The 144,179-nt window shown below is 47.8% G+C and overlaps 2 protein-coding genes across 5 annotated transcripts; both read left to right on the forward strand.

Moving 5' to 3' along the window:
* Nucleotides 1–4,169: 4,169 nt before the first annotated feature.
* LOC123404202 (probable protein transport Sec1a) lies at nucleotides 4,170–108,486 on the forward strand. Of its 4 annotated transcripts, XM_045098119.1 has the most exons (22): nucleotides 4,170–4,422; nucleotides 16,053–16,108; nucleotides 22,074–22,155; nucleotides 24,701–24,779; nucleotides 34,398–34,448; nucleotides 34,542–34,638; nucleotides 34,743–34,775; nucleotides 36,968–37,096; nucleotides 37,910–38,101; nucleotides 38,190–38,273; nucleotides 38,368–38,466; nucleotides 38,544–38,617; nucleotides 39,986–40,082; nucleotides 58,372–58,497; nucleotides 58,577–58,672; nucleotides 69,704–69,817; nucleotides 69,902–69,979; nucleotides 105,931–106,107; nucleotides 106,413–106,609; nucleotides 107,830–107,920; nucleotides 108,003–108,092; nucleotides 108,172–108,486. In XM_045098119.1, the coding sequence occupies exons 1-22, from the start codon at nucleotides 4,353–4,355 to the stop codon at nucleotides 108,223–108,225; spliced, it is 2,166 nt and encodes a 721-aa protein (XP_044954054.1). In that variant the 5' UTR covers nucleotides 4,170–4,352; the 3' UTR covers nucleotides 108,226–108,486. The 4 variants fall into 4 exon arrangements, with proteins under 4 accessions (XP_044954054.1, XP_044954055.1, XP_044954056.1 ...); XM_045098120.1 differs by lacking the exon at nucleotides 105,931–106,107; XM_045098121.1 differs by lacking the exons at nucleotides 69,704–69,817; nucleotides 69,902–69,979; nucleotides 105,931–106,107.
* LOC123404204 lies at nucleotides 60,846–62,667 on the forward strand. Its single transcript, XM_045098123.1, has 2 exons — nucleotides 60,846–61,614; nucleotides 61,702–62,667. Exons 1-2 carry the CDS (start codon nucleotides 61,414–61,416, stop codon nucleotides 62,242–62,244), a joined length of 744 nt encoding a protein of 247 aa, XP_044954058.1. The 5' UTR covers nucleotides 60,846–61,413; the 3' UTR covers nucleotides 62,245–62,667.
* Nucleotides 108,487–144,179: the final 35,693 nt, after the last annotated feature.

The raw sequence follows: 144,179 nt of genomic DNA on the forward strand, positions 1-144,179 counted from the left end.
GCTCCTTTCTGATGTAAATACGATCACTGAGGTTTATGTCTATCAAACCGAGCTCTTGAACCCAATGTTTGGAACATCAACGCCCCTCTCCAGTCGTAATCAGGATTTGATCTATCATGAAGTTTTAGCACCACATAAGATCCAAGGCATGTTACCTGTCGGTGCAGCGGCTTTGAGTTGTTGGAAAAAAAGCCAGGATCTTAAGTAATTCCTTAGTTTAGTATAGGGTGTCTAGGGAGAGCTGTTGAAGGGAAGGTGGGCAAACCCACACGAGTGAAAACCCTACTTTATTAGTCATCAATGCGATTTCTCGCACTTTTTGATACCCCCAAGGGGTTAACTTTAAAGGCATGCAAAATGTGCCGTAAAGTCCCGTTGGATGAGGCTAGGCGGTGAATGCAATGCTGGGAAGTTTTGTTCCGATTCGAGAGGTTGAGGGAGCCAACCAATTCGATGTTTTGAATGGCCAAATAAGAGGTGTTTACTCCTCTTACCAATTGAGGTTTCACACAACTTTTTGACTAGGGATTTAGAAAGGTTGTAGTTTTACGAGGAGCCCATAAAGTGACTTGTTTTACCTATGGTATGTCAAGATTGGCTCTCTACGTGACACGGATTGATTTAAGAACAGTGACAAAAGAAATCAATTTATGAGATACCATATTTTTGTTGTTTCGGTACAACTCAAGATCAGTTAAGAAAATAGGGAATAACAATAGTGAAAAGAATATAAATAGTATGACACTTGTTGGGTACTTCTTTCTTCTATCTATATAGATATGACCACGAAGCAAATGAGAAAGGGACTTCTTTGTTTACTACGGTCAAACTATGATCAAACACTCGAATCTTACTTCCGTGTGAAAGACCGTCCTAGACGTGAGTACAAATGTGTCGAGGCATTCTAAGTGTCGTAGACGAATGCTTCTTGGCAGAATAAATGGTATGACACGACCTCTTTTTGCTTCATAAACGAATTTGAAAAAGGAAGAAGGCTATAGCTCCCTTCCATTGTCTTGGGTCGAATATCAAGCGTGAACTTCTCCCTCATCTACGGTTGGGTTGTGGATAACACACTTCCCCTTGGGCCGGATCTTCGCAAGTATAACACGATCCATGAGCGATATCAATGTAGTGACAGTCCTTACTATTGAGTCTTGTGCTGGTAAGATGACAACGCTCTAAAAGGTTTGTTTAAGAAAGCAATCATATCCCATCCCAAGTGTGGTATGGACCCCAAAGAGTTATATAAGTAGGAAAATGGGAAGAATTGAGGCACCTACAGAAGTAATGGGTCAGCTTATGATTTTAGGCATGGTTACTAGAGGGATCGTCCCTACCTATCCGCGCAAGATCAGATCAGTATGGTTTTGAGAGGAAGGCTGGTGGCATACAAAGAGAGGGCGACAGAACATTTGCATTCCCTTTCTTTGATTGAGAGAAGGATAAAGCAGAAAAAAGACTTGATTGAAATTCCATTCACTTTTTTTCCTTCCTGAGATATGGAATGTCATTAAATCAAGTAGATGAGATGCCAAATATAGGCATGAGTTATTTTGTCAAGCAAAGCTTTGGGTTTTGAAGGTAAAGAAAGACGGTAAAGCCCATTAAAAAGAGTGCCACACAGGAGCACCTCATGTGTCACTCGATCCAAACCCGACACATCTTTCTTTCTATGATCTTTTTTAAAATAGAAACAAAAAAAAATTAGGAATAGTGCGGGTGCGGCGGAATGAATCAAGTAAAACAAGTCCCCCTTATGACATTTTTTCATCCAAGCAAGGGCGCGTTGTATGGGATTCATCAACAAAGGGATAGGGATAAGGGGCCGCACCTCCAAGACAACCTTTCATCTTAGTGTTCCACGTAACCCCCATCTTCCAATTATTCTTACAGAGATCGTTGACTCACTTGCCTTATTTTGAGGAGACTTCCAAGCCAAAACAAGACAATGGGCAGTCACCAGATCTTCTCTATGGAGGTGGGATGAGGGACCTCCTCAGCAAGATCGCTCTAGAGAATGCTTGCGCACAGTGGCCACACACACTTCTCCCTGACCTCCAAAAGCTCCCTATGACCCTTTGTACTGAGCATTCAAAGTTCCTCACATTGTCAAGCAAGATTTTGATCTCGATTTGGGAGAGCAAACACAGCTTCGCCATCCAGCCTAGTATCTTTATTGAATTTTGATCCTATCTAGCGCTTAAAAATCTTTCTTCTTTCTCCGTCACTAGATTTCGGTTAAAACGCTTGGTCCACCCATGCTTTTCCTCTCCATTTTTCATATGGAAAGGGAAAGCAGTGCCAACTTATTGGAATTTTGCATGCATATTTTCCAACCTTCATTCGTGCTATTCTAGGCTCTAGTGCTCAGTCATAAACCTATTGCATGCTCCGCTTTCCCATTCCTATTGCTTTCGGTATCTAAATCATCCCCAATTCAAGTAGAGAATACCAGGGCTATCTTCTTCTTTGATTTTCCTTGGGGCACAGGATAAAAAATGGATTTCCGAATAGCAGCTGCGACATTAGGATTCTAAAATTTAGGAGGGAGAGGTCGAGGAGAGGGATCACATGCATTGAAGCAATCTCAAGATTCAGAAATGATCAAAAAAATTGTACGTGGAGAAGAAAGAGACGAGAGTCATGAAAGTAGGGTAAACGCGAAGAGACGATGAAAATCAATCAGAGAGGAGAGGGAAGAATGACAATGGAAATCATAAAGCTCAGCGAGGAGCACATTACTATGAATAATAATGGAGAGGGACATTAAAGGGGAAAATTGAGTAAAGAGATATATAAATATATTAGACTCTTCTACTTCATTTTCTTGTTTAGATTCATTACTTCAATGATTGAACATGGGCAGATACCTATAAGGACCCTGTTTCATTGACCTTCGCCCTTTTGTATCCCTCGTTAAGATATGTTATCCAGACCAACTCCCACGTAGAAAACCAAGAGAAGTGAGTTACAAACCGAGAGCAGTTAGAATCGTGTAGCTGTGTGCCCCTTTTTCTGACTCGCTTCTTATGACAAGCATTTCAGGCACGAAGCACACCTGATGAACTCAGAAACCTACTATGGAATCAAACAACCCATCACACCCGAGTGCTCTGCTCTCCAAGCTCTGCGCAAGTGTTTTTTACATTAAAATCTCCGAACGATTTTATGCTATCAAAGTAGGTGGATTGGTATGTGGTGCTCACTAAACCTGCTATTGGACGATATCAGACATAGGTCTTAGATGATCTCGATCTTGAAGAAAGCATAAATAATGTCATTTTAAGAGAAAGATGGCACTATGGATTGAAGGTAGTTTTTTCTCCATATGGGAATTCAAAACTTTATTTGATTGAGCGCTATAGGTTAAGTTGGTTAGTTAGTGTATCACGACCGAGGACACCTGGTACTGACTCATTCTTGTCTTCTTCAAAACCGAAACAGATAGGTTGTCTTAAAGATCATTTCTATAGCGAGAAGGAGGAACTTTCTTACTAAGGCAACTCATAGATTTTAAATGCATTCATCTTTCCTTTTTCTTGAACATCCCAGTCAAACCAAGCAGTGAACAAAGTTAGTGCAAATGTGGCCATGTAGGTGCTGCAGGAAAGCAACTTGATATTGCGATCCAGATCCGGCAAGAAGTAAAATTACACTATGATCCGACAAGAAGTAATGTGGCGGAAAGACAACATGACACCTAAGCTCGTGCATGGGAATATCAAACAGGAGGAGCATCCTGCTCAACAGGATTGGTGAGGCGCGGCTCAAAAACTACAGGCTGATGTACATGTATTGGACATGTCGTCCCCGATCGCGAGCTCATCGGGTACCGTAAGATCGAGGCAGTGACCTGAAGGATCTATGCAAGGCTATGGGTCGTTGTCATGGCTGAACGGTGGAGGAAAATAAATGACACGCGGAACATAGATGTGAGCGAGAATATCCTCAGATCCCGGTTGGAATCGATTTTTTCCTGATACGCCAAACAGGTTCAAGATTGATCTTGACCGAGTTTGAGAAGTATAGAATACCGATTTCAGGGATTAGGAGGTCAGGGTTTAATTCCGACAAGAGATATGAATTTAAGGTTTTTTTTAGACTTCACCCTAGCGCGACATGTTCTCAGGATATGGCGACTGTTCTGGTAACGTTGGGGTAGTCTGGTAAATTCCTGCGCGGGTGGCGGCCGACGACGGTCTTGGTCTTGGTGTTTGGAGGCTCGTACCCCCGTTTCTTCTTCCTCTCCCACCCCCATTTCTACTTCTACTCTGTGTCCTCCGATCGCACCTAACGGCCACAAACAGAGGCCTCGTCACCGGAGGGAGGCGGTGAGATCTCCCGGTGGCATGTCGTTAGATTCGGACTCCTCTTCGCAGGGCGGCCACCGCCGGAGCTTCCGGCAGATCACACGAGACCGTAACCACCCCTTTCGCTCCCCTCCTCCCCCGCCTCTTCTGATTTTGATTTACTTGCTTAATGTTGTCACTGGAACTGGGCCGCTGGATCTAGCTGCTTGTGGAGTTGGAGAAATTGGCATGGTTGTGTAAACTTGTTGTTTAAGGCCCATAGCGGAGTAGGTTATTGTAACACGTTTGTTGCCTTTAACTTTAGGTCTTCAATGCTGCATTACCGTTGAACTGTGAGTGATAAAGTACTCGTATCAGCCAGTTGGGTAGCCATTTGTTTCATTATATTTGTTGCTCGTGTATGTGCTTCTCTAATATACGGAGATCATGTCTAATGGATTATGGGGCAAGCTAACACACTGGACAATCGGGACTTCACATCTCTTTTTTCCCAAGGAAACACAAAAGCTTCGCATCTAGATGCATTGATAGAAGAAAAACTTGTCAATCTCGAGATAGGGCAATACCCTGATTATTTATAAGGCGTCCTGCTTTAGACGCTTAAGTGATAAGACGCCCTGTCAGTGCCTTAGAAATATGCCCGCTTTAGGTGTTGTGCTTAAGTGCCCACTTTAGGCATATAGGCGTCAGAGTGGGTGGTGCTTGCCTTAGGTCGCTTTACCACCTTATAAACGACGATGATTACAATGCCACGCCCCTGCTTCTAAGTGTGAACTGTCGATGGAAGAAGCGCCGCAAGACCCACCACCCTTGCCAAACTGAGGCTCAGCTCGGATAGCATCGGACAGGCCTGTGATGTTGGGCTGCTCCTTCATATTTATATCTTCATGTGTAATGAGGATATTATTTACAAACAAATAGCGAGAAACGTTTGCGCTAATATAGGTGCTGAAACCCACACATTATGGGGTATGGGGAAGGAATTTCTAGGCAGCCCTTCCTAGGCAGCGCTTATACAGGTGCCGAAACCCACACATTATGGTGCACTTGGTACATATGATAGTATGGAGGAGGATCCTTCCTCTGACGATGATGAGAACAACACGCATATGCAGACATGGATGATAAAGACCCTAACAGGAAACAAGGTGCAGCGTCCAAGAAGTCTACCACCCCGAACGGTGTGCAGGGTGGGGCAGCATATGAAGTGGGTACTTTAGTGCATCAAGCTGAGTCCTTGGGGAATGCAGCTGCTGTTGTGCTGCTGAGCCCATCTGCAAAAAGAGATCCAAAGCATACCAACTCATCATCATCTCGAGAAACAAAGGATGACAACGCATCAACCAACTCATCATCAGCGGGGCACCGCCGATAGCAATGAGATTCTTCAGTTGGAACTGTCACAGGCCGGGCTTGCCCGCAACAGCCCCAACGGTGCTGTGTATTTTGTAAACTCAGGTGCACAAGACACGGGTCGAAAGTTTATCTCATGCTTTAGGTTTTGGTAATTGTTTTGTAGCCAGTAGTTCTGGTAGAAGTGGTGGATTAGGTGTGTTCTGGAACCATGATATTAATTTAGTTTCAGTTTTTGAAGTATCACATTGACTCTTATGTTACTCTGCTGGGAATGAATACTTGGCACATGACTTGTGTGTAAGAGAGGCTCATGTTAGAGTTATAATACAAGTCATGTACCCTTTTGTATTTATCCCAATATATAAGGGGTTTTCCTGCATATAGTCCATCACCTGTACATGTATATATATCGGCCTATGGCCTCATGGGAATACAAGTTGCTTTCCTAACATGGTATTAGAGCCTAGGTTCTTTTTGCACGCGCAACTCGTGCTTTTCCCGATCTAGCTTTCCCACCGCTGGTACCGGCCCTCGTCTCGCCTGCCTCGTCCCGCACGTGGAGGAGCTCCAGCCGCGTCTCTACAATCTCCCGACGCGTCGCTTCAATCCCGGGTCGAGGCGGCTCCATCTTCTCTCGCCAGATCGCATCTGGCAGGTCTTGGCGCGGCTCCATCAAGATCCTTCCAGTCGCCCGCGCACGCCAGCTCCGATCCAGTGCACGCCAGCGGACCGATCTGCAACGTCGCCCCGCGCCTGCCAGATCCGATCCAGTGCACGCGTCGCCCCGCGCCTGCCAGGACGGCTGGAGCTCCTCCACGCGTCGCCCCGCGTCCGCCAGGACCGCTTCAGTCGCCGCCGCCCTTCCTCGATTTGCCCCGCGTCGCCAGGACCGATCCCCGCGTCGCCAGGACCGATCCAGTGCCCCGGACCCTGTTGTGCTGTCTGTTGACCGCGACCCTGGCCTGATCTGATCTATTCGACGCGGTCTCCACTACCGACGGGCCCCCCAGACCGAGTCTCCCCTTCTGCTGTCGACGCGGTTTCCTCCCGTTGACTGATTTCTTTCAAAAAAAAAAAGCAGAAAAAAATGTCTACTGCATCTGGCTATGTTGCTGTTTCTCGTTGTCCGGTGATCTTTGATGGCACTAACTACACCGAGTTCATTGGCTTCATGCGCATTCACATGCGTGGCATTCGCCTATGGGGTTTTCTTTCCGGCGAGGTCTGTTGTCCGCCATGTCCGGTTCCTCCCGTGGCTCCCACTCCGCCGACCCCACCGGCTCTTCCTGCGGATGCTTCTCAGGCCGCAAAGGATGCGACTCAGCTTGCTGATGAGGCCGCTGTGAGTGCTTATGATGAGAAGGTCTTGGCTTATGAGGAGGCTCTTCAGCTGTATCATGGTGCTCTGTCCGTTTACACCCAGTGGCTTGATGATGATGCTCGTGCTGCCGCTGTTCTCACTAGTAGTGTTCTGCCTCAGTTTGCTTCTGAGTTTCTGGGCCTTCCTACTGTATTTGAGATGTGGACCCGCCTTCGTCAGCGCTATGAGCCCTCTGGTGATGCCTTATACCTCTCTGTGGTCCGTCAGGAGCATGCTCTTCAGCAGGGTGACTCTACTGTTGATGACTTCTATGCACAGAGTTCTGCTATCTGGCGCCAGCTTGATTCTCTCCGCAGTGCTGGTTGTCGTACTTGCCCCTGTTGCCAGGCTGTCCAGGCCGACTTGGAGTTTCATCGCGTCTACGAGTTCCTGTCTCGGCTCCGTAAGGAGTTTGAGCCCCGGCGTGCTCAGTTGTTTGCTCGTGGCCGTATTTCTCTCATGGAGGCGCTTTCTGAGATTCGTGCTGAGGAGACTCGCTTACGTGGTGCTGGTTTACTGGAGGTTCCCTCGGTGCTCGCTGCTCGGACTTTTTCTATGCCACCTACTGCACCGACCCCTTCTCGCCCGAGTGCTCCGCCGCTCTTGCCCACTCCTTCTGGCGGCTCAGCTCGCCCCCGTACACATTGTAACTACTGCAACAATGATGGTCATATTGAGCCCCACTGCTACACGAAGAAGAAACACTTGCGCAAGGCGCGGTCATCATCTACAGCGACTTCGTCATCTACCTCGACAGCTTCAGCCATCGCTTTGACTGAGCAGGATATTCTGAGACTTAAGCGTCTGCTCGCTGCTTCAGGTTCTTCCTCAACGGGTACTGCTGGTTCTATGACCGAGGCTTCCCGCATTGAGCAACCACCTTCTTCACAGTCAGGTACATCCCCATGGGTTCTGGACTCTGGAGCTTCCTTTCATATGACTTCTAATTCTTCCACTCTGTCCTCTCTTCGTTCGCTTGATTCTCCTGTTCATGTCCTCACCGCTGATGGTACTCCCCTTCCTGTCATTAGTAGAGGCACTCTTACCACTCCTTCTTATTCTGTTCCTGATGTTGCTCATGTTCCTCGACTTACCATGAATTTGTTTTCCGCTGCTCAACTTGCTGATTCTGGTTGTCGTGTCATCCTTGATCTTGACTCTTGTTCTGTCCAGGACCGTCGCACGCACACTCTGGTTGGGGCTGGCCCTCGCCGCCGTGATTCTGAGGGTCTTTGGGAGGTGGACTGGCTTCATGTTCCTTCCTCTGCCCATTCTCTCGCCAGTTCTTCCGCTTTGGTCGCCTCGGCTACTGGTTCTTTCCAGCAGTGGCATCATCGACTTGGTCATCTGTGTGGTTCTCGTTTGTCGTCGTTAGTTCGTCGAGGTCTTCTGGGGTCTGTCTCAGGAGATGCCTCCTTAGAGTGTCAGGGTTGTCGTCTTGGCAAGCAGATTCAGTTACCATATCCACATAGTGAGTCAGTGTCTAAGCGTCCTTTTGATTTAGTCCATTCCGATGTATGGGGTCCGGCTCCCTTCGCTTCGAAAGGGGGTCATAAATACTATATTATTTTCATAGATGACTTCTCTCGTTACACATGGCTTTATTTCATGACTTCTCGTAGTGAGGTGTTGTCCATTTATAAGCGTTTTGCTGCCATGGTTCATACTCAGTTCTCTTCTCCCATTCGTGTGTTTCGTGCTGACTCCGCTGGCGAGTATATCTCTAAGATGTTGCGTGGTGTTCTTGCTGAGCAAGGGACTCTCTCTCAATTCTCTTGTCCTGGTGCTCATGCTCAGAATGGCGTGGCTGAGCGCAAGCATCGTCATCTTCTTGAGACGGCTCGTGCATTGATGATTGCTGCCTCTCTCCCGCCGCATTTTTGGGCTGAGGCCGTCTCCACCTCCACCTATCTCATCAATTTCCAGCCTTCCGCTGCTCTACAGGGTGGTGTTCCTTTCGAGCGTCTTTTTGATCGGTCTCCCGATTATTCGACGCTTCGCTTGTTTGGTTGTGTTTGCTATGTTCTTCTTGCCCCCCGCGAACGCACCAAACTGACCGCTCAGTCTGTTGAGTGTGTCTTCTTAGGCTATAGTGATGAGCATAAGGGCTATCGTTGTTGGGATCCTATCGGTCGTCGGATACGTATCTCTTGGGATGTGACTTTTGATGAGTCTCGTCCCTTCTACCCACGCCCATCTTCCTCGACTTTTTCAGTGGAGGATATCTCTTTTCTCACTTTTCCTGACACGCCTATCACACTCGTCGAGTCTTTGCCTACTCATTCCGCTCCCTCTGCTTCTCCACCTCTAGTCGATTTGTCGCCACCATCTTCCACGGTCTCCTCGTCCAGCATGTCACCGGATTCTACACCTTCATCTCCGGTGACTTCTTCGTTGCCACTCTCCGATTCTACTTTAGCGATTCCTCCTTCCATTGTTCCATCTTTTCCTCAGTGTTACACTCGACGTTCACGTACTGTGGATGTTTCTTTGGATGTGCCGTCATCCTCGTCTCAGCCTACTTATGGCTTGCGTTCTCGTCCTCGTCCGCCTGTTGATCGCTTAGGCTTTTCCACCGCTGGAGCCGCTGTTCTTGAGCCGACTACTTATCATCAGGCTGTTGTTCATCCTGAATGGCAGTTTGCGATGGCTGAGGAGATTGCTGCTCTTGAACGCACAGGTACGTGGGATCTTGTTTCCCTTCCTCCTGGAGTTCGTCCCATCACTTGTAAGTGGGTCTACAAGGTAAAGACTCGCTCCGATGGTTCTCTTGAGCGTCACAAAGCTCGTCTTGTGGCTCGTGGTTTTCAGCACGAGCATGGTCGTGATTATGACGACTTTTGCTCCTGTGGCTCATATGACCACTGTTCGTACACTTCTTGCCGTGGCCTCTACACGCCACTGGTCTATCTCTCAGCTTGATGTTAAGAATGCCTTTCTTAATGGTGAGCTGCGTGAGGAAGTGTACATGCAGCCTCCAACTGGGTATTCTGTTCCTGATGGCATGGTATGCCGTCTTCGTCGCTCTCTCTATGGCCTTAAGCAAGCCCCTTGAGCCTGGTTTGAGCGTTTTGCCTCTGTGGTGACTGCCGCTGGTTTTTCACCCAGTGTTCATGATCCAGCATTATTTATTCACCTTTCTCCTCGTGGTCGGACTCTTCTTCTTCTTTATGTTGATGACATGGTCATCACTGGGGATGACCCTGAGTATATTGCCTTTGTCAAGGCTCGTCTTAGTGAGCAGTTCCTTATGTCTGATCTTGGACCTCTTCGCTACTTTCTTGGGATTGAAGTCTCTTCTACCTCTGATGGCTTTTTTATATCCCAGGAAAAGTATATCCAGGATCTTCTTGCTCGTGCTGCTCTTACTGATGAGCGCATTGTTGAGACTCCTATGAAGCTCAATGTTCACCTCTCTGCTACTGATGGTGATCCCCTGTCTGACCCGACGCGCTATCGTCATCTTGTTGGCAGTCTTGTTTATCTAGCTGTCACTCGTCCGGATATTTCTTATCCGGTTCATATTCTGAGTCAGTTTGTCTCTACTCCCACATCGGTTCACTAGTCATCTCCTCCGTGTTCTCCGATATTTTTCGGGGCACAATCTCTCATCGTTTATTCTTTCCTCGCTCCAGTTCTTTACAGCTTCAGGCCTATTCGGATGCTACGTGGGCTAGTGATCCTTCAGATCGCCGTTCACTTTCTGCTTACTGTGTTTTTCTTGGTGGTTCTCTCATTGCCTAGAAGACGAAGAAACAGATTGCAGTTTCCCGTTCGAGTGCAGAGGCTGAGTTGCGAGCGATGGCTCTTTTGACGGCAGAGGTGACTTGGTTACGGTGGTTACTTCAGGATTTTGGTGTTTCTGTCACTACACCGACTGTGCTCTTATCTGACAGTACAGGTGCTATTAGCATTGCGCGCGATCCTGTGAAGCATGAGCTTACCAAGCATATTGGTGTTGATGCTTTCTATGTGCACGCTGCTGTGCAGGATCAGGTTGTTACTCTTCAGTATGTGCCTTCCGAGTTACAGTTGGCGGATTTCCTGACGAAGGCCCAGACTAGAGCACAACATGGCTTTTATCTCTCCAAACTCAGTGTTGTTCATCCACCATGAGTTTGAGGGGGGGTGTTAGAGTTATAATACAAGTCATGTACCCTTTTGTATTTATCCCAATATATAAGGGGTTTTCCTGCATATAGTCCATCACCTGTACATGTATATATATCGGCCTATGGCCTCATGGGAATACAAGTTGCTTTCCTAACAGCTCAAACTCGTGAGAGATATAAAACAGGGATACTCTTCGTGACATTCAGGCAGAAAGTGACCTCCCTTTGTCATGTTGGGGAGAATTTAATGAAGTTCTCAGGCAAGATGAGGATGTTGAAGTAGGGCAAAGAACTCAGGCTCAATTAGGGGGTTTTAGGGAGGCTGTAGATGAGTGCGGCTTGTGTGATCTTGGGTATGTTGGCAGAAGCTGAACTTTTGAGAAAAAAAGTTACAGGAGGTGGCTATACGTGAGTCAGCCTGGACAGGTCCCTGGCTACTGCAGACTGGAGAAAAATCTTCTCGGCTGTTTCAGACCATGGTCCTATTCTGCTCGGTAGTTCAGATTTGAGTTTATGTGGGAATCAAATGAGAATTTTGAACAGCCGTAGATAGAGCGCAGAAGGACCAGGCTACATGTTTGTCGGTTCCTGAGGGAAAAGCTTAATGGCATGGCTGCACTTCATTCGTTTGGCAGCACCACCTATGGAAGTGTTAGGACATAGATTTGGAATATGAAAAAACCGCTTGGAAGAACTCAGAAATATTCCAAATCGTGTTGGCCGGTCGAGGGAGGAGACGAAGGCCCTGGACAGGTTGATGGAATTTTATCATCGCGAGGAGACTATGTGGCGACAAAGGTCTAGCATTCAATGGCCAGCTGAAGGTGTTGGGCACACTTTTTCAGAAGCATTGGGGTATGTGTGGGGCGGTGGTGACGGCTGTGATTCTCCAAATTGTTCATGGCCAAGAGAGTTCGGAGGAACTTAATAAAATGGTTTTAGTCCTGACTCCTGACCCAAAGGTACTTAACCAAAAACTTCTCCCTCAGTTCCGCCCCATTAGTGAGTGTAACGTGTTATACTCCCTTTAGATGGGAATATAATCTCGCACAGGAATTTAGGTCGTCAATTTAACTAGCAAAAGATATATAATATGCCACAAAAAAATATGTTTAGAAACTTCATTCGGCGACATATCTAAAAATATATTTTGTGACATACAATACATTTTTGCTAATCAAATTGAAGACCTAAAAACCCGTGTCTGACTTATATCCCTATCAGGGGGAGTAGCTAATCACCTCAAGTTAATTCCGCCTGAGATTATTTTCGAGGAACAACGAGCATTTGTGCCTGGCCGGTTAATAACTGACAACATCATCACGACACGAGTGCTTACATTTTATGAAGAGTAACAAGTCAGCAAAACATAGGCATTGTGCTTTCAAAGTGGACATGATGAAAGACTATGATAGAGTTGAACAACAATATGTGGAAGCTACCATAATTAAATTGGGTTTCTTTCAACAATTGGTAGCTACTGTTATGAACATGGTTTCTTCCGTATCTTTTTCAATGCTCTTTGATGGCAATTAGCTTGATGAGTTTAAGATCCGATCTCTTCGTACTTTGATGGCAATTAAATTAGTAGAAGAATTTCCTCCACAACTCGGAAGGGAAGGATGCCGAGGAAGGCCTCGCAGAAGGTGACAAATCCAGAAATCTGGAGAATAGAGTTGGGCCCCAGATGGTGCGGCTGGAGCCCGAAGGTCTCAAGGTACTGTTTGAAGAATCTGCTAGCCGGCAGGCCGAAGCCTCGCATGAAGTGCGACGTGAAGATGACGTACTCCCTCGCCTCAGGCTACAACGCCAGCTCGTCGCCGGGGCCCGAATGGTGACGCAATCCGTCGTCGGGATCTTCCGGGCACGACGGAGGCGCTCAATGTCCTCAAGGCGGACGGTGGAACCCTCCCAATAGCCGGAGGGAGGTTCGCCCATCTCCGAGCTCGGCGGTGGCTTCGGCGTGACGGCGGTACGGAGGCGAGTGGCGCGGAGCCAAGCGAGCCTTCGCCGGCGAGCGTTGCGAGAGGAGGGAGAGGAGGCGGTGAGCGCTGCGGGTGCACGGAGGAAGGACGGCGAGGCGTCGCGAGCTCGAGCTTGGGCAGCGGCGCGAGGAGGAAGACGAGGGGAGGGGGCGAAGTGCTGGTGGCCTCGGCCTCTCCTCCTTTCCTCCCTTATTAAGGCGAGGGAGACGTGGGGGCGTGGGGATTGGTTACGCCCACGACCCCACTAACCCGAAGGACGCGACCGCGATCTCAACCGTCGGGCCGCGCCCGTAGAAGATCCTTCCCGCGGGCCAAGGCCTACTGGGCTAGGCCTGCGACAATGTCCTGTCGTGCGCGTGGTGGTGGGGCCAGCCCCCCTGGAGCTACGCGTGGCGTGCGCGGACCGGCGTAGAAACCGAAGCGGCGTCATGAGACCCCATGCGTCGGGCATAGCCGGTCGGCTGTGCGGGGCCGGCGTCCCTCAAGTTGGAGCCGGCCGGCGCCTCTACATCAACAACTTGCGGTTTTCGGAGGGGGAAGCCGCTGGCCCCCTTCGTCGAAGATCTTTGGTCCCCAACGGCTTTGGGGGCTACTGTTGGGGATATGATCCCTGGGTATACCAGAGCGAAGAACTTAACGCTTCGAAACATTTAGGCCGGCTGGCCCCCCTTGGTCGCCTGGCCGTCCGTCCGGCTGCTCTGGTGGGCCGGTCCTCCAGCCTCGAGTCGGCTGGGCGGCGACCGGCTCGACTAGCCGGCTATGGCGACAGCCGGCGGGTCAGCGCCCGTACCATCCACCCATATCGGCGTATGACGACAAGACACGGCCTATTCAACAAGGCCTGCGTGGCTACAAGACCCGTTGACAGAGCGCGCGTGGCTACAGGACCCTTGACGGGAGCAAGACCTGGCTACAGGGCTGCGCTGACCTTGACGAGGCGGCCCGATCCTGTAGTAGGCGTGCGCCTACCTACTCCATGACGCCGCTGACCGGGTCCGACCGGGCGACGCGTCACTGTGACGACACAGTGCCAACCACTCCATGATGTCGTTGACGCATGGCTATAGTGGCGGCCAGCCGGCGGGCCCCGCTAGCAATGGGACCTTGCAGTCGGCGGACCCTACAGGCGACGAGACCGGACCATTGGTGGGCCCCAGGGCCGTCTAGGGTGGCTGCCAGCCGGGGCCCGCCTCCATTATCCTCGCATATTCTAAGCAGGGGGGTTGACCTATAAGGCCCCCCAGCTGCCCTCCTGGCTCGGGGTTCTTCTCCGAGTTCCCTCTTTAGCCACTTAGTTACACACACCCGTAGGAGAGGTAGGGAGAGCAAGCTAGCTCCTTATTCCTCCTCCGGCAAACAGCTCAAGGAGCACCATTGTATTCCTCGCCCACCATATACATGTTCCGGCAGGACTAGGGGTGTTACTTCCCATGGAGGGCCCGGAACCTGGGTACATTGTGTGCCACGCACAGCTTGTCCCCAATCTCGCCTTCGGAACCCACCGACGCTCTTTGGCCCCAACCACTCGATAAGCCACCCCATGACATCTGCCGTGAGGACACCATGACAAGGCTTCTAGACCAATACTAATAGTCGTTAACAACGCTTATATATTTTACATTATTGTATATTTATTTCAGGTGTTTCCACTTCACTGTTTATTACATTTGTGTTGCTATGGAAAAAAGGACAATGCATTCGTGATTTGTCAGAATGATAAATAATGATTCTTTGTGCTTTATAATGAATTTCCTCATGGGCGAGAGCATTCTGCATAGGAGCATATTGGTAGCATGTGCAGGAAAGGATCAGCAGGGGAGGAAACACCCAGTATTGGGGTGGGGGTGGGGATAACCATTCTTGCTCAGTTGCCATGGATACGGTGTTGCACCCCCCTCCCCACACACACATAACACACGCATACCCCCCCTGTCAGGCTGCTGATCAAGTGAGGAAGTAAATGTACTGTGTGTGCGTGTCGGATTTGATCTCAGCTGGTCATCGAGCATCCAACGGCTAGGAAAGCCGGGATTTACTGTGGAAATTCCGACAATACCCCTGTCGGCCGGTCGCGCGTCCCTCTCCTTCGTCAGTCCCGCGTGTCCCTCTCCTCCCTGGCTATAAAGCCATGTAATCTCCCTTTTTATCACTTTATGTTGAATGTGTATTGGGTTGAACCCTAGCCGCCGGTGGGGAGCTACATTGCCTTTCCCCTTTCTTATGAAATGAAATCCCGAGCTTTGTCTCTGAATTCCGCATGATCTTCAGAGTTGAGCGTTCATAAGCTGCTTTTAGTCTAGCTAGTGCTTGACACCCCCCCACCCCATAACACACACATACACGAACACTTGTTTACTACTGATTAGGCGAGCCTTGGTGGAATATATCTGTCAGGTGGGATGGTGGCCGCTTTGTGCCTAGGCGTTACATGGCCAGCCTATTAAGTCCATCCTAACCCCCGATTCCATGTCGACCTCCAGCTCTGTTTGTAAGCTGCTCACATCTGCTTCTTGCCGCTCGCCTCTTCTTGTCGCTTGATTCTGCTGCTTTTTCTATGCGTCTAACGGAGATGATTACGGGTGCGAATGCCTAATTGGCTGCCTAGGTTGATGTTTAATGCACCGATCTTATCATTTTCCATATTCTGTTGAAACAATCATGCGTTGTGGGTGTCACGACAATAAAGGAATCTTCCTCTCACGTTGTTAATAGTTGTGGGAGCCTGCAATTTTCCTGTGGATGATCACCGCTTAAATTTTTGCTATATCTTACTTTTCTTAACTCTGATTGCTATTGCCCACAACACACTATATTTTTTATTATTTTATCTTGATTTTGCAATTGCTGGTGCAACTTTAGAATCTGGTGCTGTGGTTCAATTTATTTTTGCATTTATTCAAACGGTTCAAATTTCTTGATCATGCAGGATTATTATTTGAAATGCTCAGGTCGACTAGGAAGGGTTCAAAATCAGCATGGAAGGTATCCTTTTCCATTGGACATGTTAACTGATCTCTGCCATGGTTTTCCTGATATATCAAGAACTTATCCTTAGATTTTTTCCCCTGACATCACATTAGCTATACCTTATTATTGTTACTGTTCATTTTAAGAGAAATGATTATCAGGTTTCTGATGTTATTAGCTTGTTATGTCAAACTTTGGCCATTACTTCTTTAAATGGACGACTTTGATATAAATAATCCTTTAGCAAGTTCTTCTCTTATTGTGATTGAAATAGGAAAACAATAGGTCTAGCCAGCTTTGCTTGAAATCCAAGGAACAGACTGATGAGTACGGGAAACTTTTCTATGTTGTATATCTAATGTTATACACACCTAAATGTCAAATACTGCATCATGCAGTATTCATATGCAGTGCATGTACTTATTATTATTTGACATTGATATCTATGATTCCATCACAGTCTTAGGAAACTACACACCATGCAATTTTCATTAAAGGGCATGGGTGCCATTGGCACCAAAATCATATTCCGTTGCAATTATTGATTGGGCTATATACTAATCATCTTATATATATTGATGCATATGTATGAACCTTTCTAATAAGATTTAAGACACTACAAATATACTTTTAACACTTGGTTATGATCTTGAGAACATCTAATTGCTGTACCATATTTTTAATAATGATATACGAGATAGAGTTGGGGTAGCGCCAATTGAAGAGAAGCTTGTCCAACATCGTCTGAGATGGTTTGGGCATATTCAGCGCAGGCCTCCAGAAGCCCCAGTGTATGGCGGACGGCTAAAGCATGCTGATAATGTTAAGAGAGGTCGGGGTAGACCGAACTTGACATGGGAAGAGCCCTAAAGAGAGATCTAAAGGATTGGAGCATCACCAAAGAACTAGCCATGGACAGGGGTGCGTGGAAGCTTGCTATCCATGTGCCAGAACCATGAGTTGGTTGCAAGATCTTATGGGTTTCACCTCTAGCCTGTTAGGAATAAGCAACTTGTATTCCCATGAGGCCATAGGCCGAGCTATATACATGTATAGGTGGTGGACTATATGCAGGAAACCCCTTATATAACGGGATAAATACAAAAGGGTACATGGCTATATTATATATACTCTAACACCCTCCCTCAAACTCATGGTGGATGAACAACACTGAGTTTGGAGAGATAGAAGCCATGTTGTGCACTAGTCTGGGCCTTCGTCAGGAAATCTGCCAACTGTAACTCGGAAGGCACATACTGAAGAGCAATAACCTGATCCTGCACACCAGCGCGCACATAGAAAGCATTAACACCGATATGCTTGGTGAGCACATGCTTCACAGGATCGCGCACAATGCTGATAGCACCTGTACTGTCAGATAAGAGCAGAGTCGGTGTAGTGACAGAAACACCAAAATCCTGAAGTAACCACCGTAACCAAGTCACCTCTGCCGTCAAAAGAGCCATCGCTCGCAACTTAGCCTCTGCACTCGAACGGGAAACTGCAGTCTGTTTCTTCTTCTTCCAGGCAATGAGAGAACCACCAAGAAAAACACAGTAAGCAGAAAGTGAACGGCGATCTGAAGGATCACTAGCCCATGTAGCATCCGAATAGGCCTGAAGTTGTAAAGAACTGGAGCGAGGAAAGAATAGACGGTGCGAGATCGTACCCCGAAGATATCGGAGAACACGAAGGAGGTTACTATAGTGAACCGAGGTGGGAGCGGAGACGAACTGACTGAGAATATGAACCGGATAAGAGATATCCGGACGAGTGACAGCTAGATAGACAAGACTGCCAACAAGATGACGATAACGCGTCGGGTCAGGCAGGGGATCACCATCAGTATCACGAAGGTGAACATTGAGCTCCATGGGAGTCTCAACAATGCGCTCGTCAGTAAGAGCAGCACGAGCAAGAAGATCCTGGATATACTTTTCCTGGGATATAAAAAAGCCATCAGAGGTAGAAGAGACTTCAATCCCAAGAAAGTAGCGAAGAGGTCCAAGATCAGACATAAGAAACTGCTCACTAAGACGGGCCTTTACAAAAGCAACATACTCAGGGTCATCCCAGTGATGATCATGTCATCAACATAGAGAAGAAGAGTCCGACCACGAGGAGAAATGTGGACAAATAATGCTGGATCATGAGCACTGGCTGAAAAACCAGCAACAATTACCATAGAGGCAAAACGATCAAACCAGGCGTGGGGGGCTTGCTTAAGGCCATAGAGAGAGCGACGAAGACGACATACCATGCCATCAGGAACAGAATACCCAGGTGGTGGCTGCATGTACACCTCCTCACGCAGCTCATCATTAAGAAAGGCATTCTTAACATCAAGCTGAGATACAGACCAGTGGTGTACAGAGGCCACGACAAGAAGTGTACGAATAGTGGTCATATGGGCCACAGGAGCAAAAGTCTCGTCGTAATCACGACCATGCTCCTGCTGAAAGCCACGAGCCACAAGACGAGCTTTATAACGCTCAAGAGAACCATCAGAGTGAGTCTTAACCTTGTAGACCCACTTACAAGTGATTGGACGGACACCGGGAGGAAGGGAAACAAGATCCCATGTACCAGTGCGTTCAAGAGCAGCAATCTCCTCTGCCATCGCAAACTGCCATTCAGGATAGGAAGTCGGCTCAAGAACAACAACACCAACGGTGGGAAATCCCAGGCGATCAATAGGCGGACGAGGGCGAGAACGCAAGGCATAGGGAGGTTGAGATGAGGATGACGACACATCCGCAGAGGCATCCGCATGACGTGAACGATGAGTGTAACACTGAGGAAAAGATGGAACAATGCAAGGGGGGATCGCCAAGGTAGAATCGGGGGGTGAAGACGTAGAAGTCACCGGAGATGAAGGTGTAGAATCCGGTGACATGCCAGGGGAGGAAACCGTGAGAGATGGTGGTGGCAAATCGGTAAGAGGTGGAGAAGCAGAGGTAGTAGAACGAATAGACAAAGGCTCGATGGGGGGTGAGAGGTGTATCAGGAAAAGTGAGGAAAGAGATATCCTCCACTGAAAAGGTCGAGGAAGATGGACGTGGGTAGAAGGGACGAGACTCATCAAAAGTCACATCTCGAGAGATACGCATCCGACGACAGATAGGATTCCAACATAAAAGCCCTTATGCTCATCACTATAGCCTAAGAAGACACACTCAACAGACTGAGCGGTCAGTTAGGTGCGTTTGCGAGGGGCAAGAAGAACATAACAAACACAACCAAACAAGCGAAGCATCGAATAATCAGGAGAACGATCAAAAAGACGCTCGAAAGGAACACCACCCTGTAGAGCAGCGGAAGGTTGTAGATTGATGAGATAGGTGGAGGTGGAGACAGCCTTAGCCCAAAAGTGAGGCGGAAGAGAGGTGGCTATCATCATCGCACGAGCCGTCTCAAGAAGGTGACGATGCTTGCGCTCAGCCACACCATTCTGAGCATGAGCACCAGGACAAGAGAACTGAGCAAGTGTACCCTGCTCAGCGAGAAATCCACGCAACATCTTCGAGATATACTCTCCAGCAGAGTCAGCACGGAACACACAAATAGGCGTAGAGAACTGGGTGTGAACCATTGCAGGAAAACGCTTATAGATAGATAATACCTCACTACAAGAAGACATAAAATAGATCCACGTGTATCGAGAGAAATCATCTATAAAGATAATATAGTAGCGATGGCCTTCCTTCGAGGGAAAGGGAGCTGGGCCCCAAACATCCGAGTGAACAAGGTCAAAAGGACGCTGAGACACAGTCTCACTATGAGGATAAGGTAACTGAACCTGTTTACCAAGCCGGCAGCCCTGACAGTCTAAAGACACACCACCGGAGACGGATCCAAGAAGACCACGTCGAACTAAGGATGAGAGACGGGAGCCACATAAATGACCCAGACGATGATGCCACTGTTGAAAAGAGCTGGTAGACAAGGCAACAGAGGAGGAGAGACTGGCTGCGGTGGCAACGGATGGAAGGTGAAGCCAGTCAAGCTCCCAGAGACCCCGAGAGTCACGGCGCCGGGGGCCAGCACCAAGAAGAGCACCAGTGTGACAGTCCAGAACTGAACATGAGTCAAAGTCAAGAATGACCCGACAACCAGAGTCAACAATCTGGCCACCAGAAAGGAGCTGCACGGTAAGCCGAGGAACATGAGCAACATCGGGTCATGAAAAGATGAAGTGCTAAGAGTGCCTCGGCCAGTAACCGGGAGAGAAGTACCATCAGCAGTAAGAACATGAACAGGAGAATCAAGAGGTCGAGTAGATGACAGAGTGGATGAATCATGAGTCATATGAAAAGATGCTCCAGTATCAAGAACCTACGGAGATGTACCTGTGTGTGTAGAAGGTGGTCTCACAATGCCAGAAGAGTCCGTAGCAGAACCAACAGAACCCGTCGATGAAGAAACAAAAGATGGAGCTAGCAGACATCCAAATCGTCCAATCTCCTGCTCAGTCAGGGGCGCAACTGAAGATGTCGATGTAGACACACCCGACAACGGAGAGTTGGAGGCAAGCAGCAGGGCGCGAAGTCGCGCAATCTCGTCCTCGGTGAAGTACACAGCTGAAGTTGGCGACGTAATGGCACGAGGAGAGAAGCGACCACCACCACCTGTGGAAGCCGCTATATATGGCGGTGTAGCATGTCCAGTATCGTCGGCAAAGACCGGTGGAGAAGACGAGGCCGTGTGCAGACAAGCACCAAGCGCCAAGGGAAGACGCGTGGACGAAGAGCAGTCCATGGAGTCATAGGCACCAGGACAACCGGTGAAAGTCACGAGAGGTGTCGGGGAAGAGCGACATGCACCGATGGAAGTCGTGAGAGGAGTCGGTGTAGAGCAACAATCACCATATGTAGAGCTCGCAGGAGCAACAGAAGGACTACCGGCACAGCCGTCAGGAGTCACGGGAAGCAAGGGACTGCAACGTTGCGTGCTGGTGTAGACCATTTTTTTTTGGAAAAGTCACCGACCAGGGAACACTAGATACGATCTGGAGGAGCAGAACGTCGATCCGGCGGCCGGAGTGGAGGGCGAGAGCGGCGCGGTGGATCCGGCGGCGCGACCTGGTGTGGTGGCGATCCGGCGGCGTGACCTGACTGGTGTGGTGGCGATCCGGCGACGCGACCTGGAGTGAAGTGGGAGCAGCGCGTTCCGATCTGGAGAAGCACCTGCGATCCAGTCACGGTGAAGCAGAAGAACAACCTCGAGTGTCGTACGCAGCGCGAGTGGAGATCTCGAGCGGGGCCTGCGGGCGCGACCTGGAGACGGCGCGACCTGGAGACGGCGCAACGGATCGGCGAGGATGACAGGATCCGTCGAGGGGAAATCCTGACGAGACGGCGGCGGGGAGTATCAGGAACGGCGAGATCTGACAAGGCCTGCGGGATCCGGCGGATTTGGGGGAGGAGAACTAGGAGCCACCACGGGATCAGGAGCTGGTGGCGGAGCAGTCCAGGCAGCAACAGCCTCCAGATCGAGACAGTTGGACGGGAGACACCAGATCGCAGCACCAGGAGGAGATCGCAGGAACGGGATCGGGAGCTGATGGCGGAGCAGTCCAGGCAGGAGAGGCCTCCCGATCGAGGCAGTTGGAGCGGGAGACACCAAATTGCAGCAGCAGCAGGACGGCGGCTGCGTGGAGACGAGATTGGATCGGAGCACGAGTTGCGCGTGCGAGGAAAAAATCCTAATGCTCTAATACCATGTTAGGAATAAGCAACTTGTATTCCCATAAGGCCATAGGCCGATATATATGCATGTACAGGTGGTGGACTATATGGAGGAAACCCCTTATATAACAGGATAAACACAAAAGGGTACATGGCTATATTATATATACTTAGCCTACCCAACTTGTTTGGGACTAAATGCTTTGTTGTTGTTGTTGTACTCTAGCAAATAACCTTATAAAATTTGTGTACTTTCTTATACATAGATAATAAATATTTATGACCTCTTCTAGGTTCTTATCATGGATAAGTTTACAGTCAAGATAATGTCCTACTCCTGTAAGATGGCGGATATCACAGAAGAAGGGGTTTCATGTAAGTAGCCATATCTCTTTTTGGCCATGAATTTATTTTGTGTGCAAAGACAAACTTTTCTTGTGTAAGTATTTCATTTTTTTTAGGGAAGGCCATCATGACTAGCTTTATTAAAATCAAACCATTGATACATCGTCTACAAGCTTACTGACGGTACAGTCATGAGGCTCATCCAACCGACTAAAAATAGCCTTATTAGAATAATTGAAATTTGCTAGCAAATGAGCTGCTTGGTTACAGGAATGAATGCAATGCTTTAAAATGACCTTCTCAATCAAAGTACCTAAGTGTAGCGCCTGCCGGGATCTAGACTAGCCCCATAGACCAACACTAGTCTTTTCTGGGCACTTTGTCCTCACTCGTGTGCATCAGGGACCAATTCCCCGGCTGGTCACCCATCCTAGAATTAGTCCAAGCCAAGCACGCTTAACTTTGGAGTTCTTTTCGAATGGGCTCCTTAACTTTGGAGTGCTTGTCGAATGGGCTTCCGGAAAAGAAGGAATTCCTTGTTGATATGAGTAGTTTATCATTCCTATTAAGCCTCTCACATACACCCCACTCAAAGGAATAAGCCAGGCTATCACATACACCCCCACTCGAAGGAACCGACATCCTCGTCGACCCATCAGGAACGTTCCCTCTTGGCACACGTATGCGCGTCCCGTCCGACAGATGTGCCATGCCGTGTGCCACAACGGGCCGCACGCGTCATGCGCTACATGATCGCACACCTGACCCTTGCATGCCAGTTTAACCGCGAGGGCCGGCTCTGATACCAATTGTAACGCCCCGTCCACAGCCACCGGTTCCCGGCCGTTACGCCTGGCGGGATCTAGACTAGCCCTATAGACCAACACTAGTCTTTCTTGTGCACTTTGTCCTCATTCGTGCGCACCCGAGACCAATTTCCCGGTCGGTCACCCATCCTAGAATTACTCCAAGCCAAGCACGCTTAACTTTGGAGTTCTTTTCAAATGGGCTCTCGGAAAAGAAGGAATTCCTTGTTGATATGAGTAGTCTATTATTCCTATTAAGCCAGGCTCTCACAGTAAGTCCACACATTCTGCAAAATTGCTGCTGCCGTGTCCCACCGTCGTACCCACCCCTTCATCAGGAAAGAACGTTGGATCTACATTCAGTTTTATGAATTTGGGGTCCGGCCTACTCTATTTATTTGATATAACAGGCGTTGGGAATGAAAACTTTTGAAAATTGCTTGCAGTTGATAAAATTGAAAGTGGCTACCTCCATGCTGGTGAAACAGGTCCATTATGAGTAATTTGCCGGCGAATTCACCAAAAGTACCAGGCTACCAACTAAAGAAACTTGCTTGAATTTCGAAGTCGGATGCAACCTTAGCTGATTATCTGACATAGTTAAAATAGGTTCAAGTATAACCGAACCTGACCTGTCCACTGGCAACGCCTGGTCAACCATTTGTATCATGCCGAGACGTGTCCAGAGGTCCATCGCATGCATGCATTGGAACAATAAATGCCGTATGTCCTCTGCTCCTGGTGCCAAACTGGACAAGCTCCATTGGACCCGACATGCCTGTCAGTTAGGATTTCTAAATGACATATGGATGTAGGACATGTAGGTACATTTTTGGACGTTCTGACTCAAACTTAATCATGTGACCCACACAAAAGTGGGCTTGATATATATATATATATTTATTTATCAAAAGTGGGATCAATATATATGTTATCCCGAACCTTCCAAATGATGGAACATATATGACATTTGAATGATACATTTTATATAACTTTTACCATCCTGGAAGTTGTTTCTTCAGATTTTGTGACATTCCAAATGCCACAACCGGCGGATAGCACTCGCATTGTAGATTATCCGCTTTACATGCAATATGTCTACTGTTTTCTTTCTAGAAGTTTTTCTTACCTCATACATGTCTTGCATTGAAAAGCCCTTTTGACGTTATTGTCATTATTTACAAATTTATTTTGATGGAGCATATCTTTGAGCGAAGATCCTATGATTTGATTCAAGGAACTTCATCATGTCATCACATAAAATTATGAGTGTTGGTTTTCGGTGGCAACTGTTGGATTATGATATCTCTTGCGAGGGCTATATAACTACCTTATATGCATTTGAGGGTGAGGAATCTTCAATAGATCCAACGGTAGCTTGAAAAATTCCTGCCTCTGTAGGTGTACCCTCAAAATTTATTAAAATGCCATCTATGCTATCTAAAAGAACTGCCTTGGGTCTATAATTGTGCGATGCGTCTTGACTGGAAGTTGCGCCGATGCACCATATCAGGTTTCTATAGTAGTTTTGCCTCAAACCGCCCTTATCTGCTGCTAAACTTCATGGTACATAGCATCCTGCTGCCTTGCCTATCGATCCTGAACTGTTACATGGGGGTGAGGATGGGTAATATATTTCAACAATTCTGAGCTTGCATCTTGAACCTTTTGATTCCATCAAAACATGATTTCTTGTAATGTTGTACACGATTCTTCCATTAGATGCAGCTTTTGTCACCTATATTAAGTCTAAGCAAACCATTTTCCAGTGGTTGAAGATCTATACAAACGGAGGCAGCCATTACCTTCACTGGATGCTATATATTTCATCCAACCAACTAAAGAAAAGTAAGTTCTTGTTTGTATGACTATTTGTTTTACTTGGAGTAATTTTTGTTGGATACAATCTCTATATATATTCAAACACTGCACCATATTACTGTTATCTTCAGAAATGGTGACAAGTTAGTATTAGGGTCTAATAAGGTCAGAGTTTATCATCTAGTTGAGTCCGAGCATTTACTCTTTTATGGGTCTATGTTGGACATCGGTTGGAATCTTTATTTTCCGAAAGTTGACTCGTAATAGGGTATTCACATATTTGTTCTTTTTGTGTGGGTGACATATTTGTTGCATCACCTACAGTATCACTGTTAGAGCTGTATATATATTAGCCGTGTAAACATCTTAACTGTATAAGTTTTTTTGTGCATATTTATCACACCTGTGTACATATTTATCACACAAGTCGCATATTTTCAGACATGTTGTTAGAGATTAGTTCCTCCCCCCCCACCCACGTGCAATTCCTGCTCACAGATAGGTTCTAGTCTCATATTAATAGATTTGCCATGAATCCCCCCCCACCCCCACCCCTCTCAATCTGTCAACAATTGGTTCCCTACACAGCCGAGATCGATTTCCCCGTGCAACAACTCAACCTCGACCTCATCGATCCCACCACAACACCTCCACGCCCGTAACCTTTATCGAGCTCAGCACTGCAAGCTGCCTTGTTGCCCGCCGCTTTTGCCGCCTCTCTTGACGCCCTCGCCAGGTTCAACACACCCAAGTTCAACACACAGACACACACACAAACACACATAAGTGGCACAGTATACCACCAAAGGGTTCCGTTGAGGGCACAACTCAACAAGCCCTGAGAAACACATAAACACGCACACCCACACCCAACACCGGGGGTATGTGATGTGATGCGAAAGCCACAGCAGGCTAATCTGGCTCTGGAGGCGGAGGTGGGAGTGGGGGCGCCATGCGGAGAGCCATCAGAAAATATTGGCGATGATGTTGGTGATGGCGTCTCGGTCGGATGGGCGGCTAAGCGGCCGCCAAAGCTGTAGGAAACCACGCATTTTAAACACTGCGTCAATGGCACGTCGAAGGGGCACACGTTGGATCACAAGCTTGTTGTGAATAGTCCAGAGGTCCACGTGAGCACCCCGATGGTCAGCCACCTAATGTGGCGGGCCGACGAAGGGGCGGACAGAATCTCCGCGTACAAGTCAGGTACATTGGTATGGCACCATTGACTGCCGACTGTTTCGCGAAAGCAACTCCACAGGAATTGAGCAGTGACGCAAGAGAAGATGTGGTTGGAGTCCTCCAGCACGTCGCACAGAGGGCAGGGCCAAGCCCACAATGGTGCCAGATGTGCGGCCCGCACAGGGCCCAAAATTCTGGGGGCCCCTAAATTTAGCTGGACCGGCCCATTCTATTCTGTTATTAGAAGTATAGAAAATGGGTAGGTGCGAGGACTCGAACCACAACAGTTTTGATACGACCGCTCAGCTCCAACCATCACGACGCAACGACATAACTTTACAGGTGCTTCGTTTTCACTCTTTCATAGTTTGTTGTTTAGTTCGGTTTATTATTCATCTTTTCCTTTTTATTTTTTCTCATTCTTTTCCATTTTCTTTAATGCGAGATTTCTTTAAAATTCGTGAACCATTTTTAAAGAGATGTACTTTTTTAAATGGATCATTTTTAAAAAACAAATTGATGAAAAATTTCAATTTTCAATTTTCATGAACTTTTTTCTAATTTGGATAATTTTTCCCGAAATCAATTAATTTTTTAACTTTCATGAACTTGATGGTGGAAAAAGCATTTTCATGAACTTTTTTCTAAAAGAATGAGGATGTTTAAATAAATAGCAACCGGGAGTTGAATAGGTATTACTTCTGTATATTTTCAATTTTTATGTAAGACATTATATTATATATATTATATTTTTTATGAGATATATATACATTATAATTGCTCGTTAGTATGTTTTTTGGTGAGGTAGGGCCCCATTGTTTAGTTTCGCACATGGCCCTAGATTTTTCCGGCCCGACCCTGACAGAGGGCAGATCCTGTCGCCCGGGCCATTGCGTTTGAGCACCTCCACCCCAGAGGGAACCCTGCGCCGGATCCATTGCCACATGAATATCCTTACTTTCAGGGGGAGCCTAATGCCTCATACACCGGTGAGGGCCGCCGGGGTAGATGATGTGACGATGGCCCGGTACAGGGACTGGGTGGAGAAGCAGCCCGAGGGCTCTAGGCACCAAGACATGCGGTCCGCCGTAGTATCGGCGTTGGGTGAGCTGAGGGCGATGTAGTGCAGCATCTCATCCCAGGCCGCGAGCTCAGGCGGCCCGAAAGGGCGGCGGAACGCGAGGAGCCCAAGATTCCGGAGTGCGACCTCAACCGAGGTCCTAGATTCCACCGCGATGGCGAATAATACCGGGAAACGGGTGGCGAACGGCGATTCACCAACCCAGCGATCTAGCCAAAACAGCGTAGCGGACCCGGATCCACTTGATATGGAAGAACCAATGCGAAGGACAGGGAGCAACTGGATGACCAATTGCTAGAACTGAGAGACTCCGGAGCGCTGGCAGAATGCCAACGGCTGGCCCCTAAGGTACTTATTCCTAATGATGTCGAGCCAGAGGCCACCGTCACCGTTGGCGATCCTCCAAAGCCACTTAGTCAGCAAGGCGATGTTCATGCGCTTGGACGACATGATCCCCAGACCACCCTGGTCGCGGGGCTTGCAGATGTCGGGCTAGCTCACCGTGTGGTATTTCTACTTATCGCCCTCTCCAGCCCAGTAAAAACGAGACTGGTACTTGGCAATCTTGTGATGCAAGGTCTCATGGAGACTATAGATGCTCATCACGAAAATGAGAAGGCTAGACATGGAGTTGATGAGCATGGTTTTGGCCGCCTTGGACAGCCACCGGCCCTGCCACGGTTCAATCCGGTGTTGGAGCCTAGACACCGTCGACCTCAGGTCAGCGACGGAGAGGCGCGAGTCATTAATGGGTATCCCCAGGTAGGAGGAGGGGAAGTGCCCAAGCTGGCAGTTAAGGCGGTCGGCGATGAGTTGGGCCTCGTCGGGCTGGTAGCCAAGGATCATCACTTCACTTTTGTCAAAGTTGATCTTGAGCCCCGACATCTGCTGGAAGCAGAGGAGGAATTTGAGGTTGATAATATCATCCTTCGATCCCTCCACCATGATAATGGTGTCATCAACATATTGCAGGAGAGAAACCCCTCCCCCTCCTACGGGATGAGTAACAACACCATGAATATGGTCGACCGCCTTGGCCTTGTCTAGAATGGTGGCAAGGGCGTCGACGACCATGTTGAACAAGAAGGGGAAAAGGGATCGCCTTGCCGGACCCCACACTGGGTGCGGAAGTACGGACCAGCCTCCCGTCCATGTTAATGGCAGTCCGGCCAGATGAAACCATCTACAGAACGCGGGTCACCCACCGGTCATCAAAGCCCTTTCGTAGGAGCACTTCCCGGAGGAAGGCCCAAGACACGGTATCATAGGCCTTGTGGAAGTCGATCTTCAGGAAGACCGCACGTTGTCGCCTAATGCGCACCTCGTGCAGTACCTCATAGTGGACTAAGACCCCATCCAGGATGAATTGGCCTTGGATGAAGGCCGATTGATTAGGATGGGTAATACAGTCAGCCAACTGCGTCACCCTATTGGCGTACCCCTTAGCCAAGATACGGAAGATCACGTTAATCACCGTGATCGGCCTGAACTGGCGGATGTCGGAGGCCCCCGCCACCTGGGGAATAAGGGTAACGTTCCCAAAGTTGAGACGTGAGAGGTCAATGGACCCAACATAGAATTCCTTGAACAGAGCCATCACCTCCGGCTTGATCACATCCCAGAAAGTCTGGAAAAACTTCATCGGGAGGCCATCCGGTCCAGGAGCGGAGGCTGGGTTCATAGCCTTGATGGCCGCCCAGACCTCGTCCTCCGAGAACGGAGCTATGAGCGCCGCGTTCTCCGAGGTTGAGACGCGCTGGTGAATATCCCAGAAAGACTGGGCTAGGGACAGCCCTCCCCGAGGGGAGGGCGAGAATAGAGCTCTGAAAAAACCGTCGACGTGGGCACAGATCTGAGCGGGGCACTGGAGAAGGGTCTCCTCCTCCCAAAGGAGGGGGATGGAGTTACGGCGACGACGACCATTCGCAATCGCCTGGAAGTAGGCGGTGTTGGCATCACCCCGCAAAACCCAGCACTGAGTTCCCCGCTGGCGCCAGAACGCCTCCTCATCAGAGTAGATCATCGCCAGCTGATCCTCAAGGTCGTAGCAGATGACCCACTCGTCTGGAGCCAGTCCCGAGGAGTCGGTCCGAAGGTCAAGGGCCTGGATGGAATCGATGAGGGACTTCTTCCGCTCACGGAGATTGCGACCCAGGTTGGCCCCCAACCCTTCATAAACTGGCGGGCCAGCTTAGCACAGAGCTGCCAGGAGTCGACGGCGGAGATTGATCGGTGAGGGGCGTTCCATGCGGCCACCCAGCGGGCTCGCACCGCATCAGCAAAACCGGCCTGATTGAGCCAGAAGGACTCGAACCTGAATCTAGGCAGGAGAGGGAGTCTATCGTTCTTCGAGGAGAGCAGAAGGGGAGCATGATCCGAACCAATGCGGGTTAAGGCTCGGAGGGAGGCAAGGGGGGCATTTGAGCTCCCATTCCGGGTCCACGAAGACCCGGTCCAAGACAGACATCGTCGGATCCGCCTGACGGTTGGTCCAGGTGAATCTGGCGCCAACCCGATCGAGCTCACGCAGGCCGAGGTCCGTGATGCAGTCATTGTGAATCTTAAGCGTCTACTTGTTGCTTCAGGTTCTTCGACAGGTACGACAGGCTCTGTGACTGGTGCTTCTAGTGTTGAGCGACCACCATCTACACAGTCAGGTACATCCCCATGGGTTCTGGATTCTGGAGCTTCTTTTCATATGTCTTCTGATTCATCTGTCTTGTCCTCTCTTAGATCTCTTGATGTTCCTATTAATGTTCTTACTGCTGATGGTACTCTTCCTGTTGCTAGCTGAGGCATTCTTTCCACTTCTTCATTTCATGTTCCAGATGTTTCTCATGTTCCACGCCTTACCATGAACTTATTTTTTGCAAGTCAGCTAACTGATTCTGGTTGTCGCGTCATTCTTGATGTTGATTCTTGCTCTTTCCAGGATCGCCACACGAAGGCTCTGGTTGGGGCTGGCCCTTGCCGCCTTGACTCCCAGGGGTTTTGGGAGTTAGACTGGCTTCATGTTCCTTTCGCTGCCACCACAGCTGCCTTCGCCGCTTGAGTTACCAGCTCCTTCCAACAGTGGCATCATCGGCTTCGTCATCTTTGTGGTTCTCCGCTATCGTCTTTAGTCTGTTGTGGTCTTCTGGGCCTGTCTCAGGAGATGTCCCTTTGCAGTGTCCGGGTTGTAGGCTTGGTAAACAGGTTCAATTACATTATCCTACTAGTGAATCAGTGTCTCAACGCCCTTTTGATTTAGTTCATTCCGATGTGTGGGGACCAACTCCCTTCTCTTCCAAAGGGGGTCATCGATACTATATTATTTTTATAGATGATTTCTCTCGCTACACTTGGCTTTATTTTATGACTTATGTAGCGAGGTTCTTTCTATTTATAAGTGCTTTGTCGCAATGATCCACGCACAGTTCTCTACACCTATTCGTGTGTTTTGTGCTGATTCTGCTGGCGAGTATATCTCCAAAATGTTGCGTGGTTTTCTTACTGAGCAGGGTACTCTTGCTCAGTTCTCCTGTCCTGGTGCTCACGCTCAGAATGGCATAGCTGGGCGCAAGCATCGTCACCTTCTTGAGACATCTCGTGCGATGATGATTTCCGTCTCTCTCCCTCCTCATTTTTGGGATGAGGCTTGTTAGAGTTTATATAATATAGCCATGTACCCTTTTGTACTTATCCTATTGTATAAGGGGTTTCCTGCATATATTCCACACCTGTACATGTATATATATCGGCCTATGGCCTCATGGGAATACAAGTTGCATATTTTCTAACATGGTATCAGAGCCCTAGGTTTTTTTTTCGCATGCCGCAACTCGTGCTCGATCCCGTCGTGCGCCATCGTTTTTCTCTGATTGGCGGCCGCTGTGTTTCCTCTCCTCCCGATCCGCTGCAGATCACGCCAGGCCGCCTCATCATGTGCCGCCCCGCCACATTCATCTGCGTCTGAGGGTCTCCACGCACATATCAACCCTCATTTTCTTTACAGGGAGGTATTCCTCTCGAGCGTCTTTTTGGGCATTCTCCTGATTATTCTGCTCTTTGCTTGTTTGGTTGTGTTCGTTATGTTCTTCTTGCCCCTCGAGAACGCACCAAACTAACCGCCCAGTCCGTCAAGTGTGTTTTTCTGGGCTACAGTGATGTGCGTAAGGGTTATCGATGTTGGGATCCTGTCGGTCGTCGGATGCGTAGATGTGACTTTTGATGAGTCTCGTCCATTCTACCCACGACCATCCTCTTCGACCTTTTCTGTAGAGGATATCTCTTTTCTCATGTTTCCTGATACACCTCCCTCCATGCCTCATATTCCTACTCGTCCCATTTTTGTTGATCTGGCACCGTCTTCTCCTATCGTTTCTTCTCCTCCCTCATTGCATGGCACTCCACCTTCGTCACCGACATCTTCTTTATCTCCATCACCTCCAGTTGTTCCTTCTCATCCCAATTTTCCTTTTCATTACACCCGTTGTCGACGTGTTATGGATGAATCTACTGACCTGCCATCTACTTCTGGTGTGCCATCTTCCTCGTCCCAGCCGACTTATGGTCTTCGGGCTCGACCTTGCCCTCCTCCTGACCGCTATTCTCCTAGCCGATATGGCCTTTCAGTTGTTGTTGAGCGTACCTCTTATCGTGATGCTGTTGTTCATCCTGAATGACAGTTTGTGATGGCAGAGGAGCTTGCCGCACTTGAGCGCAATGGCACATGGGATCTGGTTACTCTTCCTCTCGGTGTTCGTCCCATCACTTGTAAGTGGGTCTATAAGATTAAGACTCGCTCTGATGGTTCTCTTGAGCGTTATAAAGCACGTCTGGTGGCTCGTGGCTTTCAACAGGAGCATGGTCGTGATTATAATGAGACTTTTGCTCCTGTAGCCCATATGACCACTGCCCACACACTTCTCACTGTGGCCTCTGTTCGCCATTCGTCTGTGTCTCAGCTTGATGTTAAAAATGCTTTTATTAATGGTGATTTGCATGAGGAGGTTTATATGCAGCCACCACCTGCATTTATTTAAACATTTTTCTCAGCTTGATGTTAAAAATGCTTTTCTTAATGGTGAGTTGCATGAGGAGGTTTGTATGCAGCCACCACCTGGGTACTCAGTTCCCGATGGCATGGTTTGCTGTCTTCGTCGCTCTCTGTATGGCCTTAAGCAAGCCTCTCGCGCTTGGTTTGAGCGTTTTGCCTTTGTGCTCAGCGCTGCTGGTTTTTCGCCCAGTGATCATGATCCAGCGTTGATTGTCCACCTTTCTACTCGTGGTCGCACTCTTCTTCTTCTATATGTTGATGACATGATCATCATTGGCGACGATTCTGAGTACATTGCCTTTGTTAAGGCCTATCTTAATGAGCAGTTTCTTATGTCTGAACTTGGTCATCTTTGTTACTTTCTTGGGATTGAGGTTTCCTCCAACTCCGATGGCTTCTTTATTTCCCAAGAAAAGTATATCCAGGATCTTCTTACTCGTGCAACTCTTAGTGATGAGCGCACTGCTGAGACTCCTATGGAGCTCAATGTTCACCTTCGTGCTTCTGATGGTGAGCCCTTGTCTAATCCAACACGTTACCGTCATCTTGTTGTGAGTCTTGTATATCTTGCTGTCACTCGTCTGGATATCTCCTCTCCTGTCCATATTCTGAGTCAGTTTGTTTTTGCTCCTACTTCAGTTCACTACTGTCACATTCTTCGTGTTCTATGATATCTTTGTGGCACGATCTCTCGTCGTTTCTTTTTAACCCCGTTCTAGCTCGTTACATCTCCTGTCCTATTCAGATGCTACGTGGGCTAGTGATCCTACGGATCACCATTCACTTTCTGCCTACTGTGTTTTTCTCATTTCCTGGAAGACAAAGAAATAGACCGCAGTTTCTCGTTCGAATGCAGAGGCCGAGTTGCTAGCTATGTCTCTTCTGACGGTAGAGGTGACTTGGTTACGATGGTTACTGGAGGATTTTGATGTTTCTGTTACTATACCTACCACCCTCTTGTTGGATAGCGCAGGTGTCATTAGTATTGCGCAGGACCCCATGAAGCATGAGCTTACCAAGCATATTGGCGTTGATGCTTCTTTTGTGCGGCTGCTTTGCAGGATTGTGTTATTGCTCTTCAGTATGTGCCTTCCGAGTTACAGCCAGCGGATTTTTTCACGAAGGCCCAGATTAGAGCGCAACATGGATTTCATCTCTTCAAACTCAGTGTTGTGGATCCACCATGAGTTTGAGGGGGGGGGGTGTTAGAGTTATACTTAGTGATATTTATGATGACCTTTTGGTCTTCTATATTCTTGCCCTTTGGCATCCTTTTGTACATGTTTATATGCTGCCTTTTGGCCTTTATGTAACACAAGACACATATTCACAACAGCCATCTTGTACTTCTATATGTTGTCCATACTCCTATCCAGTTATAGGCGTTTGAAACAATATTTCTTCTCCTTAATAGTCTTCTGGACATCATTGTTCTACGACCAGGTATCTTTAGCTTCGCTTCTACTTCTCCTGGACACTCCAAACTCCTTTGAGGTCACCTTACGAATGCAAGTTGCCATCTTCATCCACATATTCTCTGCATCACCTCCTTCTTCCCAAAGCCCCTCCTTAATGACCCTCTCCTTGAACGTCTGAGCTACCTCCCCCTCGAGCTTCCACCACTTCATTCTAGCGATTGCAAAATGTCAAACTCGTTTACTCTTACAAGTTTTGAACTCCTTCATATCTGTACAAAGGCTGTACCTTTTTATGCCACTGCAAAATGGTTTCAAACCCGTGTATACCTCTTGTCCATTAGGCAGACCATTAGAGCTGTAAAAAAGGCAATTTTGGTCTTGGCCACTTAGACATTGCAAGTATCTCTCTATTAGTTCTTCGTCATTCCTTCTCTGATTCTCTGCCTAGGGTTCTTATAACAGATTGCCCCAAACATAAAATCTGTTAAGCAAATCATCTCTCCTTATCCTTGACACACCTTAGATTCTCTCCACTTTTCCTTTTAAGATACACAGATCAATAACAACCCAGAACCGTCGTTTGCTGCTCCCCACCACCCCCACCCCACCCCACCCCCTCACCGGATCTTCTGTTCCAAGGCTGCTGTTGTGCACCCTGCTCGGGACCATGCAAAGGGCCAAACCTCCGCACGTTGGCATGTGGAGTCGAATGCTGGACCTGGTTGCTCTTCAATACGCACCTTCCGAGTCAAAGTTGGCTGATTTCTTCATGAAGGCCCAGACTACAATGCATCACAGCTTTTATACTGGCCCATGGCCTCATGAGAATACAAGTTGCATATTCCTAACAAGTTTCACTCTGATTTTTGTTTTTCATGTATCATTGTTGATTTTGTTCACTAACCATCATATGGTGGTGATTGCAGCGTTGTTATGTTCCTCTCTGACATGTCAGGAAGAAGCCCGTTATACAAGAAGTACGCCTAAATAAACATGAACTACCACCCACATCTTTTATGCACAGTTGCCTTTGTGGTTAATTTATTGACACACTATTGCTCATGTTGTAGGGCATATGTGTTTTTCAGTTCTCCCATACAGAAAGACTTAGTTGCTCAAATAAAAAGGGATTCAAGTATATTACCTCGTATTGGTGCACTCAGTGAGGTTACCTTAGCTCTTTCGTTCCTTTCTATTTTATACTTGAGTATTGTTAAAATGAAAAAGTGTTCTGTTGGCTATTCACTATTTGTTCTCTATGTCATTTCCAGATGAATTTGGAGTACTTCCCTATTGATTCCCAGGTATCCTAGTTCTTTGAAAGATTATTTGTTCAGATACAGTATGTTGCTTGATACATGTTCTGCAATTGTTATTTTTGACACATATTCCCCAATAAATATTATTTCACATATGATTTAACAGCAGATGGTGATTTGACTCGTCGCTCACGTTTGCTCAGTCGTGAGATTCTCACAAACAAAAAGGGGGAAGATATTGCTGTTTAGATTACAATGAAATTCAATTAGAAGTATAGGATTCTTCGTGCCTTTTCCTTTTGATTTTTTGGTCCTGCTTTGTCATTTTATAGAGCATGTAACTGATGATCCATTGTGAAAAGATCCATTAGCATATCTCTAGACGGGTTTATGTATTTTCTATTATTTGTCCTAGCACTAGATGTTGCTGCAGTAAGGTTATCACTCGTCAGTTTTGATATTTTGAATTAAATTGGACATCCTCCAATAGAATCACTAGGGTCAAACCACAGATTCTAGTGGTCCTACTTGATTCTACCAACGATTAAACTTTCTATAGTTTTCCATGTACTTAGAAAATGATACAATTTAACGTGTACTTCAAAAGCCTTGATTTGAAAACTATAATCCCAATGAAATAATATGTTGTTGTTTATGCAAATTTATGAATAAGTGTAGACATAATCTAAATAGATGGAAGGTGATTTTGAACACAAAAATATATATGCATTAATTATTTATATTTTTAAAACTAGGATCATAGAAAATTACATAAGTAATCTTACAATTTTTTGCTAGAATTGTAAGTGTTGCCGTAAAGTATTGGAGGCAGCACTATAACCGCAAGCCCAAGCCTACAACACAGTCCGTAACCACAATACCAACAGTTGGGCCTTAGGTAGGCACATGGCTAATCCTTGGCGGCCAATAAGTCCAAGTTTAACCCTAGGGAAATATATGTCTATTAGGAAGTTATCTTTACGTTCCAAACTGTTAAGATTTGGTTTGCTTTTCAAGTTATGTGATCTCTCTAATCTATATAAAAAAAGGTACGATGTTTTTGTTGAGTACGCATCTCCCTCGTTGCCTGCTGACTCTTGACGGTGTTCCCTACATTGATCCCGTCTTGCACATGCGCCGTCTCTCGGTGCTTGGTGCTCGTCCGCCTGTGATGTCTGTTGAAGTGTATATGTGGATTGCCTAGTCCTTTCCATCAGTTCGGACTTTTGGTTGCGTTGGCTAGTGCATGAAGCTTAACATGGTATCAGGGCCTAAGGTCTTGAGTTCAAATCCTGGCTTTCGCAGTTTAATCAAAAATTGCTGCCGCCCCCTATCTGAACACGTATAGGCCTCTTGAGCCATACCTCTGAATCTGTCCACGTGTTGACTTTCCGCGTCACACATGAGAGGGGGTGTTGAAGTGTATATGTGGATTGCCTAGTCCTTTCCATCAGTTCGGACTTTTGGTTGCGTTGGCTAGTGCATGAAGCTTAACAATGTCGTCATCTCGGGCGTCTTCCGCATACTGTGTTCTACCCTCTCTAGCAACTTTTGTCATGACTTCTGCCGGTGGTGATGGTCACTAACACTGACTTGTATAGACGGTCGCTTTTCTGCGACTTCTCGCATGACCTCTCACATGGCCGTGGTGGTCGCTCTTCAACCACTCCTCTCGCGACCTCCACCCATGGTGATTGTAGCTCTATACCGACTCGTCTCGCGACTTTCACTGGCCATGCCGGTGCATCTGGCTCCGTTGACCGCGCTTTGCACACGCATCTTCCCTTGACGCTTGGTGCTTGTCTGCATGCGACCTCGTCTCCCCCATTGGCCTCTGTAGATGATACTAGTCTTGGTATATTGCCTCCCCTAGCGCCATCCACAGGTGGTGGCCACTTCTCTTTCGGTGCTGCTACATTGACTACTTCAGCCACGTCCTTCATTGAGCAGGAGATTGTGTGACTTCGTAACCTGCTTATTGCCTTCGATTCTTCCTTGCCAAAGGACATGACTGTTCCTAAGCCCCAAGTGCCAAGACCTAACGGACTTGATTTATCCTTGACGTAACACTGATTTTTAGGGCGATGTGGTTTAACGTGGATGCTGCATTAGGAATCAGTTTAAAAATAAAGAAGAATGATATTCTTACTGGGAGAGCATGGATGCACCTAAGCTGGCGACAATTTTATAGTAATTCCTTTTGTCTGGCATAGCGTACTCATGGTGATTGTGTGCAGGGTTTCATAACTGACCATGAAAGGGCATTGGAAGAGCTTTTCTGTGAGAGTGCAGAAGGCTTCAACAAATACAATGCTTGTTTGAATGCAATGGCTACTCGTATATCTACAGTATTTGCATCAATGAGGGTATGTATATATATCTGTTACTTACAAAAGCTTCTGCGGTTTTAATGTTTGTTCATTCCCCTTCAAGTCCTACTCGAATGAGGGTTGTTCGTACAGCAGCAAAAAAGTGCCTTATCTCATCTAAGTTGGTAGCGTAAAATTAGGAATGCTATGTGTCAGGGAGCTCAATGAACATATATGCTTATGAACCCTGACCTTGCCAACATGGACCCCCTCTCACGTGTGGCCCGATAGAGCCTAAATGTGGATAGAAAGAGGGCAAGAAATGCTTTTTATTTAAAGGGAAAAAGCCAACACTTGAACCCAAGACCTCTTTTTGCTCTGCCGTATTAAGTTTCATGCACAATCCGAACTTATGGAGAAGGTTGGCCAATCCACATACTCATGGAAAAATAATGTGGTGGAAATAAAAACAGACAATCTTGGTCGCAATTAATGTACTAAAAATAAGCGAAAGGTACAAGATGACGTGGATGTTCAAGTTCAACTCATGGCTTGAACTTTGTTACTGTGATTTCTTTGTTATTATCCTCATTTCTTTACACGTTCGTTTTCTTTCAACTTCAACCCAAGCTCTAATGCTTGACATGTTGCAACTTGGTACACAGCAACTGTTTGCTTTTTTTTCTTGAAAGAAATGTGGTAGGGAAGGCCCCAGCGATTTTGTTTGGAAAGAATAAGAACCCAAAATTCACACCTGTGAGGACTGGAACCTGGGTGGCTGGGTTGTGAATCCTCTCAACTAACCAAGTGAGCTAGGCTCACTTCTTACTATTAGCTTATTGTTGACATGTATTGTTCTATAAACTATAGGAATTTCCCCGTGTGCACTACCGCATTGCCAAGACCATTGATGCTTCTACAATGACAACACTAAGGGACATGGTACCCACAAAGATTGCTGCTGGTGTATGGAATTATCTCTCCAAATATAAAACGTCAATTCCTGAATTCCCGCAGACAGAAACTTGTGAACTTCTCATAGTAGACCGTTCAGTAGATCAGGTACATGGTGAACATACCTGTATATCTGAGTTCAACTTCTATACTGGTGCTATCTATTCTGCCGGTTCACGTTTCTAGTATACTTCAGATTGCACCAATAATTCATGAATGGACTTATGATGCCATGTGCCATGATCTGCTATGCATGGATGGTAACAAGTACGTACATGAGGTGAGTATGCCATTGGTCTTTTTTCTTAATGGTGGCATTATGGTATGTTATTTCCCTGGATGGTTATGGATCCTTATATGTGATTGAATAAAAGGTTTCAAGTAAAAATGGTTCAGCCTCAGGAAACAAGGAGGTCCTGTTAGAGGACCATGATCCAGTTTGGCTTGAACTTCGACATTCCCATATAGCAGATGTGAGAGCACTTCTAAGTCCATCTTTCAATGTGGTTCACACTTTCAGCAGCTATACAATTAACCGTTATAATTTCAGGCAAGTGAAAGACTTCATGATAAGATGACACATTTTGTCTCGAAGAACAAAGCCGCCCAACTACACCAAGTGAGGTTCGTTCACTGTTTCAAACCAATTGCAGAGTTAGGTGTGGTGGCTCCTTGTTACATTAAATATGCTCATATTCGTCTCGTTCTTCGCATGTCTTTTTGTGACTATTTCATTTCTGTCTCGTGAACAAAATAGCAATTTGAATGAATTGCACCTGTATTGAATTATGAGGAAGCGTGACTTTGGCTAAATTCGGTTGATTAGCAGCAACTCATAACTACCTAATGTTCTCATAACTAAAAAATAAGCAAGCACGGTAATTGCAATATGATGTGCCTAGCTATATAGTGGAGGATTCAGAGTTAGGTTTTTAGTTAATTTAACTACCTAAGTCCAAGTGAAAACTCAATTCCCTAAACAAACTTAAATCTGTCCTTGTAAACCTAATTCTTATTACGAAGTTTATAATTTCCGAACGTTCGGATTTTAGTAACAGATCCGAACGACGCGATTGTTGGTCGATTCTGATCGGGTGGGGCGCGCTCGCTTCCCCTTTCCCGATTTTTAGGATTTTCTTTCCTATATTCTCGTGTAACTCATTTACTTTTGGATCCTAATTTAGGCATTTAATGACAATCCTAATTTACACGTGGACATGAGGCTGGTGAGCGTTAACCATGATTTTTTTCTTTGACGCTAGTAGTTTCCATACTTGTTGTTTTACAGCCTAAAAAATCGTGCTAAAGCTGGGAATTGAACTAAAAACTTCACTATCGAGATCTTATCATACTAGCCAACTCACCCACTACTTGGCTCGTGTCAAGTTCAAATAAAATACCACTATTTGACCATCCGAGAGAGAAAAGTTGTTGAAATATCCCCGAGTAACCTTTATGTATAAGATGATAACTTACGTATCACTGACATGATAACTCACGTATAAAGACATTGGTAAATTTTTACCACGGGCAAGAAAAATTATAGAAATATAGCCTCATAACTTTTGTGCAAATAGCATGGTAATTTACGCCACAGACAACCCCATGTTATAACTTTCACCCGAGGAAGAAACCAATTGTTGAAACATCCACGGTAACTTTATGTGTTAGTATCATGGTAATTTCTGCATTGTAGCCCTAATAATGTACATACAAACATTGTAGCCCTAAAAACACTAGCAATTTACTATTGCCATCTAAGGTTTTTGAGAGAAAGAAAATAAATCAGTGGAAGCGAGCGTGAGGCGATAGCGATCAGGTGGTAACGAGTCGTTCGGATCTGTCCCTAAAATGGGAATATACGGAAGTTAGCACCATCCTAATTATCGATTCACTTCTATTTTCTTATGCTTAGTTGAATGAATCATTATTTGTTTGTTATGTTCTGGGCTTGTTTTACTTGTGCTCTTCGCCTCTTGTTTAATTTCTCAGAACTGGAGGAGAGCTATCAACTAGAGACCTACAAAAAATGGTTCAAGCTCTTCCACAGTACACAGATCAAATTGACAAGCTTTCGCTGCATGTCGAGGTTGGTTATGTTGTCCATGATATGGTTCAAAGTTTTAAGATCTGTACTTGCCCTGTTGCATTTTTCTTATACACAGAACTATACATGTGGTATTTTGTAGACTTACTTGAAAATGGTGTAAGGTAGAACTTGCTCCTAATTTTGTAAATTCGATCTAAATATGGTATTTTTAAAGCCAACATTCTCAACTCCCTTATTCACTAACTGGTTAGCACAGAAGAAGGATGCTACCTGGCGAGGCACATTATTCTGTGTGGGCCTGTAGGGGTCAATGGAGCACTACTTTTCATAAATCCCTTGAATAAGATAGTTAATAAGGCCAGTTAACACACCCATGAAGGCTGAATTCAACAAATCTATGTCACAAGACTACAAGAGGGTAAATGCTCTTATGCCTATTCGAGGTAACCTAAAAAAGGCCTGGACACAAGAGGTGTCATGATACGGGGCAAACCCGTAGGGGTGGCCCAATCTTCAATCCTTTAGGAACTGGAGGTGGATTTGAGGAAGAGCACGATGAGCATGGGGGAAAACACGAAGAACAAAGGGAAATATACAAGCCAACATACACATCACGTATTCAAGAGTCAATACACAAGGTGCAATTGGATCCAACAACATCCAAAGGAAAATAAGTAACAAAGAAAGAATGTTCATCCCCAATCCTAAGATATGGAGGTCTATACATTGCAAGAGGAATTATCTCCACTAGGGAGTTCTTGTAGTCCGCACAATCTTCACCTCACAAGGTAGTCGTGGATCTTCATTGAGGAGCCACTCCACAAGGGAGATCCCACAAGGGGAGAGGTGGTGAGAAAGCTCTATGGTCTTAGTTCTACTTTGCTAACCCTAGAGTGGAGTGGGTGTGGAGTATAGGTAAGTGGGGAAAGGGTGTCAGCCCTTCCAACCTGAGCATTGATAGTTGCAGATGACACTGGAAGAGTTGGGACAATTTTCGTTGGGTTTATTTCTCACACAATGCCATGCCAACCTGAGGGGTTGGGGATACATATTTATAAGCTGCTAGCCAGCCAAGCATATGCTAAGATGCTAGTCTAAGATGCTATCCTAACTGCCAGTCCTTGGTGGTCAAGGATGCTATCCTAACAGCCACAAGGACCATGTGCTGCAGCCCCACAAAGACCTTAGTACAGAGACTTATCCATCAAAGGAAGGATACGTGGGCTCAACCCAATTCTGCACGCAGGCAACACGTTCAGATAGTCCGTGTGTTGGGCCAGGTGATGATGACATAGCGCCCATGTATAGTCAGGTAGGCTGAATTTGACCCAATAGCCACAGGGTGGGCCTGGCCGGCGTCTAGGAGTCCTACAATTCGGGGCGCACCATCACCTTGGAATACAAGACATGTCTAGTAGGCAGATCAAATTGTATATCGATGGGATCTGTACCGTGTAAACCTACTTCGGCCCGTGTAACCATACTGCTCACCCCACTCTATGCTTATGCATACACACCATACGTGCAAACACACAAACCCTAGCTCTCATACAAGGCAGCCATCAATACAATTCATCAAGGCAGAAAGTATGGTATTGCCTCTCTCCGAGGGCCTAAAATGGGCAAAATAATGTCTCGTCTGCACCCTCTAGATTCTCTATCCATATACCGCCCTATGTTTATTATTTTTGGAATTTTACACCGACGTTCGACGCTCCATGTATGGGATATGTGCATAGATTTGTCAGATCGGATCTGGATGGGTTCCTCATCGGCCCCGATGTCTTCACTTCGGGCTAAGGCATCCGCCTTGGCTCCCTAGACTTCGTCGCCGATCTGGTGGGGCGTCTGAACCCCGCTACTACCTTCATCGAAAGAAAAACTCTTCGCTTCGGCAGTCTGGACTTCATCACCGACAAGTTCGATAAGCTTCACCTCCGTGTTTGAGCGCCGAACCAGTCGGGGGAAACTTCAGTTGGGCGATCCCTCAAGTCTATATTCACCATGGGTATTGAGACTACGACGAGTTGCCATTTTACCCATCGTATTCGACTCACATTTTGATGTCCTACGCTTGCTTTCACTGTCCCCCTACGAGCAGCCTGTAATCAAGTGGGTGTACAACCCAGCCACCCAGGTTCAAGTCCCCACGGGCGCGAATTTGGGTTCTTATTATTTAAAAAAAACTCGTTGTGGGGGGTTTCCCTTACAGTTTTCCTTAAAAAAAAATCAATGAAGGAGTTCATTCAACACTGAGCCGAGCGAAGAGTAGATTCGATATGTTGATTGCAGCGAACGAAGGATTTGGCTTATCACCAAAGCCACATTCGTCGTTTGAGGAGTCACATGCCGATAGCTTCAAAACGATCCCAAGAACACCCAAATCGAGGTTCGGATGCGGAAGTTATGACCAAAATGGCGAAGGGTGTTGGTGCATTTTTTTTGGTATGGTCGGATAGTCAGTGGAATTCGTCCGGACCCTCTAGGGTATTGTTTGAATAATCTAGGAAATTGTCTGAGACTACTGGGTTTGTGTTAGATTCTCTTTATCAGTCCAATCGCCATGAATTTGGTTGCAAGCTTGTGTTACAGGAGGAACCAAGGTGGAAGGTGGATCAACTAGTTTTGTAAGAGATTCATCGATCAAAACCAAGCAAATCTCATGAAATCGAACAATTCACTCGAAAATGACTTTTGGCTTCCTTTTTTTTTTTTTGGAAATTTCCGAGTTTGACAAGAAAACCACGAAAAGAGGCTAGAAATGGAGGGGGTAGGGGACCCCATTCATGGCAACCTTGCTCTTTGTTATTGTTCAAGAAACGACTTACGTCAAGGGGTATCCTTAGTAGCGTGATGAATATAAAAGTAGGCGAGGGTGTGTACGACATTCTCATAGCGAAGGTCGCCATGCACTGAAAAAGTGACAATGATGTTTTTTCAGTTGCCTTGCTGGAGCATGACCAACGTCGTAGGAGAAAGAGTGGTCGAGTGGTGTTCGGGGCACGACAACATAGAGTGCTGCTGCTTTGAAGTCCCACGACTCCCGATAGTTCGAGCCTTAGTTGGTCTCTCGGACTTCGATTCCCAGCCTCTTGGTCGAGCCTTGGCTCTAGGGAAGGGGAGAGTGAGTCTCCTCTTGAGTTTACTCAAACGGGAGTGAATGGTTTACATGTCCACGGGGGCCATATATGTAGCCTAAGGGTCATTGACAAATGACCAAGGCTACCCTTGAAAAGAGGAGGTGGGAGATTAGAACTAGATAATCTTTGGTCCATGGGCCCCTAGTTGGACTAGGAGGGGAGTTGTGGCCCATGAAAGGGAAATTTCCTCCACCATATGAATGCTTTCTTGCTTGAGCTTCTTTGGTCCTTTGCCTTCATCTTTGACTTGCTTTTTTTAGGTGATCTTCTTTTGACTTGTTGAGCACTTAATTTTGTTGGCCGAGGTGGCTTGACTGGAGCTAGGATAGCTTGCTTGGACTTTCATTTACTTTTATTGACCGTTCATGTGGATTGCCTTGGAGGGCTCCGGTGGAACCCCTGTTATAATTTTGGCTATTCCCTCGACATTCCTTATACAAAATGATACGCGGCAAGCCGTAGGGAAATCACTTCCTCTAAGTTGTTCGTCAAGTGCAACAACTACAACAGGGAGATGCTACTGTGGATAACTTCTACAAGGAGATGTCGGTGATGTGGCGCCAATCGGACTCTCTAGGAGATTTGTTGCATATGCCAGTGTTGTGTGCGGCAACAAGCTAAGCTGGAGGTTTGTCGCCTCTACGATTTCCTCACACTTGCCACCGACTGGAGTTTGAGCAGAGTCGTGCTCAGCTGTTGGCACACCATCCTCGGCTCTTTACTCTCGAGGCCCATGCTGAGGTGCCCTCTGAGGAGCTGCGTCTACGCAGCACGGGCTTGTTGCTGTCCTCTTCAGTAGTTCTGGCTGCCCGCATTTACCACTGCTACAAGGTGTGCCTTCTCCTACACCGGTGGCAGTAGCCGCCACTAGAGCTTTCTACACCTTCTTCAAGTAGGATGTGCACATTATCATAAGAGTGCATCAAGAGGAAGAGACAGAGTCGCCATGGTGGCCATTCTCATAAGGACTCAGGAGGCTCCTTTGATTCTCGTGAGAGCTCCCTTGAGAAGGTTCACCAGGAGATGCTCACCTTGCCGCTTCTGCCCCATCCTCAGGTTCTGCTGGTTAAACATCTGGTCCACCACACTCTTCGTCATGTGTCTTTGCCCTGGATTCTTAATTCTGGGGCCTCCTTCCACATGACACCACACATACATCACCTTAGAGCATCTCCAACAGCCGCGCTTCGCGTCGCGCCCAAAAAATGTGTTTGCCGCGCGCGCTTCGGCTGGTTTAGCGCGGGGATAGGCGCTGGCTCCAACGGCCGCGCTATAGTGCAGCGCGCGCGCGCCACTCCAGCAGCGCCCAAAAATGCAGCGCGCGCAGCACGCACAAACCACATGTACATTTCAGAAAATAGGAGCAAAAATGATCAAACAAACAAAATAAATCAACAATAAATAGTCATTACAACTCAAACAAATAGTTTATCGTTCAGTACAACAAATAATGCAATAAACACAACCAATAGTTCATGAACAATACAATACAAATATGCAATAAACACAACCAAATCATGCTCTTTGTCGTCCATGCCATGCCCACCACTCTTCAATCAGATCCTTCTGAAGATCATTGTGCGTTGCGGGACGCCGAATGGCATGATAGGAGGCAACAAAACGGGCTACCCTTTCAGCCCTTCGTCGCACTCGCACGGGATGTCCCAAGAGCTCATACTGTGAGTAGTCTAAATCTTGGCCACGCTCATTCTCGATGATCATGTTGTGCATGATCACACAAGCGTGCATGATGTACCAAAGCATTTTTTGATCCCAAAATCTAGCCGGTCCTCTCACAATAGCAAATTGGGCTTGCAAAATCTCAAATGCTCTCTCCACATCTTTTCGCTAGATAATAGCCATAGTTGTACGTACGGCCATTTGCTACAAACTGCACCGGTGGCAACTCACCATTTGCAATCTTATTCATCAGTGGTGACCGGTTGACAACATTGATGTCATTCAAAGATCCAGGCATTCCAAAGAATGCATGCCAAATCCAAGTCTCCTGATCTGCCACCGCTTCAAGGATTATAGTGGAACCCTTTTTTGGCTGTGGAATTGCCCATGCCATGCCTTTGGACAATTCTTCCAACTCCAATGCATGCAATCTATTGAGCCAAGCATGCCAGGAAAGCCGCGAGATTTGTTCATCGCCAATAGCCTTGCGGCGTCTTCAGCAGTGGGAGATCTCAAATACTCCTCGCCAAACACTTGCACAATTCCCACTGCAAAGCGCTTGACACACATGATGGCTTGGCTCTCACCCATAGCCAAGTGATCATCAACTAGATCAGCCGGGATACCGTATGCCAACATACGCAAAGCGGCTGTCACCTTCAGAAAGGTGCTATGCCCGAGCTCTCCGGCGGCATTCCTCCTTTGTTGGAAAAACCGGTCATGGCTCGCTAGTTTCTCTGCAATGCGCTTGAACAAGTCTGTGCTCATCCTAAACCGGCGACGAAAATACAACTCCGGGTATGTGGGATTCTCCACGAAATAGTTCTTCATCAATCTGTTATGGGCATCAATCCTATCTCTCCAAATTTTCTCCCGACCCATAACCGAACCACCGTGCTTCGGTTTTTTATTGATATGCATAGCTATGATCATTGCAAGATCCTCTTCCTCTTCCATATCAAATTCTTCTTCGGAAGAATCATACGACGAACTCATCTACAATGTTCAATACTAACTATAAAAACTACAATTCAAAACATGCACCAAATTCATAAGTTTGGAGCAATACATACCTTGTAGGCGTTTTGTCGAACACGTTTTGTCGAACACCTTGCGGGCGCGGCGCGGCAGCGAGCGCTCGGGCGCTGTTCCTCGGACGTCGGAGGCGCGCGAGGGCCGTCGGGACTAGGAGGGGGTGGGGCGGAAGCGCGGCGGCGCGGGGAGGCCGGGGAAGCGCCTGAACGGTCGCCGGGGGGCGCGGGCGGCGGCCGCAGCGGAGACAGGCCGGGGAAGCGCCTGAGTGGTCGCCCGCGGGCGCGGGCGGCGACGGCGGCGCGGGGATAGGCCGGGGAGCGCCTGAACGGTCGCCGGGGGCGCGAGCGGCGGCGGCGGCGCGGCCGGATGGGGGTGGCAGTGGGGAGCGAGAGCGCGAGAGTGGAGGAGCGAGCGCGGGAGAGAGGAGGAGCGAGCGCGGGAGCTGACGCAGCAAATAAGGGGCGCGCGATTGTGTTTCGGCCAGCGCGCTGAACTGAAAATGCCGCGCGTGCCGTTTTTCCGCGCCCGCTGGAGCTGCCCGCCGCGTTGCGCGCGTGCTAAAACTGCCTTTTTTACGGCGCGGCGCTAGTATACTAGCGCGGCTGTTGGAGATGCTCTTAACGCTGTCAACTCTGTGCCTTCTCCACTTACGGTTCAGACTGCAGATGACACTTCTCTTCCAGTTGCAGTAAGAGGGACTCTTTTCATGTCTTTCTTCATGTCCCTGTTGTTTCTCATGTTCCTAAACTAACTATGCAACTTCTGTTTGCTAGTCAACTCATTGATTTGCATTGTCGTGTTATTCTGGATTCCGACCCGGTTGGGATTGGTCCCCGCGCCATGACTCTCAGCGCCTTGGGAGCTCAACTGGTTGCGCCTTCCTTCCCCTGGGTCCTCTAGCCAGTCAGACATCACCATCCCTTTTGCTTCAACTGCCACCTCCATCACCTCCTCTTCTCAGTGACATCATCAACTGGGGTCACATATGTGGTTTTTGCTTGTCTTCTTTGGTTAGTAGTGGTGTTCAGGGTCTTTCTCCGGTGATAGTTTACTAATTGTAGAGTTGTAAGCTTGGCAAGCACATACAACTTCCCTATTGCTCTAGTAATTCTATTTCTCAATGACCTTTTGGACTTGTTCACTCTGATTTATGGGGTCCTGTCCTCTTCGTTTCAAAAGGAGGTCACAAATAATTTATAATTTTAATTGATGATTTTTCTCGCCGCACTTGGATCTACTTTATGTCATCTTATAGTCAAGTGCTTCAAATTTACAAGTCTTTCGCTACCATGGTTCATACTCAGTATGATTCCTCTGTTTGAGTTTTTCGTGATGATTCAGCTGGCGAGTACCTATCTTGTGCGCTTCGTGGTTTTCCTTCTAAACATGGCACCTTTCCTCAGTATTCCTGTCCTGGTGCCCATGCTCAAAATGAATGGCTGTACGCAAACATCGCCACATCCTTGAGACTGTTCGGGCTCTTCTTTTATCTTCTGCTGTTCCCCACATTTTTGGGCTGAGGCTGTCTCTACCGTGATTTATCTCATTAATATTCAGCCCTCTGTTGCTCTTCAGGGGGATACTAGTTGATCATCTAGGTAATGGTCCAGTTGATTATAGTGGTCTTTATCTTTTTGGTTGTGCCTGTTATGTTCTTCTCCACCCTCATGAATGCACCAAATTGACTGCACAATCTGTTGAGTGTGTTTTCCTTGGCTACAGTTTAAAGCACGAAGGGTTACCGCTGCTGGGCTCTATTGCTCGGAGACTGAGGATCTCCAAAGATATCACTTTTGACGAGTCTCACTCCTTGTACCCTCCCTCCCTCTTTCTTGACTATCTGATTTTGCACCTTCGTCTTCACCTGCTAGGTCCACTCCTAGCCCTGCACCCGTGTCTGCTCATGAACTTCAGCCTGCACATGATGAGTTTTTTGTTCCTGACTCTCCTACCCGTATTAAGCCATCCATTATCTCTTCTTTTCCTTTTACCTACTCCTGTCGTGGTCAGCAACCTTCTCTCTCTAATGTACCACCTTCCACTCTCCCTCCTTTTCCTTTTACCTACTCCCGCCGTGCTCAGCATCTTTCTCCCTTTGATGTGCCTTCCACTTCCACTCCTTCCCTGTTGGGTCGGGTTCCTACAGGGCCACCTAAGCCCCCCGCTCCTCGGTATAATCTGCACGATCACAACACTCTCCAGCCTTCTGCCTTCTATATTGTTGCTGCTGTTAGGAAGTATTAGTATTGGTCTAGGAGTTATTTTTTTCAGGCGCCGCAACTCGCCTCCCGATCCAATCTCGCGCGTCGCCGCTGCTTTTCTTGCGTGGTCGCCGCTGCTTTCTCAGGGTGCAGCCATCTGGTCAACCGCTGCAGCCCTCGTGCGGATCCGCTCGCAGGACGACCCAGCAGCCCGGTTTCCTCTGGTTCGAGTCGCTCTCCGTCTCCTCGAACTCGCTCGAGCTGGCCCTCCTCTGGATCGAACTCTCTCGAGCCGGCCCCCTCTGGAATCGCTCCCCCGAGCTGCTGATATCCGACTACCGGCCGCCACCCGCCGCCCCTCGCTGGGTCCTGCTACCAGCTGCTCTGCCGCCCGAATCCCACCACCTGCTGCTGGATCCGGCCGCGTCCACCTGTTGCCGTCTGTTGCCTCCGCGAGCGCTGGCTACGGACCTCTGTATACGCTGCTGCTAGCTCTACGTGTGGCTCTGCTGCTGCACACGCGCCTGCAGCTGGCTTTCATACTGCTGCTGCCAGGTTGCTGTTCTACAAGCCACGTACATGACGTGAGCCCTCGTGCTACTCTTCTCCTGCACGTCCATCTGCGTGCTATGCTGCTGTTTCCGTTGCCCTTTGCTCCTTTGGTCAGCTGTTGCGTTCCTGCTACATGCTTGCCAGTTGCTACTCCTCTCGTTGTTGTTTTCAACGTGGCTGCTTCATCAGCTTCGTCTCAGGCATGCTTCTGTTAGGAAAGCAACTTATGTTTATTGAAGGCCCAAGGGGCATATATATATTACACAAGACTTGAGATGCAAGGAAAGTAAACATAGACTAATAAGGACTCCTAGACTAATACTAATAGACTAATGAGGACTCCTAGACTAATACTAATACTTCGTACCCCCCCCCCCCCCCCCTCAAATGCAAAGCGTATGCAATAGCATTGCATTTAAAGAAGTGTAATACTAAAAAACAATGATAATCCAAATCCGTGTCTTGAGAGTGTCGTCGTAGCATGAAGAGTCTTCAAAACTTGTCGAGTCGTCGAAGGAGAGAACGAAGAGATGGCACATCAGAGGTAGATACCGCATCACTTGAAGATACAAGATAAGTATCAAGAGAAGATGGGTTGTCAAAAGTAGATGTCACATCAAGAGAATAAAGCATTGTGCAGAAAATCATAGTCCACGACAACCGACGGCGAAAGAAGCTCGGCGGATAAGGCACGATGGGCGTAGATCGACAATGCAAAAGAAGTTCAGAAAATTCTATAGAAAACAACAAGGGCAAGTAGGCCAGAAAAGTTGCATAGAAAGGATCAGGACCAAAGAAAAAGGCTGACGGACAAAGGTATGGTGGACTTGCATGGCATGAGAAAACACAAAATATCAACGGATTTGGTGGACGCAGCGAAAAAAATAGAAAACTAGAAAACAACTAGCGAGAAGAGCATGCAACACCAGACAAGGTGCATGAGCATGCAACACCGGACAAAGGAGGAAACAACCAAATTGGAGCACCCGGCACATGAGGATGTAGCAATAGCAGCAGCAAGCACACACACGTTGGGTGGAGGGCAGCAGCCACGTGCTAGGCATAGGCTACACATGCGAGCAGTAGGTAGTAGCACGCCAACAACACGTAGCAGCACACCGGCACCATGTAGCACATGTTTTTTTTGCTGAATCAATCTAATCAAGACAACTTTGACCGAATGGCTAGAACCACGTCCCAGCAATCAGGCTGGCAGTCGTGCGTTATGCCCCTGTTGGCTGAAGGCAACAGGCACGTCTTGCGCGTCTTGGCGGAAGGCAACCGTCCAGCCGGCAGGGAACGAGAGCAGCACCCTGGGAATCGATCCGCAGCAGGGGTGACGCCTCGATCTGGATCCGAGGAACTGGCGGCGGCTGGAGGCCAAAACGGATCCAGCGGGATGCGGCGGCGGCTGACGGCTGGTCCCGTGGTGCGATCTGACGCGGACGGCGGCGGCGGACGGCCTGGGACGAGGAGCACCGAGTCGGAGGCGCGCGGCGGCCTCCTCCGAGGCCGGGGCAAAGGCGAGCGTCGGGGACGACACGACGTCGTCCGGCCCGTCGAACGGGAGGACCCCGACCGAGGGGACGAAGATCCCCGACATCCGGCGAGGGGCGGCCGCGTGCGCCACGAAGAGCGGGGCCACGAGCCAGCGCTCCCGGGACGGGAGGAGATCGAGCGGGGAGGCCCAGTTGGAGATCGATCGGGGAGGCCCGGTTGGAGATCGATCGGGGAGGGCAGCGCGAGACGGCCAGAGGACGATGGCGGCATCACGAAATTGGATCTGCAGGAGTTGCGCGTGCTAAAAAATTAACCTAAGCTCTAATACCATGTTAGGAAGGCAACTTATGTTTATTGAAGGCCCAAGGGACATATATATATATTAACAAGACTTGAGGTGCAAGGAAACTAAACATAGACTAATAAGGACTCCTATGTTAGCTTTTGATCCCGTAGACCAAATCACGCGGAAGCTATACACGAACCTGGAAAGCTAGCCAACCAACCAAGCAAGCAGCTTGATGGATGTAGCAATACACGCACGTATACACAGCTTGCGATCAATTGATCGATCGTCTCGACGGCTCGGAACTTAACTCAGCGACTTAAGCTAGATAGATGAAATACTTTGTATTGCTTTGATCTCTCGTGATCTGATACAAAGACTACACAGGGGTATACGTATATATATTGCTAAGCTAGGCCTACTGCAAACCGACTCGGTTTGCAATACTACTACTAATCCTACTCGGTTTGCAATACTAACCAAATTAGGACACACGTGTACGTTTAGACTACAACTAGGTTAATTACTACATTCACCTCCTTAACCTTGTTGATATGTCTTCATTGCTTGCACTCCGACTTTCTTCCTCATCTCGATGAACTTCTGTCGACCGAGGGACTTAGTGAAAATATCGGCAAGCTGGTCCTTCGTATTCACGTGCAGAACTTCTATCATCCCTTCCTCAACGCACTCCCGGATATGATGGAACCGGGTATCTATGTGCTTGCTCCTTTCGTGATGAACCGGATTTTTGCACAATGAGATTGCAGCTTGGTTGTCAATCTTTAATGACACCTTCTGCACCTCCCGCTTTGCAAGAATAGCTAGGAGTCTTCTCAGCCAAACTGCTTGACAAGCCGCCGTGCTTGCCGCTATGTATTCTGCCTCGCATGAAGACAGTGCCACCACCTTTTGCTTCTGAGAATTCCAGCTAATCGGATTCGGGCCAAGGTAGAAAACCATGCCCGTTGTGCTCTTTCGGTCATCAACATCACCTGCCATGTCACTATCTGAATATCCACGAAGGATCAATCCTTCCTTTCCCTTTCTGTACGTGCAGCCAAGATTAATTGTGCCTTTCACATAGCGTAGAATTTGATTGACCGCGCTCATGTGTTCGGTTGTCGGTTTCTCCATGAAACGACTCACGATCCCGACTGAATAAGCCAAGTCAGGTCGGGTATGCACCAAGTATCTTAGGCTACCCACAACGCTTCGATACATTGTGGTGTCCACCGGCGGATTTGAGCTACGCTTGCTCAACTTGTGACGTTGGTCCATTGGAACTTGTGTCGCGTAGCAATCTGACATGCCACACTTGTCCAATAACTTGACCGCGTAAGCCGATTGACATAGGGAAATCTCTCCGGAGCTTTGCTTCACTTCGATGCCCAAGTAATAGCTGAGTAATCCCAGATCACTCATGCTAAACTTGTTCTTCATTTGCGCCTTGAAACGTTCAATTTCTTGTACGCTATCTCCGGTGATAATCAGATCGTCGACATAAACTCCAACTAGCAGGTTTGAGCCTTTGGAGTTCTTTGTATAGACTGCGTGCTCGAGGGGACATCTCTTGAACCCGAGCGAGACCAGACTTCGGTCTAACTTTGAGTTCCAAGCTCTTGGCGCTTGCTTTAACCCGTAAAGTGCCTTCTTGAGCTTGTAAACTTTCCCTTCTTTGCCTTTCTTCTCGTACCCGAGGGGTTGTTCCACGTACACTTCTTCTGTGAGATCGCCGTTGAGGAAAGCGGATTTAACATTCATATGATGAACCTTCCAATCCTCTTGTGCTGCCAAAGCTAGGAGCACTCTCACCGTCTCGATTCGAGCAACCGGTGCAAACACCTCATCATAGTCAACTCCTTGACGTTGAACGTAGCCCTTTGCAACGAGTCTTGCCTTGTACTTCACAATGGCACCCTGCGTGTCCTTCTTTAACTTGTAAACCCACTTCAAACCTATCGTCTTTTGGTTTGGAGGTCGGGTTACCAAAGTCCACGTGCCATTGCTCTCAATTGCCTTCATCTCCTCATCCATGGCGTACGTCCAGCTAGGACTTTTTCTCGCCTCTACGAAGTTCGCCGGCTCCTCAACTCCGAACAGACATAGTCCGGAGTACTCGAGCGTAACTGGCTTTGTGTACTTGTAGACTTTCTTGAGGGTCTTGTAGCGACGAGGCCCTGAGGAGTCCGTTGTGGCTTGCGAAGGAGGCGACACAAATTGTGTCGGTGTTGATGCACTTGAGGAAGACGGCTGAGACCTTGGTGTGTCATCGACATCCGTGTCGTCGGCGTAGTCGTCGTGTCCGTGACCATCATCTTGATTGTCGTCGTCACTATGCGCCTCGTTGTCGATGTTGTCGTTGAGATCTCCGCCTGTGTCGTGCGCGGCGTTGTCGCTATCTCCTTGCGACCTATGCGCGTCGTCGTCGGTGTCGGCACCATGATGATCACTACCATTGTGGTCACCTTGGTTGGGCGTCTTGCCAATCACCTGGACATCCTCCCCTGCATCATCATCAGTTGGAAATTCAACTGCAAATATGTTACTGTTTGGAGCATCGTCGGCTGTGGCGCTCCAATTCCACGCTTGGTTTTCTTCAAACACGACGTCGCGTGAAATCCGTAGACGCTTGGTTTGTGGATCGTAGAAACGGTATGCCTTGGTGCCAGAACTGCTCTCGTATCCGATGAACACCATCTTGGTGCTACGATCGGCAAGCTTTGAGAGGTGCGGCTCCGCCGTCTTCACATGTGCCACGCACCCGAATGTCCGTAGATGAGACACATTCGGCTTACGTCCGTAAATTGCTTCATACGGAGTCTTGCCGACCACCGCCTTCGTTGGAGCCCGGTTGAGAAGATAGACCGCCGTCGAGACAGCTTCTCCCCAAAAAGTCCCCGGCAGGTTCTTGCTCTTGAGTAAACTCCTTGCCATGTCAACGACAGTTCGATTGCGCCTTTCAACGACCCCATTCTGCTGCGGCGTGTAAGGTGCCGTGAGGAACCTCTTTATGCCAATCTTCTCGCAGTAGTCGTTGAACTCATTCGACGTAAACTCTCCGCCGCGATCTGTCCGTAGAGCGCGAACCTTCAGCTTGTGTTCCATCTCTGTTGCAGCCTTCAATTTCTTGAACGCTTCAAACGCCTCATCTTTAGATCGTAGGAGAATGACCCACATATATCTTGAGTAGTCGTCTACCACAAGGAAGAAATACTTCTTTCCAGCGTGAGTTGCCGGGGTGATAGGGCAACATAGATCACCATGGAGCAGCTCGAGTGCATCACTTGCACGATAGGTAGACTGAGCAGGGAATGGCCTGCGGTGCTGTTTTCCAACCAAGCACCCGTCACATACTCGATCAACATGGTCGATAACTGGCATCCCGGATACCATCTGCATCTTTGACATCTTCTTCAAGGCATAGAAGTTAACGTGTCCAAATCTAGCATGCCATAACCACGAATCATCATCGCTCTTGGCAAGCCAACACTCCGGTTGAGATTGATCAAGGTTGAGGATATAGAGCCTATTCCGTGTGCGATTAACACGAGCTAGCACGTTTCGGAGGTTGTTGAAGATCGTCATCACTCCGCTCTCTATATTCACCTTTCATCCATTCTCGTCAAGCTTCCCAATAGAGATGATGTTGTTGCGCAGCCGTGGGATGTAGTACACTCCGGTGAGTATGCGATGTTCGCCTGTGAGACCCTCAAAGAGGACAGATCCTTGCCCGCAAATCTCCACAGCTGAACCATCACCGAACTTGACCGAGCCTTCAACATCGAATTCCAGCTCGAGGAATTTCTCCTTGCACCCCGTCATGTGGTTACTGGCACCCGTGTCGAGATACCACGACACGTTCTGATCACCGGATAACTTTGGTGTCACTTTTTCCTCATGAAGTAGCACCTTCCGGCTTGGTTTCACAACCACCGTTTCAGCGAGATCACAAACTTCGGCCATCAGAAGACCTGGACCTTCGTCTTCCTGCTTTGCCAAATTTGCCTTGATCTCCCGCTTGTTAGGCTTTGGACAATCCTTCGCAAAGTGACCCATCTTATTGCAGTTATAGCACTTGACCTCGGACAAGTCCAAGTTCCGTGGTTTCTGCTCTTTAGATTGGCCCGCCTTACCACGACCTTGTGGTTTGCCTTTTCCTTTGCCTTTTCCGGTTTGTCCATCGCCCTTCGTGTTGCTTGAGCCTTCGCCACCATCATGCCTTCCTTTGCTACTTGGGGCCTCCCAGTCTGTGCGCGAGTACATGAGTTGGTCACTACCTCCTCCTTTGCCTTTCCGACAGCCACGAGCATTCTCTTCCCATGTCCGCAATCGTCCGATCGCCTCCGTTATGGTCATGTCGTCGATGTCGTAAAGCTGCTCGAGCGTGCCGATGATGTACGTGAATTTATCAGTGACAGAACTGAAAAATTTCTCCACGATCTCGGTCTCATCGAGCTTTGCACCAAGCGCGCGGATCTCTCCCACCAAAGTAGTAAGACGCATGGCGTAGTCATTCACAGATTCAGTTTCCTCCATCTGCAACTTGTGAAATTGGCGCTTCAGCACTTGTGCCCGAGCCTTGGTGACGCGATCTTCTCCGATCCTCATCTCCTTGAGTGCGTTCCACGCCTCTCTTGCCGTCTCGAACTCCGCCAATGTCATCAGCACGGAATCCGGCACAGACTGGGCTATGGCGGCCATGGCACCTTCGTCGCGCTCCTCGTCGACGTCGTCGTCCGTGATGGCCTCCCACACTCGAAGGGATCGAAGAATAATCTTCATCTTCACCGCCCACACGCCGTAGTTGGCGTCGGTGAGCATCGGGTACTGGATGGGGATGTTGCGATGCGCCTGGACGTTAGCGCCGCTCGTTCCTCCACCACTGGTTGCTGACTTGACGCCCTTCTTCACCTTGTCGCCGTTCTTGTTCGCCTTGGCACCGCCGCTGCCGGACTTGACCGACTCAGCGTCGTTGTCCGTCATCGTAGATCGTAGATCGTCGAGGCTCTAGATACCAATTGTTAGCTTTTGATCCCGTAGACCAAATCACGCGGAAGCTATACACGAACCTGGAAAGCTAGCCAACCAACCAAGCAAGCAGCTTGATGGATGTAGCAATACACGCACGTATACACAGCTTGCGATCAATTGATCGATCGTCTCGACGGCTCGGAACTTAACTCAGCGACTTAAGCTAGATAGATGAAATACTTTGTATTGCTTTGATCTCTCGTGATCTGATACAAAGACTACACAGGGGTATACGTATATATATTGCTAAGCTAGGCCTACTGCAAACCGACTCGGTTTGCAATACTACTACTAATCCTACTCGGTTTGCAATACTAACCAAATTAGGACACACGTGTACGTTTAGACTACAACTAGGTTAATTACTACATCCTAGACTAATACTAATGGACTAATGAGGACTCCTAGACTAATACTAATACTTCCTATCAGCATCTTCCTTTGGTGCTGTGTGCTCTTCCACAATTATTGTCTAGTATGTGTTGTTTAGTTTTCTATATTTTCCGCCGCGTCTATCAAATCTGTTGATATTGTGTGTTTCTTACGCCATGCCAGTCCACCGTACCTTTGTTCGTCAGCCTTTCTCCGGTCCCGATCCTTTCTATACAATTTTTGTGGCCTACTTGCCCTTGTTGTTTTCTATAGGATTTTCGGGACTCTTTTTGCATTGTCGATCTACGCCCATCGTGCCTTAACCGCCGAGCTTCTTTCGCTGTCGGTTGTCGTGGACTATGATTTTCTGCGCAATGCTTTATTCTCTTGATGTGCCATCTTCTTTTGATAACCCATCTTCTCTTGATACTTATGTTGTATCTAAAAGTGATGCGGTGTCTTTCTCTGATGTGCCATCTCTTCGTTATCCTTTTTGGCTTGACTCGACAGGTTTTGAAGACTCTTCATGCTACGACGACACTCTTAAGATGCGAATTTGGATTATCATTTCTTTTCTAGTATTATACTTCTTCAAATGCAATGCTATTGGCATACGCTTTGCATTTGAGAGGGGGGGGGGGGGTTAGGAAGTATTAGTACCGGTCTAGGAGTCCTTATTAGTCTATGTTTACTTTTGTTACACCTCAAGTCTTTTGTAATTATATATATGCCCCTTGGGCCTTCAATAGAGATAAGTTGCTTTCCTAACAGTTGCTACCACTATTGTTGAGCCGTCTACGTATCCTGAGGCTACTCATCCAGAATGGCAGCATGCAATGGCAAAGGAGATTGATGCTCTTGAGCGCACATGCACTTGGGATCTTGCACCCCTGCGTACAGGCATTAGACCCATCACTTGCAAGTGGGTCTACAAGGTTAAGACACGAGATGGTTGTCTCGAGCGCTTCGAAGGTCGTCTTGTCCCGTGGCTTCTAGCAGGAGTATGGTTGTGAATATGATGGGAATTTTGCTCCTGTTGCTCATATGACCACCTATTCACATTCTTTTGGCTGTTGCTGGTGACCATCTCTCAGTTAGATGTCAAGATGCCTTCCTTAATGGTGAGCTGCGGGAAGTGGCCTATATGCAACCACCTCCTGGATGTACCGTCTCTGATGGCACTGTTTGTCGCCTCTGACCCTCTCTTTATGGGCTGAAACAAGCTTCCTCTTGCCTGGGTTTGAGTGCCTGATTTGAGCGTTTCTCCGCCATCATCACAGATTTCTCTTCTAGTACTCATGATCCTACTCTGTTTACTCACACTTCTCATGGTTGCACCCTTTTGCTCCTCTATGTTGATGACATGATTATCACAGGGGATGACCACGAATTCATTGATTTTGTCAAGAAACGTCTTCATGAGCAATTCTTGATGAGTAATTTGGGTTCTCTTCGCTACTTTCTTGGACTTGACATCATTTCTTCCCTTGAGGGCACTTATCTCTCTCAGGAGAAGTACATCCAAGGTCTTCTTACTCGTGCCCGCCTCACTGAGCGGCGCACAGTTGACACTCCTATGGGTTTTGGTCTTCGTTTTCGTCCTGCTGAGGGTGAACCCCTTGCGGATCCCATTTGCTACTGTCATCTTGTTGGGAGCCTTGTCTATCTAGGATAACTCCTTTCGATATTTCTTATGTTGTGCAGATTCTGAGTCAGTTTGTCTCTGCTCCCACTCAACCTCACTAGTCATCTTTTCCGTGTTCTTCGTTATCTTCGTGGGACTGTGACTCGTCTATTCTTCTCTAGCTCCAGCTCTCCAGCTTGAGGCCTACTGTGATGTGATTTGGGCAAGCGATCACACTGATCGCCGCACTCTTTTCGCCTGTTATGTTTTTCTTGGCTCCTCTCTAATTGCCTGGAAGACTAAGAAGTAGACTGTTGTATCTTGCTCCAATGCTGAGGCTGAGCTGCGCACTATAGCCTCCATGATTGCAAATATTACTTGGACGGTGGCTTCTTCAGGATTCTGGTGTCTCCACTGTTGCACTGACCCCTTTTTTCTCCGACGGCACGTGCGCTCAGCATTGCCCATTATCCTGTGAAGCATGGGCTTACCAAGAGCATCGGTATGTGCCCTCGGAGATTCAACTTGCTTATTTTATGACTCCTACATGCATTCTCAGGTGCAAGAGAGGACTGTGACCCTTCAGTATGTGCCCTCGGAGCTTCAACTTGCTTATTTTTTGGTGAAAGCTTAGACACGGTCACAATATAGCCTTCTCTTGGCCAAACTCAGTCCAAGATCCCCCTTGAGTTTGAAGGGGTGGGGTTGGGGGGTATTAGAACTTGTTGAGCTGTGTCTGTCGTTACCACATTGTATAGGGTCTTCTTTGTTTATTTCCCATGTACGTATATGTAATGGCTGTTGGCTCGTGAAATACAACTGGGTTCATTTCGTAATAATTACATCTCCACAAGATAATGTTCATCATGTAACATCGTTGATAATTAATTACTACTTCATGCAGATTGCAGGAAAGCTCAATGCCATAATAAGGGAGCAATGTCTTCGAGATGTTGGACAACTAGAGCAAGATCTTGTATTTGGTGATGCTGGGACAAAAGAATTGATCAATTTTTTTCAGACACAATTGGTATTTTTTAATTTTACTACATAGAATAACACATTGGACTTCTTTGGACATTATATTTGGATATTTACCGACTCTGTAGGGTGTAAGTCGTGAAAATAAGTTGCGTCTGCTCATGATTTACGCAGCAATCAATCCAGAGAAGTTTGAAAACGATAAGGGTACAAAAATGATGCAGGTAATCTTTCCTTTTGTATTTATTTGTCAACTTCACGATATCTTGTGCTTAATTTGTGCAAGTTCTCAATTAAATTCTTTATTTTATTTTCGGCTGCTGCTATATTTCTTTTGGTTCGGATGGAAATGTTATTTTGCCTATACATATATGCAACACATGTTAACATCTTGAAACATTATTTCAAGACATGCTTTGTAGTGATAGTTATAATTTGCAAGACCTTAATGCCACCGCCGGTGTTCTTGATTTGCCTTTTCCATGAAGGATATAGCCCACCTTGTTTTATGCACTAGACACAGAGTGTTAAACGATACATGGGTTAGTGTGTTGAACATATCGAAGCATTAATGTTTCACCAAGGGAACGACCATGCATATGTTTGATTTGTATATAACTCTGTATTTTTCCTGTTCTATAAGATTTTTTTTCCACATTTTCCACTCCTATGCATGTGTATATATTGGCCTTTGTCCTTATAGAAATACAGGTTACATATTTCCTCGCATGGTATTTGAGCCAAGTTTAAGGTTTTGATTTTTTTTTCTGGCGATGCTGCAACTAGTCTTCGTCCCAATTGATATTTTTGGTCTCGGTCCCTCCCAATCTTCATTGTCTTGATTGCCTTCCATACACCATCTTTGCAATGCTTTGTACCCTTTCGCGGCCACCATCACCAGTGTCTCTATCCTCGTCAAATATACACTCTTTTCAGTAGTGACATCATCCTCTTCGCCATCTGTCGGTGTAAAATCCGATGTAAAATCCGACAGATCCCTCGATGGGGTACCACAACTAGTGTGGAATGACCCATAGAGAAATAATCGTGGGGTGGCACGCATAGAGGAACGGATTGGGTGCACACGAGACGAATGATTTACCCAAGTTCAGGCCCGCGAGGTGAGGTAATACCCTACTCTTGCATGTCTGATTGTATTATTGTCTCTCGTATGAGAGAGAGAGAGAGAGAGACAAAGGGAGAGGGAGAGGGAGAGGGAGCGGGAGAGGAAGAGGGAGGGAGAGAGAGAGAGAGGATGCTGACTTGGGAGCCTCTACCTCCCCATATATAGGCGGACGAGGGGCAGGGTTACAAGAGTCCAAGTCGGTTTACAAGGCTTGCAACCGAAGTAAAGTACATGTCTGCTTTAGAAGTTGATGATGCTCCCTATGGGTTGTGGGGCCAACTCATGACCTATTGGGCCGACTTCAAGCGGTTCACAGTACCCCTGGTAATGGACACCATTAGTAGCCTTTGATCCCTGAGCCTGCTCTCGAAGATCTGGTGGAGGGTCTTCATTAACTTCTGAAAGATAAAGCAAACCACATGCTGAGTTAGACCGCAGGGCGGGAACCAATGTGATATGCTGGGTTTGGATGCCCAAAGGGGAAGCTGGAGCAGGCCACGCGAGGTGCGTGCGGCATCCGACCTTCTGGTCTTGGATTGTTGTTGAAGATGGTCGGTGATGCTTGCGAAGCTTCGTGATTTCTTCGCCTTCTGTAGACATTAGGGGCATGATTAGTGCACCAAGTGGGTGTGTAGCCTCCGAGTGACTCGGTAGAGTTGGAGGGTCTTGTGATGGCGGTGGTTGAAGAAGAAGAATACCATAATCGACATCGCCGATGTCGAGCCCATCACAACTTTCAAGAACGACTAGAACGAAGAGTGGCTCACCTACGAGATGGGCCAGACTCCCATCTGGACCAAGGCTGAGAGTCCCTGACGAGTTCGCTTCCGGCGACGAGGCCTGGCAGGCCAAGCAGACAATGCAGAAGTCCTCAAACTCCGTGGACGACCTCGACAAGCACGGAGTGAAACACGGGTGGAGCCGACCTTGCCACAACAACAACCGAAACCACAAGCACAAGGTGCCTGAGCTCGAATACCACGTGAACGCTGAGTTCGGGGCCCAACACAACGTCAGCGGCAAGGGCGTGAAGAAGCACCAATTGCAGCAAAAGGGAAAAGGCAGGGGCCCGATGCCCCCCCTTCGTCGTCCTCATCGTCCTTGACTCAGCCATCCTCACTTCGTCGTCCTCATCTCCGATGCCGGTAAGCAATGTTACAGTATATGTGGATTGCATTAGCCCTTTCCATCAGTTCGGACTTTTGGTTGCGTTGGCTAGTGCATTAAGCTTAACATGGTATCAGAGCTAAGGTCTTGAGTTCAAGTCCTGGCTTTCGCAATTTATTAAAAATTGCTGGTAGCCCCCCTTTGTGTCCACGTAGAGGCCTCTTGAGTCATACGTGAGCTTCGCGCGCCGTCGCTCTCTTCCGGTTGCACGTGTTGACTTGTCTTCCCCGTCACACGTGAGAGGGGGTGTTACAGTATATGTGGATTGCATTAGCCCTTTCCATTAGTTCGGACTTTTGGTTGCGTTGGTTAGTGCATGACGCTTAACAAGCAACACCCCTCCCTCCTATGTTAGGTCAGTTGTTAGGCTGTTAGCCAAGCTATAGGATCGATTTCCCCATTGCTCAACGCACCATCGATGTCGACTAGGTATGGACGCATGGATGATGCTGGTAGTTTAGGCAGCAACACTGATAGTTGTGATTCAGGCATGGCTCATGTTCATGCACAAGAGAGCTGTTCGTCATGGTGAGAGGCCTGTCATGAATCATGGTCCAATGCTTATCCGGGTCAGGAAAGGAACGCGAATTTGAATTACATCTACAACTGCAATGACACAGAGGCCCTGTGGATGCTTCAAATGAAAAGAACACCATTTGCCAGCAAGTGGCCATGTTCCTCCATGTTGTTGGCCATAACGAGAGGTTCTGGATTATTCACAACACGTTTAGGAGATCAATGGAGACCATCTCAAGGTACTTCAAGCAAGTGCTCTATGTTGTTGGGGAGCTCTTAGGAGAGATGATCAGGTCACCAACCGTCCGGACTCCTACCAAGATTCGCACTAGTCGTAGATGGTATCCATACTTCAAGGTGAGCACTAAAAATATGTACTTCATGGCTTGATATGCTTGTATTGTTCAAGGTGAGAACTAACACAATCTTGTATTGCCATTTTAGGATTGCATTGGGGCAATAGATGGTACTCATGTCACTGCCAGAGTGTCGAGGTCACAATGTTCAACATACTGGGGGAGGAAGCGCTACACAAGCCAGAATGTGCTTGCTGTTGTTGACTTTGATATGATGTTTACATATGTGCTGGCTGGCTGGGAAGGGTCAACACATGATGCTAACATTCTCAATGACATCATGAGTTGTTCTGATGGCATCAACATCCCCGAGAGCAAGTTCTACCTAGGAGATGATGGCTATGCATGTCGCCCAGGTCTTCTTCCACCATTCAGGAAAGTTAGGTACCATCTAAACGGGTTTGTTGGTAGAAATTATCCTAGGACTCCACATGAGCTGTTCAATCTCAAATACTCCAGCCTTAGAGTTACTATTGAGAGGGCCTTTGTTGCTCTGAAGAACAGGTTTAAGAACAGAAGCCATTCCACACTTTCCCCACTCAGGTTAAGCTTGTTCTTGCTTGTTTCATTCTGCATAATTGAATCCTGCAATGGTGTTGTGGTGAACTGGTGCCTCAAGAGGAAGATGTGACACCTGACGATGTTGTTAGCTCCGGCCATGGTGTGGAGGCATTTGACAATGAAGCCTGGAAGAACAAAAGGATGGAGTGGGCACGTGCAATGTGGGATCCAGAGGTCAGACAAGGATATGAAGAAGAATAACAAAAGCAACAACGGAAGAAGAGGAAGAAGCAACAACAACAGAAGAGGAAGAGGAAGAACTAGCAGCAGCAACAAAAGAGGAAGAGGACGGACTTCCATCTAGTTAGCATCGATGATGAACATTCCCCTATTCAGCCATATGGCTCTTAATAATGTGTACTGCCATTTGATAGTAGGTAGGATGAACCGTAATTTGTTTCATAGCTAGGAGTGGAACTATGTTCAGATTATATGTGGTAAGGTCACCGCTAGTGAGAAGTGGTGACAACACCTTATGCAGGCTGCAACCAAATAACGTGTCTATATGCGTCTAATGCAATGCGGTCAACCAAACGAAGGGTCAAAATTAGATCCCTCCTCATGCAACCAGCCCAAATGCTGGCAACCAAACTATGTGCCGATGATGGCTTTTAGGTTGTTTTTTCTAAACCTGACCCATCCAAGGAAAACATTCAATGCAGCCAAAATCGCTCTAGGTAACCAAACACGTCGTAGGAGAATGAAACATTGCGCACAAAATCATAACTCAAGAAAACCAGCGGCAAAAGAAGCTTGGTGGCATGAAAATGGGCGTGGATCTACAATGCAAAAAGAGGCCACGAAAATCTTGTAGAAAGGGCAAGGACCAAAAAAGACCGACGGACAGAGGTATTGCGGACTCACATGATATGAGTGTTGGGGAACGTAGTAATTTCAAAAATTTCCTACGTCGCACAAGGATCTATCTAGGAGAAACCAGCAACGAGCAAAGGGGTAGAGCATCTTCATACCTTTGAAGATCGCTAAGCGGAAGCGTTACTATGAACGCGGTCGATGGAGTCGTACTCGCGGCGATTCAAATCGCGGAAGATCCGATCTGAACACCGAACGTACGATGTCTCCGCGTTCAACACACCTACAACCCGGGGACGTCTCCTCCTTGATCCAGCAAGGAGGGAGGAGAAGTTGAGGGAGAACTCCGGCAGCACGATGGCGTGGTGGCGGTGAAGCTATGTGGTTCTCCGGTAGGGCTTTGCCAAGAACCGCGGAGGAGGAGAAGAGGGAGAGGTAGGGCTGCGCCATGGGTGATCAAATCAGGTGTTTGGCTGCCATGCGCCTCCCCCCTATATATAGGGGTGGAGGGGGCTGGTTTCTTGCGCTCCAAGTCCATTGGGGCGTTGGTAAAGGTGGGAGGAAAGAAATCCCATCCTTCCCCTTCCCCACCGATTGTTATTCCCCTTTTTAGGGATCTTGATCTTATTCCTTTGGGATATGATCTTATTCCTTCTAAGGGGGATCTTGGTGCGCCTTGGCCAGGGGTGTGGGGCCTTGTCCCCACTATCCACGTTCATGTGGGTTCCCCCATGCAGGTGGGCCCCACCCCGGAAACCTTCTAGAACCTTCCAGGCACAATACCGAAAAATCCCGAACATTTTCCGGTGGCCAAAATAGGACTTCCCATATATAAATCTTTACCTCCGGACCATTCCGAAACTCCTCGTGACGTCCGGGATCTCATCCGGGACTCCGAACAACCTTCGGTAACCAGTATACTATTCCCATAACAACTCTAGCGTCACCGAACCTTAAGCGGGTTCGGGAAACATGCAGACATGACCGAGACATCTCTCCGGCCAATAACCAACAACGGGGTCTGGATATCCATGTTGGCTCCCACATTTTCCACGATGATCTCATCGGATGAACCACGATGTCGAGGATTCACTCAATCCCGTATGCAATTCCCTTTGTCTACCGGTATGACACTTGTCCGAGATTCGATCGTCGGTATCCCTATACCTTGTTCAATCTCGTTACCGGCAAGTCTCTTTACTCGTTCCGTAACACATCATCCCGTGGCTAACTCCTTAGTCACATTGAGCTCATTATGATGATGCATTACCGAGTGAGCCCAGAAATACCTCTCCGTCACACGGAGTGACAAATCCCAGTCTCGATTCGTACAACCCAACATACACTTTCGGAGATACCTGTAGTGCACCTTTATAATCACCCAATTACGTTGTGACGTTTTGTACACCCAAAGCACTCCTATGGTATCCGGGAGTTGCACAATCTCATGGTCTAAGGAAATGATACTTGACATTAGAAAAACTTTAGAAGACGAACAATACGATCTAGTGCTATGCTTAGGATTTGGTCTTGTCCATCACATCATTCCCCAATGATGTGATCCCGTTATCAATGACATCCAATGTCCATGATCAGGAAACCATGATCATCTATTGATCAACGAGCTAGCCAACTAGAGGCTCACTAGGGACATGTTGTGGTCTATGTATTCACACATGTATTACTGTTTCCGGTTAATATAATTCTAGCATGAATAATAGACAATTATCATGAACAAGGAAATATAATAATAACCAATTTATTATTGCCTCTCGGGCATATTTCCAACAATGAGAAACACGAAAAAGAGCAACGGAGCGGATACCATAGAGCTAGAAAATAGGAAGCACACCAGAGATGGAGATCCAAGCCATCATGGACGCAAGAGTGGAAGCCGCTAGAGAAGGCGGTGTAGCATGACGAGCATCATCTGCAGAGGCCGGTGGCCGGTAGAGGAGACGAGGTCATATACAGACAAGCACCGAGCGCCAAGGGAAGGCGCATGTGCATGTTATAGTCGATGGAGCTGGTTGTTTAGATGTATACATGACTTATTCCTTATTGAACATTTAAAATTTTGAAAATGTACACCAACATTGTCGTGAAAGTCATTGAAGGACGACCGCCTGTAGAAGTCGGTGTAGAGTGATCATCGCCACCAACGGAAGTCATGAGAAGAGTCAGAGTGACCAACACAACCTGCGGACGACATTGAAGAGAACGACGTCACATTGGAACAAGCACCAAACACCGAGAAACGATGCATGTGCTAGATGAGGTTATTGTAAGGAAACACCATCAAGGGGCAGCGTGCAGCTAGGTACATTCATACCCGACGAAACGTTGTTTTTTACCTCCTTTTCTTTGTTATGGATAGGAAAGAATTCTAGCCGAAGCAGCAGGGGGAGCACATGATCTATGCTACACACAACGTAGCCGAAGCAAAAAGTGCCCGGCGTTGGAGAAGAGCAGCAGCTAACTAGCTAGTTCTGGCTGATGCACGTGCTGACGGATGAAGCAGCAACACGCACGGGTTGTGTAGGCTAGAGCGGTAACAAATGTGCGTGTGCGGGAGCTAGAGTATCCAACAGGCAGGCGCAGACAGGAAGCGACCGCGCAAACTGGGTCGCGGTCAACGTACGAGCAGACGCGTGTTGGAATTTTGACTTGGTCGTTGCGAGGTTGGAGGGCGGCAATGCATCTTGATTCGAGTTGGACGGCTTTGATCTGGGGCGTGATCGGCCTGATCTAGACAGAAGCCTGCGACCGGGGGACTGGGTGAGCGTTTATCATTAACCTAGCCACACGTGATGGCGGGAGCTGGTGGGAGCCGTGCGGATGGCGGAAGGCACGCCCTAGGAAGCGCTCGGAGTTGCAATGGTGGAACCCGCGAGATTCGGTGGTGGTTGACATCGAGAACCGGACCTTGCGAGATCTGGTGACATTGGTAAGTCGTGGTGGGCAGTAGTCGAAACAACATCGGATAAGAAGGGACATGATGGGAGGCATGGAGACTGTTAGGAAATATGCAACTTGTATTTCCAGGAGGCCATAGGCCAGTATATATATATGTACAAGTGTGGAATATGCACAAAACCCCTTATACAATGGGGTAAGTACGAAAGGTTACATGGCTATATATAGTACTCTACCCCCCCCCCCCCCCCCCCCTCAAACTCATGGTGGATGAACAACACTGAGTTTGGAGAGATAGAAGCCATGTTGCGCTCTAGTCTGGGCCTTCGTCAGAAAATCCATCAACTGTAACTTAGAAGGCACATATTGAGGAACAATAACATGATCCTACACACCAGCGCGCACATAGAAAGCACAAAACTAATATGCTTGTGCGTGCTTCACAGGATCGCGCGCAATGCTAATAGCACCTATACTGTCAGATGATAGCAGAGTAGATGTAGTGACAAATACACCAAAATCCTGAAGTAACCATCGTAACCAAGTCACCGTAGCCGTCAAAAGAGCCATAACTCGCAACTCAACCTCTGCACTCGAACAGGAAACTGCCTTCGTCTTCCAGGCAATGAGAGAACCACCAAGAAAACGCAGTAAGCAGAAAGTGAACGGCGATCTGAGGGATCACTACCTGCGTAGCATCCGAATAGCCCTAAAGCTGTAAAGAACTGGAGCGAGGAAAGAATAGATGGTGAGAGATCGCGCCCCGAAGATATCGGAGAACACGAAGGAGGTGTCTATGGTGAACTGAAGTGGGAGCAGAGACAAACTGACTGAGAATATGAATCGGATAAGAGATATCCGGTCGAGTGACAGCTAGATAGACAAGACTCCCAACAAGATGACGATAACGCATCGGATCAGGCAAGGGGTCACCATTAGTATCACGGAGGTGAACGTTGAGCTCCATGGGAGTCTCAATAGTGCGCTCATCAGTAAGAGCAGCACGAGCAAGATCATGTATATACTTTTCTTGGGATATAAAAAATCCATTGGAGGTAGAAGAGACTTCAATCCCAAGAAAGTAGCGAAGAGGTCCAAGATCAGACATAAGAAACTGCTCACTAAGACGGGCCTTTACAAAGGCAATATACTCAGGATCGTCGCCAGTGATGATCATGTCATCGACATAGAGAAGAAGAAGAGTCCGTCCAGGACGTGAAAGGTGGATAAACAACGCTGGATCATGAGCACTCGTTGAAAAATCAGCGGCAGTCACCATAGAAGCAAAACGCTCAAACCAAGTGCGAGGGGCTTGCTTAAGGCCATAGAGAGAGCGACAAATACGGCATACCATGTCATCAGGAACAGAATATCCAGGTGGTGGCTGCATGTAGACCTCCTCACGCAGCTCACCATTAAGAAAGGCGTTCTTAATATCAAGCTGAGATACAGACCACTGGCATGCAGAGGCCATGACAAGAAGTGTACGAATAGTGGTCATATGAGCCACAGGAGCAAAAGTCTTGTCGTAATCACGACCATGCTCCCGCTGAAAGCCATGAGCCACAAGACGAGCTTTGTAACGCTCAAGAGAACCATCGGAATGAGTCTTAACTTTGTAGACCCACTTACTGATGGGACGAACACCTGGAGGAAGAGAAACAAGATCCCATGTACCGGTGCGTTCAAGAGCAACAATCTCCTTCCATCGCAAACTGTCATTCAGGATGAACAATAGCCTGACGATAACAAGTCGGCTCAAGAAAAGCAGCACCAGCGGTGGAAAAACCAAGGCGATCAACAGGCGGAAGCGGACGAGGACGCAAGCCATAGGTAGGCTGAGACGAGGAGGACGACACATCAGTAGACGCATCCACATTACGTGAACGATGAGTAAAATACTGAGGAAAAGACTGGAGAATACGAGGAGGAATCTCCGGAATAGGCGAGGTTGACGGAGAAGGCATCGGGGATGAAGGGGCAGAATCCTGTGATAAGTGAGGTGTGGAAACTATGGGAGAAGTGATTGATAGGTGTCGAATCTGTAACAGTCGGAGAAGCAGGAACAATAGGATGGACCAAAAGGGCTCAACGGGAGTGATAGGTGTGTCAGGAAAAGTGAGGAAAGATATATCCTCCACTTCAAAGGTAGAAGGGACGAAACTCATCAGAAGTCACATCGCGAGAAATACGCATCCGGTGACCGATGGGATCCCAACAACGATATCCCTTATGCTCATCGCTATAACCTAAGAAGACACACTCAACTGACTGAGCATATAGTTTGGTGCATTCATGAGGGGCAAGAAGAACATAGCAAACACAACCAAATAAAGGAAGTGTTGAGTAATCGGGAGAACGATCAAAAAGACACTCGAAAGGAACGCCACCCTGCAAAGCAGTGGACAGCTGAAGGTTGATGAGATAGGTGGAAGTGGAGACAGCCTCAACCCAAAAGTGAGGCGGAAGAGAGGCAGCGATCATCATCGCACGAGCCACCAACGGAGGAGGCCCAGTGGGCAGGGTTAGTTACGGGCTTAGCCCAAGTTATCTTAGCTATCTTAGAGTCCAAGTTATATTAGAGTCTAAGTTATATCAGAGTCCAAGTTATCTAGGGTTTAGTGGAGGCTGTCCTCCTATATAAACACATGTACCCCTTCGATATTAAGCAGACAATAAACAATATTCTGTTATCGTCTCCTGTCTCCCTCAGGAGACGGGAGCCCCAAACCCTAGCCGCCTCTCTCTCTCTCTCTCACGCCGCGCCGGCGCCCAACCGCCGGCGCCGGCGTCCCCAACCTCGCAGCCTGCACTTCCACCCCTACAACCTACGTCCGATACCTGGTAGAACCGTAGCCTCTACCAATATCACCTCGATAACATGATCCCTAAGAGGAAGATGGTTGATGTCCCTTCCCCTATTACGGTGGTTACTTGATTTGCCACAGGGCTTTCTGCATATTTCCCAGACCTGTATGTGTATATATATTGACCTTTGGCCTCATGGAAATACAAGTTGCATATTTCCTCACAGCATGGATAGTTGAACATTCTTCGTTTTTGTAATGAGATAATGAGATGAAGACCTTGGAGAACTAGGCACATCCACCTGGTAGATTTGACGTTAGGCGGCAGGCAATAGTGAGATGGTGTGGCAGTCTCTTGAGGCCTCCTTATTAGGCACTTCATAGTTAATGATAACTTGTCATGCACTTGCTGCAACAGGTAGCACTTGCATTTTGTAGTAATGCATATCGTACTTTAATACCTGCCAGTGGTGACATTTGACAGAATTCTTGATTAGGGATTCTTGAGTAGGGAAGGTTTTATAATAAGAAATGAAATATTGCCACGAATCTGGATGACTGGATCCCATAATACCATGGAATTGATAACACTTGAATATATGACACAAGCATGCACAGACACACAGTTTTCATACTGGAACGCATGACTATCCTGGTACCATGTATTTGTGGATTACGGATAAATAGTAAGGAACCGTGAATCTGAGCATGTTCCAAACGTTATTTGATTGCACATGATTGAAAAAGGTTTTGTTATCATTGTTGTGTTCCTTGGGTGCCCCTTTAAATCTTACTGTCAAGCAAAACTATTTCAGAACCACATTGCTGGTAGCACCTATAAGTGACAATGAAGTGGTATCAACTTCCTTCATGAGAGGTCTATAACTTGCATTTATTCTTTTGTATGAAGCCTGTAGTCCTCCAAGTGAACCCATGCTGATTCTATCTGTGGTCATTTGGCGCGAAACCTTAAGATATTATGTTTGTCGACAGCTGGCAGGATTATCTGCTGATGACATGATTGCTGTGAATAATATGCGCTGCTTATGCGCTGACACAAAAAAGTCCTCAGGAGGAGGTTTTACACTGAAATTTGATGTTCAGAAGGTAAAAGCTATAGGTTCCAGCTTAGCTTGTATGTATGCAAAATTTGAATGTCAGAGTTTGCTCATTTGTTCGTATTGAAAACAGAAAAAACATGCACATAGAAAAGAGCGAACAATGGAACAATCAGCATGGGCGCTGTCCCGATTTTATCCGGTTCTGGAGGTATCTACTTGAAACTACATCTATGTATCTGCCCAACCATGTCCATTATGATTCTTTGCATGGTCTTTTATGTATTTTTCCCTTCATGTAGAAGTTCTTGTTTATGCACTTCCTTACCTCTAGTGCTAGTGTGGGTATTACACCGAACCCATGGACCTCTGCAGTGCGACTCCAGCCAGGGAGGGGTTGTTGCACAGCATAGGCAAGGGAAGAAGTATCAAATCGGAGATCATTTGATTCTTTGTTGCTTGCCTGATCTGATTAGGAGGTGGGCATTATAAAGTACATTCAGAAGACTTGAGGCCTAAGGCTAGGATCCTAGCAAATGTGGAAAGGACTATACAAACTAGGAAACAATCTCTAGAGATAAGACCCTACCAAACTTCAAGATTCAATTTGTTTCCTAATGTGATCTGCTACCGATTGCACCAGCTAAGCCCACACGTGACAGCTGGTTTCATCCCAATCTGCTAAGCTATCTCTGACGACAACAACAACAACAACATCATCATCATCATTATCAACAATAACAACAACAACAACAAAGCTTTTAGTCCCAAACAAGTTGGGTAGGCTAGAGCTGAAGCCCATAAGATCTCGACCAACTCATGGTTCTAGCACGTGGATAGCTAACTTCCATGCACCCCTGTCCATGGCTACTTCTTTAGTGATATTCCAGTCCTTTAGATCTCTCTTTATGGACTCCTCCCATGTCAAGTTTGGTTTACCTCGACCTCTCTTGACATTATCAGCATGCATTAGCCATCCGCTATTCATTGGAGCTTCTGGAGGCCTGCGTTGAATATGTCCAAACCATCTTAGACAATGTTGGAGAAGGTTCTCTTCAATCGGTGCTACCCCAACTCTCTCACATATATCATCATTCCAGACTTGACTGTTCCTTGTGTGAGTGCACATCCATCTCAACATGCGCATCCCCGCTACACCTAACCGGTGAATATGTCACCTTTTAGTCGGCCAACGCTCAACCATACAATATCGTGGGCCGAGTCGCCGTAGAATCTACCTTTTAGCTTTTGTGGCACTCTCTTGTCACAGAGAACGGCAGAAGCTTGACGCCACTTCATCCATCCGGAATAGCGCTAGGTACCGATTTGACCCATGCTAGGTGTCCGACCTTGTTCATGGGCCACGCCTTCCATGTCGTGAGCCTAGCCGCAACTGAATCGACTAGGGGTTGTAGTTGGGCAGCGGTGGGGCGGCACAACGTGAGTGGGATGCCAGGGTAGGTGATAGGGAGCTCCACCACCGAGCACCCCACTTGGGCAATCATCGCGGCAGTGCTTGGATCGCCGTGGGGGATAGTGGCCGAGCTTTTGGTGTAGTTCACCCGTAGGCGGCTTTTGCTTGGAAAAGGGGAAAGTAGAGTAGCACTCCACCGCGGCTTAGGGTTTAACCCAATTACAATTATCATGGTCCAAAATGGAGAGAGAGATCCTGGCTTTATAGCCGATTACAGGTAAAAAGCAGAGAAAGGTAAAAGCATAGCCGAGCTACTTTTCGGAAATACAACAGCGACGCGGCAAGCCGTTAGGACTGTTGGATGCTACATTAACGGCTCTCAGAGATCATCTGCGGTGAACCGTTATCATGCAAGGTGAGCCGTCAGATGGCAGATCAACGCTTCAGATAGCTTCTGGCATGGAACAGGGGACTCCAAGGATTCAGGCTAATGCAGCTTGACAATAACCCCCCCCCCCCCACACACACAATACGGCAGCTTGGCCAGAAGCTGCAAAAGAAGGAAAAACTATTTGAATAAAAGCTGAATCTTCCCAGGTTGCCTCTTCCACCGGTAGGTTCACCCATTTGATCAACCATCTGACAAGGGATGTTGATGTTGCCTTCAACCCTGGGAACTAACTTTCTTTCTAGGATTGCTTCTTGTTCCATTTTGATCAACCCACCAGGACCCACCAATCGTAGGTGCTTGGAAGGTACACCAATGGGCCAATGTGTTTCTTGAGCTGGCTCACATGGAATGTACTGTGCACTTGGCATGCTTCAGGCAACAGTAACTTGTAAGCATGATGACCAGTGAAACTTGGAATGTAATTTAACCACAAACTCCCTTTCCTTCCTCTTCCTATCAGCATACAGTTTAATTCTTGCTTGAGCTTTTTCGAGATTTTGTTTAATCACTTCCAGTGCTAGCTCTCTGTTTTGAAGTAGATTTTCATTGTCTTCACATATGGTGTTAGGTAATGCTGACTCAGCTACCATAGGGGGAGGAAATCCATACAATGCCTGAAAGGGGGTCATTTGCATGGATGTATGGAAGCTAGTGTTATACCACGACTCAGCTAAAGCCAGCCAGCCATGCCATTTCTTTGGTTGCTGAAAGCACATGCACCTCGGATAATTCTCTAGACACCGATTCACTCTCTCAGTTTGACCATCAGATTGTGGGTGATAGCTACTGCTCATGTGTAACTTTATGTTGAGGGACTTGAACAATTGTTGCCACAAATTGCTAGTAAAAATCCTGTCTTGTATGTGACAATTACCACTGGCATACCATGCAATTTGAAGATTGTATCAGAAAATGCTCTGTCCATAGATTGTACTGATATAGGATGTTTCAGAGCAATGAAATGTGCATACTTAGTAAATCTATCCACCACTACGAATATCGGATCCTTTTTTTCACACACAGGTAAGCCCTCAACAAAGTCCATGCTCACATGAGCCCAAGCAAAATCAGGGACAGGTAATGGTTCCAGCAGACCAGGATAAGGGCAGTGTTCAGCTTTATTTAGTTGGCATACAGGACATGACTTGACAAATGAAATAACTTCTTGTTTTAAGCCATGCCAATGGAACACTAACTTCACTCTCTGATAAGTTGCTCTTTCCCCAGAGTGACCACCAACTTCAAAATTGTGAAATGTTCTTAAAATATCCTACCTCAGAGAAGTTGCTTTTCCCACCACAATCTTATTCTTAAATCTGAGAATACCATTTCTAAAAGAATAAGCAGTTGGGTTGTCCTTGTTCACAGCACACTCAGCAATGAGTTCCTTGATCTTTTCATCCTGGTTATAACTCTTCACCACTTCCACCACCCAGGTAGGAGTAGTAGTAGAGGGTTTTGCTAGATAAAATTATAAGAGTTTCTTGTGAAGCGAGATGTGCGCTCCCCTCTCCCTCCGCGCTCCGCTCGCCTAGCCACCGCGCCGCGCCGCCCGGACTGCCCCGCCGGCAGCACCCTCCCCGCCCTCCCCCCCGCCCCTCGCGCCATGGCTCCGGTGCTGGCTGACCCTGTCGACCGCCGGACGTCCCTCTCCGGCGAGCGCGTCTCCTATGGGGACTGCAGCTCTGGCTCGGAGAGCGGCTCGTCGGCGCGCTCGTACAGCGACGTCGCCCGCACCCCGCCGGCCGTCCCCGCGCCGTCTGCCGCCGCCGCTCCTGGCTGCGTCGCTCCCGTGGCCCGTCCTCCCGCCAAAGATCGCCTTGGCCCCCGCTCGGAAGTCCGCCGTGTCTCGGGCGGGCCGGTGCTGGACGCAGATGGTTTTCAGCAGGCTCGCCGACGGGAGCACCGCCGTCGCCCGCGCCAGGAGGCCCCTGCCAGGCCCTCGACCTCGCGCCGCCGCAGCCCATCCCCCGAGGAGCTCGCGGGCCTCTGCTTCCGGTGCCTCGATCATCGCCACTTCGTCCGGGATTGCCCCAACGACATTCGCTGCCGCCGCTGCCTCGCCTCCGGTCACTCCTCTCGGGACTGTGATGGTAGGCGGCCCGCGGCCGCGACCCAGCGATCCCCGTGCAACGCCACGGTCCTGCAGACCCGGCTTCCTCGCGCTGCCCCTCCCCCAGCAGCGCGCCCCGCTCCCATCTTGTTGGCTCCAGTCCCCTCCCCACCTCCCGCCCTGCCGGCCGCGGACGTGCCCCCCCTCGTGTTCATGGCGCAGACCGAGGAGATGGACGAGGCCGAGCTGGTGCTCGCCCGCGCGATGGTGGCTTCGGTCACGGGCACTCGCCCCTCCGTGTCCATTGACGAGGTCGCCGCCCTGCTCCTCGGCTCCCTCGAGCTCGAGGAAGGAGACTTCACGGTTCACCAGCACCATCCCGAAGACTTCCTGATCATCTTCTCCTCCCTGGCTATCATGCGGCGGCTCCGTGGCGAGCACTTCATCAGCTCCGGCCGCTTCTCGCTGTCGCTCCGGCCCTGGTGCAAGCTCGCCCACGCCGGCGCCGGCGAGCTCGAGTACCGCGTCGAGCTGGAGCTCTGCGGCATCCCCGCTCACGCCTGGTTGCTCTCCATTGCCGAGCACCTGCTGGGAGACTGTTGCTGGATCGAGAGACTGCACCCCCGCACTCGTTCCCGCGACGACATGGCGGTCTTCCGCGTCTCAGGGCGCGCGCACAACCCGGCTGCCATCCGGCGCGCCGCCGTCCTGGAAATCGTCGAGCAGTTGCCCGGCCGCGTGCCCTCGGAGGCGTCGGCCGTCAGAACGCTCACGTTCCCGGTGGCCATCGCCCTCACCAAGGCCGAGTTGATCCGACCCGCTCCAGCCGCTGCCCACTCCTCCGACAATGGTGGCGAGGCTGACGATGCTACTGGCAGGCATGGCCCTGGGCCGAGCAGGGGGCAGGGCCCCGGCAATGGACGCGCGCGCCGGCGGGGCCGCAAACGTCGTCGAACGGACGGGGCGCAGGCCGGCCGGGCGGATGGCATGGCAGTGGACGCCCTGGTGCCGCATGCCCACGGCGTCTCCGGCCGCTCCGGCGGTGCCTGTACGGTTGCGCCCTGGCCGTCCTCGGCCGCACCGCGAAAGGGGCGCCGCCCCACGCGCCAGGGGATGCTCGCCTGGCCCGGTCAGCAGGGGCCTGCACGCCCGCGTCAGGGCGCCAGGAAAGGAAGGCGCCAGGGGCCCGCAGTGACGCCCAAAGCCACTTTGCCGGTGGCCCCATCGCTAGCTGCCAACTCCCCTCCCGCTGATGACGGCGCGACGGCTGGCAGTGGGACGGGTGGCACGCCCCCATTCGCTGGACGAGGACCGGAGGGGGCCGCCGATTCTAACACGCCCTTGACCGAGGATGCTTCGCCCGGGCCCGCCACTTCTGAGCCCGATCCCACACCCCGTCGGGATCGCTGCCAGCCACGTCCGGCTCCTGCAAAGCAACCAGACGGGATGACCCTCCCTGTCCCTCCTGCAGCCCTGTCTGGACCGAAGGGGGCGAGGATCTCCCCTGCCCCCCCCCACCGCCGCAGCCCCTCCCTGGCAGGCCCACGCGCGCACTCACGTCGGGGAGGCGGGACGCGATCTGCACGCTCCCGCCAATTCGGCCTTGCCCGCCCCATCCCCACCGGCCCCAGCTGTCACCCCGGGGCCCGCGGAGATTGGTGCTGCTGCCCCTGCCTCTGCGCCCGCGGTAGCTGACATGGCCGGGCTGGCTGTTGCTGCGAATGGGCCCAGGACCTGGGATATCGCTGCCCCTGGGATCGCGCCGGTTGCGACACCCGCGCTAACTGCCACGCCTGCCGGGGCGCCTGGGCCCGCGACGCCCACGGAGCCGTCGACCCTGCCGCGCGTGACACCGGGCTCCTCCCCCTGCCCAGGGCGCCTCTCGATACTGCTGAGACCCACGCCCAGGCAGGACTCCTCCCCCCGCGCTGCTAGCTCTAGCACCCGTGCTCTGGCCCCTGGTCGCTTCGCCTCGTTGCCGATCACCCTGCAGCGACGGCGCAATTGCCACGCCCCCAGCCAGCCCTGGACGCTGGGTGCCTTCCTCTCCGCGGCCACCAAACAGCTCGACGCCGTTCTGCCCTCTCCCGGGAAGCGGCAGCGCCCCGCCCTCAACTTCAGTCCCAGGAGGGGACGTTCCGCAGCCGCCGACAAAGCCACGGCTCCCTGCGCATCAGATCGGCGCGCGGTGGTGCAGATTATGCGCACCCTCGGCATTGTGGGGGTGAACCAGCAGATTACAGCCACAGAGATGAAGGCCTATGACGAGATGTTTGCCATGCCGCTGGGGCTTCCAGTGCTGCAGGCCATGGCCGCCTTGGTCGACCGAGCTATCCCCGCTGACTTGGCTACGCCGGCGGGTGATGTCAGGGTCCGTGCGCGCTAGGCTGGCGGCGTCTGTTGTCGATCTCTCTTCCATGTATCGAGGTCCTCAGATTGTGGTCTGGAATGTTAGGGGATTAAACTCACGCGCTAGGCGCTGCACGATTCGCTCTCTGCTTTGTACTACTCGGGCATCCATTGTATGTCTCCAGGAAACGAAAATGGAGTTGATTTGCTCGTCGACTGTGTTGGACACCCTCGGGTCCGAGTTCGATGGCTCTACCTATCTCCCGGCTGACGGCACCCGCGGCGGCATCCTCATCGCTTGGAAAACTAGGGCCGTCACCATTTCCGACCCCTTATTTACCCAAAACGCGATCACGGTCAAGGTGCGCGCGCCTGAAGGAGCCCCGTGGTGGCTTACCACGGTGTATGGCCCTCAAGGCGACCCCGAGAAGCTGCTGTTTCTGCAAGAGTTGCGGGACATTCGCGCCGCATGCCAGGGCCCATGGATGCTATGTGGTGATTTCAACCTCATATACCGGGATGCTGACAAGAGTTCGGGTAACCTGAATCGCCGCATGATGGGCAGATTCCGGCGTGCTATCAACGACCTTGCCTTGAAGGAAGTCTACCTCAACGGGCGCCGCTTTACTTGGTCCAACGAGCAATCGCCGCCGACGCTCGTGCACCTTGACCGCGTACTATGCACCTCGGAGTGGGAGGACTGCCATGGAGAGTGCCACCTCCGTTGCCTCGCATCCGTCGTGTCCGATCACTGCCCGCTGCTCTTGGACTGCTCTCCTATGCCCGTGGCCCATAGGCGCTTCCGCTTCGAGGATTTCTGGCTACGCCTCGACGGATTCCACGACGCCGTCGCCACAGCCTGGAGCTCGGTACATGACCCCGACCCCTTCCAGCGGCTGGTCCGGCGCCTGCAGGCCACTGCCCGCGCCCTTACGAGCTGGAGCGCCCGCTCCACGGGCAGTATCCGGGACAAGCTGGCCATCTCCCGCGAGCTGATTGCCCGCTTCGACCTCGCGATGGAGACTCGCCCGCTCACCCCATCAGAGGATTGGTTGCGCAGGCAGCTCAAGCAGTCATACCTCGGGCTTGCCTCCCTGGAGCGCACCATCGCGCGGCAGCGCGCCCGTATTACCTTCCTCGCGGAGGGAGATGCTAACACGAGCTTCTTCCACCGGCAGTGCACCTACCGCCGCCAGAAGAATCGCGTGCATAGCCTCCTAGTTGATGGACAGGTTCGGACTGATCACGAGGAGATGGCCCAGGCCGCATTTGAGCACTTTGACGGGCTCCTGGGCACTGCGGTGGCCCGAGAGCACACGCTTGACCTGGCGCAGCTCATCACGCCCGGCCAGCTGGGCAGCCTGGACGAGCCTTTTACTTCCGAGGAGATCTGGGCTGCGGTGTGCCGCATACCCACAAGGCACCGGGGCCGGACGGGTTTACCGCCGAATTCCTGCGCGCTTGCTGGTGCATCATCAGGCAAGACATCCTGGACGCCTTCGAGCAGCTGTATGCGCTACGAGGAAGAGGGTTTGGTAAGCTCAACCAAGCCCTGCTCACCCTGCTGCCCAAGCGAGCGGATGCACACAAGCTGGGAGACTATCAGCCCATTTGCCTGATCCACATAGTCGCCAAGATATTCGCCAAGGTTCTGTCGTTGCGCATCGCCCCCAAGCTCGATAGCTTGGTGAGCCGCAACCAGAACGCCTTCATCGCCGGACGCACGCTCCACGACAACTTCGTGCTCGTCAGGCAGTCTCTGCGGATGCTCCAGCACCTGGGCGCGCCGTGCATCATGCTCAAGCTCGACCTCACGCGGGCTTTCGACTCCATATCCTGGCCGTTCCTCTTCGAGGTCCTGCGCCAATATGGCTTCGGTGACAGGATCAGGGAATGGCTGTCCATCCTGCTCTCTTCGGCCAGCACGTGAGTTATGCTCAATGGAGTACCCGGCCCCCCGATCTGGCACAGGCGCGGGCTGCGCCAGGGCGACTCCACATCGCCGCTGCTCTTTGTCCTGGCGGCCGATGCGCTGGCCCGCCTCATGCACAGGGCGCTCCACACCGGCATCCTCAGGCGCCTGCACCCCCGTCGCAGCATTCCGGCAATTTCTCTATATGCCGACGACGTGATGATGTTTTGCCACGTCGAGATGGAGGAGGTTATTGTTGTGAAGAGCATCTTGGGCATCTTCGAGACCGCATCTGGCCTGCGGGTGAACTACGGCAAGAGCTCCGCCACGACCCTGCATGGGGGTGAGGATGCCGACGCCCTGCTGGAGGCGCTGGGCTGCCAGCCCGCGGCGCTGCCCATCACGTACCTGGGCATCCCGCTCTCCTCTCGCCGGCCCTCAGCGGCACAGATGCAGCCACTGGTAGACGCCGTCGCAGGCTGCCTCCCGTCCTGGAAGGCATGGCTCATGAACAAGGCAGGACGGCTGGCATTGGTCAAATCTGTTCTCAGCGCGATCCCGATTCACCAGATGCTGGCTCTCTCGCCCCCGAAGAAGACCCTGAAACAGCTTGAGAAGATACAGCGCGGCTTCCTCTGGGCGGGTCGTGAGGCTGCAATGGGAGGGCACTGTCACGTCAACTGGCGCACTGTCTGCCGGCCGCTCGCCTACGGCGGGCTGGGCATTCGAGACCTGGAGCGCACGGGGCTAGCGCTCAGGCTCCGCTGGCTCTGGCTATCGAGGACGGATGCCGACAGTTCTCCCCTGAGGAGCGCGGCCTATTCCATGCATCCACCCTCATGCTAGTAGGTGATGGCCTCACCGCTCTGTTCTGGGAGGACCGATGGCTGCATGGGAGTCAATTCGCGAGCTTGCGCCACTCCTATACCTATGCATCCCCAAGAACAGAAGAAAAGTGAGGACGGTGGCGGAAGGCATCGCCGGCAATGCCTGGGCCCGTGACATCAGAGGTGTGGTGGGCCTGCAGGAGATAGGCCAATACTTGAGGACATGGCAGCTCGTCGCTCGGATCAATCTGTCCTCGGAGCCGGACAAGCTCATCTGGAAGTGGACGGCCAACGGCATCTACTCGGCGAGGTCTTGCTACAGGGCAACCTTCCATGGATCATTAACATGCCACTCTTGGCAGCTCATTTGGAAAGGTTGGGCTCCCCCGAAAGTCAAGTTCTTCCACTGGCTTGCGGATCTGGACCGCTGTTGGACCGCAGCCAGGCTTGCGCGCCGAGGGCTCCCTCACCACACTCGCTGCCTCCTATGCGACCAGGAGCCCGAGACTATCCGGCACCTGCTGATCTCCTGCTTCTTCGCGCGGCAGGCATGGCATGAGACGCTGTCCTGGCTGCACCTCCCAGCCCCTCTGCCGATGCACGACGCTTCCATCCAGGACTGGTGTAGGGCGCGAGACGCCACCCTCCACCGCTCCGCAAGACATTGCGTTCTGTCGCGCTGCTGGTCCCCTGGATGATATGGAAGCATAGGAACGCGTGTGTGTTCGATCACATACCTCCGTCGCTGAACGAGCTCTTAGATAGGATTCAAGATGAGGTTAGGTGCTGGGCTCGGGCTGGGGACAAAGGGCTTAGGGTAGCTTTGCCCCCAACCTGGGATGTCCACTAGACCTACATGTAACCGTGCTGTAACTTCCTCTTCGGAGGCTGTACCCCCCCCCCCCCCCCCCCCCCCCCCCCCCCCCGCGCCCTTTTCAATGCAAAGAAACGCAAGGCTTTTGCGTTTTCTCAAAAAAAAAAGGTAGGAGTAGTAGTGCTAGCAGTTAACATATACACTAAATGTTAACTCTAGACAGTGCATCAGCTGCTTTGTTTTCTTTGCCCTTCTTATATTCAATAGTGAAATTGTAGCTCAACAACTTGAGTAACAACTTGTGCTGAATTCCTTCTGTTAATTTCTGCTCCTGGATATATTTCAAGCTCTCCTGGTCTGGTCTGTTCTGATCACCAATGCAGTTGCTAAGAAGTAGTGCCTCCATTTTTTAACAGCTTCAATGATAGCTTGAGCTTCCTTATCATAGGTAGACATAGCAGCAGCCCTGGGCCCAATTGTTTTACTAAAATAAGATATAGGTCGCCCTTCTTGCATAAACACATCCCCCAATCCATATCCACAAGCATCAGCCTCTAATATGAAAGGTTTAGAGAAGTCAGGTAGTGCTAGCACAGGGGAATTAGTAAGTTTGTCCTTCAACAAAGCAAAAGCTTGTTCCTGATCACTTCCCCACTGAAATGCATCTTTCTTTAAGCAATCAAACAAGGGTCTGCATAGTATGCCATAACCTTGTATGAACCTTCTATAATAGCCACTCAGACCCAGGAAACTCCTTAATTCAGTGACATTAGTAGGAGCTGGCCATTCCTGAATTGCCCTGATTTTGGAAGGATCAGTAGCAACTCCCTCCTGGTTGTTATATGACCCAAACACTCCACTTCTGTCTGGCCAAAAGAATATTTTCTAGTTTGGCATATAACTTGTTTGCTTGCAGGATATCAAACACCTGAGTAAAGTGCTGCTTATGTTCTGCCATAGAAGGGCTGAATACTAATATGTCATCAAAGAACACCACTACAAATTTTAACATACCAAAGAGCAGATTCATGAGAGCTTGAAATGTAGGTGGACCATTAGTGAGGCCAAAAGACATTACCAAGTACTCAAACAATCCCATGTGAGTGGGAAATGCAGTCTTGTGGATATCCTCCTCTGCCATTCTGATCTGATGATATCCATTTCCGAGATCAATCTTTGAAAAAAAATTAGCTCCACTCAGTTGGTCCAGTAAATCTTCTATGACTGGTATGAGATACTTATTTTTGATTGTGATAGAGTTGAGTTTCCTATAATCAGTACACAATCTCCAAGACCCATCTTTTTTTTTTAACTGACAGCACAGGAGAAGAAAAGGGACTTGTACTAGGTCTAATCACACCTGATTTCAACAATTCCTTAATGATCTTCTCTAGGATTTCCTTCTGGTGGTGAGGGACTTTGTATGGTCTCTGATTAACCACTTTTGCTCCTTCCATTAGTGGAATTCTGTGGTCGCATGGTCTGCTGGGAGCTAGTTCAGTAGGTTCTTGAAAAAGCTACTCATAACTTTGCAAGAGTGGTTGCAGTTCTGTAGGTATTTCTTGAGCTGTAGCCACCAAATCCACACAACATGTAGTAAACAGAAATTTTTTCCACAAACAGCTTGCTTCATTAACTTATCTGTGTTATCTCTTGCTTCAGTGGGAGGTGTTAGTGGCACTGTTTCATCCACAAATGTGACCAACTGGCCATTCAGAGCAGATACTTTCATTTCCATTTTAATGAAATCCATGTGTATTGGGCTATATTTCTTCAGCCAACCAACTCCCAATATCATATCATAATCCTTCAGTTGTAATACTCTGAAACTGTCAGCAAACTGCTGACCTTGTATTTCATAGGAGCAATTATGTGCTATAAAGTCACTTCAAATTACTTCTCCACTAGCTACTGTTACTCTCACCTTAGGAGCTGAAGTTGGTGCAACTGGTAACTTAGCAGCCATCTCAGGTGACACAAAAGTAGAAGTGCTGCCACTGTCCACTATGTTAGGAAAGCAACTTATCTGTATTAAAGGCCCAAGGGGCATATATATATATTACACATGACTTGAGGTGCAAGGAAAGTAAACATAGACTAATAAGGACTCCTAGACTAATACTAATAGACTAATAAGGACTCCTAGACTACTACTAATACTTCCTAACACCCCCCTCAAATGCAAAGCGTATGCAATAGCATTGCATTTGAAGAAGTGTAACACTAAAAAACAATGATAATCCAAATCCGCGTCTTGAGAGTGTCATCAAAGCATGAAGAGTTTTCAAAACTTGTCGAGTCGCCGAAGGAGATAACGAAGAGATGGCACATCAGAGGTAGACACCGCATCACTTGAAGATACAAGATAAGTATCAAGAGAAGATGGGTTGTCAAAAGAAGATGGCACATCAGAGGAAGACACCGCATTACTTGAAGATACAACATAAGTATCAAGAGAAGATGGGTTGTCAAAAGAAGATGACACATCAAGAGAATAAAGCATTGTGCAGAAAATCATAGTCCACGACAACCGACGACGAAAGAAGCTCGGCGGTTAAGGCACGATGGACGTAGATCGACAATGTAAAAGAAGTCCAGAAAATCGTATAGAAAACAACAAGGGCAAGTAGGCCAGAAAAGTTGCATAGAAAGGATCAGGACCAAAGAAAAGGCCGACGGACAAAGGTATGGTGGACTTGCATGGCATGAGAAAACACAAAATATCAACGGATTTGGTGGACACAGCGGAAAAAAAAACTGAAAAGCATATACGATAGCAAGCATCAGCATGTGAGCAGCAGTGGTAGCTTATAGAAAAGAGCCAGCAAGCAAGTTAAGCAAGCAGCACATGATAGCACGAGGAGAGCAACACGCATGCAGATGGATGTGCAGGAACAGAGCAGCAACCAGCCAGGAGGAGCACACGCGGGCGGGGCAACAGTGAGGAAACGCGGGACGCAGGAAGCCGGCAGCCAGGGACGACTGGCCAACGGTGGAGGTCGGTCGGAGGGAAGCAGCGGGGCCCGCGACCTGGAAGTCGACGGTGGCGTACATCCCGGAGGGAGTAGCGGCCAGTGCAGGCACCCGATCCAGGAGCCGTGCGGGGCGACGCTACAGGAGGCATCGGGAGCCAGCAGCATGCATGGTTGTTGGAGGAAGGCAGCAGCGCTTTGCCCGTGTCTGTATCGATTTGGCAGAAACAACACGGGATCTAGCGTTGATCAGGAGACCATGATCTAGCAGAAAATCTGAAGCAGCAGCCGGTGTGGACAGCGGCGACTGCGGGATCGAGCTTTGACCAGGAGGCCTGATCTGGCAGAAACCCGAAGCAGTTGCAGGTCGATCTGGCAGAAACCCGAAGCAGCTGCAGGTGTGGACGGCGGCGGCTGCGTGACGACGGGATCTGACTGCCAGCGAAGATCACGGGAGCAGCACCAGCAGTTGCACGAAGCCCTGACGGGAAACAACGCGGAATCAGCAGCATCACGTCGGGAGCGGGTGCGCGTCCAGTCGGCGATGCGGGAGACGAGGCAGCGCGAGACGGCGAGGCAGGGAGGACCCGACGCGGCCGGGGTGAGGGAGCACGACGGGTCGTCCTGCAAGCGGATCCGCACGAGGGCTGCAGCGGTTGACCAGATGGCTGCACCCTGAGAAAGCAGCGGCGACCACGCAAGAAAAGCAGCGGCGACGCGTGAGATTGGATCAGGAGGGCGAGTTGCGGCGCCTGAAAAAAATAACCTAAGCTCTAATACCATGTTAGGAAAGCAACTTATCTGTATTGAAGGCCCAAGGGGCATATATATATTACAGATGACTTGAGGTGCAAGGAAAGTAAACATAGACTAATAAGGATTCCTAGACTAATACTAATAGACAAATAAGGACTCCTAGACTAATACTAATACTTCCTAACACACTAATGTTATTGCAGTGGTGTCACCTACTTTGACTGTCAATATAAAAATGTTTTTAGCTGCGACTGCTCATTCGACCACGTGAACCGTCGGCCGTTCAGGTATATCTCTTTCAATGCGAGGTCGTTGACGAGACGGCGGGATCTGCCCATCATGCGGCGGTGTAAGTTGCCGCTGCTCTTGTCCTCATCACGTAGTATCAGGTTGAAATCCCCGCATATCATACAATGCCCGGGGCAGTCCGCGCGTATCTCGCGGAGCTCCTGCAAGAAGGCGATCCTGTCGGCATCTTCTTGGGGGCCATGGACCACCGATAACAACCAGGGTGTGCCGGTTTGCATCGTCACCTTGGCTGTGATAACATTCGCGGTGAACATTGGGTCCGTGATAGCCACGACCCTGCTCTTCCCCGCCAGCAAAATGCCGCCCCGCGTGCCTTGCACCGGTAGGTGTCAAATTCCGAGCCTAATGTGTCAAGGACAACGGGCGAGTAGATCAACGTCATTTTAGTTTCTTGAAGGCATACAATGGAGGCAGATGTTGTGTCCAACAGCGATCGATTGGCGATGCACCGGACGCGCGCGTTGAGGCCGCGTACATTCCAGACAACAATCCTAAGGTTGTGATCCATGTGCACATGGTCGACGGGTGCGCGTCATGCACGGCCTAGGACGCGGCAGCCCCCTCTGCACTCGTCGCAGTGGTCGTCGGGGTGACCACGCTTGTCGGGATCTCCCGGTCGACGAGGGCAGCGATGTCAAAGAGCACCGTGAGTGGGATTGGTGCTGAAAACAGGTCGTCATACGCCTTCATCTCGGTGGAGGTGATCCTTTGGTTGACCCCAACAATCCCAAGCATGCGGAGGATTTGGACATGGGCTCTTCTCTCTGCAGTGGGAGGCGTCGTTGACGGGGACATGGTCGTGGTTGAGCGGCTTCGTCGAGGGGCCATCTACAAGATCGTGCTAGATCTTGTATTGACCTTTGGCCTCATGGAAATACAAGTTGCATATTTCCACACAGCATGGATAGTTGAGCATTCTTCGTTTTTGTAATGAGATAATGAGATGAAGACCTTGGAGAACTAGGCACATCCACCTGGTAGATTTGACGTTAGGCGGCAGGCAATAGTGAGATGGTGTGGCAGTCTCTTGAGGCCTCCTTATTAGGCACTTCATAGTTAATGATAACTTGTCATGCACTTGCTGCAACAGGTAGCACTTGCATTTTGTAGTAATGCATATCGTACTTTAATACCTGCCAGTGGTGACATTTGACAGAATTCTTGATTAGGGATTCTTGAGTAGGGAAGGTTTTATAATAAGAAATGAAATATTGCCACGAATCTGGATGACTGGATCCCATAATACCATGGAATTGATAACACTTGAATATATGACACAAGCATGCACAGACACACAGTTTTCATACTGGAACGCATGACTATCCTGGTACCATGTATTTGTGGATTACGGATAAATAGTAAGGAACCGTGAATCTGAGCATGTTCCGAACGTTATTTGATTGCACATGATTGAAAAAGGTTTTGTTATCATTGTTGTGTTCCTTGGGTGCCCCTTTAAATCTTACTGTCAAGCAAAAACTATTTCAGAACCACATTGCTGGTAGCACCTATAAGTGACAATGAAGTGGTATCAACTTCTTGCATGAGAGGTCTATAACTTGCATTTATTCTTTTGTATGAAGCCTGTAGTCCTCCAAGTGAACCCATGCTGATTCTAGGGGCGAAGTTGAGTGGGCGACGTGGTCTCTTCCCTGTGCTTGGTAAGGCTGCAGCAACGTGTTTCGTGGCGGCGGCGAGGAACTCGCCCAACGTCCATGTCTTTGGTGCAGCGGCACGTCCACGTGATCGGCGCATCGTGATCAGCGGGAATGCAAACCGCGCTGATGCAGGAGGCCGCGAACCATGTTGGGTGCCGATCATAGTTGACTGCGGCACAGTGGAGTCCATGGTGGGCCTTGGTGTGCTGGGCTGGGCCTTGAACCTTTGCAAGATCATAACCGGTGTGCGGGGCTCGATCTGCCTGGTCAAAGGGTTCGCACCAAGGGCTGGATGATCTTCCGAGCTCTCCGCGTCGCGCACGTGGGGCCCGGAGGCTTGGTCAGCTGGCTCGTTGGGCCCCTCAATAGGCGTTGGCGTTGGCGTTGGCGAGACACTATCTTGTCCCGACAAGGCGGCAGGCCGCTCTGGCGTCGTGGGCAGCTAGTCTAGCACCTCGCTCAAAGCGGCATGTCAAATTCTGAGCCCAAGTCTTTCAGCAAACTTGCTACTAGCTTCATTTGATGGACTTGTGACAATGATGTCATCAACATATATAAAACAAATATAGACGTACCTGACTTATTGTAAATAAACAGTGAGGTTAGAGGGAATAAAACCAAGTGCTTGAAGATTCAGACTTAAATGAGAGTACCATGCTCTAGGGGCTTGCTTCAGACCATACATGGCTTTATCAAGCTTGCAGATGTGGATAGGTGCATTCTTGTTCTCAAATCCAGGTGGTTGCTTCATGTAAACTTCCTCTTCCAGAACACCATGAAGAAACACGTTCTGCACATGTAGCTGCCTAAGATGCCATCCTCTAGATACAATAATGGACAAAACAAGGCGAATATCCTCATAATCCATACCATATCTCTATTTGAAACCCTTTGCAACAAGCCTAGCCCTTTAACGATCGATAGTACCATCAGACTTGCGATGAATTCTCTACACCCACTTGCAATCTATCAAGTTTTTACCTTGTTGTGGAGGGACCAAGTGCCATGTTTCATTTTTCTGAAGTGCCAAATACTCTTCCTCCATAGCTTTCCTCCACCGTGTATCGCCAAGAGCTTGCTCCAGATTATTCGGTTCACCTGAAGTACATGCCAAACCAAATTTTGTAATATGCTTATAATTAACAGGCTGCATTACCCCTCGTTGAAGACGTGTACGGGCTTGTTTAGGAGATGCTATAGAGTTGCTTGGCACAGGGCATCTGCTCATGTGCATGGAAGATCCGGTACCACTAGCTGCAGCCTGCATGGGATCTTCTGCATGGGATCTTCTGCGGTTGGACATGTGCTTGCAGACAGTGGAGTTGATGTAGAAGATCCTGGTACAGCATTATGCGACAATGATTGTGTTAGGAAAGCAACTTATCTGTATTGAAGGCCCAAGGGGCATATATATATTACACATGACTTGAGGTGCAATGAAAGTAAACATAGACTAATAAGGACTCCTAGACTAATACTAATAGACTAATAAAGACTCCTAGACTAATACTAATACTTCCTAACACCCCCTTCAAATGCAAAGCGTATGCAATAGCATTGCATTTGAAGAAGTGTAATACTAAAAAACAATGATAATCCAAATCCGCGTCTTGAGAGTGTCGTCGTAGCATGAAGAGTCTTCAAAACTTGTCGAGTCGCCGAAGGAGAGAACGAAGAGATGGCACATCAGAGGTAGACACCACATCACTTGAAGATACAAGATAAGTATCAAGAGAAGATGGGTTGTCAAAAGAAGATAGCACATCAAGAGAATAAAACATTGTGCAGAAAATCATAGTCCATGACAAACGACGGAGAAAGAAGCTCGGCGGTTAAGGCACGATGAACATGGATTGACAATGCAAAGGAAGTCCAGAAAATCCTATAGAAAACAACAAGAGCAAATAGGCCACAAAAGTTGTGTAGAAAGGATCAGGACCGGAGAAAGGCTGACGGAATAAGGTATGGTGGACTCGCATGGCATGAGAAAACACAAAATATGAACGGATTTGGTGGACGCAGCGGAAAAAAAAAACTAGAAAGCACATAGCAGACTATGGAACGGCAACTGACAGGAGCATCACATAGCAGCAGGAAGCAGCATCACGTAGCAACAGTAAGCAGCTAGTAGCAGCATACAACCATGCGTTGTAGCTGCAGAACGCAAGCATTGGGCAGAGGTAGCAGCAGAAATACATGCTGGAAGAAGGCAGCCTTGTGCACGATCGTGGCAAAAGGGACAGATGGGCACAGGCGTAAGGCAGCAGCGCTTTGGTGGAACGACGAGAAGCAGCCACGGGCATTACCTGTGTCCATCCAGATCAATCTTGTTCGGCTGGAGCAGCAGCCTTCATGCGCAGCCGAGTGCTGGCCTGAGCGAAGAGCAAGGAGGCTGACAAGATGGCTCGGTGTCGCTCGATCTGGAGCAGCACCGGACCTGATGAGGGGCCGCCTCGATCTGGAGCAGCACCGGATCTGCGTCCACGTCTGGGGCCGCCTCGATCTGGGCTGACTGGGGCGGCGACAGGATCCAAGTCGTGAGGCGGCGCGACCGGATTTGATGAGGGGGCGGTGGCGGCTGGATCCGAGGCAGGAGACCGGCGCGACCTGTGGCGGCGGGTCCTGGACCAGCGACGGGAGACGAGGCAGCGCGAGACGGCGAGGCAGGGAGGAGCCGACGCGGCCGGGGTGAGGGAGCACGACGGGGAGGACTGCGACGGGAGAGCAGCCAGATCCAACCACGCAAGAAAAGCAGCGGCGACGCGCGAGATTGGATCGGGAGGGCGAGTTGCGGCGCCCGAAAAAAATAACCTAAGCTCTAATACCATGTTAGGAAAGCAACTTATCTGTATTGAAGGCCCAAGGTGCATATATATTACACATGACTTGAGGTGTAAGGAAAGTAAACATAGACTAATAAGGACTCCTAGACTAATACTAATAGACTAATAAGGACTCCTAGACTAATACTAATACTTCCTAACAGATTGCAGCCTAGGGCCGACCGGATCTGCATGTGACCCTGCACCAAGCGTGCGGTCCACCGTGTCTGTACCTATCCAGCATTGGGTGCGTGGCCAGCAGTGCGCCTCGTGTCCATGGTTGGGCACCAAATCGCGTGTGGGCCGGCTGCGCTGGAGATTGGTGTGGGCCAACACCTGCGTTGCCTGTCGTTGCAGCTACAGCTGGATCGTTGTTGTCCTGGCTTGGTGGCTGGCGATCCCGAGGCGTTGATCTCGGGGAAGATTTGTCAGCCCGTGATCCCGAGGCGGATTTGCTTCCATGTCGGAGACACATAAAATATGGCTGATTTGAGCTGATTTCTTCATCAATTTTGTTGTTGTTTCCTTGTGTATCTTCAACACCTGCTCGTGTATCATCACAAGACTCATTTCCACGGTTGGCAAAATTAGTCAATTGATCATTACTTTTATCACCCCAATGATCAATACCGGACAAGTGAGATGGAAGGAGGATGATTTCCTTTCGCAAGGGAGTGCCGGCATTGGGATGAAGATGAGCAAAGGGAAAAATTGTTTCATCAAAGACAACATCACGAGATATGTAGACACGACCAGTGGGTACATCTAGACACTTGACTCCCTTGTGTTGTGCACAGGTGTTTGGAACGGAACATGAGCTTGCGATTATTGTAGGGACGAAGGTTTGGCCAACAAGCTCACCCAAACCCACAAAAGGGGGTATAATCCGGTTTGATGTGAAGTAACCGTTCCATGGGAGTTCCATTGTTGATATCTGTTAGGAAAATGTAACTTGTATTCCCTGAGGGCCTATGGCCAATATATATATACATGTACAGGTGGTAAATATGCAGGAAACCCCTCATATAATGGGGAAAATTATACAGGCTAGTATATAACTCTATACCCCCCTCAAACTCATGGTGGATAAACAACACTGAGTTTGGAGACATCGATGCCATGTTGTGCTCTAGTCTGGGCCTTCGTAAAGAAATCTGCCAACTGTAACCCGGATGGCACATACTGAAGAGCAATAACCTGATCCTGCACACCAGCGCGCACATAGAAAGCATCAACACAAATATGCTTGGTGAGCTCGTGCTTCACAGGGTCTCGCGATGCTAATAGCTCCTGTACTATCAGACAATAGTGACACAAACACCAAAGTCCTGAAGTAACCACCGTAACCAAGTCACCTCTTCTGTCAACAGAGCCATAGCTCGCAACTCAACCTCTGCACTCGAACGTGAAATTGCAGTCTGCTTCTTTCTCTTCCAGGCAATGAGAGAACCACCAAGAAAAACACAGTAAGTAGAAAGTGAATGGCGATCCGAGGGATCACTAGCCCACGTAGCATCTGAATAGGCCTGAAGCTGTAAGAGGGTACTTGTCAAGCACAAATCCTAAATGCACTAGGCATTGCAACGTGTATCAACTCGGTTATGAGGCTCTGCTCTTTTTTTTCTTTATTCAATATCTATTCTTTGTTTCTTATACGATCTATCAAGATGGACACAATACAGTTACTAACAAGCACAAGTAAGTTACACAAACTTACTTGAGCTATATCACACGACAAGTAGGTGAATAACACAAGATACTAGATCACACTATATCACACGATATATCAAAAGCTGCAAGTGTGAACGTGTGGATATAGAGGGTATGCTTGAATGATTAATCTTGTACAAAAAATAGCCAACACAATATAATGAGCACAAACAATATGCAATGTATGTATGCTCAAGTAACACAAGTAAACCACAAGTAAGGAGTTAGGGTTAAGGATAACCAAGGTCACTAAGACGAAGATGTATCCCGATGTTCACTTCCTTGGAGGGAAGCTAGTCACCGTTAGAGAGGTGGGTGTTACCACGAAGGCACAACAACGCCACGAAGGCTCACCCTATTCTCCCTTTGAGATAACACCACAAAGGCGTTTCTCAACCACTAGTGGTAAGCCTTTGAAGTGGCTTCCAAACCCTCACAAACTTTTCCGGGGGAAATCACACGGATTGATTCCTCTCCGAAGAACTCCTACCGCCTAGGAGTCTCCAACCTCCAAGAGTAACAAGATCACGGGGAATGCTCAAAACTTGCTCAAATCTCAAATAGCTTGGGTTGAGAGAAGGAGAGGGAGACGATCTATCTTTTGATTGGAACAACTCTCAAAGGGGCTCACAAATGCTCTTGGGATCTAAGATTTGGTGTGAGCAAATGTGTGTGAGGTAGAAATGTGTTCTTATGAGGATAAGGCTGTGTTGGGCACACTCTCACGAAGTGGGAGGGGGGTATTTATAGTGGGGAAAGAAAAACAACCGTTGGGGACACTTTAAGTCACACAGGGTCCGGACGTCCGGCAGTTTACGGATGTCCGGGCGTCCGCAAGGGGTCGGACACCGACAGGGGTCGGTCGTCCGAAGGCTGTAGATATGACTGGAAACACTGTGAATTGAACAGCGACCGGACGTCCGAAGAAGGCCGGAAATCCGAGTTATTCGACTCACTTCTTCTGGTGGGAGGTTCTGGATTTCCGAAAGGGGACGAACGTCCGGCCCTCGGACGTCCGGAGGGAGCCGGAAGTCCGAGTTATATGGCTCAAGTTTCTCTGGTGCAAAGCTCCGGATTTCCGAAGCTGGTCGGACGTCCGGCCCTCGGACGTTCGGAGGGAGCCGGAAGTCCGAGTTATATGGCTCAAGTTTCTCTGGTGCATAGTTCCGGATTTCCGAAGCTGGTCGGACGTCCGGTCCTCGGACGTCCGGAGGAGGCCGGATGTCCGAGGCACTGGTCCTGTTTTCTGATAACAGCAGAGCAGTGGAGATGTGGTATGAGCAGAACAATGGAGATGTGGTATGAGTAGAACAATGGAGATGTAGCTTGAGCAAGTTCATCACAAAACCTGTGATCCCCTCTTAATAGTGTGGGATCCCTAAGGACTCAAGAATCATAAAAGGGTACCGATGATCCATACTTGAGTGTATACTTTTATTCGCTGATCATCACTTCGCACAACTAACGTCAAAGGAACTGATACCTTTGAGTTAGTCCTTTCACTTGAGCTTGATGTTGTTGTTCCTTCTTGGCTCAAGTTGAAAGCAAGACATGATGAGGTCTTCAAGTAGCTCTCCCATACACAATGTGGAAAGCCTAGCTTATGTATTCATCTTCATTTGTCCACCATGTGAACATCCACAAGAATCAAGCATGTAGTGCTCAGGAATGCTTATCTTGATCTTGTCCTTGTTAGCACATGAGCTTGTCCTTATCAACACATGATCATTGACAATAGTTTCAATGATATATTCGTGCTGATCCACTTGAACTTGCACACCACAATCTTGATGACGATCACCACTTGACGTCATCCTTCATGGGTTGTATGAGATCTTCCTTTTGACGCAAGCCCAATGGAAGCACACCTAACCCCCACATAGGAGTCTCACAAAGACCATGGGTTAGTACACAAACACGTAATGGACAATGCTTACCATATCGTGGGATCACTTGATCCCTCTCGGTACATCTTATACGCTTTCTGTGTTGATCATCTTGATTTACTCTTTGTCTGAGATCTTGATCAACCTAGTGTCTGTATGACCATTCTTTGGATAATACCTTGAATAACATCTTGGTCATCATATAAACTCCTTGAACCCAACAGATGGACTTCAAGAAGTGCCTATGGACAAATCCTATAAATATAACTTAAGGCAACCATTAGTCCATAGGAATTGTCATCAATTACCAAAACCACATATAGAGATATATGCTCTAACACATGGGAGTCTCAACAGTGCGCTCATCAGTAAGAGCAACACGAGCAAGAAGATCCTGGATATACTTTGCTTGGGAAATAGAAAAGCCATCAAAGGTAGAAGAGACCTCAATCCCAAGAAAATATCGAAGAGGGCCAAGATCAGACATAATAAACTACTCACTAAGACGAGCCTTCACGAAGGCAATATACTCAGGGTTGTCGCCAATGATAATCATGTCATCAATGTATAGAAGAATAAGAGTTCGATCACGAGCAGAAAGGTGGACAAACAACGCTGGATCATGAGCACTCGCTGAAAAAGCAACATCAGTTACTACAGAGGGAAAACGCTCAAACCAGGCGAAATGGCCTTGCTTAATGCCATAGAGAGAACGACGAAGACGGCATACCATGCCATCGGGAACAAAATACCGAGGTGGGGGCTGCATGTAAACCTCCTCACAGAGCTCACCATTAAGAAAGGCATTCTTAACATCAAGCTAAGACACAGACCAGTGGCGAACGGAGGCCACGGCAAGAAGTGTGTGAACGGTGGTCATATGGGCCACAGGAGCAAAAGTCTCGTCATAATCACGACTATGCTCCTGCTGAAAGCCACGAGCCACAAGACGAGCTTTGTAACGCTCAAGAGAACCATCAGAGCGAGTCTTAACTTTGTAGACCCACTTACAACTAATGGGACGAACACTGGGAGGAAGAGAAACAAGATCCCACGTGCCGATGCGCTCAAGAGCTACAAGCTCCCCGGCCATCACAAACTGCCATTCAGGATGAACAACAACTTGACGATAAGACGTCGGCTCAAGAACAGCAGAACCAGCGCGGTCAACGAGTGGAAGTGGAGGAGGACGCAAGCCATAACTAGGCTGAGACGAGGAAGATGGCACATCAGTAGACGCATCCACAACACGTGGTAATACTGAAGAAAAGAAGGAAGAATACAAGGAGGGATATTTGGAATAGGCGAAGGTGAAGGTGCAGAATCCTGTGACAAGTGACGTGAGGAAACCATGGGAGATGATGGCGTCGAATCTGCAACAGGTGGAGAAGCAGGGGCAATAGGACGGACGGGCAAGCGCTCAACTGGAGTGATCGGTGTGTCAGAAAAAGTGAGGAAAGATATATCCTCCAACTGCAAAGGTCAAGGAAGATGGACGCGGGTAAAAGGGACGAGACTCATCAACAGTCACATCCCGAGAAATACACTTCCGGCGACCGACAGGATCGCAACAACAATAGCCATTATGCTCATCTCTATAACCTAAGAAGACACACTCAACTGACTGAGCAGATAGTTTGGTGCGCTCACAAGGGGCAAGAAGAACATAGCAAACACAACCAAACAAACGAAGCATCGAGTAATCGGGAGAACGATCAATGAGACGCTCGAAAGGAACGCCGCCCTGCAAAGCAGTGGATGGCTGAAGGTTGATTAGATAAGTGGAAGTGAAGACAGCCTCAGCCCAAAAGTGAGGCAGAAGAGAAGCAACAATCATCATCGCACGAGCCGTCTCAAGAAGGTGAGCACAAGGACAAGAGAATTGAGCAAGTGTACCCTGCTCACCGAGAAATCCACGCAACATCCTGGAGATATACTCTCCCGCAGAGTCAGTACGGAACACATGAATAGGCATAGAGAACTGAGTGTGAGCCATGGCAGTAAAATGTTATAGATAGATAAGACCTCACTACGAGAAGACATGAAATATATCCACGCATGTCAAGAGAAATCATCTATAAAGATAATATAGTAGCGATGGCCTCCCTTCGAGGCAAGGGGAGTTGGACATCGGACATCGGAGTGAACAAGGTCAAAAGGACGCTGACACACAGTCTCGCTACGAGGATAAGGTAACTGAACCTGTTTACCAAGCCGGCAACCCTGACAGTCTAAAGACACACCGCCAAAGATGGATCCAAGAAGACCACGTCGAACTAAGGATGAGACACGAGAGCCATATAAGTGACCCAGGCGATGATGCCAGCGCTGAAAAGAGTTGGTAGACAAGGCAACAGAGGTGGAGAGACTGGCGGTTGTGGCAGCGGATGGAAGATGAAGCCAGTCAAGCTCCCTGAGACCCTGCGAATCACGACGCCGGGGGCCAACACCAAGAAGAGCACCAGTGTGACGGTCAAGAACGGAACATGAGTCAAAGTCGAGAATGACCCTGCAACCAGAGTCAACAATCTGACCACCAGAAATTAGCTGCATGGTAAGCCGAGGAACAGGAGCAACATCAGGAGCATGAAAAGATGAAGTGCTAAGAATGCCCCGGCCAGTAACCAGAAGAGAGGTACCATCAGCAGTAGGAACATGAACAGGAGAATCGAGAGGTTGAGTAGATGACAAAGTGGATGAATCATGAGTCATATGAAAAGATGCTCCGGTATCAAGAATCCATGGAGATGTACCTGCTTGTGTAGAAGGTGGTCTCACAATGCCAGAAGAGTCCATGGCAGATTCAGCAGAACCTGTCGATGGAGAACCAAAAGATGGAGCTGGCAGGAATCGCAAGCGCACAATCTCCTGCTCAGTTAGGGGCGCAACTGAAGATGTCGATGTAGGTGCACCCAACAGTAGGGCGCGAAGTCGCGCAATCTCCTCCTCAGTGAAGGACACATCTGAAGTAGGCGTCGTAGTGGCACCAGGAGAGAAGCGGCCACCACCACCTGTGGAAGCCTCTAAGAGCGGCGGTGTAGCATGACCAGTATCATTTGCAAAGGCCAGTGGAGAAGATGAGACCGTATGCAGACAAGCACCAAGCGTCGAGGGAAGACGCGTGTGCGAAGCGCAGTCGTTGAAGTCATACGCACCAGTACAGTCGGTGAAAGTCGCGAGAGGTGTTGGGGAAGAGCGACATTCATCGGTGAAAGTCGCGAGAGGAGTCGATGTAGAGCGACAATCAACATATGTGGAGCACGCAGGAGGAGCAGCATAAGACAACATAGTCTGCGGAAGACGCCGAAGGGGACGACGTTACAGACAAACGAGCATCAAGCCCCGAGAAACGACCCATATGCGAGACAGTTGTAGTGAAGAAAACACTGTCAGGAGTCACCGGGCAGCAAGAGACTTGCGGACCCGATGAAAACATCTCTCTCTCCCTCTCCTTTTCTTACTCTTCTTTTTACCAAAGAAACTTAGGTCAATACCCTGGTGAAGAACGAGGAGAGCAACTCCTGGTGAAGAACAAGGAGATTAAGCATAGATGGCGGGAGTACTTTGACAAGCTGTTCAATGGGGAGAGTGAGAGCTCTACCATTGATCTGGACGACTCCTTTGATGATACTAGCAGGCGTTTTGTGTGGTGAATCCAGCAGTGGGAGGTCAAGGAGGGTTTAAAGAGGATGAAAGGAGGCAAGGCGATGGGCCCTGATTGTATCCCCATTGAGGTGTGGAAAGGCCTCGGGGACATAGTGATAGTATGGCTAACCAAAATTTTCAACCTCATTTTTAGGGCAAACAAGATGCCGGAAGAATGGAGACGGAGTATATTATTACCAATCTTCAAGAAGAAGGGGGATGTTCAGAGTTGTACTAATTACCGTGCAATTAAATTGATGAGCCATACCGTGAAGCTATGGGGAGTCATTGAGCACCGCTTAAGAAGAATGACAAGCGTGACCAGAAATAAGTTTGGTTTCATGCCTGGGAGGTCAACCATGGAAGCCATTTTCTCGGTACGACAACTTATGGACATATATAAGGAGCAAAGGAAGGACTTGCATATGGTGTTCATCGACTTGGAGAAGGCCTATGATAAGATACCGTGGATTGTTATGTGGTGGGCCTTGAAGAAACACAAAGTCCCAGCAAAGTGCATTACCCTCATCAAGGACATGTACAATAATGTTGTGACAAGTGTTCGAACAAGTGATGGGGACACTGATGACTTCCCGATTAAGATAGGACTGCGTCAGGGATCAACTTTGAGCCCTTATCTTTTTGCCTTGGTGATGGATGAGGTCACAAGGGATATACAAGGAGATATCCCATGGTGTATGCTCTTTGCGGACGATGTGGTACTAGCTGATGATTGTCGGACGGGGGTCAACATGAAGTTGGAGTTATGGAGGCAAACCTTGGAATCGTAAGGTTTGACTTAGTAGGACTAAGACCGAGTACATGAGGTGCGCTTTCAGTGCTACTTAGCACGAGGAGGAGAGGGATGTTAGCCTCGAAAGGTTTTAGACTTAGTAGGACTAAGACCGAGTACATGAGGTGCGCTTTCAGTACTACTTCCTCCGGTCCTTTTTACTCCGCATATTAGAATTGTATCAAGTCAAACTTTACAAAGTTTGACCAAATATATATTAAAAAATATCAACATCTACAGTACCAAATACACATTTCATGAAACTACATTTCGTAATGAATCTAACAATATTAATTTGACATTGTGAATGTTTATATATGTTTCTATAAATTTGGTCAAAGTAGAGATACTTTGACTTCGGACAAAGCTAATATGCAGACTAAAAAAGACCGGAGGGAGTACTAAGCACAAGGAGGAGGGGGGTGTTAGCCTTGATGGGCAGGTGGTACCTCAGAAGGACACGTTTCGTTATTTGGGGTCAATGTTGCAGAAGGATGGGGATATCGCTGAAGATGTGAACCATTGAATTAAAGCCGGATGGATGAAGTGGCGCCAAGTGTCTGGCATTCTCTGTGACAAGAGGGTGCCACAAAAGCTAAAAGGCAAGTTCTATAGGACGGCCGTTTGATCCGCAATGTTGTATGGCGCTGAATGTTGGCCGACTAAAAGGCGACATGTGCAACAGCTAGGTGTGGTGGAGATGCGCATGTTGAGATGGATGTATGGCCACACAAGGAAGGACCAAATCTAGAATGATGATATACGAGATAGAGTTGGGGTAGCGCCAATTGAAGAGAAGCTTGTCCAACATCGTCTGAGATGGTTTTGGCATATTCAGCGCAGGCCTTCAAAAGCCCCAGTGCATAGCGAACGGCTAAAGAATGCTGATAATGTCAAGAGAGGTTAGGATAGACCCAACTTGACATGAGAAGAGTCCGTAAAGAGAGATCTAAAGGATTGGAGCATCACCAAAGAACTAGCCATGGACAGGGGTGCGTGGAAGCTTGCTATCCATGTGCCAGAACCATGAGTTGGTCGCGAGATCTTATGGGTTTCACCTCTAGCCTACCCCCAACTTGTTTGGGACTAAAGGCTTTGTTGTTCTTGTTGTTGTAAACTCAGGTCAACACCCAAAGCAGACGAGCGACACGGACAGGGCGAGCAATGTTATCCAGAGGCGGACAGTGCTGCGGCGGCTCGATTTACAGGCCTTGACGAAGGAGGATGATAGGCAAAGCTAGCCCTCACGCGTGGCTAGCTGAATGGGATGGCTGGCTAGCCCTCACGCGTGGCTAGCAGAAGCAGTACGGGAGACTTCAGCTGCAACATTGACGAGTGGGAGGACTGCGCGTACGCGAGTGCCAGGAGCGAAAGACGGGACTCACGGGTGGCGGCTTGATCTGGAGCGGCGGCCGAAACAGGAGCGAGTGCAGCGGCGGGCGTCCCGCGTGAGCAGCCGGCGATGGATGTGCCCCGCGTTAGGAGCCAGATGCGGGCTTCCCCGAGTCCCTGCGTTGCAGCTCGTGCGCTCGAGGCAGATTCGATCCAGAGGAGGACGAAGAGCAGCCGGACCGACAAAACAGCGGATGGATTGGGTGGGTGGCAGGCAGCAGCCGGAGTAGAGAAGGAGACCACGGCGGCCGATCAAGCACAAATTGCGCGTGATAAAAAAAATCTAGGCTCTAATACCATGTTAGGAATATGCAACTTGTATTCCCTGAGGGCCAGTGGCCAATATATATATACATGTACAGGTGGTAAATTTGCAGGAATCCCCTCATACAACGGGGAAAATATACAGGATAGTAAATAACACGACTTGGCATCATGTTGATGAGATGAACAGCAGTTAAGTAGGCTTCATCCCAAAATTTTAAAGGCATGGAGGCACCAATTAGGAGTGCCAAACCTACTTTAACTATGTGTATGTGTTTGCGCTTAGCATAACCGTTTTGTTGATGAGCAAGAGGACAAGATACATGATGGGAGATACCGAGTTTTTGGAAAAAAGGAATTCAACTTCTCATATTCGCCTCCCCAATCAGATTGGAGAGCAGTAATCTTGCAATCGAATTTGCGTTCAACTAGTGCTTGGAAATTCTCAAAGACTTGGAACACATCAAATCGTTTCTTATTTGGAAATTCTCAAATACTTGGAAGACATCAAATCGTTTCTTAAGAAGATAGTGTTAGGAAATATGCAACTTGTATTCCCATGAGGCCATAGGCCGGTATATATACATGTAGAGGTGTAGGATATGCAGGAAACCCCTTATACAATAGGGTAAATATGAAAAGGTTACATGGCAATATATATGTACTCTAACCCCCCCCCCCCTCTCAAACTCATGGTGGATGAACAACACTAAGTTTGGAGAGATAGAAGCCATGCTGCGCTCGATTCTGGGCCTTCGTCAGAAAATCCGCCAACTGTAACACGAAAGGTGTTATAGTATATGTGGATTGCACTAGCCTTTTCCAGCAGTTCAGACTTTTTGTTGCGTTGACTAGTGCATTAAGCTTAACATGGTATCGGAGCTAAGGTCTTGAGTTTAAGTCCTGGCTTTCGCAGTTTAATCAAAAATTGCTGCTGCCCCCTATGTGTCCACGTATAGACCTCTTGAGCCATACCTTTGAGTCTGTCCACGTGTTGACTTTTCGCGTCACATGTGAGAGGGGGTGTTGAAGTGTATATGCGAATTGTCTAACCCTTTCCATCAGTTCGGACTTTTGGTTGCGTTGGCTAGTGCATGAAGCTTAACATGGTATCAGAGCTAAGGTCTTAAGTTCAAGCCCTGGCTTTTGCAATTTATTTAAAAATAGCTGGTACCCCCTTTGTGTCCACGTAGAGGCCTCTTGAGTCATATGTGAGTATCGCGCGCCGTCGCTCTCTTCCAGATGCACGTGTTGACTTACCTTTCCTGTCACACATGAGAGGGGGTGTTACAGTATATGTGGATTGCACTAGTCCTTTTCATTAGATCTGACTTTTGGTTGCGTTGGCGAGTGCATGAAGCTTAACATGGTATCGGAGCCAAGGTCTTGAGTTCAAGTCAAGGCCTTCGCAATTTATTAAATATTGTTGGTAGCCCCCCTTTGTGTCCACGTAGAGGCCTCTTGAGTCATACGTGAGTTTCGTGCGCCGTCGCTCTCTTCCTGTTGCACGTGTTGACTTGTCTTCCCCGTCACACGTGAGAGGGGGTGTTATAGTATATGTGCATTGCACTAGCCCTTTCCATCAGTTCGGACTTTTGGTTGCGTTGGCTAGTGCATGAAGCTTAACAGAAGGCACATACTGAAGAGCAATAACCTGATCCTGCACACCAGCGCGCACATAGAAACAATCAACACCAATATGCTTGGTGAGCACATGCTTCACAGGATCACGCGCAATGCTAATAGCACCTGTACTGTCAGATAATAGCAGAGTAGGTGTAGTGACAGAAACACCAAAATCCTGATGTAACCACCGTAACCAAGTCACCTCAGCCGTCAAAAGAGCCATAGCTCGCAACTCAGCCTCAGCACTCGAACGGGAAACTGCAGTCTGTTTCTTCGTCTTCCAGGCAATGAGAGAACCACCAAGAAAAACACAGTAAGCAGAAAGTGAATGGCGATCTGAGGGATCACTAGCCCACGTAGCATCCGAATAACCCTAAAGTTGTAAAGAACTGGAGCGAGGAAAAAATAGACGGTGAGAGATCGTGCCCCGAAGATATCGTAGAACACGAAGAAGGTGACTATAGTGGACCGAAGTGGGAGCGGAGACAAACTGACTCAGAATATGAACCGGATAAGAGTTATCCGGACGAGTGACAGCTAGGTAGACAAAACTTCCAACAAGATGACGATAACGCGTCGGATCAGGCAAGGGGTCACCATCAGTAGCATGGAGGTGAACATTAAGCTCCATGGGAGTCTCAACAATGCGCTCATCAGTAAGAGCAGCACGAGAATAAGATCCTAGATATACTTTTCCTGAGATTAAAAAAGGCATCAGAGGTAGAAGACTTCAATCCCAGGGAAGTAGCAAAAAGGTCCAAGATCGGACATAAGAAACTGCTCACTAAGACGGGTCTTTACAAAGGCAATATACTCGGGGTCATTGTCAGTGATGATCATGTCATCGACATATAGAAGAAGAAGAGTCTGACCACGAGGTGAAAGATGGACAAACAATGCTGGATCATGAGCACTCGCTGAGAAACCAGCGGCAGTCACCACAGAAGCAAAACACTCAAACCAGGCACGGGGGCTTGCTTAAGGCCATAGAGAGAGCGACGAAGACGACATACCATGCCATCAGGAATAGAATACCCTGCTGGTGGCCGCATATATACCTCCTCACACAGCTCACCAATAAGAAAGGCATTCTTAACATCAAGCTGAGAGACAGACCAGTGGCGTGAAGAGGCCACGGCAACAAGTGTACGAATAGTGGTCATATGGGCCACAGGAGCAAAAGTCTAGTCGTAATCACGGCCATGCTCCTGCTGAAAACCAGGAGCCACAAGACGATCTTTGTAACGCTCAAGAGAACCATCGGAGCGAGTCTTAACCTTGTAGACCCACTTACAAGTGATGGGACAGATACCTGGAGGAAGAGAAACAAGATCCCATGTACCGGTGCGTTCAAGAGCAGCAATCTCCTCTGCCAACGCAAACTGCGATTCAAGATGAACAATAGCCTCACGATAAGAAGTCGGCTCAAGAACAGCAGCACCAACGGTTGAAAAACCAAGCCGATCAACAAGATGAATCTGCTTACCAAGTCTACAACCCAGACAATCCAACGAAGCGTTACCGAAGACAGACCCCAGAACACCGCGATGAACCAAAGACGAGAGACGAGAACCACATAAATGGCCAAGATGATGATGCCACTGCTGAAAAGAGCTGGTAGATGCAGCTACAGGGGCCGGGAGACTGGCGGTGGTGGTAGCGGAGGAAAGACGGAGCAAGTCAAGCTCCCAGAGACCATCAGAGCGTCGAGGGCCAGCACCAAGCAGAGCGGCCGTGTGACGATCCTGAACAGAACACAAATCAAAGTCGAGAATGACCGTACAACTAGAGTCAATAATCTGACCACCAGATATGAGTTGCATGGTAAGTCAAGGAACATGAGCGACAGAGGGAACATGAAATTGGAGAAGTGCTAAGAGTGCCTGGACTAGCTACAGGGAGGGGAGTGCCATCAGCCGTAAGAACACGAGCTGGAGACTCGACAGGTCGAACGGAGGTCAAAGTGGACGAATCATAAGTCATATGAAAAGACGCTCCAGTATCAAGAATCCATGGGGATGTACCTGAGTGAGTGGATGGTGGTTTCTCAATGCCAGAAGAGTCAGCCACGAAAACTGCAGAACCTGTCGGTGAAGAACCCCCGGCATCAAGCAGGCATCGCAGTTGCACAATCTCACGCGTAGACAGGGACACGACCAAAGAGGTCGAGGTAGAAACATCTGCCGACGATGAGCAGTCGCCAACACTCGTGAAAGCCGCATGTAGAGTCGACCGAGAGTAGCGAGTCGACGTAGAACCGCATGTGGAAGCCACTGGGGGAGTCGACGTAGAGCGGTCTTTGTCGTACACAGAAGTCGCGAGAGGAGTCGACGTAGGACAATTGTCGTCGTTTTCTCACAGGGGGTACCCCGTCACGGCAGATGCCATGGGATGGCTTAAAGTGGTGAGAGCAAGGCTGTCGTGGAGATCCGGGACGAGATAGGGTAATAGCACACGGTGGTTTACCCAGGTTCGGGGCTCTCCGGAGAGATAATACCCCTACTCCTGCATGTCTGTATATGAGGTGTATCTGTAGTACAGAGTTGCTCCTGGAGCTGTATTGGAGAGGAGAGCCATGGGCTTCTTGTCTCATACGTGAGTGTGAGAGGGTGTGGGGATGAGAGAATGTATGTCCCTCAGAGGGCACATAGTGAGCCGCTTGTATAGGCATGGAATGGGTGGCTTGACATGTAAGCTATAGTGGGTAGCTTACATGTCAAGCTGCTTGGGATGTAAGCTACAGTGGGTAGCTTATATGCCAAGTTGAACGTAGCTTGAGAGCTAGGCTGTGCTTGTCTCCTGGGGCGCTTTATAAACCAGCACCCAGGGGACAAGTTACACTGTAGATGGAGCTGCATGACGCTGGCCGTCTCGACCGCGCGTGTCTGATGGGACGTCGTAGTTGACTCCGGGTAGCCGGCTGGCTGGCACAACCGGTTGGTCGGAGTAGCCGGCCGTGGGTGGGAATCGGAGCAGCCGGCCCAGGCGGGCGGGCACCCCGTCCGACTCGCCGTCTTTGGGGTACCCGGGGGTCATCCCCACGACAATAGCCTCCGGGCGACTCAAAGAGCCGGACGGAGGATTTTCACAATCGTTGCAAAAGTGGTTGATGACGGTCGATTGCAGGCCGGGGACGGCGCGGCTTGCTTCCAGTGGGGGCGCGCCAGCGCACCCGCTGAGTGTAACCTCCGGGCGACTCGAAGAGTCGAGCGGAGGGTTTTTGCTGTTGCTAAAGCAGACGGTGGCGTTGAGGATGTCGGACGCGGACGCATGGTCCGCCGACTGATGGGCACGTGGCCCTGCCCGGCACGGACGTAGGGTCTGCCAGCTGGTGGGCGCGAAGCCCTGCCGGGTGCGGATGCGGGGTCCGCCGGCTGGTGGGCGCGGGCCTTGTCGAAATGGTCGCAGAGTCCGCCGGCTGGTGGGCGCGGGGCCGTGCCGGGTGTGGAAGCGGAGTCCGCCGACTAGCTGTTTCCAGCGGGGGCGCGCAAGCGCACCTGCTGGGTGTAGTCTCCGAGCCTCCGGGCGACTCGGAGAGTCGTGCGGAGGCTTGTCGCTGTTGTGTAGCAAAAGTTGCCGATGTCGGCCGGCAAGGCTCTAGCCGAACAGGAGTAGCCAGCAGCCGGTAATGCCCCAGCCGGCGAGGCTCCAACCGGCAGAGTGATGGGGTGTTCCCGCGAAGATGATCGTGCAAAAGACAAGGTTAGTCGATGCAAATGTGTCAAATATTAGGTTTTGGGAGTGCAAGTTTATGCTGAGGGTGCCGACTCGGTTTCGTTCGAGCTCCCTTTAGTCTTTTTCATGTTCCCTCCGCTCTTTGGCTTTTGCTCTTGCCAGTCGGACAGCCGGGAGCCGGTCTGTAGCCGAGGCGAAGAGTGGGCCGCGAAATGGAGCGTACAGTACTCAGACTCTGGGAGCAGACTCGACCGAGCAGATACTCACAAATGAAACGACCGTGTCGCCCAAGCCGTTTTCTCCCTGGACGTTTTTCGCGTGTGGTGACCTCCAGCTTTTGCTCTCGCTAGCCGGATAGCCGCGGTGCCGTCTGTAGCTGAGACAAAGAGTGGGCCTTCGATACCGTACACGCTACTAAGCTCTCCCGTGGGAACGAACGTATCAGGCCAAGCGGCCAACCCCGGGCCGAGACTAGCTAGCGTCGAGGTGAATAGTAAAGTAGCTGAAACAAATATGGGGATGGCCCCTGAGGGTCGCTCGGGTACGTAGATGAAGAGCTCACATTGCTTTTTTGGAGTCGGAAGGTGGTTGTAGAAGCGGTTGTTGTCGATGACGACCGGTGCGGCTTTCTGCCAGCAGAGCGCGCCGGTGCACCCGTTGGGTGTAGCCGCCGAGCCTCTGGTGGTCGGTGGGTATGCCAGCCAACCGGAGTCGGCCCAGTTTCGAAGTAGACAGGCGACCCAGGCCCTTTTTTCCCACCGCTCCCACCTCCCCTGCTTTCTTTATTCCCCAGCCGGCCGCACGGAGGCTACGATAGCAACGCGGGGAACCGCCCGGCGCGCGCAGAGGGGAGCCGGCCGAGACGGCAGGTGGCCGGGCCGGAGGCGAGGTCGAGCCGGCGCACGGGCGCGCGGCCAGGCCGAAGCTGGCGCGCAAAGGGAGAGGTGGCGAGGCAACGCAAAGGCCCGAGCGCACAGCCGGCGGGCGGTGCAGGATGCGGGAGCGCGCGGGCGCGATCGAGGGGCACGGGAGCCGGCAGGCGACGGGCCGGCCGCACGGCGCAGTCGCGGGGGCGGAACTGGCAGGCGGAGGCTGGTGGAGGGCGGCAGCGGGAGGCCTTGAGGCGGCGCAGAGGCCCGGGCGCGACAAGGGTGAGGCGGTGGCTGGTTGGTGCGCCCATCCGGCGAACGGGGCGTAGCAGCCGGCACGGGCGCGTGGGGCGAGCCGGCGGCCGGGACACGCGAGGCCGGCTAGCGGAGCTGGTGCGGTGGGAGTGGGTAGGCCACATGCGGGCGTAGGTGTAGGGCGGAGCAGCAGAGAAGGCACGCACGGGAACGACGCGTTGGGAGCGCGGAGGCCGGAGCCGCGCGGGCCGCGGCCGCGGAGATGCGCGCGGGGCGCCGAGAGGCCGACATCGCGGGTATCGCACCGGTGCAACGAGGCGGTGATGAAGGCGCAGGCGACACAACGACGGTGGTGATTAAACTGGCAAGAAGGATGCGGCGGCGCGCGCATTTGCCTCGGGGGTGTGTTGATGTCGAGCCCCTGAGTGCCGTCGGAGAGACGGTGGCGACCTCGCGGTGGTGATGACAAAGATGGTCCCGCCCGGACCGTGGCTCCAGCAACAGCTGGCCCCACGGTGGGCGCCAACTGTCGTTGTTTTCTCACAGGGGGTACCCCGTCACGCAGATGCCATGGGATGGCTTAAAGTGGTGAGAGCAAGGCTGCCGTGGAGATCCAGGACGATATAGGGTAATAGCATGTGGCGTTTTACCCAGGTTCGGGGCTCTCTCTCTCAACAACAGCCGACCAGCAGCGGCGACAAAAAAAGGAGCAATTCAGGTCGTGTAGATAACACGCACATACACCAGCAGCCCAAAGAAGAGCAATTCAGGCAGGTGGATCGATTCCCTTGTGTGAGCGGAACGACGGAAATCAATCGGCAGCCGGCTCAGGAGAGCAGCTGCCAGCAGCGGAAATCACGGAGCCAAGAAGGACAGATGGCGGCATACCAGGCGGACGCAGGGACGGAGCCGGCATTCATGCATAGAGGGGACAAGTTTGTTCATGGAGGGGGCAAAGTTCATATGAAGTGAAATTTTTTGCCTACAACAATCACAATCATAGTAGAAGAATCAATTTGTTAGGCGGACGGCTGCGACGGGGCACCAGGCCTGCAGGTGGAGATGTGGCAGCCAGCGGCCAGTAGACGCAGCGGCGCGTCACCAAATCGAGCACCTGATCGGGACTGGATGTTGGCACTAGTCAATCGCTCACAATCTGTTAACTGTTGCGTTGTACTGCTTTGCTGGAGATTCAGAGACAGCTGTGCATCACCAATCCAACGGACCTCGGTACTACTTACTGCTTTGTGCCAAGAAGAGCTCATAACCGACTTGATCTGCGATCGGACGGTCCTTATTCACCCAAGGGTCGTGGTTAACTTTCCGGCAAAGCCCGCCTGCTTCCTTTCTAGTTTTCTGCTTTCCTCTCTAAGTTGTAATGGCTATAAAGCCTCGGATCCTTATGGAAGAGGGCATCTGCGATCGGACGCTCCTTATTCACTCAAAAGTCGCTGTTCACTTTCTGGCAATGCTCACCTGCTTCCTTTCTACTTTTCTGCTTTTCTCTCCTTATGGAAGAGGACATCTCTATGTAAATTGGTTGAAACCCTAGCCGCCGTGTTCCGGCTGGCCCTAGTACGAGTATCTGTTGGCGGTGCAAACCCTAGCTTCTCTCCCTCAAACTATGCTACTTTTCATTTCATTTCTGAATAAAATAGCGATGTTCTTAGTTCCAATTAGTCAAGGCCTAACATCCTGGTTGTGCTGTAGCTCTGGCCGCCCACATCTGCAGACCTGTTCACCTCTTGCCCCACGCGCGGCTCTCTGTACTGCTGCAACTATCTTTCTTGCCTGGCTTCCTGTTGCCCCACGTGTTCTCTCCTCCTTCCAGCTTGCATTGCTGCCTGCTGCCCTGCATCTCGCTTTCCTCAACAGCTGCTCACATTGGTAGGTGCTCTGTGCGGGTGCTCTTCCCAGGGTAGATGGAATTCTTTTCAGTTGTATTTGATGGCATTCTTTTCAGTTGTGTTTTGATGGAATTCCAAAAAAGTGCTTGCTCCATTGAGTTCAGAGTGTCTAATATAAAGCCACACCCTCAATTTGTTCTGATGGGACTTATTTCACAAATCTCAGCTATTTTATGAATTTTGTGGGGTTCATCTCGATAGCCCGTTGCGCACACATTGTATGTCAACTTTATGCAGTTCTGTTTCCATTTTTTTGGCATGTAAAATAACGTTCCTTTTGTTCAGGAATTGATTGAGCAGCTCAGCAAGGGTGAATTACCAAAAGATGAATATAACTGCATGAACGACCCTAGTCCCAGTTTCCATGTAGTACCTACCACTACCAGTACTTCAGCCCGCACGAGCCCAGCTCACTCGATGAGATCTAGGAAGACTGGTGGATCATGGGCTAGGCCTCGTGGTTCTGATGATGGTTATTCAAGGTCAGTGGTGGATACTGTCCAGTACAATATTTTCAGAATTATCTAGAAATCTGATACCTGTGGTTTTCTCCATGTATGAGCTACTGTTTATGTTGACATGAATAGCCAGGAGTTCTCTCCATCTATCTGCACGGGCTGTAGAGTTTAAAGATGCATATCGCTAAATAATGTCTGCCATTGTGAAAAATTCCCATGCAACTAGTAAGGTCTCTAAAATAGTCAAAACTGCACATCTGATCCTTGTACCTCCATAAAAGGGAGAACCGGGCAGCGCTCAGTTGATTGGAGCACGTACCCTTGTTCTAGGCATAGCCTCCACAGGGTGCCTCATTTACCGAAAAAGGCTTTCGCACCGCTTTATAAATAAAGCAAACCGCCAGATCACAACATTCGACATAGGTTCAGCACACGCACACAAAGAAGTAGCACAAGACATCACCAAAGGGTTCCGCTGAGGGCACAGCTCAATAAGCCCTAAGGAACACACACACCCAAACCCAAACCCAACAGCGGGTGGATGGAAAAGCCACATCGGTCTAATCCGGCTCTGGAGGTGGTGACGGTAGCGGGGGCGCCATGCGGAGAGCCATCAAGCGAAGGTTGGCGATGATGTTGTTGATGGCGTCTTGGTCGGAGGAGCAGCTAAGCGGCCGTCAGAGCTGCAGGAAACCACATATTTTAAAAACTGCGTCAGTGGCACGTCGGAGGGGCACACGTTGAATCACAAGCTTGTTGCAAACAGACTAGAGTCTCCACGTGAGCACCCCGATGGTCAGCCACCTAATGTGGCGGGCCGACGAGGGGACGGACTGAATCTCTGCGAAGAGGTCAGGGACATTGGTATGGCACCAGTGACCACCGACGGCGAGGAATTGAGCTGTGCCTCATTTCTACCTAGACAACATACAGTTAAGGGAAGAAACCTCCCCATTAACCATATTTTTTTACCTCCATAAAAGGAGTATCGAGGTGACTAGGTCCCTGTACTTTCAAGGTCGAACTTAAATCCTTATGCCAGTAAACATATGGCCCTTAGGTTCTTCTAGCCAATGAACATATACGTTTTGATTTTATGCTTCTCAGTTTTTGACAATTAAAATCCTGTTTGAAAGTAACCTCCGTCCCAGTACTAAAGTTAGTATAAAGTTGATACGCTTATTTTGGGATGGAGAGAGTATGCAATTATCAGCATGCATTGCCGACTTGACATTCCTTTGCAGTGATTCTGTATTGAAGCATGCATCGAGTGATTTCCAAAAGCATGGCCAGCGTATATTTGTTTTTGTCATTGGTGGTGCTACTCGATCAGAGGTTTGTTCAGTATGTTGAACACCCGCAGTTCTCTAAGGCCATACTAATATGCACGCTGTAACCAATAATATGCCTTTTCCAGTTACGCGCTGCGCACAAGCTTACATCGAAGCTGAAGCGTGAGGTCATCCTTGGTTCGTCCAGCCTTGATGATCCCCCCCAGTTCATCACAGTAAGTAGTTTGTACTGTTGTTTATCTCGTGTTCAATATGCAATGGTCCAGCAGGTTTGATTAAGTATATTGTTTGCAGAAACTGAAGATGATGTCAGCCGAAGAGCTGACACTGGACGATCTTCACATATAAAAAGCATTATGCACATGTACTCTGGGGCTTCATCAGGAATTCTCCTTTATTTTGGTATTTTCTTTGTGATCGTTTGGTTTGTTCCACACTAGTTGCATCAAAACCACATGCTATCAATCTGTTAAGCTGCATAATATTCATTTTGTAAGGACTGACTTCCCAAAACCCGCTACTTATAATTGAATGGATGTACATAACAGTGGCCAGAAACTGTAACTATGTGGTTTTATTTATTTGGCTCACAGTTCATTTTTCTCTCTAGTGGATGGGAAAATATTCTCTGTTTGAACATTAAGTAACGTGCGATGCATACCTGATCTATCTATTTCTTTGGGTTAATTTGGGTTAATTCGATAAATGCCATGCGACTTTTGCTAAATCGAGAAATGCCACTGGAACTTTCACATGCTTCTTTGTTTTTGATATAGCTCACCATTCTATTCCATGTGGACGGGTGCTCCTGCCCCATTTGGTATCGGGCTATCGGCCATGGTCAGGTCAGCAGCCCGATCCCCTTCTTCCTCACTTCATCTTGACAGGGTGCTGCAGCAGCCTGGCGCCACTCCCGTTGCTTCATTCTTACTGACAAGGAAAGACAATGATGCTCGGTATGGGAGAGAAAGCGATGATTTAAGAAGGTGAATTTGATTTGATAATAAGTAATCAGGGCAATTTTACTTTTTTTTTGAAAAGGAGGTTAATCCCCCGGCCTTTGCATCAATTGATGCATGCATCCATCTTTATTAATTATTTCACAAAGGTTTAAAAAGAACATACATCAATCCATCCAAAGCCATCATTCGCACCTACAAACTCGATAATGTGGAGTGCTCTCACTTCACAGAGTGCTCTCATTCCACGTATCTAAAATCGATGTTGTCGCCAATACATCCACATAACGTATCAGGAACAACAGCCGGTGCAGCACATCTAAAGCGCACATCTCATGCACACGTTTTAGAAGCTTTTTAGAAGCTGCCATCATCATCAGACCACTGACCCATCTTCAGGAAAGAGATCTGCATCATCCTTTCCAGTCCAAACATCTGTCGACGCCACCACGGCACCCAATGGCGCCACTGCCTTGTGCTCATCCGTCCAGACGCGAAAACTCTGGAAGATCTGTCGTGCGTAGCACCTGCCAAACAGGCATGACTTAGCGTAGCACCTATTGGCCAAACATGATTTGACAGCTCCATCGAAATTTCGTGCAAGATGATGCCGCTCCACCTCCTGCCTCGATCTGCCGACGCTGCTCCACAAACGACTCTCCCAAGAGAGAAACGACACCGCAGTACCGCCATCGTCCGATCTGGAAGACCAGATCATAGGGTTTCCCCCGAAGCAGTGCCCACCACCAGCAACCGTCAAGGACCCATACAGTGTCCACCACCACTCAGCCCTCAAGGCGACGCCTTTAGAAAGGTCACGACGTCAAGGCCGTCGCCGTCGCCCATCGGAGTTAGGGTTTTCACTCGAAAGGCAAGGAGTGGGAGGGAGCAGAGGAGCAGATGTAGGCCGACGTCTCCAAGGAGAAAAATGGCGCCCTTGCGCGTCATCGTCGGCGCTGCCGGCCTGGGCCAACCAAGGGGTTTCCCCAATCCAAATCTCCTCCACCAGGTTCACCCGCAGCAGAACCCGCAGGAGAGAGGCCCACAGATCAGGGCCGAAGGACATCGGCTAGATCTGGCGCCGCCGACCGCTAGAGCAGCCACGAGATGCCAGCCTCATGCGGCGGCGAGGGAGGGAGGGAGCTCGCGCCCTCGAGGCGCCACCGCGCATATCCGCGGCCTCCAACGCTGGATCTCGGAGCCGCCAGATCCGCGGCCTCCCCGACACAGGCTCGCTGCGACGTCGAACTCGCGCCTCCACGCGCTCGAGCACAACCCCCCAACCCCTGCTTGCATCGGCGCATGAGGGGCGCCTTGGATCCCATCGAGATGGGCAGCCCGCGCAGCCGGAGCTCCGACGGGAGGAGGGAGTGCCCCGCCGCAGCCGAGCCACGGGGGCTTTGCCTGGCGGCGACGACAAGGGAAGGGGACCGATCGATCTGCGCTGGCGGCGGCTGGGTTTCGCCCCCCGTGGCCGCCCGCGGGAGCGACCCGAGGGGTTGCAGGAGAGGTTTCCCATCAAAGCAATTTTACTGAAAAAACTAAAGAAAATAGATTCATTTATTAACCTGATAAAAAAGAAATAATTAATGTTACTTCTTTAAAAAAATTAGAATAGTAAGACGTTTTAATAAAGGGTTAATAGGCCAGCAACAACAAATGCCTTAGAGCATCTACAGACGGAACTTAGAAATCCGGCTCTTCAAACGACGGTGGACGCGTTTGTGGACACTGACCGGTCATATCTCAAATAATGCATTGTACAACCGGATATCTCAAATTAAAAATCCTAAACCCATATTATTACATGCAACTTAAAATGATATTTAAGCTTAGCTCGTTTGGCCCTGCCTTGTCCATATCCGTCGGCTGGCTGTGCCCCTCTAGTGTTGGTCCGATAATCGATGAGGTGGAGTAGGACATGGGACACTACCCGGCTCACGGAAGTCAAGCTCTCGTCGTCTCCTATGTCCTACTTTTCCTCGTCGGAGCCCGTAAGCCGGGCGGTGTTGGTGGTCATGTGGTTGATGACGAATCCTTCCTACACGAGGCTACTTCCATCACGACGCGGTTACGACGCTCGCACCCGTTCAGCATACGGGCGCTCGAAAGTGTGGCTCTGCCTCTCCAACGTCCACCGCCGCGAGGACCTTCACCGTCTCCCACGCCCGTTGCCTTGCATGGTGGGTACACTGCGCCATGTTAGCGTCCGTGGACGTCCATGGTATTGAAATAATCCAAACATATACAGATCAGGATTAGTAGTTTGATCAGCTTGCCGGTAATTACCTTAGGAAAGTGTGTTCATGCGTGAGTCAAAATAGAAGTACTGTTTGAGTTTGGTTAGTATTTGTGATCAAGGTTGCCGGAACATTAGTTTAGGAAAGTTTTGAGCTGGCTTGCACGTATGGATACTAGTCCGTATCAGATATATTAGGTTAGAGCGTGTCCTAGTTCTAGTAAAATTAGAAAGGCCATGTAGGAGCCAGTTTCAAAGTGAAGTACGAGTAGGTTCTGAGGTCAGTTGTCTCATGCATATATATACATAGGCATGGCGTGAGTTTTGTAAGAGAGAAAAACTATGAGTTGGGAAAAGGAGAAATAAAGAGATGAATTAGAGGGTGTGAGACGCATCATTGGTTAAAGGTGTTTATTGCGTGTGTGTGTGATATTTTAATGTGTTCGATCCATGAACGAAGCCCAACAATTGATATCTAGAACAAGATTGAGGTGAAGCTACGCTTGCCCCGGGATGATTAGCGCCTCGAGGCGGGTGATACAGTCCTTGATGTAAGGATGAAAAGGAGCGGGCGATGTAGTTGTTGGGTGGTGCAGCAACAAGGTGGCCCGGACAATCGTCGCTTGAGCGGCGATATGAAGGATCAAGCGGTAATTGTTCGGCGGAGTGACGACGAAAAGACGATGAGGTTGTTGTCGCAAGCGAGGCGACGGGTGATTATTGTTCGGCGAATCGGCCTGGAGAGCGATGGGCTATCGTCGCCAAGCTATGGGTGATCGTTGATGGTTATTGTTGGTGCGCTAAAGAATGGGCCTTTAGCGTCCATGACTTGTGCACGGACGGAAGTAGCCATGCCCGCGGCAGGCCCTGCCAGGAACGATGGGAAGCAGAGGCGAAGCCCTCAGAAAGTCGCCTAGATCAATAGGCACAGAGACCAGAAGGAAAAGTCGCGACAAGGATTGGAGCGGGTGCTTACAGAGCCCCCGGCAAGGCGGCAACCCGACAAGACCTTCGACACCCACCCCGGCAAGAGCACCTTCCGAAGTGTTGCGCCACTACAATAAGGTGTGTCCGCGAAGGCACCCGAAGCCACGAGCCAGAAGACTGAAGACGTCACCCCCGACAAGCCACTTTGTCGGAGGAGGCCAGCGAAGCCCCGACAAGACCCTTGCCGAGAGAGTTACCAACACTCAAGTGCGGTTTGCCCCCGGCAGATTCCCGACGCACCCTTGTGCCAACACAACGGCCAGCTGCCCCTCGCCACTCGGTACGTGTCGCTTCGCACGACGCGTGTCCAGCAGTACCTGTGAAAATAGTGCCGAGGGGACGCACCCCTGTCCCGTCTCTGGAGCACCTGACGAAGCATTAAATGCGTCTGCTAAGACGCCAGGAACACTGTAATACACTATACGTCTCGTGGGTGCACTGTTTCACTGTGCACCGTGAGAACCCTGTGTTGCCACTGTTGGTGACCCCTTCGACCTATAAAAGGAGGACCTGGGTATGCACGAGGGGGAGGTTAGCCATTCGGAGGATAACTAGTCAGTTAGCGAAGATGTACCTAGCAGCTCATCACATATCATCAAATAAATAGACACAAAGGAGGAGTAGGGTATTACGCTTCCGAGCGGCCCGAACTTGGGTAAAAGATCGCGCCCCGACCGCTCGGTCTGCTCTTGGTGCATCCATCTCCCCTCGCCGAACCACAAGGGATCTCCAGGTCCCATAGGTGTTCGTTCCCCACGACATCTCTGGCGCGCTAGGTAGGTGGAAAGAAGGTGCGTTGATCTGACCTAGAGATTGGGGCATCAATTCCATCATCACCACCACCACCACGGCCTCCGAGGAGAGAGCGGCCGTGGCGGCTCATCGATTCGCGGCCGCGCCTGCAACTACCGGGGCCAGCGACGGCTCGGATGAAGACCAAGGGATCTCCAGGTCCCATAGGTGTTCGTTCGCCACGACATCTCTAGAAGGTGCACTAATCTGACCTAGAGATCGGGGCATCAGTACGTACTAAAAATGGCTATGTACTCTTGGGGATACGTACTCCCGTCTCCTCATGTATCACATAGATGAGTCTTTTATACCTCATTATTATTTTTAATATACTTCATTAGTAATTACTAGATACCTTAAATTGAGTTTCATGAAAAAATTCATGTGAGTTTACATATTTTTAAAGGTTTACATATATACTGATTTATTTATAGGTGAAAATGATATATTATAAAAAGTACGTCGCAACTCATATTTTTTCAACAAAACTCATATTAAGGTATCTTAGAATATTTAATGAAGTATATTGGAAATGATAGAGAGGTATAACCAATGCGCATATGAAGTATATTAAGAATGGGAGTACACACCCAGGAGTATAGAAAGTTAATGATATATGTAGTGGTGAAGAATAACTTATTTTGCATCCACGATGATGAATAGACTTTCTATATATAGGAAAAATACATCCTACAACCGTGTGTAGTTACATCCACGTCTCATATACTACCTTGCAGTGGTATATATACTATCTTATCATTTATAGTATTGTTTATATACTATATTTAAGATAATCCAAAGTGGGTTATTTAAAAATAATGTAAGGAAACTCATAGTTTTTATTAGATTTATGAAACACGTAAATATTTGTACGTAAAAAAGAATGCTCAAAATATGGTGCATACTACCTAAAAAGTAGTATATATACTACCTAAACATTATTATATACTACATACTACGCGTGCATATACTTCAATTATAAACACATATGGTTCTTGGTGATTTTGATAATTCATTATAGCATACAATGTCTCTTGGACTAACACTTTTACCTAAATATTTCAGAAAAAGTTCATGGAGAGCTATGGCTTAAGGTTTATGTGGAGATGTCCGTGGATGCAAGAAAGGAATAATATTGGCTCAAGCTTCAAGCTAGAAGACTCTTCTTTTATATTTGTGAGAAATCACTTTTGAGTCCATAGAAAAGTCAATACTATTAAAATGTGATGAGGTAGTGAAATGAAGTGATTGCTCAAATGCTCAAAGTTAGCCACCAAAACACTCAGTCATTTTCACCACATATCCACTCTGTCAAGATCCACTCTAACATCCCAATTTTCCTAAATTCGGATGTTAATAGATCATTCATATGCATCTCATATTTTTATGCATTATTTGCTCTTCTGAGAATTTTATTCATTTTTCAACTTCGGGCAATTTATTTGAGTGGAGATAATATGACTTCTCCCGTGTGAAATAAAAAGTTCATGATGTTTAAATGTCATTTGGAGTTATCGTTTTGGTTTCGCAAATTTTTATAATGCCCGAAATTATTTTATTTGAGTTTTTTTTTTCAAATGCTTTTGCGTGGTCTATTGCATTAAAACTATTTTCAAAAGCTTGCATTAGGTGGAACTAGGTTCCTTTATTATTTAATAGGGGATTTATTTTATATCTATATATGTATGTATATATTAGCATTTTAATATATATATACCTATATGTATATATATATATTACTATATGCGTTTGGTTTTAATATACATACGTATGTATTTTTGTATACGTATATTATCATTATTATTTTCTCTGGTTGTTTTTCTTTAAAATATATATATATATATCATATTTTAATACTTTTTATTTTTTTTATATTTTACTTTTAGAAAAAAAAAAGGGCCTAGCCAGCTGGCTAAGCCAGCCAGCCCGGCCAGCACCACGTGCGCCCCTGGCCATCCCACGAGCCAACCGAGCCATGCACCAGCCAGCTATCCAGGTGGCCAGCGCCCAACCGAGCCCTTGCTCCTAGCGCCTCGAGCCATACTCCCAGGAACCGAGCCCCAGCCCCATCGCCAGGTGGCAGCTCGCCCCAGGCCCACCCCCGCACTTGTATCCCACCCCGAGCCGGATCAAGAGACCGCGCCAGGGACGCATACTCCCAGGAACCGAGGCAGCATCACCCTGGACAACTACCGCGAGCATAAAAGGCTCCAAGGGCCCGAGACCCTGCTCCCGATTCGCACAACGCCACCGCCTCGCACACGCAGCAGCCTCGAGCACCGTGGAGCAACGCCGCGCACGTCCGAGTTCGTCCGTGTTCGTCGGAGTTCGCGGAGCCGCCGTCACCGGAGTCCGTTCGACCACCACCAGAGCACCATCGGAGGAGCCACACCGAGACGGTTCTGTTTTTCCCCGCTGTTCGTGGTGAGAACGCACGCACGAGGGATTCATCAAGTCCTGATGAACAGCTTCAGGACAAAATTCAATCTATTTTTAATCTGTTTTAGCTCTGTCAGATTCTCGGTATAATTTTGAAACGCGTTTATCTTTTTACTCGTAACTCCGATTCAGGAAATTCTTTTTCTTGTGATCTCGTACTGATTAGTAGAACATGTTAGAACCGGTAGTTTTCAGTTTTACGAAAATTAATTTTTTTGTTAAAACAGATTATTTTAACCTACCGGAGGCCATATTTTGCAAACCGTTCATCCGGTTTAGTTGATTCTTTTTGGGTTGTCATCGTATCAGCATATAGATGATTTTATACCTGCTGCCATGCTATTTATGCTTTGGTTTTAAACAAGTTGTTTATTTGCCGATGATTTTATTTGGTGTTATTTGATTGTGGTGATTGATTGGTGTGATTGTTTGCAACGTGTAGATTGTGCGGAGTGCGACGCAAACTATTGTCAGGAGTGTGACCTTCTGAACCAGAATCAAGGCAAGTTACATGTTGATCATCCTTTACCTATTATTTTTCTATGCATGTAGTATTATACCACCCTATGAAAGTTATGCATGTATAGGAATATTATTATTGCTATGCTATTGAGCTATATCCCCTCGTCATTGAAGATCGTGGTATTTGTAGTTTTGCTATGCTATGTAGACGAGGATTGGTTCCTGTATTCATTGAGTTTATGTGAGGATTACTACAAAATAAATTGAGTAGTAATTAAGGATTTAATTCACCTCTGGGCGGATATGGTATTGCTGGGTGGTTTCAAGAACATCATGGTATCTACCCTCTGAATGTAAGTGGATGCCGCCCAGGTTCAAAAAGATCAAACAGACTTAGTGACTAGTAGCTTCCTTGTGCGACCACTGGCTATTATGGGCTCTGGCTTAGTTGATCAGTCGTGGAAACCTTACCTGGATGTGCCAGCTGATGTAGCTATGATAGGTGGGATGGGCCTCCTATGGGACTAGGTGACTGCTTCTGAAAGACTTCGTCTCAATCTTCGGGTTGGGTCCAGTGGGTACAACGTACTAACCTCTGCAGAGTGTATAAACTAATCATGATTAGCCGTGTCTCCGGTTATGGACAATTTTGAGCAGCTAGGCCATTACAGTTGTTGGATGATCTTGACAGATGACACACTTAATAAAACTTGATGGGAAACTCAATAATGGTGATAGGTTGGAGTTGGAGATGCCAATTCAACCATATGTGAGTTATTGTAGCAAACAAATTAAAACTTAACTATTAGGTAGCTATGAGGATAAAATCAGCTTTCTGCAAAATAACCATCAGCCTTTCTTTTGTTATATTATGCATATACATGTAGGTCTGTTATATTATTTTTTCTTGTGTAACTTGCCAATACATTCAAAGTATTGACCTATATGGCTGCAACGTATCATGTTGCAGGATATTCAGACGAGGAGTAAGGTACCGTTAGTGTCGCGAGTCTTCACTCAACATCGCCAGTGGGCTATGATGGGACTCATCGTTATTATTCTGCTACTTTTCCGCTGTTTATTAGTATAAAGCTAGCTAAGTGCTATGCAGATTGTTATATTTTATAAATTCTGGATCATACGTTATTATAAATGATGCACTTGCTATATCTGGTTTTCATCTATACTGTGTGTGCTAGCGAGTCGATCCAGGGACTAGCACAGTAAAGCACAGAGACTCAAATCCTTCGAGGTTTGGCCGTTACAGATGGTATCAGAGCAATGCGTTGACTGTAGGTTGTGACCCTAGAAAATGGATTAGAAAAGCCATAGGAGTCTAAATTTATTCTATACACTTTGTCTACATCTTACTCTTTCATTAGACAACCACTCTAGTATCTTGACCAGCTTAAGTAGGAACTAGTGTTGAGACCACCACCTATCTTGTTTTATTTGCGCTATTAACGTGTTAGTGTATCTGTTTATGCCCGCTTGTGGCATGACGATACTAGGTTGCTTGCTTGATTGTTATCTTGCTTGTTTATTAAATTAGGATCTTGTTGGAATTATTCGACTATATATATAGATATGTTTGATTATTGTTATGCTTGTTTGTGTTATTTGTTATGATGTTTTGTTGCCTCATATATATTACCTTGATCATAATATGCATATGGGTAGAATATCTATATTCCTTTAGACCTATTCTATCTATTTTCTTATCTATTCTTGCCCACCAGATGCGGCCGAGACGTGAGCCTAGGGACGGGAATGCAGGAGCAGGCGACAATGATGGCAATGGCAATGATGCACCGCAATATGTGCGGCAGATACTTGAGGGACAAGGCCAGTTGATCCAGTTGCTTGCCCAGAGTTTGGCCAACAATAACAACAACAACCCACCGCCTCCGCCACCTATGGATATGCTTACTAGGTTCTTGAGGTTAAATCCTCAGAGGTTCTCCAGCAGCCCTGAACCTATTATGGCGGATGATTGGCTTCGTTCTATTGGTAGGAACCTGCAAACCGTTGGATGCACAGATGCAGAGAGGGTGAGGTTTGCCTCACATCTATTGGAGGGTCCTGCCGCAGCTTGGTGGGACAACTACTTGGTCACCTATCCCATTGATACTATCACATGGGCGCAGTTTGAGGCAGCTTTCCGCGCCGCACATGTGTCTGCTGGCGCCATGAGTCTAAAGAAGAAGGAGTTTCGCAGCTTGCGTCAGGGAGGTCGCTCAGTTAATGAGTATGTGGAGGAGTTCAACAAACTTGCACGTTATGCTCCTAATGATGTTAACACTCATGCAGCTAGACAAGAGAAGTTCTTGGAGGGCCTGAATGATGATTTGGGAGTTCAGTTGACTGTGGCCACTTTTGGAAATTATCAGGAGCTTGTTGATAAGGCTATTGTGCTTGAGGGAAAGCATCAGGCAATAGAGAACCGCAAGAGGAAGTATAGCAACAACAAGTTTAATGCAGGACCGCAGCAGAAGCCACGCACTTCATATCATAATCATGGAGGTAATGGACATCATCATCATGGAGGTAATGGCCACAATCATAATGGCCACCATCATCATTATGGACACAAGGGCAACAATGGCAATGGTAATGGTAATGGAGGTAATAATAACCAGAACCGCCAGAATGTGCCAGTGCAGAGAGACCTTAAACAGGTCCAGTGCTTCAAGTGCAGAAAGATGGGCCACTATTCCAATGCATGCCCAGAGAGCAATAATGGTAATGGGAATTCTGGATCCATCAAGCCAAACCCCTTTCAAAAGGGTCATGTCAACCACGTTAATGTGGAGGAGGTCTATAATGAGCCAGAGGCAGTGATTGGTAAGTTTTTGATCAATTCAGTACCCGCTCTTGTTCTTTTTGATACTGGTGCATCGCATTCATTTATTTCGAGGGTATTCGTTGATAAACATGGATTGCCAACCAAAACCCTTAGTATGCCTATTAGAGTGAGTTCCCCAGGAGCTGAGATGATAGCAGGTGTTGGTTGTCATCAGTTAAACTTGTCTATTGGGAAGCATGAGTTCCCTACAGATTTGATCATATTGAAGTCACAAGGTCTGGATATTATTTTGGGTATGGACTGGTTACAATTATATGAAGGAGTTATCGATTGTGCTAGTCGATCTATTTCTCTCAGTGCACCAGGAGGGAAAAGAATCAAATATGTATGTAAGTACCAGCATAAGAGGATGCAGGTGAACTCTCTTAAGGGGGGTAGCCTGGAAGATGCCAGTTGTGAAGGATTATCCAGATGTGTTTCCGGAGGAGTTGCCAGGTATGCCACCAGATAGAGATATTGAGTTTCTTATTGATTTAATACCTGGTACTGGACCTATTGCAAAGAGACCATACAGAATGCCTCCTCAAGAGTTGGAGGAATTGAAGAAGCAGTTGAGGGAGTTACAGGCACAAGGATTTATTCGCCCAAGTTCATCACCTTGGGGAGCCCCTGTTTTGTTTGTGGAGAAGAAGGATGGAACCTTGAGGATGTGTTTTGATTATCGTTCTCTGAATGAGGTAACCATTAAGAATAAGTATCCTTTGCCTATGATAAATGATCTGTTTGACCAGTTGGAGGGAGCTACTGTGTTTTCTAAGATTGATCTTCGTTCCGGTTATCATCAATTAAAGATTCGTGAGCAAGATATTCCAAAGACTGCTTTCACTACGAGGTATGGGCTGTATGAGTATACTGTTATGTCATTTGGATTGACTAATGCCCCAACATACTTCATGAATATGATGAACAAGGTGTTTATGGAGTTCTTGGATAAATTTGTGGTTGTTTTCATTGATGATATGTTGGTGTTCTCCAAGAATAAGCAAGAGCATGAAGTGCATTTGCGTTTGGTGTTGGAGAAACTGAGGGAGCACCAGTTGTATGCCAAGTTCAGTAAATGTGAGTTTTGGCTGGATGAGGTAGCATTCCTTGGCCATGTTATATCAGGTAATGGAGTGGCAGTTGATCCATCCAAGGTTGCTGCTGTTACAGAGTGGGAGACACCCACGTCAGTTGGTGAGATTCGCAGCTTTTTGGGCTTAGCAGGTTATTACAAGAGGTTTATTGAGAATTTCTCAAAGGTTGCAAAGCCTATGACTGAATTGTTGAAGAAGGGAAGTAAGTTTGTTTGGACTGATGATTGTGTGCTAGCGAGTCGATCCAGGGACTAGCACAGTAAAGCACAGAGACTCAAATCCTTCGAGGTTTGGTCGTTACAGATGGTATGGAATTAAGATTGTGAAGCTAGCTTTCAGGAGTTGAAGCAACGTTTAGTCACAACACCAGTTTTAACTCTGCCAGACATACATAAAGACTTTCAGGTATATTGTGATGCTTCTCGTCAGGGACTTGGGAGTGTTTTGATGCAGGAAGGTAAAGTTGTTTCTTATGCTTCACGTCAGCTTAAGAATCATGAGCATAATTATCCTACACATGATTTGGAGTTAGCCTCAGTTGTGCATGCATTGAAAACTTGGAGGCATTATCTCGTTGGTAATCATTGCGATATATTTACTGATCATAAGAGCCTGAAGTACATATTTACTCAGAGGGAGTTGAACCTTAGACAGAGGAGATGGTTGGAGCTTATTAAGGATTATGATTTGAATGTACAGTATCATCCTGGTAAGGCTAATGTTGTTGCTGATGCATTGAGTCGTAGGAGCCATGCTAATGGAATTGATATTGAGGATATGCCACCGGAGTTATGTGAGCAGTTCAGAAATCTGAGATTGGATATGGTCCCTAGAGGCTATTTGGCTACACTTGAGGTAAGGCCTACTTTGCTTGACAAAATTAGAGAAGCTCAAAAGGATGATAAGTATATTGCTGAGATAAAGGAGAATATGCTAAAAGGGAAAGCAAAGGATTTCCATGAGGATGAACATGGAACCATATGGTTTGAGAAGCGTATTTGTGTACCTCAGGATGCAGATATAAGGAAGTTGATTCTTCAGGAGGCGCATGATTCATCTTATTCTATTCACCCAGGTAATACTAAGATGTATTTGGATTTGAGGGAGAGATTTTGGTGGCCTAGCCTGAAGAGGGAAATTGCTGAGTATATTGCAGTATGTGATGTGTGCCAGAGAGTTAAAGCAGAGCATCAGAAACCAGCAGGTTTGTTACAACCATTGCCTATACCTGATTGGAAGTGGGATCAGATTGGAATGGATTTCATCACTGGATTACCCAGGACTCGATCAGGTTATGATTCTATTTGGGTAGTTGTTGATCGTTTGACTAAAGTCGCTCACTTCATCCCGGTAAAGACTACCTATACCAGTGCTAAGCTAGCTAAGATTTATATGTCCAGAATTGTCTGTCTGCATGGAGTTCCAAAGAAGGTAGTGTCTGATAGAGGTACTCAGTTCACTTCTAAATTTTGGCGTCAGTTGCATGAATCATTGGGTACTAGACTGGAGTTCAGTACAGCATTCCATCCACAGACAGATGGGCAGACTGAGAGGGTGAATCAGATATTGGAGGATATGTTGAGAGCTTGTGCTTTGGACTACGGGTCCAGTTGGGATGATAATTTACCATATGCAGAGTTCTCATATAATAGCAGTTATCAGGCTAGTCTGCAGATGGCACCGTTTGAGTTTCTGTATGGCAGGAAGTGCAGGACGCCATTGATGTGGGATGAGGTTGGAGAGCGTCAGTTCTTTGGACCGGACTTGATTAGAGATGCTGAAGAGAAAGTCAGGTTGGTTCGTGACAGGCTAAAGATAGCACAGTCCAGACAAAAGAGTTATGCCGATGCAAAGCGTAAGGAGGTGACATATGAGGTAGGAGACCGTGCATACCTTAGAGTTTCACCACTTCGTGGAATTAAGAGGTTTGGGATCAAAGGTAAGTTAGCACCACGGTTTGTGGGGCCTTACAGGATCTTGGAGCGTCGAGGAGAAGTAGCTTATCAGCTGGAGTTCCCAGAAGCTTTGTCAGGAGTTCATAATGTGTTTCACGTATCCCAGCTAAAGAAGTGTCATGCCGAGATGGCAGATGTTCCTTTGAGAGATACAGTGCCACTTGAGGCAATTCAGTTGGAGACTGACTTGACATATGAGGAGAAGCCTGTTAAGATTCTGGAGACAGCAGAGAGAGTTACTCGCACCAAGACAATCAGGTTATGCAAAGTTCAGTGGGATCATCATACCGAAGAAGAGGCTACTTGGGAACGAGAGGAGGATCTCAAGCAGGAGATAAGGATGTTAATAGATCATTCATATGCATCTCATATTTTTATGCATTATTTGCTCTTCTGAGAATTTTATTCATTTTTCAACTTCGGGCAATTTATTTGAGTGGAGATAATATGACTTCTTCCGTGTGAAATAAAAAGTTCATGCTGTTTAAAATGTCATTTGGAGTTATCGTTTTGGTTTCGCAAATTTTTATAATGCCCGAAATTATTTTATTTGAGTTTTTTTTCAAATGCTTTTGCGTGGTCTATTGCATTAAAACTATTTTCAAAAGCTTGCATTAGGTGGAACTAGGTTCCTTTATTATTTAATAGGGGATTTATTTTATATCTATATATGTATGTATATATTAGCATTTTAATATATATATATACCTATATGTATATATATATATATTACTATATGCGTTTGGTTTTAATATACATACGTATGTATTTTTGTATACGTATATTATCGTTATTATTTTCTCTGGTTGTTTTTCTTTAAAATATATATATATATATATATATATATATATATCATATTTTAATACTTTTTTTTTTTATATATTTTAGTTTTAGAAAAAAAATGGGCCTAGCCAGCTGGCTAAGCCAGCCAGCCCGGCCAGCACCACGTGCGCCCCTGGCCATCCCACGAGCCAACCGAGCCATGCACCAGCCAGCTATCCAGGTGGCCAGCGCCCAACCGCGCCCCTGCTCCTAGCGCCTCGAGCCATACTCCCAGGAACCGAGCCCCAGCCCCATCGCCAGGTGGCAGCTCGCCCCAGGCCCACCCCCGCACTTGTATCCCACCCCGAGCCGGATCAAGAGACCGCGCCAGGGACGCATACTCCCAGGAACCGAGGCAGCATCACCCTGGACAACTACCGCGAGTATAAAAGGCTCCAGGGGCCCGAGACCCTGCTCCCGATTCGCACAACGCCACCGCCTCGCACACACAGCAGCCTCAAGCACCGTGGAGCAACGTCGCGCACGTCCGAGTTCGTCCGTGTTCGTCGGAGTTCGCGGAGCCGCCGTCACCGGAGTCCGTTCGACCACCACCGGAGCACCATCGGAGGAGCCACACCGAGACGGTTCCGTTTTTCCCCGCTGTTCGTGGTGAGAACGCACGCACGAGGGATTCATCAAGTCCTGATGAACAGCTTCAGGACAAAATTCAATCTATTTTTAATCTGTTTTAGCTCTGTCAGATTCTCGGTATAATTTTGAAACGCGTTTATCTTTTTACTCGTAACTCCGATTCAGGAAATTCTTTTTCTTGTGATCTCGTACTGATTAGTAGAACATGTTAGAACCAGTAGTTTTCAGTTTTACGAAAATTAATTTTTTTGTTAAAACAGATTATTTTAACCTACCGGAGGCCATATTTTGCAAACCGTTCATCCGGTTTAGTTGATTCTTTTTGCGTTGTCATCGTATCAGCATGTAGATGATTTTATACCTGCTGCCATGCTATTTATGCTTTGGTTTTAAACAAGTTGTTTATTTGCCGATGATTTTATTTGGTGTTATTTGATTGTGGTGATTGATTGGTGTGATTGTTTGCAACGTGTAGATTGTGCGGAGTGCGACGCAAACTATTGTCAGGAGTGTGACCTTCTGAACCAGAATCAAGGCAAGTTACATGTTGATCATCCTTTACCTATTATTTTTCTATGCATGTAGTATTATACCACCCTATGAAAGTTATGCATGTATAGGAATATTATTATTGCTATGCTATTGAGCTATATCCCCTCGTCATTGAAGATCGTGGTATTTGTAGTTTTGCTATGCTATGTAGACGGGGATTGGTTCCTGTATTCATTGAGTTTATGTGAGGATTACTACAAAATAAATTGAGTAGTAATTAAGGATTTAATTCACCTCTGGGCGGATATGGTATTGCTGGGTGGTTTCAAGAACATCATGGTATCTACCCTCTGAATGTAAGTGGATGCCGCCCAGGTTCAAAAAGATCAAACAGACTTAGTGACTAGTAGCTTCCTTGTGCGACCACTGGCTATTATGGGCTCTGGCTTAGTTGATCAGTCGTGGAAACCTTACCCGGATGTGCCAGCTGATGTAGCTATGATAGGTGGGATGGGCCTCCTGTGGGACTAGGTGACTGCTTCTGAAAGACTTCGTCTCAATCTTCGGGTTGGGTCCAGTGGGTACAGCGTACTAACCTCTGCAGAGTGTATAAACTAATCATGATTAGCCGTGTCCCCGGTTATGGACAATTTTGAGCAGCTAGGCCATTACAGTTGTTGGATGATCTTGACAGATGACACACTTAATAAAACTTGATGGGAAACTCAATAATGGTGATAGGTTGGAGTTGGAGATGCCAATTCAACCATATGTGAGTTATTGTAGCAAACAAATTAAAACTTGACTATTAGGTAGCTATGAGGATAAAATCAGCTTTTTGCAAAATAACCATCAGCCTTTCTTTTGTTATATTATGCATATACATGTAGGTCTGTTATATTATCTTTTCTTGTGTAACTTGCCAATACATTCAAAGTATTGACCTATATGGCTGCAACGTATCATGTTGCAGGATATTCAGACGAGGAGTAAGGTACCGTTAGGGTCGCGAGTCTTCACTCAACATCGCCAGTGGGCTATGATGGGACTCATCGTTATTATTCTGCTACTTTTCCGCTGTTTATTAGTATAAAGCTAGCTAAGTGCTATGCAGATTGTTATATTTTATAAATTCTGGATCATACGTTATTATAAATGATGCACTTGCTATATCTGGTTTTCATCTATACTGTGTGTGCTAGCGAGTCGATCCAGGGACTAGCACAGTAAAGCACAGAGACTCAAATCCTTCGAGGTTTGGTCGTTACATCCACATGCATAAATTCGGTGACCAACATTTGAATATCGTACCCACCGAGTTTGACCTCAAACAGAAACCCTAGCAAGTCCCACCAAATCGGTGCAACCGAAACCAAGTCGGTGCTACCGAGTTCAGTGTGATCAACATTTTGTTGCCAAGATACACAAGATCGGGATTTACGAGATTGAGTATCGGTGCCACCGAGTTTGGCCATCTGACTGTTAGTCACCTTTTTGGTGCCACTGAGTTTCGTATATCGGTCTCACCGAGATTCAAAAGTTCACACCTTTGTGCTAATCGGTACCACCAGCTTTTCAACTTCGGTGTCACCGAGTTTGCCCTTTTGTGTGTAACCGTTGGATTTTGGTTGCTGCTATATATACCCCTTCACCCACCTCTCATTCGTGGGAGAAGCACTCAGAACACACACTTCATTGCCAGATCCATTTTCTGATAGAGAACCACCTACTCATGTGTTGAGGCCAAGGTATTATAATCCAATCATTTAAAACTTGATCTCTAGCCTCCCCAAACTGCTTTCCACCAAATCAACCTCTCCTACCCTTGCATATTTTGTGAGAGAGTGATTTGTGTTGAGGAGACTATCTTTAGAAGCACAAGAGCAAGGAGTTCATTAATCTACCACATCTATTACATTTTGGAGGGTGGTGCCTCCTAGATTGGTTAGGTGTTGCTTGGGAGCCTCCTACTTCGTGTTGTGGAGTTGAACCAGGATATTTGTAAGGGCGAGGAGATCGCCTACTTCGTGAAGATCTACCATGAGTAAGGCTAGTACTCCGTGGACGGAAAGCCGTGGTGGAATAGACAAGGTCGCTTCTTTGTGGATCCTCCGTGGGTGGAACCCTCCGTGGACTCTCGCAGCCGTTACCCTCTGTGGGTCGAAGTCTCCACTAACATGGACGTACGATAGCGCCACTTATCGGAACCATGCCAAAAATCGTCGTGTCAACCTCATGTGTTTGATCTCCCTACCTTACTTCTCTACTTTACACTTGCATGTTTTACTTTCTACTGCTATACTATTAGACTTGCATGTGTAGGGTGCACTAGACTTGTTAGAACTGCTGAATTTCTGCCCTTCTAGAATTTGGGTTAGGATAGAAATTTTATCTTGACAAGTAGTCTATTCACCCCCCCCCCCCCCCGCCCTCTAGACACATCTTCTATCGATCCCTGAATTGGTATCCGAGCAAGGTATCCAAAACCTTGGTTTAACCGTCATTGGAGGAAGATGAATGTGACTAGTTCCTAGATGTTTAGTTGTAGAGTGCCTATTCTTGATGGGGAGTACTTTAGACAATGGAAAAATGAAATTCTTGTTATATTTGATGAGTTCCATTTGTGCAAGTATGTTGAATATCCCTATGCACCTCCCATTGATCCCATACATCCTTCTCATGATGATGAAGTTAATATGCTTGGTAACCTTAACACTGTCAATCTAATCATTAGAGGTTTACCAAGAAATGTGCTTAATCACTTGCAAAACTTTGAGTGTGCTCATACCTTGTGGAAACACTTAGAGAAAAGATATCCAAATTATTCCTTGAAAATCTTGATACCATTTTCCACAAATGCATTGACTTTCACAAAATGAAGCCAACCGATCCTAACTTCGATAAATGCCTATTTAAGCTTCGTGACCTCATGCGTGCTAAAGGAGATGTCATTACTATTAACAATATCATTGTTGAAGCCATTCGAATACATAAACGTGAACATTGTCATAGTCAAATTTCTGATGAAATTCTTTTCTTATGATGAGGGAACTTCATCGGATGATGGCAATGTGGAACATGGCTACTACAATAAAGATGAAGAGTTTGGCATGGAGTATGAGAAGACCATGAGGAACCTTACTCGTATGGCTAACCTTAAATACTACATGGCCGGTGGAAAGGAGTGGGTTCTCGACAGTGGATGCACCGATCACATGACCGGAGATAAAGACATGTTCCATGAGATTACTCCAAACCGTGGACCTCGAAAGTATGTGACTTTTGGATACAACTCCAAAGGTAAGGTACTTGGTCTTGGTAAGGTGGTCGTATCTCATAACAGTTCCATTCAGAATGTCATGCTCTCCCTTGGCTACAATCTTCTTTTCGTATCTAGACTAGCAGACTTTGGTTTCGATGTGCTATTACGAAAGTTGAATGTTGAGTGTTCCGTAGCGACAATCATAGCATCGTCTTTACTCGTTTCATAGAGGTGATCTATACATTGTTGATTTCTCTAAGATATCCAAACCCCGTACATGTCTTATCGCAAAATCTTCTAAAGGTTGGTTATGGCATAAAAGGCTTGGACATGTTGGTATGCGTAATTTTGACAAACTTATCAAAGGTGATTATAATCTTGGTGTTAAAGATGTTATTTTTGACAAAGATAGACTTTGTAGTGCTTGTCAAGCAGGAAAGCAAGTTGGTGGAAGTCATCACGTGAAGAACATCATGACCACAAGAAGACCCCTCGAGCTGCTTCACATGGATTTCTTTGGTCCCAATGCTTACAAGAGTGTCGGTGGAAATTCTTATGGTTTAGTCATTGTTGATGATTTTTTTCCAGATTTACGTGGGTGTTCTTTCTCAATGATAAGTCACACGTACAAATGATCTTCAAGAACTTTGCTCGGAAAGCTCAAAACCAGTTTGAAGTGAAGAGCAAGAAGGTTCGGTGCGACAAAGGAAACGGAGTTCAAGAACACTATTGTTGATACTTTTCTTGACGAAGAAGGTATCTTACATGAGTTCTCGGCACGTACACACCTCAACAAAATGAAGTTGTTGATAGGAAGAACCGGACGCTCACAGAGATGGCGAGAATGATGCTTGACGAATACAAGACTCCAAGATACTTTTGGACAGAAGCCATGGAAACAACTTGCCATGCCATAAACCGACTCTACCTGCACAAGCTTCTCGGTAAAACGACATACGAGCTACTCACCGGTAACAAACCCCAAGTTGGATACTTTCGGGTATTCGGCTTTAAGTGCTATATTCTTGATAAGCAACGTTGGTCTAAGTTTGCACCTAAATCTTATGAAGGTTTCCTTCGTGGTTACGAATCAAACTCTCACGCTTACTGTATCTACAACAACTTCACTCGAAAAGTTGAAGAGACGGTAGATGTGAAGTTTGATGAGACTAACGGTTCGCAAGTCGAACAATTGCCAATTGATATAGGAGATAAGGAACCTTCAGAAGCTAACAAAGACTTGTCCATTGGCAAAATTGGTCCCATGGATGTGAAGGAAAGTACTTCATCAACTCAAGTGGAATCTCCCACTTCGCGTCAAGGCAAACCGCAAAATGACATGAAAGCATCCACAAGCGGTACATGACATGATGAAGAAGAGGAAGAAGTACATCATGATGATCCGGCTCAATCTTCCTCACCACCACCCCAAGGAGATGATGACGTCAAAGACAACACTCAAGATGATGAAGATGATGAAGAAGAAGCTCCTCCATCCAAAAAAGAAGAAGCTGTCAAGAATTAGAGAAAGATTGGACATAGATCATCCGTTGAAACAAATCTACAGTGACATAAAAACGGGAGAATCACTCGCTCTAAATCTCGATTAGCTAACTTTTGTGAGCATTATTCTTTCATCTCTAGTATTGAACCCTTGAAGGTAGAAGAGGCTCTTCAAGATCAGGATTGGGTGAACGTTATACACGAAGAGCTACACAACTTCGAGACGAACCAAGTATGGACACTTGTTGAAAAACTTGAAGGCGAGCATAATATCATTGGTACAAGATGGGTGTTTCGGGACAAGCAAGATTAAGACGGACAAGTTGTACGCAACAAAGCACGTCTCATAGCCCAAGGATACACGCAAGTCGAAGGTATGGACTATGGTGAGACTTATGCTCCTATTGCTAGACTTGAAGCCATTCGTATTCTTCTAGCTTATGTCAATCACCATGGTATAACTCGTTACCAAATGGATATCAAAAGTGCCTTTCTCAATGAAGAAATTGAAGATGAAGTTTATGTTAAACAACCTCCTGGTTTTGTGAACCCTAAGAAACTTGATCATGTTTACAAACTTCGTAAAGCTTTATATGGTCTTAAACAAGCACCTAGAGCTTGGTACAAATGCCTAATGAAGTTTCCCATAGAAAAGGGTTTTGAGATTGGTAAAATTTATGCAACCTTATTCACTAGAAGAGTTAATGGCGAACTATTTGTTTGTCAAATATATGTGGATGATATTATCTTTGGTTCTACTAACACACATTTTAGTGAGAAGTTTGGAAAGCTGAAGTCAGAGAAGTATGAGATGTCTATGATGAGTGAACTGAAGTTCTTCCTTGGATTGCAAATCAAAGAATCAAGAGATGGTACATTTATCTCTCAAACTAAGTACACCAAGGACTTAATCAAAAAGTTCAACATGCAAGAATGCAAAGGTATGAGAACCCCCATACCTACTAGTGGACATCATAACCTCACAAAGGAGGACAAACCTGTTGATCAAAAGGTTTATCGATCAATGATTGCTTCATTGTTATATCTATGTGCCTCTCGTCCTGACATCATGCTGAGTGTTTTCATGTGTGCCCGCTATGAAGCAGCACCTAAAGAGTGTCATCTATTGGTTGTGAAAAGGATAGTGAGATACCTTATACATACACCAAACTTTGGCATATGGTATCCCAAGGGATCTTCTTTTAATATTGTTGGCTATTCCGACTCGAACTATGCTGGAGACAAGGTTGATAGAAAATCCACCTCGGGTACATGTCAATTTCTTGGGAGATCTCTTCTTTCTTGGACATCCAAGAAACAAAACTCGGTATCCTTATCCACTGCCGAAGCCGAATACATTTCCGCTGGATCATGATGTGCCCAATTGCTATGGATGACTCAAACGATTAAGGATTATGGCATTCATGTTAGAAAAGTTCCATTGTTGTGTGACAATGAAAGTGCTATTAAGATTGCATATAATCATGTGCAATATTATAGAACAAAACACATTCAAGTGCAACATCATTTCATTTGTGATCATGTTGCTAAAGGAGATATCGATCTCAAGGATGTTCGTACTGACAAACAATTAGGTGATATGTTTACCAAACCACTTGATGGGAAAGTATTCTGTCATTTGAGGAGTGAGTTGAACATCATTGATGCTTCAAACTTGAGCTAGACTCACTCGGATGCATGCAAGGGCATGAGCTTGAGTGACTATTCCTTGATGCCATTGATTTGATTATCTTATATCTTGGAAACTATGCTCCCTTGTATTGCATCTAACCCTTTTGTAGGTACTTGGAAGAAATACACACCACAAGATTGCGATCAACTCAAATCTAAAGCAATCTTGACATGGCCAAGTATCAACAAGCCCTCTTCGAGGATGAAGGAAGAAGACAACTAAATCATATCCTTGACTATCATCTAATGAAGTTTCTCACTCTTGTTATTTGGATATATTATGCTCTTCCTTGCATGACTAACCATTGTAGGTGAAGAGAACCAAAACGACATGGATAGCTCCCAACTCAAGATGATCTTCATCAACTTTGAGCATCCATAACAAGTTCACCTACATGCCACGTCATCAACATCATTCGAAGGTATGTACTCATATCCTTGATAAAGCTCTACACCAATTCATGGAATAAAGCAACTCAAGTGATATGATGACATTGAAAAGCTTAATCGAAAAATGGTAACCCCATTTTGCACTTAACGATGAGTATGACCTATGATCAAGCATCCTTTCTTGACTCCTCAAGTCAAATACTCTCATATAGGTGACCTTTTCACCGCCCCACATCTAGATGGAGATCATTGTATGGTTTACATATGACCTTTCACACTCTTAGAACCATTCAACTCTCATCTACATGTATGTATATATCTTATATTTCTAAAAAAATGTTGTTGCTACCTTTGTTTTTTCTTTACTTTTGTTTATATTTCTCAATTAATATCTTCTTTTACAATTGGAATCTTGAAACTAATCTTCCAACCAGCCTATTCTTTTGTTAAAGAGTTGATCATCCTTGCAACTTGGTTTCACCGAATTGGGAGAAAGAACTCAGTGATCCCATGCTATATAAGAAGGATAATCATCTAGGATCCCTAACATAGGGGGAGATAATTCAAGGAACTCTTATTCATACGAAAGGGGGAGAAAATACAAATTTGAGGAGCCCTTGTAAAAGTGAGAAGTATCCAGGATCCCTTTCTCTCAATGAGCCCTTACCCACTGACCTTCTTTTTGGTAATTTATGCCAAAGGGGGAGAAATATGAAATTATCAAAGCTTCCACTCAATGAACCTATTTAGGGGAGAAATATCACCAAGAAGCTTATACAAAAGAGGGAGAAACAACACTAAGGGGGGATATCTGTTCCTAAAGGGAGATGTATCAAACCTCACACATTAAGGGGGAGAGAGATAAATATGGCTTTACTAGTTTGAACTTATTTTCCCTGCCTACTTCCAATATCTACATGCTATGATTCAGGGGGAGAGGAAACCTTACATATTCATCTTTAGGGGAGAAAAGTTCTTGTTCTTTGGAGACATATCCTTTTATCAAAACCTATCTTCAATATATCTTCAATTTCTTGGTATTTTTGAGGCTCTTTGCATCTTTACAACAGGGTACTCTTGTGTTATCTAACATTTGTTTTCCCAAGTGTACTCCTATGTCAAGACACTCAAGATCCTCAAGGTAAGTATATGCATCATATCTTTGTTCATGATAATCTCCTGTTTCTTGCACATACTGCTTGCAAGAGGGAGTCTTGAACATGGAACTTCTTCATTTACATATGCTTGGTGCATATAGCCAAGATGTCTATGAATTGTCATGTCCTTCTACCTTGTGTGTGCCCATGCATTCCAAAGCAACTATCCTTTAAAAGGGATTGCACATATTTAGGGGGAGCTTGTACTAGTCATGTTTCTTTCAAATCTGTCATATCCTTATGATCATCTTTATTTGAAGCTTTGATTGTATGTTGTCATTAATTACCAAAAAGGGGGAGATTGAAAGCACATATGCTCCCTTGGTGATTTTGATAATTCATGACAACATACAATGTCTCTTGGACTAACACTTTTACCTAGATATTTCAGGAAAAGTCCATGGAGAGCTATGGCTTAAGGTTTATCTAGAGATGCCCCTGGATGCAAGAAAGGAATAATAATGGCTCAAGCTTCAAGCTAGATGTAACGACTAAGATGCGGTCCTTTCCGATTTAGGGAACAAGGCCCCGAATTGGAAAGAAGCGCATCTAAGCGTTTCGCAAGCACTGTAACATAGCACATACATAATAATAAAATGACAATTATGGATTTAACTGCCATCTCATACATAATATCAGAGTTTACATCAGGCATTCATACAAGGTAGTTCCGCTACGGACTACAAAACATGAGAAATGACTATGCTACCCTGCATGCTTGCCCACGATCACGACCACACCTTAGTCTTCTGGATAGTTCACGTACATGCGGTCGTTCTCCTCATCGTACTGCCACGTCAGCAGCGTGCCGTCGGGATCACCTGTGTTGGGCGTACCTGTACTTGTTGGTGTGTTAAAGGAATCTGTGAGCCACGGGGACTCAGCAATCTATGACCTCGGTGCCTGAACTAGTCAAGTTATTAGGTAAGGAAAGGTTCGGCGTTTAGGTTGCAGCATCCTAAGCATATATGGTGGCTAACTTAGGTAGGACATGTATTGAAGGTGGTCTATACTAGCGGTCGATAACTAGCTGATCACTAAGTGATCCTGATCACCTACTTACGTCAATCATAACCCCACCATGTTCCCGAACGAAGAGAGATCTTCGAAGCAGACAGTCACGGTTACGCACATAGTTGGCAATTTTCTTAGATCAGTTCAAGTTATCTAGAACCGGATGTTAACAAATATTCCAAGTTGCCACATAACCGTGGGCATGGCTTTCCGAAAGATTAAACCCTGCAGGGGTGCTCCAACTAGTCCATCACAAACGGTCACGGGCCGCAAAGTAACCCTCTATCACGAATCTCGTGATCTTGTCGGATTCCTTAGAGGAAAACCTCAACTCTGGGAAGAACCAAAGCTTCACCGGGATTCCTATACGCAAGATATATCGCTAAGGTAAGACAAGACTAGCAGGACCTCCCGTCGTGTCAACGACCCCGATAAGAGCTGCGTATCTCAGTCTCAGGACACGACGGATGAGCTATGCGCACGATGGCCTGATAGAAATCACTCAAGTTGCCCTGAGTTGGCCCCGAACAGTGCTCAGTTTGGACCAACACTCATGAGTAGCACTGGCTCTGGTTGTTGATTAAGTCCTCGGGGTGGCCATTCCCTATGCAGATTATTATTAAGTGATTAGCAAATTAACACCCATGTTGGGTCCTACCGGACAAGTCTTAACACTACACGATTTATCAAGGGGGTCCCCGTAACAACCCCGAACGTGTTAGGAGCGATCAGTTATGGAATCAAACACCGGTAGCCGAAAACTATGGCGGCAATAACAGAACAAAACACCCGGTAAAAGGCTAGGCCTTCCGTTATTTACCAAGTATATAGGTGTCACGCCCAAGATGCGACCCTATCCTCAATTAGGCACGAGGGCCTCGTCAGGGATAGAAGCGCATCTCGTGGTGTCGCAAGACTGGATATCGTTACAAGTACATGTACTGAAAAGAAGATATATATATATATATATATATATATATATATATATATATATATATATATATATATATATATATATAGAATTGGCTTACACTCGCCACAAGCTACATCAGAGTCACATCAGTACAATTCATCAACATCATGAATAAGAGCAGGGTCCGACTACGGACGAAAACAAACGAGAAAAATAAGAACGACGTCCATCCTTGCTATCCCAGGCTGCCGGCCTGGAACCCATCCTAGATCGATGAAGAAGAAGAAGAAGCAACTCCAAATGAACAATCAACGCGCTCGCGTCAAGTAACCTTTACCTGTACCTGCAACTGGTGTTGTAGTAATCTACGAGCCACAAGGGACTCAGCAGTCTCATTTCCAAAGGTGTCAAGACTAGCTAAGCTTAATGGGTGAGGTAAGGTTAAGTGGTGAGGTTGCAGCAACGGTTAAGCATATATTTGGTGGCTAAACTTACGAGTACAAGAAATAATAGGGGGAAGATCTACGCATAGCGGACGTGACTACTGATGATCAAATGAATGATCCTGAACACCTACCTACGTCAGACATAACCCCACCGTGTCCTCGATCGAAGTAAGAACTCACGAAAGAGACAGTCACGGTTACGCACACATTTGGCATATTTTAATTAAGTTAACTTCAAGTTATCTAGAACCAGTGTTAAACAAAGTTTCCACGTTGCCACATAACCGCGGGCACGGCTTTTCGAAAGATTTAACCCTGCAGGGGTGCTCCAACTAGTCCATCACAAATTACCACAAGCCGCATAGAAATCCTCGATCACGACACTCGCGATCTCGTACGATTCCTTAGTGGAAAACCTCAACTCTGAGATTACCCAAAGCATCACCAGAATCCCGATGCACAAGATATCTCATCAAAGGTAAAACTAATCCAGCAAGGCCGCCCGACGTGTCGATGATCCTGATAGGAGCCGCGTATCTCGTTCTCAGGACACAACGGATGGAACTAGCTACGGGTGCCAAACCTCGAGTTTCCCCGTGGTGGCCCTGCAGGCAGACCGTTTGGGACCAACACCATCAGCATTGGCCCCTCCTGTTTATGTAAAATTACTCCTCGGGTTCATGACGCCCTATGCATCTCAATATTAACAAAATTATTATGTTGGGCAAATGTAGAACCAATGTTGGGCCTTGCCAGACCAGCTTTAATCTAAAACGAATTATCAAGGGGGTCCCCTCAAGGGGGTCCCCATAACAACCCCGATCGTGTTAGGAGCGCTCAATTATGGAACATAACACCGGTAGCCAAAAACTAAGGGGGCAAAGGTGGAACAAAACACCAGGCTAGAAAGGCCGAGGCTTCCACCTTTTACCAAGTATATAGGTGCATTAAATTAAATAGCATTTAATAGGGTGATATAACAAGGAACCCATGTTGTCACATGGAAGCAACTGCACCTGCAACTAGCAACGCTAACACATGGTTAAGCAAGCGGTAACATAGCCAAACAGTGGTTTGCTAGGTTGAACAGGTTGAGGGTTTTCATGGCATTGTTGAGAGGCTGAGATTTAACATGTGGTAGGCAACGAGACATAAACGATAGAATCGAGATAACTAGCATGGCAACGATAGTAATGGCATCTGGGGAAATGGCCATCTTGCCTGAGATCCCGCTTGGAAGAAGAATGCCTTCGTGAAGCAGACGAACCGATGTAGTCGAACGGGTCCTCACTTTCCGACACGCTTGCGGAACTCTATCGAGACAAAGCAAACCAGAAACACAAATCAACACACGGAATTCACCACACGATGCACAACACATATGATGCATGAGCATCTGAATACATGCAAGTCACGGCATGACAATTCACACAATCAAACACTACACATTAAGTGAAGTTAAATATGCAACGAGTTGCATATTGACGAAACTCCACGTTTAATTATTTTTTTATCCCGATTAGATACACGGCAATATTAAATGTGGTTAAACATGGCAAGAGGTGAAGCGTAATTTAATCTACCTATCTAGGCATTATAAATGAGGTCGGAAATGACATATAGCATCTCCGAAATGACCTCACATGTTAATTTACAAATCTGTCCAGATCTGAACTAACACATTTAATTAGTTGTTAAAAAGCAAAACAAATAGGTTCACGTGATTCTACGCGTCGTGACAAGAAATTTACACATAGAAAACTTCTCCAACGGAGCTACGGATCAAAAGATACGGACACCGCAAGATATGATGGCATGAATGCAATATGTGTGGAACGATGATCACAGGCACTTCAAAACATACAACGAGCAAGAGAAAATGAAACTACACGAGATTCTAAGCAAGTTTCATATAGGACACGATCAAATCGGAGCTATGGTTCAACAACTACGAGCAAAACAAGAAATCACTACAATCTGCCAAAATCAGCCACATAACATTTTCTACACCCCACAACTACGAGCTACACATTTCCTATAAACCCAACCAAGGCATGACATGAAAGAGGGCAAGAAGCACTACAACAAACAACTAACAACAACTACCATGGCATCATGGATCTCTAGGGAAAGAAGTCACAAAATGACATCTCACACACTATTTCAGACTTAGTGAAAATTACACTTCATGAAAGTGCAGTTTTCGATCTGAAGGCATATTGACAACAACAAAACCATAAGCTACAGGACTCCAAATGGCATGAAAATTCAAAACATGCTAGAGAATCACAAGGTCTACAACTATCTCCATTGCACCAACCTCAAAAGAGCTACAGATCACAAGGTAGAAGCAAGACAAGACATCAACAAAATATAACAGATCTCAGACTTAGAAATATTTCAGCATCTCTAAAACAGCACTATTTCTAGCAACTTGAGAGCAAGCAAACCACACCTAAACATGCATTTCTATTGCAACCAAGAATACCGGGGACTAGACTAAACATCAAAGAACAACTCCCTAGTTGACAACTTAATCAAACGAAGCACGAAATAAATCCTACGAGATAGACAAGAGGGCAACATGGCAAAATATCGCGCGAACTAACTTGCTCAAAAGCTAAATCTAAATACACAGAAAAATCCCATGGATTTTTCTACCCCGAAAACATATAAAACATGTGGGGTTGCAACACAAAAATATCGTCACACGTAAATGCGAGATAATGTCCTAAGCACGGAAAATAAACTAGCGGCAATTCCCTACACGCAAAAATACCAACGTCTACTCTAAAATACATCGAAAAGTGGTTCCTAAAACATGGAAATTTTACCTAAGGCATTCAAGAAATCCGGGCACGCGCGAAAAAAATAAATGCGGGCACTATTCTATTGGGACAGCACGTAAACCTAGGCATACGGCACGCTAAACGACGTCAAACAATTATGCAAGTTGTGAATTCGGATTCTACGCAAAAAGTTACACAAAAACCATATGCTACACGTCGCGATCCGACACGCGGATTAAAAGATACGACAATTCTAACATTTAACTAATTCCTGAAATACAACTAATCCGAAAATAACCTAAATTGCTACTGGGCCGAACAGGGGGCGCAAAATAGCTATGCAGTGTAGGGGCGTAATTTAGAGGGCTTGGGGGCTGCATACCTGGGCCGGCCTGGAGGGAGAAGGGTCTGGCCGAGGCAGGCCTCGGGGAAGCTGGTGGGCCTGCGCGGTGGAGGGCTGCTGGGCCGAGGGGATCTCGGCCTGGCAGTGACGAGGCGAGCTGGGCCGCGCGGGCGCGCGGGAGGAGGCCCAGCTGGGGCGAGAGGAGCTGGCCGTCGTGCTCCTCGTGCACGGGCGGCACGCAGCCATGGAGGCGGCGGCCGGAGGCGAGGGCGGCCGGCCAAGGCGCGGAGGCGGCCGGGAGGCGGCGGATCCGGGGCCTCCGGTCCCATTCCCGACGGTGGCGGCTCGATCCGGCGTCGGGGCGTAGAGATCGGGACTCGCTTCCATGGTGGGTTCCTGCGTGGCAGAGAGAGAGAAGACGAGTGAGAGGGAGGCCGAGATGGGGAGGAAGAGGGCGGTGGGCTCGACCCGGTGGTCGCTGGCGGCGGGATCTCGCCGGAGTGGCGCGGCGGCGCGGCCGGACAGGGTCGGCGGGGCACGACAGCTGGGGCTGCTGCCTCGGGCACGGGTTGCCATGGACGGGAGCTCGCTAGGGTTAGGTTACGGGCCCGGGGCGGGCTCTAGATGGGCCTGGTGGGCCCTGGCGCGAGAGGAGAGAGGAGAGGCAGAGGGAGAGGTGGTGGCTGTGTGTGGGGGGCACGGAAATCGAGGCAGGGGCTAGGGTTTGCCTAAAATGGCAGGGAGGGCATCTATTTATAGGAAGGGGCTAGGTTAGAGGGTATCTCGGGGTTTTTCGATCCTCCGATCACGATCGTGCGGTCTGATCGGAGAGGCGAGTTAGGGTTAGTTCTGTAGAGTGGTGTTGGCTAAGATGAGAGGAAGTGGTGCGGCGCGGCAACGATTTTTGAAAACACCAAAAGACGTCCGACGATAGACCGAATACGATGCCGCTACGGTCGACCGTTCGGGTACCACACGGACTCCGATCGCGACGAAATTTGACAGGCGGCCTACCTACATCAAAATAATATCGCACGTCAAATCTCACCCCAATCAGAGAAGCACTCTTTCAAAGACAAGATTCGTACGATGCCACGGGCGCGTGCGTGTGTGGTCGGGCTCAGAACGGACAACGCCGCGAACCAGCAACTAACAATAGATGCAAGTTTTGAAAACTAGCGGCAACGAGAGGTCGATGCAATGCTGATGATGCGCATGATGCGATGATGATGCGACAAAAGAAAATAGACACACGATGAAAACGGAATAGAAGGGGAATCTTCTGGAACGTCGGCATCGGGCTGTCACAATAGGTGCATTAATTAAATAACAGATTTAACATAATGTTATCAAACTGATGTTATCTCATGAGACAACTGCACCTGCAACTAGCAACGCTAACAATAGTAGCTGAGCAAAGCCTACTTAGTCATTCAAGAGTTGCTAGGAAGGGTAAGTGTTTGGGTTTCATGGCAATATCAGGAGGGCAATTATTTCAGTGGTAGGCAGCGAGCATATGACGAAAGAGACGTGAATCTAGCATAACAAGTCTAGAGATGGAATCAAGGTCATATCATCTTGCCTGTGATGTCCTCAGCTTGGAACTGCTCTTGTTCGTCCTCCACGTACTCTCCCGGATCCACGTAATCGCTCTCCGATCCCGGTGCTACCCAACATAAGAATAGAATCCATTGAACAACAGAACAACAAGATGCAACAAGCACATGATGCATGAGATGATAATGAACATGCATCTCTATTCTGGTCACTAGCACAAGCATGAGAAGATAATACAAGTTCCTGGACAGAACTGCACCCTAAGCTATCTTGACATGCATAAGGATGACATGAACAGATGCATCACACGAAAACGATGCAAAAAACATATAAAGAACGTGACGATCGGAGCTACGGATCAACGGGAAACAACGAAACAAGAAATGAAGTCCTACGTATCAAATCCATCACAACACACTCCAATGGCATTCTTCTGGTATTCCCAGGTTGCCAAATCACAAAACACCCAAGTATGGATGGGGTGGTGCAAGGAATATCACCGCACCATCAACTATGCACTCACAAGCATCAAAACATCAAATCTATACAATCTGCCATAAACAGTATCATAGCAGTTTCAGAGCTACATGCAAAGCACCTACAGCCACCCAAATATGCCAAATAGAACATGTGGCACAATCTATTCAAAATCTCTACAAGCACAAGCAAAAATATAATACAAAGGAGTTTCACACAGGAAGATCTAAAACTGCTAACTTGGACAAAAATATCAGTTTTCAGGGACTTAGTGAAAATCTCAGTTTCTCACTAGTTGTTTATGCTCTGAAGCATTTTGACAGCACCCAAAACAATATCTACAGGAATCCAAATGGAATGAAAATTGACATAGAGCTATAAAAACACCAAAGCTACAACTTTCTAGTTGATAGCCAAGGTTGATTCCCAACACATGGACTTCTACAAGCACAACAACAGGAGAAGAAAATATAAGCAGATTCTCACTAAACTGGAATTTCAGCCACATGCCTACTTTGACTAAGCACCACTTGCACATATGAATTCCTAAGCATGATACAAAACCAACATGTTATAGAGGGGGTCACCCTCTACTGCCACAACATGGAAACAACCTCTTGGGCTCACCACATCTCATGGAATCAAGCTCTAAATATGGAACAAAACTGAAATATGACATTCCCAGAAGGTGTTCGAAAGTGGAATCTGAACCCACCATTGGATTCCTGGGATGATTCTACCCCAAAAACATATGTAATACATATGCACTTGCATAGAACAATTGGGCACAATGCTAAGAAGAAGATTAACATAGAATCACATAGAGATGAATAATGCATCATCACATGTGCTTCTCACTAGGACACCACCTACACAAGCACTTGCACACTCTCACATGTACAATGGTGCACATGAGGGTTAGACCTCATGCTCAAGTGCCTTAGCACACCACCACACACACACATGCATCAAGCACAACATATAACAACACCTACACAAGCTAGATAGAACACACAACTAACTTATACTCACATCATGATTCTACATCTACACATCCAAGCACATGTGCTTATCAAGGCACATCATGCTATGGCATGTGTGAGACACACACACATAAGCACACACACACACTCACATACACCATCACATGATCAACTATATATTCACACACACACCACAATATCACATGCACTACTCACAAGGTATGTGGGGGGGGGGAACCCACACACACACTCACATCACATACTTGCACAATATAGGACATAAGTCCATCAACATGCACATGAGAAACACACACACATCATCCTCTAGTGCAAAATACACACATACACACACACAAATACCCTACATGCATTTCTACACATACTAGATAAACACTAGGGGCACCTACTGGTTGTGAGGAGAAAATTATCACACAAGGGTACCTAGCAACTGCAACATTAAATTGGACAGCAAAAGAAAAATCAGCAAGGAAGAAATAGACAGCAAAAATATAAAGGGGCTTGGGGTGATTCGAACCCCACACCTGCGGGCAAGCCCACTGATCCAACACCACTGCGCTACTGATTGTTCCCTTGATAGAATAGAGGAGTCTACAAGGTTAAGTCATTACCCATGCTACTGATGCTACTGCCGAAACAAATATCAAAAAATGAGGGGTGGCATGCTGCGGGACTCGAACCCTGCACCACCTGAACAACACCACACAACAGCTACCACTACGCCACGCTTCAATACTTGACAGAACAAGGGTATTCTACAAGGTAATACATCGAGGCCGCCCTGCTCTGCTTCTCACAGAGACGACGACGGCAGCAAGCCACCGGAGCATACCTCTACCTCTACGGTTGCTACGCCGCGGGGTACATCTACGCTACCTCTACCGCTACGTGGGCATCCCCAGCTCTGCTACTGCACAAGACCGAGCACACCCACATCAAGAACACCACACAACATGCATGCTCTGTCATTCTCCTCTTCGAACAGAGGCACGACAACGTTCATCGCCGGACCTAACGAGGGGGAAGGGAGAAGAGAGCAGCGTCACCTAGGGAAGGAGGAGAGGTCGCCGATCAGGGAAGAGGCCTGTAGAAGACCAGACGACGATCTAAAGAAGTTGTAGCCGAACTATCGCCGAACCGAAGCAGAGACGGGGCCGCCGGGAACACGCTGAAGAGGAGGAGATTCCCGTCGGTGTGGTCGCTCCCTGGCCTCACCGAGGACGGGAATGGAACGCGGGCGCCTTCCCCGCGCTCCCGGACATGCCGGCCGACGCCGGAGACGAGGGATGCACGGTGAACGTCAGCGCTCTACTTCCCTCTCACTGCTACCTAATCTACAGAGAGATTACCTGGGGAGGAAGAAGGAGATGGAGGGAGGTGTGGCGGCGCTAGATGGGGGGATGCGGAACCCTAGGCACAAGGGCACGGACGCCAAGGCTATATGGGGGCCGCGGATGGATGGCGCCGTCAACTCTCTCGGCGTCTCTCTGTAGACTGATGGAAATCGTGCACATGGCAACGACGGCGTCAGGAAGAAGGAGGAGAGCGCTAGGTGGGCTTCGCTGGGGAAACGGCGAGAGCGATGGGCCTCAGGAGGGGAAGGTGGCCCATCTGGCGCTTGATAGAGAAGGAGGGAAATCTACCAATTTGCAATATACAACAAAGCCACATCAAGTAAATCCCTAGGAACATCTGTGGACTAAGGAAAAATAAAATAAAATGACCCTAGGCAAGAAGGAATGAAGACCTATTTAAATAAAATATAAAAGGGAATTTTGGAGCATATAAATATTTACAAAACAGAATTAATGGATCTGTTTTGTAATTATTTGCACCACTAAAACACGGCCTCAAATCACTAAATGCATATCATCACATCCACCACAAAACATACTAAAACATGGCCATTTTAGAAATAGGAAAGGAACAAGAGAATCTTGACCTAGAGATAAATAGAGAGGGAGTTTTTCAAAACCTAGTTGAAACCCACAAGCTTCCTACTAACCATTGCACCACTCCACACCTTCACATAAACCACATATCATCACATCACATCACAACATCAACCACAAGAACAACAAATACAAATAGGCATGGAAAGAAATAGATGCATGCATGCAAAAGGAAAACATGGCAAGGTGACACATGAAATAACACATGCATGAGCTCTCATATCAATGACAAGATGGACCCACATAGAGAAGGTTCCAAATATGGCAAGGTACACTCTTGGGGTATTACACTAGATGACTCTTCATTTTATATTTGTGAGAAATCACTTTTGAGTCCATAGGAAAGCCAATACTATTAAAAGGGGATGAGGTAGCAAAATGAACTGATTGCTCAAATTCTCAAAGTTGGCCACCAAAACACTCAGCCATTTTTCCCACACATCCACTCTATCAAGATCCACATGCACAAATTCGGTGTCACCAACATTTCCATATGGGACCCACCGAGTTTGACCTCAGACAGAAACCCTAGCCAGTCCCACCAAATCGGTGCAACCGAAATCAAGTCGGTGCTACCGATTTCAGTGTGACCAGCATTCTGTTGCAAAGATACACAAAATCAAAATTCCCGAGTTTGAGTATCGGTGCCATCGAGTTTGGCCATCTGACCATTAGTCACCTTTTCGGTGCCACCGAGTTTCGTATATTGGTCCACCGAGATTCAAAAGTTCACACCTTTGTGCTAATCGGTACCACCGAGTTTTCAACTTCGGTGTCACCGAGTTTGCCCTTTTGTGTGTAACGGTTGGATTTTGGTTGCTGCCTATATATACCCCTTCACCCACCTCTCATTCGTGGGACAAGCACTCAGAACACACAGTTCATTGCTAGATCCATTTTCTGAGAGAGAACCACCTACTCATGTGTTGAGAGCAAGGTATTCCAATCCAATCATTTGAAACTTGATCTCTAGCCTCCCCAAACTGCTTTCCACCAAATCAACCTCTCCTACCCACGCATATTCTGTGAGTGATTTGTGTTGACGAGACCATCTTTAGAAGCACAAGAGCAAGGAGTTCATTGATTTACCACATCTATTACCTTTTGGAGGGTGGTGCCTCCTAGATTGGTTAGGTGTCGCTTGGGAGCCTCCTACTTTGTGTTGTGGAGTTGAACCAAGATGTGTGTACGGGCAAGGAGATCGCTGTAACAACCCAGATGTTTTCTTTCCTTATTTGTAACCCCCTTTCCTTTTGTGGCACATTGTTGAACCTATGTTATGGAAGTGATGAGATGTTTGTCATTTCATGTGTTGTCATTTCTTGTGCATCTCATGCATCATATGATCATCATTTTGTGATTGTCTTCTTCTTGTCTACCTTGTTGTGATGATTTCATGTGGCTTGTCTGGTCTTGTAGAGTGTGGTGTGGATGCAACAATGACCTTAACACCAAGTTGCACCATAGCCCAACCCCCCCCCCCCACTCTTCTTATAAGGTTGAGGTGGAATTTAGTTGTTGTTTTGGGGTTTTAAAAATGTTCCAATTCTTTGGAGATTCTTTCAAATATTTGTGGATGCAAAACCTCAGTGATTTGAAATTATTCTCCCTGTTGTTTTAATTTAAAACATGGGCTGATTTAACAAAAGTCAATTAATTTCCTTTGCTCAAAAATGCCACTTCTATTTTTACAAATAGGAGCAACATTTTTGAGACCCATAGTTATTTTCCTTTTATTTTTCCCTTTATCCTGTTATTACTTCTCTTATTTGTTCCAAAGCTATTTTATTTAAAAAAAATAACATGTTTGTTTGATTTAGAGAGCGCGGAGGAGTGGGCCTGGCCCATCTCCTCCCCTCGATGCCTGGAGCCCATTGGTCGTCCCTTCTTCCTCCTTCTGACGCTGTTGCCTCCTTCCCCCTTCTTTCCGTCTGTCAGCGAGAGGAAAAAGAGGTCGCGCACGCCGTCAGCCGTCCCATCTGTGCCTATTTAGGCCTCAGTGTGCGTGCCTTGTAGGGTTTCCCCCCTATTCCCCATCGCGCCGCCAGCCCTTCTTCCTCCTTCATTCCCCTCTGCAGGTAAGAGATCCAGGGAGAGTTTCAGAGAGAGGATAGAGGTTTAGAGAG

Source organism: Hordeum vulgare, chromosome 6H, assembly GCF_904849725.1.
Source record: "Hordeum vulgare subsp. vulgare chromosome 6H, MorexV3_pseudomolecules_assembly, whole genome shotgun sequence".
NCBI classification, from domain to species: domain Eukaryota; kingdom Viridiplantae; phylum Streptophyta; class Magnoliopsida; order Poales; family Poaceae; genus Hordeum; species Hordeum vulgare.

Bases quoted from the DNA above. Each gene is read 5' to 3' on its own strand.
- LOC123404202 (XM_045098119.1), top strand. From the start codon at position 4,353: ATGTCGTTAGATTCGGACTCCTCTTCGCAGGGCGGCCACCGCCGGAGC. The intron at 22,156-24,700 runs GTAAGTAGCCAT...ACCATTTTCCAG, and splicing joins CACAGAAGAAGGGGTTTCAT to TGGTTGAAGATCTATACAAA. The intron at 38,102-38,189 runs GTACATGGTGAA...AGTATACTTCAG, and splicing joins TAGACCGTTCAGTAGATCAG to ATTGCACCAATAATTCATGA.
- LOC123404204 (XM_045098123.1), top strand. From the start codon at position 61,414: ATGTTCCTCCATGTTGTTGGCCATAACGAGAGGTTCTGGATTATTCAC. The intron at 61,615-61,701 runs GTGAGCACTAAA...TTGCCATTTTAG, and splicing joins GATGGTATCCATACTTCAAG to GATTGCATTGGGGCAATAGA.